Source organism: Oncorhynchus tshawytscha, linkage group LG25 (assembly GCF_018296145.1).
Source record: "Oncorhynchus tshawytscha isolate Ot180627B linkage group LG25, Otsh_v2.0, whole genome shotgun sequence".
In the NCBI taxonomy this organism is placed as follows: domain Eukaryota; kingdom Metazoa; phylum Chordata; class Actinopteri; order Salmoniformes; family Salmonidae; genus Oncorhynchus; species Oncorhynchus tshawytscha.
In genome coordinates, this window is record NC_056453.1 from 2,866,661 (window position 1) to 3,010,839 (window position 144,179).

Below are 144,179 nucleotides of genomic sequence, written 5' to 3' on the forward strand. Positions count from 1 at the left end.
GCATGCAAAATTATTCAGCCCCCTTAAGTTAATACTTTGTAGCGCCACCTTTTGCTGCGATTACAGCTGTAAGTCGCTTGGGGTATGTCTCTATCAGTTTTGCACATCGAGAGACTGAAATTTTTTCCCATTCCTCCTTGCAAAACAGCTCAAGCTCAGTGAGGTTGGATGGAGAGCATTTGTGAACAGCAGTTTTCAGTTCTTTCCACAGATTCTCAATTGGATTCAGGTCTGGACTTTGACTTGGCCATTCTAACACCGGGTTATGTTTATTTTTGAACCATTCCATTGTAGATTTTGCTTTATGTTTTGGATCATTGTCTTGTTGGAAGACAAATCTCCGTCCCAGTCTCAGGTCTTTTGCAGACTCCATCAGGTTTTCTTCCAGAATGGTCCTGTATTTGGCTCCATCCATCTTACCATCAATTTTAACCATCTTCCCTGTCCCTGCTGAAGAAAAGCAGGCCCAAACCATGATGCTGCCACCACCATGTTTGACAGTGGGGATGGTGTGTTCAGGGTGATGAGCTGTGTTGCTTTTACGCCAAACATAACGTTTTGCATTGTTGCCAAAAAGTTCAATTTTGGTTTCATCTGACCAGAGCACCTTCTTCCACATGTTTGGTGTGTCTCCCAGGTGGCTTGTGGCAAACTTTAAACGACACTTTTTATGGATATCTTTAAGAAATGGCTTTCTTCTTGCCACTCTTCCATAAAGGCCAGATTTGTGCAATATACGACTGATTGTTGTCCTATGGACAGAGTCTCCCACCTCAGCTGTAGATCTCTGCAGTTCATCCAGAGTGATCATGGGCCTCTTGGCTGCATCTCTGATCAGTCTTCTCCTTGTATGAGCTGAAAGTTTAGAGGGACGGCCAGGTCTTGGTAGATTTGCAGTGGTCTGATACTCCTTCCATTTCAATATTATCGCTTGCACAGTGCTCCTTGGGATGTTTAAAGCTTGGGAAATCTTTTTGTATCCAAATCCGGCTTTAAACTTCTTCACAACAGTATCTCGGACCTGCCTGGTGTGTTCCTTGTTCTTCATGATGCTCTCTGCGCTTTTAACGGACCTCTGAGACTATCACAGTGCAGGTGCATTTATACGGAGACTTGATTACACACAGGTGGATTGTATTTATCATCATTAGTCATTTAGGTCAACATTGGATCATTCAGAGATCCTCACTGAACTTCTGGAGAGAGTTTGCTGCACTGAAAGGAAAGGGGCTGAATAATTTTGCACGCCCAATTTTTCAGTTTTTGATTTGTTAAAAAGTTTGAAATATCCAATAAATGTCGTTCCACTTCATGATTGTGTCCCACTTGTTGTTGATTCTTCACAAAAAAATACAGTGTTATATCTTTATGTTTGAAGCCTGAAATGTGGCAAAAGGTCGCAAAGTTCAAGGGGGCCGAATACTTTCGCAAGGCACTGCATGTCAATAGGATGCGATTGCTGTCCCTATGAGGGTGGGCGTGTCCCCATAGGTTGAGTTTGACTTAAAGGGAACTGCACCCGCAGACTTGGCCTCATTTTTGGGCTTGCTCCTCAAGAAATGCTGGCTGCCATGACAGAAGCCAAACATGAGTTGGCTTGGGGGTGTGGGTTGATGTGAGTGTTCCTTGAGTGTGTCCTTGCCACCACCAAGACACACCAATCTGTCAGAACCTTGCCCACAGCTGTTAACCCCCACTCAATCACAACAAACAAACCACCTGCAGGTTGAGTTCAATAACTACAGGCAGTAGGTATGGTGAGATGCCGGAAGAAGCTTTGCATAGGTCAGTACATGCACACCAATATTCCATTATTATTCAGAATCCTGAAGTATTCTATTTTTGAGTTGACGCATATGAACATCATATCCCGTTTACAATAACCCGAAAAGGCTTCTATTACAATTATGAGAAACCCGGATAAGATGCCTGGGATAGGCTGATCTTAGACGGGATACAGTGGCATGTAAACATCCCGTTTACGATTGTTTTCGAAATTGCGCATGCTCAAATTTACATATCATGGTTGTTGTGTAATGATGTTTTCATCTGATTGTCAAACTAATTGCTCCAAAAAGTAGGCTACCTGCGCAGTTTGATCCACGATAGCAATTCCATAATTCATTTTGCTCATACTCTATATTTAAGCAATAAGACCCAAGGAGGTGTGGTATATAGCCAATATACCATGGATAAGGGCTGTTCTTAAGCACGGCGCAAAGCGGAGTGCCTGGACACCACCCTTAGCCGTTGTATATTAGCCATATATCACAAACCCCCAGAGGTGACTTATTGCTATTATAAACTGGTTACCAATGTAATTAGAGCAGTACAAATGCATGTTTTGTCATACCCATGGTATAAGGTCTGATATCAGGGCTGTCAGCCAATCAGCATTCAGGGCTCGAACCACCCAGTTTATAATGGACCGTATAGCCTACTGGCTACTTTTACCCCTAATTTAGACAAGTTTCGGCTTATAATTTCATAACTTGTTGCCCTAGTAGACTAAATAAAGGAGTAGACACCAGAATAATGTCTTACATTGAGAGAATTAATGCATTAGTAATCTAGGTAAAATCGTTAAAGTTGTCTGTTTTGTTTAGGGACCGGAGAGAAAACCACTCCAAAACAGAAATATTGGTCCTGTGCAAAATGTCATCAGTTTGACCGGTTTTAAGGAAATGAAAAGCTGAGAAAACAATTAAACATGTTTCTGTTAAGACTTCAGCTCATGTTGGGTGCATATTTTATGTGGTTGAAATACTGTCTGCTTGCATGTCAGTGTCAAAGATGAACTACGCGCACATTCACATTTTCTCAAGAGATTCTATGCTGAAAGAAATCCATCATATTTCTCTGCTCCTGTTCCTGAGATAAAATGAACATTTGTTCTATAATTTTACTGCAAGAAATGCATAATGCAAAAATGATATTTCTCTACCTGTGAGAGGTTATAGGCCTACAGTCAGTGTCCAGATTTCAGTTTCTATTCCATTTAACCCATGACAGATGTCATACCTTCGTGTGTCGTATACAGTGCCTTCAGAAAGTATTCAGACCCTTAGACTTTTCCCATATTGTATTGTGTTAGACAGAATTTAAAATTGATTCCATTTCTGTTTTGTGTCACTAGCCTACACACAATAATACCCCATAATATCAAAGTGGAATTATGTTTTTAAAATGTTTGATTAATGAATAAAAAAATTAAAAGCTGAAATGTTCTTGAGTCAATAAGTATTCCACCCCATTTATGGCAAGCATAAATGAGTAAAAATATGCTTAAGTCACACATTTCATGGACTAATAAGTTATGCATATGTAAATAAGATTTCAGTTTTAATTTTCAATACATTTGTCATTATGGGATATTGTGTCAATTTAATCCATTTTGAAATCAGGCTGTAACACAAAATGTGGTTTAAGTCTAGGGGTATGAATACTTTTAAGGCACTGCAACAGGAGTTCCCTCATTGTGTTGCAGAAAAAACAGGGTTCTCAGTCACATCCCATATTGACTGATACCATTCAATTCAATAATGAAAAGGAAATAGATTATAAGTAAAACTTGTGTCAAGTAAAATTGTAATACCGAGTGCCGTTTAGAGACATCAGTATCAAGCCCATCTGTCAAGTCTGCAAGTCTCCATATGTTGGCTCCATACATGTCTCTGTGAGTACATACACACATAGTCACTGGTCTATTACCAATGGCAATTACTGTAGGATAGGCAGACTGAACCAGTATTTTTGGGGTGTGTCTCCATAACCGTGGCACATCTAGCCACTGGGATTTTGCCCGTTCTTCAAGGCAAAACTGCTCCAGCTCCTTCAAGTTGGATGGGTTCCGCTGACGTACAGCAATCTTTAAGTCATACCACAGATGGTCTGGGCTTTGACTAGGCCATTCCAAGACATTTAAATGTTTCCCCTTAAACCACTCGAGTGTTGCTTTTAGCAGTATGCTTAGTGTCATTGTCCTGCGGGAAGGTGAATCTCCATCCCAGTCTCAAATCTCTGGCAGACTGAAACAGGTTTCCCTCGAGAATTTCCCTGTATTTAGCTCCATCCATCATTCCTTCAATTCTGACCAGTTTCCCAGTCCCTGCCGATGAAAAACATCCCCACAGCATGATGCTGTTCTTGTGTTGGGTTTGTGCCAGACATAGCGTTTTCCTTGATGACCAAAAAGCGCAATTTTAGTCTCATCTGACCAGAGTACCTTGTTCCATATGTTTTGGGAGTCAACAACATGCCTTTTGGCGAACACCAGCCGTGTTTGCTTATTTTTATCTTTGATCTCTTTGTTGCCGCTCTGATTATTGCCCTCCTTGCCTGGTCTGTGAGTTTTGGTGGGCGGCAGGTTTCTCTTGGCAGGTTTGTTGTGGTGCCATATTCTTTCAATGTTTTTAATAATGGATTTAATGGTGCTCCTTGGGATGTTCAAAGTTTTTGATATTTTTTCAATAACAAAACCCTGAGCTGTACTTCTCCACAACGTTGTCCCTGACCTGTTTGGAGAGCTCCTTCATCTTCATGCTGCTGCTTGCTTGGTGGTGCTGCTTGCTTAGTGGTGTTGTAGACTCTAGGGCCTTTCAGAACAGGTGTATATATACTGAGATCATGTGACAGGTCATGTGACACTTAGATTGCACACAGGTGGACTTTATTTAACTAATTATGTGACTTCTGAAGGTAATTGGTTGCACCACATCTTATTTAGGGGCTTCATAGCAAAGTGGGTGAATACATATGCACAAACCACTTTTCTTATTTTTATTTAATTTTTTCAAGCAAGCTATTTTTTTCACTTCACAAATTTGGACTATATTGTCCGAAATAAAAATCCATTTAAATTACAGGATGTAATGCAACAAAATAGGAAAAACGCCAAGGGGGTGTCCTTGCCTAAACCTTCCTAATTCTGGTCTCCCCATCAACAACAATTGGTAAGCAAGCAAGAGAAGAGACTGGAGCTGAGGTCTTTGCCAGCGCCCCATTGATGGGCATAGCCGGTAGATCAGCTCCTGGCCCCTCATTAAAGATACTGGTCTTACACACACACACACTGATTACATTATCGATGTAATTATGATATCTGATGTGAAATAGAAAAGTGAATGCAGCAATCAGGCTGATTCCACCATGCTAATAATCATAACCACCATCGATAATGTAATCGACCATGCCCGGGTAGAATGGTAAACACAGCAATCAGGCTGATTCCACCAGGCTAATCATAACCACCATCGATAATGTAATCGACCATGCCCGGGTAGAATGGTAAACACAGCAATCAGGCTGATTCCACCATGCTAATCATAACCACCATCGATAATGTAATCGACCATGCCCGGGTAGAATGGTAAACACAGCAATCAATCATAACCACCATCGGCTGATTCCACCAGGCTGCCACCAATCATAACCACCATCGATAATGTAATCGACCATGCCCGGGTAGAATGGTAAACACAGCAATCAGGCTGATTCCACCATGCTAATCATAACCACCATCGATAATGTACCATGCCCGGGTAGAATGGTAAACCATGCCCGGGTAGAATGGTAAACACAGCAATCAGGCTGATTCCACCATGCTAATCATAACCACCATCGATAATGTAATCGACCATGCCCGGGTAGAATGGTAAACACAGCAATCAGGCTGATTCCACCATGCTAATCATAACCACCATCGATAATGTAATCGACCATGCCCGGGTAGAATGGTAAACACAGCAATCAGGCTGATTCCACCATGCTAATCATAACCACCATCGATAATGTAATCGACCATGCCCGGGTAGAATGGTAAACACAGCAATCAGGCTGATTCCACCATCGCTAATCATAACCACCATCGATAATGATAATGGTAAACACAGCAATCAGGCTGATTCCACCATGCTAATCATAACCACCATCGATAATGTAATCGACCATGCCCGGTAGAATGGTAAACACAGCAATCAGGCTGATTCCACCATGCTAATCATAACCACCATCGATAATGTAATCGACCATGCCCGGGTAGAATGGTAAACACAGCAATCAGGCTGATTCCACCATGCTAATCATAACCACCATCGATAATGCCCGGGTAGAATGGTAAACACAGACCATGCCCGGGTAGAATGGTAAACACAGCAATCAGGCTGATTCCACCATGCTAATCATAACCACCATCGATAATGTAATCGACCATGCCCGGGTAGAATGGTAAACACAGCAATCAGGCTGATTCCACCATGCTAATCATAACCACCATCGATAATGTACCATGCCCGGGTAGAATGGTAAACACAGCAATGCCCACCATGGGTAGAATGGTAAACACAGCAATCAGGCTGATTCCACCAGGCTAATCATAACCACCATCGATAATGTAATCGACCATGCCCGGGTAGAATGGTAAACACAGCAATCAGGCTGATTCCACCATGCTAATCATAACCACCATCGATAATGTAATCGACCATGCCCGGGTAGAATGGTAAACACAGCAATCAGGCTGATTCCACCATGCTAATCATAACCACCATCGATAATGTAATCGACCATGCCCGGGCTAGAATGGTAAACACAGCAATCAGGCTGATTCCACCATGCTAATCATAACCACCATCGATAATGTAATCGACCATGCCCGGGTAGAATGGTAAACACAGCAATCAGGCTGATTCCACCATGCTAATCATAACCACCATCGATAATGTAATCGACCATGCCCGGGTAGAATGGTAAACACAGCAATCAGGCTGATTCCACCATGCTAATCATAACCACCATCGATAATGTAATCGACCATGCCCGGGTAGAATGGTAAACACAGCAATCAGGCTGATTCCACCATGCTAATCATAACCACCATCGATAATGTAATCGACCATGCCCGGGTAGAATGGTAAACACAGCAATCAGGCTGATTCCACCAGGCTAGGTTATGAAAGGGAATTGGGACAAAACTCAAAACTGTCACCAACCTGATTCAAGTGTCTTCCCTGTTCCATTTACAGGAATGTTCACAGCGAGGGCATGTCTACGTGATCCTGAGGGTCCCCTTGCTGGTCTTCTCTATGTTGCATGTTCGGCTGCAAACTCTCGAACAGCTGCAGCAGGCAATCCTCATAAACATTGTACTTCCTCGTCTTATGAGGTGGTGTTGACTGGGAGGGGCTGTGACAGGGTGATACAATATACAGCCAAGTAGCAAATTGCATTTTGTTATAAAGAAGGGACAAAGCTTTTTGATAATGCTCTTCACAACCAAAATGACTGCTACTTGTTTGTATCTGCTTGGCTGGGGAATTGAGCTATTAGTTCATCAAACCGGCTATTTTTAATACAACTTTTCTTGTAACAGTAAAAAATAGATAATAATAATTAAAGAGCAGCAGTAAAATAACAGTAGTGAGGCTATATACAGGGGGTACCGGTTGCGGGGGCACAGGTTAGTCAAGGTAATTGAGGTAATATGTACATGTAGGTAGAGTTAAAGTGACTCTGCATAGATAATAAACAGAGAGTAGCAGCAGGGTAAGGGGGTGGGGGGGATAATGCAAATAGTCTGGGTAGCCATTTGATTAGCTGTTCAGGAGTCTTATGGCTTGGGGGTAGAAGCTGTTAAACTCTACGGGATCGGTGTCCCCCCGTGAACGGTTGAGCTAACGTATTGTGTATGTGATTAGCATGAATTTGTAAGTAACAAAAACATTTCCCAGGACATAGACATATCTGATATGGGCAGAAATCTTAAATTCTTGGATCGGTCTAAAACTTTGCAAATGCAGTGCTCCCATCTAGTGGCCAAAATGTAAATGGCGCCTAACCTGGAATAGTACATTATGGCATTTCTCTTTCATTTCAAAAATGATGGTACAGAAAAAACATGTTTTTTTTCTTTGTATTATCTTTTACCAGATCTAATGTGTTATCTTCTCCTACATTAATTTCACATTTCAACAAACATTCAAAGTGTTTCCTATCAAATGGTATCAAGAATATGCATTTCCTTGCTTCAGGTCCTGAAGTACAGGCGGTTAGATTTGGGTATGTCATTTTAGGTCGAAAATTGAAAAAAGGGGCTGATCCTTATTAAGAAGCTTTTTGGACCTAGACTTGGCGTTCCGGTACCGCTTGCCGCATGGTAGCAGAGAGAACAGTCTATGACTAGGGTCGCTGGAGTCTTTGACAATTTTTAGGGCCTTCCTCGGACACTGCCTGGTATAGACGTCCTGGATGGCAGGAAGCTTGGCCCCAGTGATGTACTGGGCCGTACGCACTACCCTCTGTAGTGCCTTGCGGTCAGAGGCCAAGCAGTTGCCAGGCAGTGATGCAACCAGTCAAATCAAATGTTATTGGTCACATACACGTGTTTAGCAGATGTTATTGCAGGTGTACCGAAATGCTTATGCTTATAGTTCCGACAGTGCAGCAATATCTAACAAGTAAGATCTAACAATTTCACAACATATTCCCAATACACACAAATCTAAGTAAAGGAATGGAATTAAGAATATATAAATATATGGATGAGCAATGTCAGAGCGGCATAGACTAAGATACAGTAGAAAAGTATAGAATACAGGATATACATATGAGATGAGTAATGCAAGGTATGTAAACATTGTTAAAGTGACATTATTAAACTGACTAGTGTTCCATTTATTAAAGTGGCCATTGATTTCAAGTCTGTATATATAGGCAGAAGCCTCTCTGTGCTAGTGAAGGCTATTTAACAGTCTGATGGCCTTGAGAAAGAAGCTGTTTTTCAGTTTCTCGGTCCCAGCTTTGATGCACCTGTACTGACCTCTTCTGGATGATAGTGGGGTGAACAGGCAGTGGCTCGGGTGGTTGTTGTCCTTGATGATCTTTGTGGCCTTCCTGTGACATCGGGTGCTGTAGGTGTCCTGGAGGGCAGGCAGTTTTCCCCCGGTGATGCGTTGTGCGGACCGCACCACCCTCTGGAGGGCCCTGTGGTTGTGGGTGTTGCAGTTGCCACACCAGGCGGTGATACAGCCCGACAGGATGCTCTCAATTGTGCACCTGTAAAAGTCTGTGAGGTTTTTAGGTGACAAGCCACATTTCCTCAGACTCCTGAGGTTGAAGAGGCGCTATTGCGCCTTCTTCCCCACACTGTCATTGTGGTGGACCATTTCAGTTTGTCCGTGATATGTATGGCGCGGAACTTAAAACGTTCCACCTTCTCGACTGCTGTCCCGTCGATGTGGATAGGGGGGTACTCCCTCTGCTGTTTCCTGAAGTCCACGATCATCTCCTTTTGCTTTTTTAAAGTTAAGTGAGAGGTTCTTTTGCATTGTCTGTGGACCTATTGGGGCGGTAAGCAAATTGAAGTGGGTCTAGGGTGACAGGTAAGGTGGAGGTGATATGATCCTTGACTAGTCTCTCAAAGCACTTCATGATGACAGAAGTGAGTGCTACTGGGCGACAGTCATTTAGTTCGGTTACCTTTGCATTCTTGGGTACAGGAACAATGATAGCCCTCTTGAAGCATGTGGGGACAGCAGACTGGGATAGGGAGAGATTGAATATGTATATAAACACACCAGCCAGCTGGTCTGCGCATGCTCTGAGGACGCGGCTAGGGATGCCATCTAGGCTGGCAGCCTTGCGAGGGTTAACATGTTTAAATGTCTTACTCATGTCAGCCATGGAGACGGAGAGCCCACAGTCCTTGGTAGTGGGCCACGTTGGTGGCACTGTGTTATCCTCAAAGCGGGCAAAGAACGTGTTTAGCTTGTCCGGAAACAAGACATCAGTGTCCGCGACGTGGCTGGTTTTCCTTTTGTAGTGTGTGATTGTCTGTAGACCCTGCCACATACATCTTGTGTCTGAGCCGTTGAATTGCGACTCCACTTTGTCTCTATACTGACGTTTTCCCTGTTAGATCTCCTTGCGGAGGGAATGACTACCCTGTTTGTATTCTGCCATATTCCCAGTCACCTTGCCATGGTAAATGTGGTGGTTCAAGCTCCACAGTTTCTGGTTTTAATAGTTACAGTGGGTTCTTTTTTCAGGCGTTATTGTTTCTGTTTGTGTTTCATGTCTATACGCTACTCCTCTTTGTTATATTGTTCGATGTTCCGCTTATAATTCAATCCACCACCTGCACAAACATTTTTCAAAAATAAAAATAGATATTAATAAAAATAAAATAAATGACAAAAAAAACATTTAAACTCATCACCTGCACTTGCTTTCTGACTCCCAGCGTATACATTTCAGAATACTGACTGTTCCTGTTTATATGTTTCAGAATACTGACGGTTCCTGTTTATATGTTTCAAGTCTGTACGCTACTCGTGTTTCTTGTTTTGTTCCATGTTCGTTTATTTGTTAAATTCACTCCCTGTACTTGCTTCCCGATTATTAGTGTTCACGTTACAGAATAACACCTCACCAAAGGGAAGCAACAGCGGTTTATTGTTTACTGGTTACGTCAGGTCCATGGGCCGCTGCCGAAGCTACCGGCGATGCCTCAGCTAGCTCGTCAGGCTTTCAAGCCTCAGCTAGCTCGTCAGGCTTTCAAGCCTCAGCTGGCTCGTCAGGCTTTCAAGCCTCAGCTGGCTCGTCAGGCTTTCAAGCCTCAGCTGGCTCGTCAGGCTTTCAAGCCTCAGCTGGCTCGTCAGGCTTTCAAGCCTCAGCTGGCTCGTCAGGCTTTCAAGCCTCAGCTGGCTCGTCAGGCTTTCAAGCCTCAGCTGGCTCGTCAGGCTTTCAAGCCTCGGCTGGCTCGTCAGGCTTTCAAGCCTCAGCTGGCTCGTCAGGCTTTCAAGCCTCGGCTGGCTCGTCAGGCTTTCAAGCCTCGGCTGGCTCGTCAGGCTTTCAAGCCTCGGTTGGCTCGTCATGTTCTCAAGCCTCGGTTGGCTCGTCAGGATCCCATGCCTCAGCCGGCACGTCAGGCTCCCGTGCCTCAGCCGGCCCATCAGGCTCCCGTGCCTCAGCCGGCTCGTCAGGTTCCCATACCTCAGCCCGCTCGTCAGTCTCCCATGCCTCAGCCGGATCGACAGGTTCCCGCACCTCAGCTGGATTTGCAGGTTCCCACGCCTAAGCTGATTCTACAGGTTCCCACACCTCAGCAGAGGCGACCGGCCCGCTCCTGGTTCCCGGGACCGTCCCTCTCGTTGGTGTCCTGTGGCTGGAGCCACGCGTCAAGGAGGGGGTACCTGCTATTTTTATACTTTATAACCGGAACCCCCTTCAGAAGCTAGCCAGCTAACTAGCTACTAGCTAGTAGCCAGTTAGTCACTGCTAGCGGTCTTCACCGTTAACTCGGACACCAGCCAGACTCAGATCAGTCAATACCTGCCAGTCTGCACAGCGCGATATCAACCCAGAGCATATTGGACTGCTTTTCTCGACCACATCTCCGGATTCCTACCGCAAGCTCTGAACCGTTACACCGGATCATCGCAGCTAGTTAGCTTTAATCCAAGTGGCTACTCCTGGCTAAGGTCTCTGTCCCAAAGCAACCACCAGTTAGCCTTGAGCTAACCTCAAGCTAGGCCCATCTCCAGGCTAGCCAAAGAGATCTACCAGCCAATTCTTGGGCTACAATACATCTTTTGCCGATTGGCCTGGACCCTTTACTGCCGACCTGGAGCCTCGCCAATCCATCACGACTGGTCTGCCGACGTAATCGTCCAAGGTGGTTTCAACAGGCTCTTCCGTTGCGACGTCGCCGGAGGTCCATCTGCTAGCGCTGGCCCGCTAGCTGTCTGATTCGCCATGTCTCCAGCTCGCCTAGCGTAGTAACAACTACTGAATCAGCTCCCTGACTCATTGATTGCTACTCATTGGACCCTATGATCACTCGGCTATACATGCCTCTCTCTAATGTCAATATGCCTTGTCTATTGCTGTTTTGGTTAGTGATTATTGTCTTATTTCACTGTAGAGCCCCCAGCCCTGCCCAATATGCCTTAGATAGCCCTTTTGTTCCACCCCCGACACATGCGGTGACCTCACCTGGCTTAACTGGTGCCTCTAGAGACAAAACCTCTCTCATCGTCACTCAATGACTAGGTTTATCTCCACTGTACTCACATCCTACCATACCCTTGTCTGCACATTATGCCCTGAATCTATTCTTCCACGCCTATAAATCTGCTCCTTTTAATCTCTGTTCCTAACGCATTAGACGACCAGTTATTATAGCCTTTAGCAGTACCCTTATCCCACTGATGTAGAGGTTAAACCAGCACCTGCAGCCCCCAACACCCCTTCCATATTTCAAGCGCTCTCATTTGTTGACTTCTGTCAACGTAAAACCCTTGGTTTCATGCATGTTAACATTAGAAGCCTCCTCCCTAAGTTTGTTTCATTCACTGCTTTAGCACACTCCTCAACCCTGATGTCCTAGCCGTGTCTGAATCCTGGCTAAGGAAGGCCACCAAAAATCCTGAAATTTCCATCCCCAACTACAACATTCTCACTGCCAAATGGGGCGTGGTTGCAATCTACTGCAGAGATCTGTCATAATATCCAGGTCTGTGCCAAAACAATTTGAGCTTCTACTTTTAAAAATCCATCTCTCCAGAAACAAGTCTCTCACCAGTGCCGCTTGTTATAGACCCCTCTCAGCCCCCAGCTGTGCCCTGGACACCATATGTGAATTGATTGCCCCCCATCTATCTTCAGAGTTCGCTCTGTTAGGTGACCGAAACCGGGTTATGCTTAACACCCCGTCCGTCCTACAATCTAACCTAGATGCCCTCAATGTCACACAAATTATCATGAAAACCACCAGGTACAACCCTAAATCCGTAACCATGGGCACCCTCTTAGATATCATCTTGACCAGCTTGCCCTCTAAATACACCTCTGCAGTCTTCAACCAGGATCTCAGCGATCACTGCCTAATTGCCTGTGTCCGGTAATGGTTCCGCATTCAAAAAACCGCCCCTCATCACTGCCAAACACTTTCTAATCGACCTGGTCCGGGTATCCTGGAAGGATATTGACCTCATTCCGTCAGTAGATGATGCCTGGTTGCTCTTTAAAAGTGCTTTCCTCACCATCTTAAATAAGCATGCACCATTAAAAAAATGTAGAACTAAGAACAGATATAGCCCTTGGTTCACCCCAGACTTGACTGCCCTTGACCAGCACAAAAACATCCTGTGCCATTCTGCGTTAGCATTGAATAGCCCCCGCAATGTGCAACTTTTCAGGGAAGTCAGGAACCAATATACAGTGGGGCAAAATAGTATTTAGTCAGCCACCAATTGTGTAAGTTCTCCCACTTAAAAAGATGAGAAGGCCTGTAATTTTCATCATAGGTACACTTCAACTATGACAGACAAAATGAGAAAAAAATCCAGAAAATCACATTGTAGGATTTTTAATGAATTTATTTGCAAATTATGGTGGAAAATAAGTATTTGGTCACCTACAAACAAGCAAGATTTCTGGCTCTCACAGACCTGTAACTTCTTCTTTAAGAGGCGCCTCTGTCCTCCACTCGTTACCTGTCTTAATGGCACCTGTTTGAACTTGTTATCAGTATAAAAGACACCTGTCCACAACCTCAAACAGTCACACTCCAAACTCCACTATGGCCAAGACCAAAGAGCTGTCAAAGAACACCAGAAACAATATTGTAGACCTGCACCGGGCTGGGAAGACTGAATCTGCAATAGGTAAGCAGCTTGGTTTGAAGAAATCAACTGTGGGAGCAATTATTAGGAAATGGAAGACATACAAGACCACTGATAATCTCCCTCGATCTGGGGCTCCACGCAAGATCTCACCCCGTGGGGTCAAAATGATCACAAGAACGGTGAGCAAAAATCCCAGAGCTGGGACCAAGAGCTGGGACCAAAGTAACAAAGCCTACCATCAGTAATACACTACGTCGCCAGGGACTCAAATCCTGCAGTGCCAGACGTGTCCCCCTGCTAAAACCAGTACATGTCCAGGCCCGACTGAAGTTTGCTAGAGAGCATTTGGATGATCCAGAAGAAGATTGGGAGAATGTCATATGGTCAGATGAAACCAAAATATAACTTTTTGGTAAAAACTCAACTTGTCGTGTTTGAAGGTCAAAGAATGCTGAGTTGCATCCAAAGAACACCATACCTACTGTGAAGCATGGGGGTGGAAACATCATGCTTTGGGGCTGTTTTTCTGCAAAGGGACCAGGACGACTGATCCGTGTAAAGGAAAGAATGAATGGGGCCATGTATCGTGAGATTTTGAGTGCAAATCTCCTTCCATCAGCTAGGGCATTGAAGATGAAACGTGGCTGGGTCTTTCAGCATGACAATGATCCCAAACACACCGCCCGGCCAACGAAGGAGTGGCTTCGTAAGAAGCATTTCAAGGTCCTGGAGTGGCCTAGCCAGTCTCCAGATCTCAACCCCATAGAACATCTTTGGAGGGAGTTGAAAGTCCATGTTGCCCAGCAACAGCCCCAAAACATCACTGCTCTAGAGGAGATCTGCATGGAGGAATGGGCCAAAATACCAGCAACAGTGTGTGAAAACCTTGTGAAGACTTACAGAAAACGTTTGACCTCTGTCATTGCCAACAAAGGGTATATAACAAAGTATTGAGAAACTTTTGTTATTGACCAAATACTTATTTTCCACCATAATTTGCAAATAAATTCATAAAAAATCCTACAATGTGATTTTCTGGATTTTTCCCCCCTCATTTTGTCTGTCATAGTTGAAGTGTACCTCTGATAAAAATTTACAGGCCTCTCTCATCTTTTTAAGTAGGAGAACTTGCACAATTGGTGGCTGTTTTGACTAAATACTTTTTTGCCCCACTGTATATCTCCCTCTCTAACTTTAAGCATCAGCTTTCAGAGCAGTTTACCCATCACTGTACACAGCACCTCAACTACCTCATCCCCATGTTATTACTTATCCTCTTGCTCTTTTGCACCCCAGTATCTCTACTTAGATATCATCATCTGCACATCTATCACTATTAATGCATTAATATTAATGCTAAATTGTAATTATTTCGCCTCTAACCTCCCTACGGTGTGCACACACTGTACATAGATTTTTCAATTTTTTTCTATTGTGTTATTGACTGTATGTTTGTTTATGAGTAACTCTTTTGTTTTTGTCGCACTGCTTTGATTTCTCTTGGCCAGGTCGCAGTTGTTAATGAGAACTTGTTCTCAACTGGCCTACCTGGTTAAATAAAAGTGAAATTAAAAATATATATTTTTTTTAATTGATGGACGTCTATGGGAACGCAGGAGTGAGAGGAGGTCTGGCCTAGGGCACACTCGTTCATCCACAATGGCTTGCTCACCTTCAAAAGAATCCGGAAGTCCCCGAAGGCTGTTTTTCTGAGAGGATCCAAAGACACCCGAGCTCCCTCGAGAATCATCGGCGACGGGTGAGTCAGATACTCCGGAACTTATGCAACTGGACAGAGCTAGATTATTGTCTAGGGAACATTCACATAGGCTCAATTCCAACATTTGTCTGTACTGTGGGGCAGCGGGACATTATATAGCCACCTTCCCGGTTAAGATACCTATTTCTGTAGTTGGTACAAGTACTCTGGTGAGCCAGACTGGGAATGCTCTAAATCCCATCAACTGCACTCCTTTTTTTGTGATACTGCTCTGGGGAGACCAGTCTAAATCTCTCCGGGTGCTCATTGACTCTGGGGCGGATGAGAGTTTTATGGATGCTACCCTAGTTTCTGAATTTGATATCCCCACTCAACTCCTCTCTGTTCCCATGGATGCTAGAGCACTGGACGGGCGCTCCATTGGTAGTTGGTAGCACTGTTCCAGTTAATTTGCGGGTTTCAGGAAATCAGTGAGGCTATACAACTTCTCCTCAGTGAGTCTCCACATGTTCCTGATTTGGGATTTTCTTGGCTCAAGAAACACAACCCAGTTATTGATTGGACCACACGTTCACTCCTGGGTTGGAGTCCGTTCTGCCATTCCCATTGCCTCAAAGCAGCGCAGCCTTCCCCGAGATGGCTTAAGTCAAGTCTCAGATTTCTATGCTGTCCCCACAGAGTACCACAATCTCCTGGAAGTCATCAGCAAGGCACAGGCTACTGCTCTTCCCCCACACCATCCTTATGATTGTGCCATTGATCTCCTCCCAGGCACCACGCCACCTCATAGTAGGATATATTCTCTATCTGGGCCGGAGCCCAAGGCCATGGAGGAGTACATAGAGGAGTCTCTGGCTCCTGGGGCCATCCGTCCATCTGCATCTCCTGCAGGCACAGGGTTTTTCTTTGTGGAGAAGAAGGACACCTTGACGACACCCTGTCCGTGAGTTGACTACCGGCGTCTGAATGACATTACGGTTAAGAATCGTTACCCCCTACTACTCCTCTCCTCGGGGGGCCACCATTTTTTCCAAGCTGGACTTTCGGAATGCCTACCACCTGGTTCAAAAACACAAAGGAGATGATTGGAAGACAGCCTTCAACATAGCCAGCGGACATTTGGACTCACGCTGTCTTCCAGGCTCTAGTAACCGATGTGCTCCGGGACATGCTAAACCGTTTTGTGTTCGTTTACCTTGACGACATCCTGTTTTTTTCCTGGTCTGCCAAGAACATGTTCTTCATGTCAGACATGTCCTTCAGCGCCTCCTGGAGAACCAATTGTTTGTGGAAGCCAAGAAGTGTAAGTTCCAACGCTCTACAATCTCCTTTTCTGGGATATGTCATCGCTGAGCGAAATGTCCAGATGGATCCTGGAAAGGTGAAAGCAGTGGTGGATTGGCCTCAACCCACGTCCAGGGTGCAACTCCAGGGTGCAGTTGCAATATTTCCGCCGTTTAATTTGGGGTTACAGCACTCTGCCCCCCCTCTGCACTCAACTCTCCCAAAGTACCGTTTACACGGTCTTGAGCTGTCGACAAAGCCTTTGTGGACCTGACGCATCGGTTCACCACAGCACCCATCCAGACCCGTCCCGTCAATTTGTGGTAGAGGTTGAGAATTCTGATGTTGGAGTGGGGGCCATCTAGTCGCAGCAATCTGCCCAGGACCAAATGCTTCATCCCTGTGCCTTCCTGTCCCATCGTCTCAATCCTGCTGAGAGGAACTACAATGTAGGCGACAGAGAACTCCTGGCGGTGAAGATGGCATTGGAACACTGGCTGGAAGGAGTAGAACAGCAAATTCTTGGTCTGGACCAACCATAAAAATATTGAATATCTCCGTACAGCCAAGTACCTTAACTCCAGGCAGGCCCAGTGGGCTCTCTTGTTTACAATATTTAACTTCACCATTTCTTACTGACCAGGGTCCAAGAATGTGAAGCCTGACGCCCTCTCCTGCCTATACAGTTCCTCTGCCATACCCTCAGTCTCCAAATCCATTCTCCCTACCTGCCTTGCAGCCTCAGTGGGTTGGGATATTGAGACCCTGGTTCGCAAGGCACAACGTTCCCAGCCTGGACCTGAAGGGGGCCCCGGCTAACCTGCTGTTTGTCCCTAACTCAGTCCGGTCCTGGAATGGGCTCATTCCTCCTGACTGACCTGTCATCCCGGTTCCCTCCGTACCGTAGCATTGCTCCGACAACGTTCCTGGTGGCCCACAATGGTTCCTGACGTCTCTGCCTTTGTCGCCGCTTGCACAGTCTGTGCCCAGAACAAGACTCCACAGCAAGCTCTTTCTGGCCTTCTTCAGCCACTACCGGTCCCTCATCGTCCCTGGTCTCATATCTCTCTGAACTTTGTCACTGGGCTTCCCCCATCTGATTGCAACACTGTCATTCTGACAGTGGTGGATCGGTTCTCAAAGGTCGCTCATTTCATCCCTCTCCCCAAACCTCCAAGGAAACGAAGGAAATGGCCCAGCTCATGGTACAGCACATCTTCAGGATCCATGGACCCCCGGTGAATATGGTTTCTGTCTGGGGTCCTCAGTTCTGGAAGGCGTTCTGCACCCTTATAACGGTGTCGGCCAGCCTATCCTCGGGATTCCATCCTCAGTCGAACGGCCAGTCGGAGTGAGCTAACCAGGACCTGGAGACCACCATACGATGCCTGGTCTCAACCAACCCCACTACCTGGAGCCGACACCTGATCTGGGTGGAGTATGCCCGGAACACCCTTCCCTGTTCAGCCACAGGACTCTCCCCTTTTGAGGGCTCCATGGGGGAATCAACCTCCACTCTTCCCAGAACAAGAACCGGAAGTCAATGTACCCTTGGCCCAGATGTTTATTCACCGCTGTCGACGTACCTGGAGAAGAGCTCAGGTAGCACTTCTCAAGACCAACTCCAGTTATGGTCAACAAGCGGACCGCCGCCGGACTCCAGCTCCCCGCTACCGCCGAGGGCATGGCTGTCCACACGGGATCTGCCACTTCGTGTAGAGTCCCGCAAACTGTCCCCCTGTTTCATTGGTCCTTTTCCCATCTCCAGAGTCCTTAGTTCCACTGATGTCCATCTCTTGTTACCCCGTACCCTCCATATTCACCCTACGTTCCATGTGTCTAGGATTAAGCCTGTGTCTCAGTCCTTTGTCTTCTGTTTTCCTGTACTCCTGATTCTATTATCTTTTTGCTAGTACTCCCGGTTTTAACCCTTGCCTGTTTTCTGGACTCCGTACCCGCCTGCCCTGAACTCGGGCCTGCCTGCCACTCTGTACCTCCTGGAGTCTGAACTAGTTTTTACCTTTTGCCTGTCCACAACCATTCTCTAAATATCAAAGACTCAAACCATCTGCCTCCCATGTCTGCATCTGGGTCTCAGCTCAAGTCGATCTGGGACCCTAAGTGAGATTTGAATTCGGTGCCCCTCCTATAGAAGTTGAGGCTCATGCTTCCCTGGGACACTCAAGTCATCTCATATCACTAACATTTGTCTTACCTCTCATTATTGAAGGTCTGCAATAAAGCCCTGAGGAGGTTCAAGAGGAGGAAGGGTTTCCAAATTGGGTCAAGTTCTATACGGAGATTGGTGGTGATAGATTAATACAAGTTCTCTCACAAAAGAAATGTGTAGCATTCTCTATTTTGATGTAGTAACATTCATTATCTGGGCTTGGGAGCTGAGAGAGAATTTGTTGATATATTTCACTAATGGTAATCAGTTGCCTTTTTAAAGTACTCCTCAGTAGATACAGTATATGGATAAAAAATAGAGGGCTTCCACATTTCATATATTGGAATTATTTTATAAATACATTTGTGTGCTCTTGGACACATCATCAGTGGCGTTTCCTAGGAACAAGTTTTGGGTCTTTCAACATTTTATAATGTCACCCATCAGACCTTTGCTTATTATAAGTGACATCATGCTAGTTCCCATGGATTTACTGATGCCCCGCCATTATAAGGCAACTAACCACTGGCCAACTCCCTGTCACAAAATAACGATATCCACAATCACCAGACAGTCAACCACATAAAAACACTTTGTAGATCCTCACACAGGATGTCACACGCAACACATTGAAAGAGCGTGGCAGACAATAAAAGGGGTAGGTCTGGATGCTAAGGGGCAATCGGACCAAAAAAAGTTTCTTGAGTGGATGTACTGGTTGGGTAAAGAAAAGAAGGAATACTCTTTCAACTCTTCAAAGACATCCGATTAGTACATCAGCTGTAAGATTTTCACTCTTAGCATACACCCCCTAGAGGAAATGGAGCCGTGGGTACCCGACGCCCGTGTACTTTGCCACCTAAATTGAAATAGCGGTCAATACCGGCCCTTTAAATCCACGCGACCCCTACAAGCTCTATTTTGCCGAAAAACAGATTCTTATATCAACCATTACGATGTCTTTGGAACTACTATCTTATAGCACATGAATGTTTCATTCTTTTGACAGGGTTATAAGCATGTTTTGTTGCTATCAGTGTTTTTTGGGGGTCACTCCACTAAATGTATTTGATATCATATGAAACGGGAGACTCTGGATTCCATTGCTTCCAAACATATCACTGTCCGATCAACAGGCGATTGAGATGGATTCCTATCGATCACAAGTACTGTATTGGGTGTCTGCCATCATTGTAAAATAATAACTACATAGAAATTACATGAGGGATTTGAAGATTTGATTTGATGTATTTCACTTTACATTAAGTTACTTTTTCCTGAGTAGAAACATTGTAATAACTGACATTTTGATATATCCTGTGAAATATGTAATTGCATTGAAAGTACATTGTAATTGCAGTTATAGGTGCTGTAACAACAGTTATTCTACATTGAAGTGTATTTTCCCAATGATTGTAATAAAAAGGTTTACCCTACTATATCTCACTTCACCTTAAGACTAGGCGTCCCGCTTAGCTGACAACTGCCGGTGGAACTGGAGGGGTGCAATTCAAATAAATAATCACAAAAAGGATGGATATTAAACATTTAGGAACATACAAATGTCCTATATCAGTTAAAAGCTTACATTCTTGTTAATATAACTGCTAAATTATTGTTAATCTAACTGCACTGGCCGATTTACAATAGGCTTTACAGCGAAAGCATGCCATGAGATTGTTTGAGGACGGCGCCCCACATCAAAATATTTTTCTACCGGCACAGGTTTCATAAATTCACAAATAGCGATTAAATATTCACTTACTTTTTGAAAATCTTCCTCTGATTTGTCATCCAAAGGGTCCCAGCTATAATATGTAGTGTCGTTTCGTTAGATAAAATCCTTTTTTATATCCCAAAAAGTCTGTTTAGTTGGCGCCATCGATTTGAGTAATCCACTCGCTCAACATGCCAATATAGGAATCCAAAAATGTACTCCTAAACTTTGTTTCAACAAGTCAAAATATGTTTATATTTAATCCACAGGTGCCCTAAAATGTAATTAAACTAATATTTAATACGGAAAGAAGTATGTTCAATAGGAAAACGATATTAGCAGGTGCGTGTCCTCATCATCATCGCGCACATACACGAATTTCCAAATCTGTGTCCCTGTAGTAAAACTCATATTTCTTACTCGTTTTGGAAGAAATAAGCCTGAAACCTTGAACAAAGACTACTGACATCCAGTGGAAGCCATAGGAATTGCAGACTGGTAGCTAGATTTAATTATTTCCATATACGTTCCATTGGAAGAGCATGGGTTCGCAAAAAAAAAAAATTGTCTACCAGACGAGCTAAATGCCTTTAATGCTCACTTCGAAGCAAGCAACACTAAAGCATGCACGAGAGCACCAGCTGTTCTGGATGACTGTGTGATAATGCTCTCGGTAGCCGATGTGAACAAAACCTAAACTTCTTGACGCTACCCATCCCTTAAGCGGGATAATTGTCATCAGCAACCGCTGAATAGCATAGCGCCTCAGTCAAATAATATTACAAAAAATATTCATATTCATTAAATCACAAGTGCAATATTGCAAAACACAGCTTAGCTTTTTATTGATCCACCTGTTGTCTCAGATTTTGAAATTATGCTTTACAGTGAAAGCAATCCAAGCGTTTGTGTAAGTTTTTCGATCGCACGACAAAACATTAAGTACACTCAGCATCAGGTAGCTCGGTCACGAAAATCAGAAAAGCAATCAAATTAATTGTTTACCTTTGATGATCTTCAGATGTTTTCACGCACAAGACTCCCAGTTACAAAACAAATGTTCCTTTTGTTCCATAAAGATTATTTTTATATCCAGAATACCTCCGTTTGTTTGGTGCGTTATGTTGAGAAATCCACAGGAAAGAGCGGTCATGACAACGCAGACAAAAATTCCAAATAGTTTCCATAATGTCCACAGAAACATGTCAAACGTTTTTATAATCAATCCTCAGGTTGTTTTTAAAATGCACTGCTCAAAAAAATAAAGGGAACACTAAAATAACACATCCTAGATCTGAATGAATGAAATATTCTTATTAAATACTTTTTTCTTTACATAGTTGAATGGGCTGACAACAAAATCACACAAAAATGGTCAATGGAAATCAAATGTATCAACCCATGGAGGTCTGGATTTGGAGTCACACTCAAAATTAAAGTGGAAAACCACACTACAGGCTGATCCAACTTTGATGTAATGTCCTTAAAACAAGTCAAAATGAGGCTCAGTAGTGTGTGTGGCCTCCACGTGCCTGTCTGACCTCCCTACAACGCCTGGGCATGCTCCTGATGAGGTGGTGGATGGTCTCCTGAGGGATCTCCTCCCAGACCTGGACTAAAGCATCCGCCAACTCCTGGACAGTCTGTGGCGTTAGTGGATGGAGCGAGACATGATGTCCCAGATGTGCTCAATTGGATTCAGGTCTGGGGAACGGGCGGGCCAGTCCATAGCATCAATGCCTTCCTCTTGCAGGAACTGCTGACACACTCCAGCCACATGAGGTCTAGCATTGTCTTGCATTAGGAGGCACCCAGGGCCAACTGCACCAGCATATGGTCTCAGAAGGGGTATGAGGCACTCATCTCGATACCTAATGGCAGTCAGGCTACCTCTGGCGAGCACATGGAGGGCTGTGCGGCCCCCCAAAGAAATGCCACCCCACACCATGGCTGACCCACCACCAAACCGGTCATGCTGGAGGATGTTGCAGGCAGCAGAACGTTCTCCACGGCGTCTCCAGACACGTCTGTCACACGTCTGCTCAGTGTGAACCTGCTTTCATCTGTGAAGAGCACAGGGCGCCAGTGGTGAATTTGCCAATATTGGTGTTCTCTGGCAAATGCCAAACGTCCTGCACGGTGTTGGGCTGTAAGCACAACCCCCACCTGTGGATGTCGGGCCCTCTTACCACCCTCATGGAGTCTGTTTCTGACCATTTGAGCAGACACATGCACATTTGTGGCCTGCTGGAGGTCATTTTCCAGGGCTCTGGCAGTGCTCCTCCTGCTCCTCCTTGCACAAAGGTGGAGGTAGCGGTCCTGCTGCTGGGTTGTTGCCCTCCTACGGCCTCCTCCACGTCTCCTGATGTACTGGCCTGTCTCCTGGTAGCGCCTCCATGCTCTGGACACTACACTGACAGACACAGCAAACCTTCTTGCCACAGCTCGCATTGATGTGCCATCCTGGATGAGCTGCACTACCTGAGCCACTTGTGTGGGTTGTAGACTCTGTCTCATGCTACCACTAGAGTGAAAGCACCGCCAGCATTCAAAAGTGACCAAAACATCAGCCAGGAAGCATAGGAACTGAGAAGTGGTCTGTGGTCACCACCTGCAGAACCACTCCTTTATTGGGGGTGTCTTGCTAATTGCCTATAATTTCCACCTGTTGTCTATTCCATTTCCACAACAGCATGTGAAATGTATTGTCAATCAGTGTTGCTTCCTAAGTGGACAGTTTGATTTCACAGAAGTGTGATTGCCTTGGAGTTACATTGTGTTGTTTATGTGTTCCCGTTATTTTTTTTAGCAGTGTATATAATCGATAATATATCAACCACAAATGTCTTTCACAGTAGGAGAGGGAAAAACAATAGCTGTCCAAATTCTGTTGCGTGAGCAAAACTCATGTGACCACTTGACCCGATGTTATCGTTCTGGCTCATTTTTCAAAATAAAAGCCTGAAACTATGTCTGAAGACTGTTGACACCTTGAGGAAGCAATAGGAAAAGGAATCGGGTTGATATCCCTTTAAATGGAGCAATGGGAGGCTATGGAACATGGAGTTTTCAAAATAGAAGCCACTTCCGGGTTTGATTTTCCTCAGGGTTTCGCCTGCAATATCAGTTCTGTTATACTCACAGACAATATTTTGAGTGTTTTCTATCCTAATCTGTCAATTATATGCATATTCTAGCATCTGGTCCTGAGACATTATTTTTCCGAACATAAAAATAGTGCCCCCTTGCTTCAAGATGTTAAACAGGTCAACATTCGCAAAGCCGCTGGGCCAGTCGGATTACCAGGACGTGTACTCAAAGCATGCGTGGACCAACTGTCAAGTGTCTTCACTGACATTTTCAACCTCTCCCTGACCGAGTCTGTAATATCAACATGTTTCAAGCAGACCACCATAGTCCCTGTGCTCAAGGAAGCGAAGGTAACCTGCCTGAATGATTACCGCCCTGTGGCATTTACGTCGGTAGCCATGAAGGGCTTTGAAAGGCTGGCCCTGGCTCACATCAACAGCTTCCTCCTGGACACCCTAGACCCACTCCAATTCGCATACTGCCCCAACAGATCCACAGATGACGCAATCTCAATCGCACTCCACACCGCCCTTTCTCACCTGGACAAATGGAACACCTATGTGAGAATGCTGTTCATCGACTCCAGCTCAGCGTTCAACACCATAGTGTTCAACACCACGAAGCTCATCACTAAGCTAAGGACTCTGGGACTAAACACCTCCCTCTCCAACTCGATCCTGGACTTCCTGACAGGCCACACCCAGGTGGTAAGAGTAGGCAACAACACGTCTACCACGCTGATCCTTAACACTGGGGCCCCTCAGGAGTGTGTACATATTCCCTTCCTGTATTCTCTGTTCACCCACGACTGTGTGGCCAAACACGACTCCAACACCATCATTAAGTTTGCTGACGACACAACAGTTTTAGGCCTGATCACCGACAACGACGAGACAGGCTATAGGGAGGAGGTCAGAGAACTGGCAGTGTGGTGCCAGGACAACAACCTCTCCCTCAATGTGAGCAAGACAAAGGAGCAGATTGTGGACTACAGGAAAAGGCGGGCTGAACTGGACCCCATCAATATTGACGGGGCTCTAGTGGAGAGGGTCGAGAGTTTCAAGTTCCTTTATGTCCACATCACCAGCAAACTAGAATGGTCCAAACACACCAAGACAGTTGTGAACAGGGAAAGACAACACCTTTTACCCCTTAGGAGACTGAACATTTTTGATATGGTACCCCAGATACTCAAAAGGTTCTACAGCTGCACCATCGAGAGCACTGGTTGCATTACCTCCTGGTATGGCAACTGCTCGGCATCTGAGCGTAAGGTGCTACAGAGGGTAGTGCGAACAGCCCAGTACATCACTGGGGCCAAGCTTCCTACCATCCAGCACCTATATAATAGGGAAAGCCCATGAAATTGTCAGAGATTCCAGTCACCCAAGTTATAGACTGTTTTCTCTACTACTGCACGGAAAGTGGCAAGTCTAGGACCAAAAGGCTCCTCAACATCTTCAACCCCAAAGCCATTAGACTGCTGAACAATTCATAAAAATCGCCACTGGACAATTTACATTGACCCTCCTCTTGTACACTGCTACTACTCACTGTTTGTTTGTTATCTCTGCATAGTCACTTCGCCCCCACCTACATGTACAGATTATCTCAACTAACCTGTACCCCGACACACTGACTCTGTACTGGTGTCCCCTGTATATAGCCTCGTTATTCTTATTGTTACTTTTTATTTTAGCCTACTTGGTAAATATTTTCTTCTTCTTGAACTGCACTGTTGGTTAAGGGCTTGTAAGTAAGCATTTCACTGTAAAGTCTACACTTGTGTTCGGCGCATGTGGCAAATAAAGTTTGATTTGAAGTGTGGTTAGTCTGGTGTTGTTCACTGTCATGATAGATTACATATTTAAGGAGGTGGAACAGTGAGTGGGTGTGGCCTTGTATGCTGATGATGGGGCTGTATGGAAGAGAGGTGGGAATGTGAAATATGTGAGGGTTTAAGATGTTTGTGGCCAAGTCCTGCTTTATGGTGTTTTCTAGGAGGAAGGTCAAAGATGTTAGGCTACAAATATACGGACAGGAAAAGTATTGTGAAAGTATTCACCCACCTTGGCATTTTTCCTATTTTGCTGCCTTACAACCTGGAATTAAAATACATTTTGGGGGGGGTTGTATCATGTGATTTACACAACATGTCTACCACTTTGAAGATGCAAAATATTTTTTATTGTGAAACAAACAAGAAATAAGACAAAAAAAACAGAAAACTTTTGCCTGCATAACTATTCACCCCAGCAAAGTTAATACTTTGTAGAGCCACCTTTTGCACCAATTACAGCTGCAAGTCTCTTGGGGTATGTCTCTATAAGCTTGGCACATCTAGCCACTGGGATTTGTGCCCATTCACCAAGGAAAAACTGCTCCAGTTCCTTCAAGTCGGATGGGTTCCACTGGTGTATCGCAATCTTTAAGTCATACCATGATGAGAGGTGTTGGGTTTGAGCCAGACATAGCGTTTTTCTTGTTGGCCAAAAAGCTCAATTTTCGTCTCATCTCACCAGAGTACCTTCTTCCATATGTTTGGGGGGTCTCCCACATGCCCTTTGGCGAAGACTAAACATGTTTGCTTATTTTTTTCTTTAAGCAATGGCTTTTTTCTGGCCACTCTTCCGTAAAGCCCAGCTCTGTGGATTGTACGGCTTAAAATGGTCCTATGGACAGATACTCCAATATCCGCTGTGGCGCTTTGCAGCTCCTTCAGGGTTATCTTTGGTCTCTTTGTTGCCTCTCTGATTAATGCCCTCCTTGCCTGGTCCATGAGTTTTGGTGGGCGGCCCCCTCTTGGTAGGTTTGTTGTGTTGCCATATTCTTTCAGTTTTTTAATAATGGATTTAATGGTGCTCTGTGGGATGTTCAAAGTTTCAGATATTTTTTTATAACCCAATCCTGATCTGTATTTCTCCACAATTTTGTCCCTGACCTGTTTGGAGAGCTCCTTGGTCTTCATGGTGCCGCTTGCTTGGTGGTGCCCCTTGCTGTTGCAGACTCTGGGGCCTTTCAGAACAGGTGTATATATATATATATATATACTGAGATCATGTGATACTTAGATTACATACAGGTGGGCTTTATTTATCTAATTATGTGTCTTCTGAAGGTAATTGGTTGCACCAGATCTTATTTAGGGTCTTCATAGCAAAGGGGGTGAATACATATGCCCACATCACTTTTCTGTTTCAAATTTTTTATAATTTTTTGAAACAAGTATTTTTTTTCACTTCACCAATTTGGACTATTTTGTGTTTGTCCATGACATGAAATCCAAATCAATTTAAATGACAGGTTATAATGCAAAAAAAAGGAAAAACGCCAAGGGACTGTAGGTAGGGTGTCTGAGTTTAAGTATTTAAGTATGAGGTTTGATAAGAGACTTACGTGGAAGAGACATGTTGAGTATATTGAAATAAAGTGTAATGAGGGCAGTGGCAGGATATGATTGGGGGTTGGATAGACAAACACTGTTGTATATATATCAGGCATTGATCAGGTCATCTTTGGATTATGGGTACTTTGTATATGGATCGGCAGCCAAAATAGATGCGTCCGTTCATTTCAGAAGCCACTTAACATGAGTTGAGCTAACAAAAAGGGGTGGGTTAACAGCATGACCTTGTGTTTAATGTATATATGTGCCTTGATAATTAATTTTATTTTATTCCCCCTGGGGTTTTATATTACTATTGAAATGAAATAAAATATACATGAATAAAAATGTATGACAAATCGAGGGACTACACCACAGTCCGATGCTGGCACTAAAACCTCAATGTATACCGCCATAACCAAACAGGAAAACGATCATCCAGAGGTGGTGCTCCTAGTGGCCAGGGACTTTAATGCAGGGAAACATAAATCAGTTTTACCTCATTTCTATTGGCATGCTAAATGTGCAACCAGAGAAATAATTCTAGACCACCTTCACACCACACACAGAGACACGTACAAAGCTCTCCCTCACAGTCCATTTGGCAAATCTGACCATAATTATATCTTCCTGATTCCTGCTTACAAGCTAAAATTAAAGCGGGAAGCACCAGTGACTCGTCAATAAAAAAGTGTTCAGGTGATGCAGATGCTAAGCTACAGGACTGTTTTGCTATCACAGACTGGAATATGTTCCGGAATTCTTCCGATGGCATTGAGGAGAACACAACATCAGTCACTGGCTTCATCAATAAGTGCATCGATGACGTCGTCTCCACAGTGAATGTACGTACATACCCCAACCAGAAGCCATGAATTACAGGCAACATCCGCACTGAACTAAAGAATAGAGCTGCCGCTTTCAAGGAGCGGGACTCTAACCCGGAAGATTATAAGAAATCCTGCTATGCCCTCCAACGAACCATCAAACAGGCAAAGCGTCAATACAGGACTAAGATCGAATCGTACTACACCGGCTCCATCGCTCATCTTATGTGTCAGGGTTTGCAAACTATTACAGACCACAAAGGGAAGCACAGCTGAGAGTTGCCCAGTGACATGAGCCTACCAGACAAGCTAAATTACTTCTATGCTCGCTTCGAGGCAAGTAACACTGAAACATGCATGAGAGCATCAGCTGTTACAGACAACTGTGTGATCACGCTCTCCGCAGCCGATGTAAGACCTTTAAACAGGTCAACATTCACAAGGCCGCAGGGCCAGACTGATTACCAGGATGTGTACTCTGAGCATGCGCTGACCATCTGGCAAGTGTCTTCACTGACATGTTCAATCTCTCCCTGTCTGAGTCTGTAATATCAACATGTTTCAAGCAGACCACCATAGTCCCTGTGCCCAAGAACACTAAGGTAACCTACCTGAATGACTACCGACCCGTAGCACTCACATCTGTAGCCCTGAAGTGCTTTGAAAGGCTCACATCAACACCATTATCCCAGAAACCCTAGACCCACTCTAATTTGGATACCGCACCAACAGATCCATAGATGATGCAATCTCTATTGCCCTTCACACTGCCCTTTCCCACCTGGACAAAAGGAACAACTACGTGAGAATGCTGTTCATTGACTACAGCTCAGCGTTCAACACCATAGTGCACTCAAAGCTCATCACTGAACTAAGGACCATGGGACTAAACACCTCCCTCTGCAACTGTATCCTAGACTTCCTGTCAGGCTGCCCCCAGGTGGTAAGGGTAGGTAATAACACATCTGCCACCCTGATCCTCAATACGAGCCCCCCTCGTGCTCAGTCCCCTCCTGTACTCCCTGTTCACTCATGACTGCATGACTCCAACACCATCATTAAGTTTGCCGATGACACAACAGTGTTAGGTTTGATCACCGACATTGACAAGACAGCCTATAGGGAGGAAGTCAGAGACCTGACCATGTGGTGTCAGGACAACAACCTCTCCCTCAACGTGATCAAGACAAAGGAGATGATTGTGGATTACAGGAAAAGGAGGACCGAGCACCTCCCCATTCTCATCGATGGGGCTATGGTGGAGCAAGTTGAGAGCTTCAAGTTCCTTGGCATCCACATCACCAACAAAATAACATGGTCCAAGCACACCAAGACAGTCGTGAAGAGGGCAAGACAAAACCTATTCCCCATCAGGAGACTGAAAAGATTTGGTATGGGTCCTCAGCTGCTCAAAAGGTTCTACAGCTGCACCATCGAGAGCATCCTTACGGGTTGAATCACTGCCTGGTATGGTAACTGCTCAGCCTCCTGCTCGGCATTACAGAGGGTAGTGTGTACGGCCCAGTTCATCACCGCTGCCAAGTTTCCTGCCATCCAGGACCTCTATGCCAAGTGGTGTCAGAGGAAGGCCCTAAAAGTATTCAGACTCCAGCCACCCTATTCATGGACTTTTCTTTCTGCTTACCACATGGCGAGTGGTACCGGAGTGCCAAGTCTAGGTTCAAGAGGCTTCTAAACAGCTTCTACCCCCAAGCCATAAGACTCCTGAACATCTAGTCAAATGGCTACCCAGACTATTTGCATTGCCCCCTCCCCTTTACGCTCCTGCTACTCTCTGTTATTAACAATGCATAGTCACTTTAATAACTTTACCTACATGTACATATTACCTTGACACCGGTGCCCCCGCACATTGACTCTGTACGGGTACCCCCAGCATATAGCCTCACTATTGTTATTTTACTGCTGCTCTTTAATTATTTCTTACTTTTATTTATTTATTTTTGTAGTTATTTTTCTTAACTGCATTGTTGGTTAAGGGCTTATAAGTAAGCATTTCGCTGTAATACCTGTTGTATTCGGAACACGTGACAAATACAATTTGATTTTACTCTTATTTTTAAATTGGAAATCACATTACTTTTATATTGGAATGACAAATTGCGAGACTTTGTTTGAAATGGGAGTTTCAGGATTTATTTTAGCGTGACAAATCGAGGGACTTTAATTTTGAAATTAGAAACAGAACGACTTATTTTGGCATGACAAATCGAGGGACTCTTGAAATCGAAATCGCAGTTTTTGTTTTGGCATGAGAAGTTGAAGGACTTATTTTTTATTTTAGCATGGCATGTAGGGGGATTCTTATTTTGAAGTGTTACATCCGGTTTTGTTTTATGTTTTTATTTTTTTTAACCTTTATTTAACTAAGCAGGTCAGTTAAGAGCAAAATCGTATTTTACAATGACGGCTCAACAAAAGGCTAAATGCTGCCTGCGGGGACGGGGCTGGGATTAAAAATAAAAATATAGGACGAAACACACATCACGACAAGAGAGACACCACAACACTACATAGAGACCTAGAAGACAACAACATAGCATTGTAGCAGCACAAACACGATACAAACATTATTGTGCACAGACAACAGCATAAAGGGCAAGAAGGTAGAGAGAACAATACATCACACAAAGCAGCCACAACTGTCAGTTAGTGTCCATGATTGAGTCTTTGAATGAAGAGATTGAGATAAAACTGTCCAGTTTGAGTGTTTGTTGCTGCTCGTTCCAATCGCTAGCTGCAGCGAACTGAAAAGAGGAGCGACCCAGAGATGTGTGTGCTTTGGGGACCTATAACAGAATGTGACTGGCAGAACGAGTGTTGTATGTGGAGGATGAGGGCTGCAGTAGATATCTCAGTTCCTAGTTACATCCAGCTGCATGTAAATCTGTGCTGTATGTAAAACTCATCCGGATGCTTTGCAGGAAGTTGTAACTCTGAGCTCTGGAAGCCATACTGGATGTAACATCAGAGGATCCAGCCCCTACTGGTATAGCCCCTCCCCTTCTCACGAGAACGGTTTCCACTAGTTCCTACAGCTACTAAGTCGAAATGGGATTTTTCGTAAAAAATCATGAAAACAAAAACGTGCTTTTTGGTCTGAATTGAAGGTTTGGCATAAGGTTAGCAGTGTGGTTGAGGTTAGGATTTGAAGAAGAGGAAATGTGCGGGGGTGTTGACTTTGCCACTGTGGTAACTAGTGGCGAGCCGTGAGAACCGGTGGATGGAGGACACAACAGACCCAGTGCGCCTGTGTTTGAGCGACGTGGGTGGGTGGGTGAGGGGAGGGAGAAAGGATTGAGAGCCAGCCGCCTTCAAAAATGGCGTCTTCCGAGGAAAAAGACTAAAAATATAGAAAACGAGGCCTACTTTCCGTCTTCATCGATTTTTGGAATTTAGATGATGGTTTCCAGATGTCGCGATATCGTCGTAATCATTATTTTGTAATGTAAAAAAAGGAGAAGGAATGGTAGAAGCCTATATAGATAGCAACCCAGTTTTATTTTGATGCGTCGACAGGGCTAGCTAGCTATTAACTAGTAGCATCTGCTAGCCCACAACGATTTCAGGATGGGAAGGCATTTTGCATGCTAAATAAATCACGATTACTGTTCTATGATCATTTGATCCTATTTGGAACAGTCGTGAGATATCGATGTTAATCTTTTCAGTCGCGGATCAATGCATTTGCTCTAGCAATAAAGGGAATGGTATACGGCATGAATGTTTCTCTGCAATTTATCGATAATTTATCATGATCGTGTATAGCGTCGTTGCAATTTGGCAGTTGTGGAAATTATATTTAGAGGAAAGTGTAGGAAAGGAGAGACTGATTTTTGGAGGTGGTTGGAGTACATCCCCTGACCCCCCCTTTTTGTCCAGTTTTCTCCTCCCCTCCATTTCTCTTTCAATATACTGTTTTCCAATCCCGATGATTTTCTAATGAAACGGGGAAAATAGTCTAAAATCGATCACGGGGAAGACTGATACCCCAAGTCTGTGAAAATTCCTAATACTTAGAGTTTTCGTCCTTGTAACACATTTCTCATAAATGAAAAATGGATAGAAATTACCCGGGAACAGGGTTCGGTGATTTGGGCGCAGGAGCCGGATGGAGTTATGAGAGATCAGCGAAAGCAAGGTAAGCAATTGATCCAGTCCTGCAAATGTTTGCACACTAGCTAATATATTGCATTCTCTTTGCGTGTATGTAATCGATTGGTTGTTCATTTGGTACATTGACATCGATCTGTAACCTGCCTACAGGCAACATCGCGTTGTTACCGGTATTATAAATGGATTGGAGCAAGCCGTGTGGGGGTGGTGGACTAGCTTGTAGGGCTCTTGAAAATGTATAGAATGCGATTGACAGACTAAAAGCATGGTTTTAGGTAGACCGAGGGGGAGGGAACGAGTTAAAGAGGGGGGTGGGTTGTAGTATATGTCTGGACCATTAGAATAATTATAGTAGTATATCCTTTTAGAATAGTTTGACACATTGACTGTGAAAACAGCCCATATCTTATTCATAGGTAAATGCACACGAGACTATTGCATTTGCAAGAAACTGCCATTACAATGCCCAGTTTGTATCTTTCCAGTTTTTCCTCCTGTGACATAGCTTGATACGTTAGTTTCACATTAACTGAGATGCTTCCGTCTGTGATGTAGCAAAGTTGTTACAATGTAAATTGTTTGCTTGCAGTGATTTAGCGCGAGGTGGCAGTCGTCGAATGTTACCAGCTCTGGTGCTGTGAAGAACGATAATGGTTGATAGTCAACACATTGGCTCCTAAAATAACAGCACAACTCTAGGTTGTTGTGCATAGTTAAGTTAAAATGCATTCCACCCAGTCTTGATAGCAGATCAAATACATTAGGTAGCTAAGTCTTTATTTTGATTAATCTTATCAGTGTTTTCAACATATTGCCATCATACCATATCTACCATGATATGATTTGGTTTGCTAGCTAGTAGGCTACCTAGCTAATGACAAAAGCTAGCATGGTACATGGTCGGATCATGGCTATTTAGTAGGCTTGGGCGGTACACCCTATATACCATATACTGAGTTATTTAGAAATGGACATGGCATGGTTTTTCAATACTGTCAATACCGTTAACTATTTAATTGAAGTTTTAAAATACATGTAAATATTTGAAGTTACTTTTTAAGTAAATACCTGCCGCCAACTTGTGCAATACGTTAGGAGATGAAGCAGATCGAGTTCTTCATGTCACATTATTTTACAGTATTGTAATGAAACGGGCAGGGAGCAGGTCTTGAACTAACCCGAAGTCCAGTGCGCTATCGACCGTGCTGCAAAAGCATGCTCAAGCGGCCGAGTCGATATCCGCGCTTATAAACCCAGGGTCATACACTACTCCCTCCTTTCAAAGAGCACGTCCTCGCGCTAGCTTGCAACTCTACGTCTTACAGGAACGCGCTCACCGGCCAAGCACACGCACTGTCGTGGATGCAAGGTCCGATCCCTTCTGACACCAATGTAATGAAACAGCAGGGAGCAGGCCTCGAACCCTGCCTGCTAGCCCGAAGTCCAGCGCGCTATCGACTGTGCCGCAAAAGCATGCTCAGCTGCAGAGTCGATATCCGCGGTTATAAACCCAGGGTCGTTACACTATGAAGCTTACCGTAGTTCCACAGAGCCAGTCACGTGTTTATTTGGTAATAACGCAACGAGAGAAAGCCGGAGTCCAGCTGTGTATTGACAGTGGTCGAGTATTGAAAGGCAAGAGTTTTTTTTGTTGCTTAAATATAATGATCGGGGACGTGCACTACAGTTTTACTTCACAGAAAATACATTAGTGCAACACATTAGGCAGAAAATGTCATTCTCATCAGATGGCAACAGATGGCAACCAGTAAATTAGCTTACAATGAAAAAATGTATTTTTGCAAAAATTATGCATGGACATCATGTTTCCAATGTTTATAAAAGAAAGAATGTAGCCAGCTACATTTCATACTGATTTGCTTAAAGTTCATCTTTAACAACACTGTCATCTCAGATTTTCAAAATATGCTTTTCAACCATAGCAAAACAAGCATTTGTGTAAGATTATTGATAGCTAGCGTAGCATTTAGCGTAGCATTCAGCATGCAACATTTTCACAAAAACAATAAAAGCATTCAAATAAAATCATTTACCTTTGAAGAACTTCAGATGTTTTCAATGAGGAGACTCTCAGTTAGATAGCAAATGTTCAGTTTTTCCAAAAATATTATTTGTTTAGGACAAATCGCTCCGTTTGGTGCGTCACGTTTGGCTACCAAAAAAAAAGAAAATTGAGTCATCAAAACGCCAAACCTTTTTCCAAATTAACTCCATAATATCGACTGAAACATGGTAAACGTTGTTTAGAATCAATCCTCAAGGTGTTTTTCACATATCTCTTCGATGATATATCGTTCGTGGAAGTGTGCGTTCTCCTCTGAATCTCATGGGAAAATGCCTCCAGTTGAAGATTACGCACCAATTTAGACAGGACACTGGGTGGATCCCTGGTAAATGTAGTCTCTTATGGCCAATCTTCCAATGATATGCCTACAAATACGTCACAATGCTGCAGAGAACTTGGGGAAACGACAGAAAGGGCAAGCTCATTCCTGGCGCACTCACAGCCATATAAGGAGACAATGGAAAACAGAGCCTCAAAAATTCTGCTAATTTCCTGTTTGAAGTTTCATCTTGGTTTCGCCTGTAGCATGAGTTCTGTGGCACTCACAGATAATATCTTTGCAGTTTTGGAAACCTTAGAGTGTTTTCTTTCCAAAGCTGTCAATTATATGCATAGTCGAGCATCTTTTCGTGACAAAATATTGCTCTTAAAACGGGCACGTTTTTTTTGCCTTTGCCGATCAATCTCCGTTTACAAAATGCATCATGATATTTCTAATGCATTTCATAATTATTTATTGCGTGGAAAAATGTAGAGTTCTGTGTTGACGCAACCCCTCAGATATCTAAGCAAGTGGCTGAATTAATAAGGTGACGGGGCATCATATAGTGTTTGCTTCTTGCTGTGTTTGAGAACTCATCCAAAGTGCTTTGACAACTGAACAGCTGCCGCTGCTTGATTTCCTTGCATTTTTCTCATCTGTTCTTGGCCAGCAGGCAGGCCCGTTACCCTAGCAACTCCACACAGACACATGCTGCTTTAGCGCCAGTGTACAGTTTTTCCTTCAGACAAGCTTGTCAACAATGTCTCTCATTCACATTCGCTTGTCAATATCCAAACTCGCCAACAATGACATTCGTTAGCTCCTACCTACATATGTATAACTTTGAGCTGGATTGCCTGTCTTTGCAATTAGTTTATTTTTGTTTGTGCTCATTAGCATATTTAGCTAGCAGCTTCCATTGATATTTGCTATTACTTGTGCAGATTTTGTTAGCATTCTGGTAATAGACACACAATGGGGGTCCCAAGTTTTTTTTTGTTGCACCCTCTTGTGTACTACGCTGGTAATAACATAAATCCCGGGATGAGAGAAGGATGGTATGACTATGAAAATCTGGATACCGCCCAACCCTTCAGCTAGCTATCTGCTTAAGTTTTTGAGATGATCAATCTGTCTCGAGAAGCTGGTTTTTACATATTGTTTATATTTATTCCTTCTGAACACATTTCTGTTTTTTGGCAATGTCAATTCTTGTGATTCTTTTCAAAATACTTTTATTTTCGCTTGCTGGACAGGCAAACGCAGCTGAGTAATAAACTGTAAACCAATCAAAACTTGTGTACTTTCTCTGCTGATCACGTCTGCCTATCACGTTATCGGTATCGAAGGTGCCAACCAAGTGCTATTCACCAAGCATGGGCTGATTATCTCACCTGTGAGAACCATTCTACTGCAGTTTAAACTATCCCTACCTCCACTATTTACACATTGGGACCGCATATGCATTTGCCTGTTGTGTTTTTGTTGAAGAACAACTACAGATAAACACATTTGTTTGAGCATCTCAAAGACTAAATTCAATGTAGAATCAGTTTAACCAGTGACCAACTGATTATTTTACAATTGTAACATTTTGTTAACGAAATGTGTTTAATTGTTTATTAGGCTACTGTGCAGTCTACAATGCGTACTGTAGTAAACATGGGAAAGTGCCTAATTCCTTACATTAGGGAGAGCAGACCATGTCTGTACTAGAGAATGCGGGAGACGAGGGTTTCACGTTGGGGAGGAAGGAGTAGGCTGTCCTTGTAAATAGGAATTTGTTCTTAACAGATTCCATATGTGTTATTTCATAGTTGTGATGCCGTCACTATTATTCTACAATGTAGAAAATAGTCCAGATAAAGAAACATCCAGGAATGAGTAGGTGTGTCCAGACTTTAGACTGGTACTTGATTCATTTGATTAATATTATGGTGTTTCTAATCCATGAAAAACTTAAAACCCTCTGGGTTTCTGTTAGGATGGAACGGAAAATATGGCGCTGTACAACGTGATATCCGGCAGTACAGCACTGGGCTATTTCGCTAAAGAATCCCTGTGTCTTGCTTGTCTCAGAGCAACGCGAAACAGTGGTAAAATAGTTGTAGGCTTTTGCTTCTAACTTCAATATGCTCTATAAATAAATGACCTACACCATTTTTAACAGTATATCAAAAAATATATTTTTTTCAATGATTTGTCTCTCTGCCAACAATTACATTTAGAGGATTGGAGGAGTCTATTAATATCTAAGGGGCATTTTTCATTAGGATCTGTGAGAATATCTGAATATATGAGGGGCTTTTTATATAATTCTAAATTAATAATTGCTTTCTTTAAAATGTAACATATTTTGGAGATTTTGTTTTCATTTAACCTAGAGTGAGTGAGGAAAAAGGCCATTCTTGAACATGGGGTGAGACATTCTCACTAATTTGTAAATAAAGACGGTTTGTTATTTAGAATTCTATATTTCTGGAGAAATCTAACATGCTTATTCAGCAGACATTACTTGCCTATATTCAGTCAATACATAAAATGGAATATTTTAACATTTTTGTTTCTGCAGGCTTGTCTCAGAGCAGCGCGAAACGGTGCTGAAATAGAAATAGACCCCCACAGCAGGAAGGCTATGTATTCTGTGCTCGTGGTATCTCTCTTCGGTTACACATGCTTGGAATAGCATAACGGTCTGGGCGTCCCTTGCTGTGCCTGGTGAACATTTGGTCACGTTCTGCTGTCAGAAGAGGAATGGAAATGTCAGGGTGAACCGAAAACCCGCCACGTATTGTTTGTTGACTCTGCCTGTCGAAGGGGGAGTTCCAGAAAGGCAATGCTACCAAATACTAATTGAGTGTATGTGAACTTCTGACCCACTGGGAATGTGATGAAAGAAATAAAAGCTGAAATAACTCTCTACTATTATTCTGACATTTCACATTCTTAAAGTGAAGTGGTGATCCTAACTGACCTAAAACAGGGCATTTTTACTAGGATTAAATGTCTGGAATTGTGAAAAACTGAGTTTAAATGTATTTGGCTAAGGTGGATGCAAATTTCCGACTTCAACCATGTGTGTGTATATATATCATTTCTTACTGAGCCGTGATGCCCGAAGGTTGCCTTTGCCGATCGCTCATCATCTTTATTCATCAGTGAGGAAAATCAAATGTATTTATATAGCCCTTCGTACATCAGCTGATATCTCAATGTGCTGTACAGAAACCCAGCCTAAAACCCCAAACAGCAAGCAATGCAGGTGTAGAAGCACGATGGCTAGGAAAAACTCCATTGAAAGGCCGAAACCTAGAGAGGAACCAGGCTATGAGGGGTGGCCAGTCCTCTTCTGGCTGTGCCGGGTGGAGATTATAACTGAACATGGCCAAGGTATTCAAATGTTCATAAATGACCAGCATGGTCAAATAATAATAATCACAGTAGTTGTCGAGGGTGCAGCAAGTCAGCACCTCAGGAGTAAATGTCAGTTGGCTTTTCATAGCCGATCATTGAGAGTATCTCTACCACTCCTGCAGTCTCTAGACAGTTAAAAACAGCAGATCTGGGACAGGTAGCACGTCCGGTGAACAGGTCAGGATTCCATAGCCGCAGGCAGAACATTTGAAACTGGAGCAGCAGCACGGCCAGGTGGACTGGGGACTGCAAGGAGTCATCATGCCAGGTAGTCCTGAGGCATGGTCCTAGGGCTCAGGTCCTCCGAGAGAAAGAGAGAATTAGAGAGAGCATACTTAAATTCACACAGGACACCGGATAAGACAGGAGAAGTACTCCAGGTATAACAAACTGACTCTAGCCCCCCGACACACAAACTACTGCAGCATAAATACTGGAGGCTGAGACAGGAGGGGTCAGGAGACACTGGCCACATCCGATGATACCCCCGGACAGGGCCAAACAGGAAGGATATAACCCCACTCACTTTGCCAAAGCACAGCCCCCACACCGCTAGAGGGATATCTTCAACCACCAATTTACCATCCTGAGACAAGGCCGAGTATAGCCCACAAATATCTCCGCCACGGCACAACCCAAGGGGGGGGGGGGGCGCCAACCCAGACAGGAAGATCACATCGGTGACTCAACTCACTCAAGTGACGCACCCCTCCTAGGGATGGCATGAAAGAGCACCAGTAAGCCAGTGACTCAGCCCCTGTAATAGGGTTCGAGGCAGAGAATCCCAGTGGAAAGAGGGGAACCGGCCAGGCAGAGACAGCAAGGGCGGTTCGTTGCTCCAGAGCCTTTCCGTTCACCTTCACACTCCTGGGCCAGACTACACTCAATCATATGACCCACTGAAGAGATGAGTCTTCAGTAAAGACTTAAAGGTTGAGACCGAGTTTGCGTCTCTCACATGGGTAGGCAGACCATTCCATAAAAATTGAGCTCTATAGGAGAAAGCCCTGCCTCCAGCTGTTTGCTTAGAAATTCTAGGGACAATTAGGAGGCCTGCGTCTTGTGACCGTAGCGGACGTGTAGGTATGTACGGCAGGACCAAATCAGGGAGATAAGTAGGAGCAAGCCCATGTAATGCTTTGTAGGTTAGCAATAAAACAAAAATAGGATGATCTTCGATACTGCACGGTACTGTCTTTCCAAGCTAGTCGGAAGACTTCCAGTTTGGTGTGGCACCATTTCCGTTCCAATTTTCTGGAAGCTTGCTTCAGAGCTCGGGTATTTTCTGTATACCAGGGAGCTAGTTTCTCATGAGAAATGTTTTTAGGGTTGCAACTGCATCTAGGGTATTGTGGTTAAAGGTTAAATTGAGTTCCTCAGTTAGGTGGTTAACTGTTTTTTGTCCTTTGACATCCTTGGGTAGGCAGAGGGAGTCTGGAAGGTCATCAAGGAACCTTTGAGTTGTCTGTGAATTTATAGCACGACTTTTGATGCTCCTTGGTTGGGGTCTGAGCAGATTATTTGTTGCAATTGCAAACGTAATAAAATGGTGGTCCGATAGTCCAGGATTATGAGGAAAAACATTAAGATCCACAACATTTATTCCATGGGACAAAACTTGGTCCAGAGTATGACTGTGACAGTGAGTATGTCCAGAGACATGTTGGACAAAATCCACTGAGTCGATGACGGCTCCGAAAGCCTTTTGGAGTGGGTCTGTGGACTTTTCCACATGAATATTAAAGTCACCAAAAATTAGAACATTATCTGCTATGACTACAAGGTCCGATAGGAATTCAGGGAACTCAATGAGGAACGCTGTATATGGCCCAGGAGGCCAGTAAACTGTAGCTATAAAAAGTGATTGAGTAGGCTGTATAGATTTCATGACAAGCAGCTCAAAAGACGAAAACGTTTTTTTTTTTTTTTTTTTTTTTTTTTTGTAAATTGAAATTTGCTATCGTAAATGTTAGCAACACCTCCGCCTTTGCGGGAGTCAATGGATCCAATGGATTATTATGGATCCCTATTAGCTACTCTTCCTGGAGTCCAGCAAAATTAAGGCAGTTTATACAATTTTAAAACATTACAATACATTCACAGATTTCACAACACTGTGTGCCCTCAGGCCCCTAGTCCACCACTGCCACATATCTACATGACGAAATCCATGTGTGTGTGCCAATGTTTGTGTTGCTGTTCCGTGAGGTATTTTTTAATCTATTTTTAAATAAAATTTTACAGCTTGCGTTAGTTACTTGATGTGAAATAGAGTTCCATGTAGTCATGGCTCTATGTAGTACTGCGTGCCTCCCATATTCTTCTGGACTTGGACTGTGAAGAAACCTCTTCTGGCATGTCTTGTGGGGTATGCTTGTGTCCGAATTGAATTGAATGAATTCAACATGTCAAAACCTCTCATAAATAAAACTAGTGATGAAGTCAATCTCTCCTCCCACTTTCAGCCAGGAGAGATTGTCATGCATTTTATTAATATTTTCGCTCTGTATACATCCAAGGGCCATCCGTGCTGCCCTGTTCTGAGCCAATTGCAATTTTCTTAAGTCCTTTTTTGTGGCACCTGATCACACAACTGAACAGTAGTCAAGGTGCGACAAAACTTGGGCCTGTAGGACCTGCCTTGTTGATGGTGTTAAGAAGGCAGAGCATCGCTTTTTTTTATAGACGGACTTCTCCCCAACTTAGCTACTGCTGCATTGATATGTTTTGACCATGACAGTTTACAATCTAGTGTTACTCCAAGCAGTTTAGTCATCTCAACTTCTCAATTTCCTCATGACTTATTACAAGATTTAGTTGAGGTTTAGTGAGTGTTTTGTTCCAAATACAATTCTTTTAGGTTAAGAAATATTGAGGGCTAACTTATTCCTTGCCACCCACTCTGAAACTTACTGCAGCTCTTTGTTGAGTGTTGCAGTCATTTGTTGCTGTAGTAGATGACATGTATAGAGTCATCCGCATACATAGAAACTCTAGATTTACTCAAAGTCAGTGGCATGTCGTTAGTTAAAATTGAAAGAAGCAAGGGGCCTCGACAGCTACCCTGGGGAGTTCCTGATTCTGACTGGATTATATTTGATAGGCTTCCATTAAAGAACTCCCTCTGTGTTCTGTTAGACAAGTAACTCTATCCACATTATAGCATGGGGTGTAAAGGCATAACACATACATTTTTCCAGCAGCAGACTATGATCCATAATGTCAACAGCTACACTGAAATCTAACAAGACAGCTCCTACAATAATTTTATCATCAATTTCTCCCAGCCAATCATGTAATTTGTGTAAGTGCTGTGCTTGGTGAGTGTCCATCCCTATAAGCATGCTGAAATTCTGTTGTCAATTTGTTTACTGTGAAATAGCATTGTACCTGGTCAAACACAATTAGAAGTTTAGAAGTTTTAGAAGTTTACTAAGGGTTGGTAATAGGCTGATAGGTTGGCTATTTGAGCCTGTGAAGGGGGCTTTACTATTCTTGGGTTGTGGAATGACTTTAGCTTCCCTCCAGGCCTGAGGGCACACACTTTCTAGTAGGCTTAAATTTAAGATATGGCAAATAGGAGTGGCAATATTGTCTGCTATTATCCTCAGTAATGTTCCATCTAAGTTGTCAGACCCCGGTGGCTTGTCATTGTTGATAGACAACAATAATTTGTTCACCTCTTTCACACTAACTTTACGGAATTCAAAAGTACAATTCTTGTCTTTCGTAATTTGGTCTGATATACTTGAATGTGTAGTGTCAGCATTTGTTGCTGGTATGTCATCCCTAAGTTTGTTTATCTTGCGAATGAAAAAGTCATTAAAGTAGTTTGCAGTATCAGTGGGCTTTGATGAATGAGCCATCTGATTCAATAAATGAAGGTGCAGAGTTGGCTTTTTCCCCCAAAATTTCATTTAAGGTGCCCCAAAGCTTTTTACTATCATTCTTTATATAATTTATCTTTGTATCACAGTGTAGTTTCTTTTTCATTTTATTTAGTTTAGTCACATGATTTCTTAATTTGCAGTACATTTGCCAGACTTAATTGCCATACCTTTTGCCTCATCCCTCTCAACAGTTTTTAAATTCCTCATTAATCCAAGGGGATTTAACAGCTTTTACAGTCCTTTTCTTAATGGGCATGCTTATTAGTAACTTGAATAAGTAGTTTCATTCATGTCAAGTGCAGCATCTGGTTGCTCCTCATTACCCACCACAGACCAGCAAATATTCTTCACATCCTCAACATATGAATCACTACAAAATGTATTGTATGACCTCTTATACACTATATTAGACCCAGCCAGATTTGGGAGAATGTCATATGGTCAGATGAAACCAAAATATAACTTTTTGGTTAAAACTCAACTCGTCGTGTTTGGAGGACAAAGAATGCTGAATTGCATCCAAAAAACACCATACCTACTGTGAAGCATGGGGGTGGAAACATCATGCTTTTGGGCTGTTTTCCTGCAAAGGGACCAGGACGACTGATCCGTGTAAAGGAAAGAATGAATGGGGCCATGTATCGTGAGATTTTGAGTAAAAATGAGTCATTGCGCACCAGCAGTTATTGACAAATGCATCTTACCAGACGTAGCTACTCTGTCCTGGCGATACACAGAAAAAACAGCCATCTATCCGTGTCGTTCTGCGACGACGACTGTGAAGCATAAAATATTACAGTTTTTAATGTCCCGTTGGAAGGATAGTCTCGACTGTAGATCAGCGAGTTTGTTTTCCAGTGATTGCACGTTGGCGAATAGAACTCCTTCCATTTAAGAATGATGGAGGCCACTGTGTTCTTGGGGACCTTCAATGCTGCAGACATTTCTTTAGTCCCCTTCCCCAGATCTGTGCCTCGACACAATCCTGTCCCGGAGCTCTACGGACAATTCCTTCAACCTCATGCCTTGGTGTTAGCTCTGACATGCACTGCCAACTATGGGACCTTTTTATATAGAAAGTTGTGTGCCTTTTCAAATCATGTCCAATCAATTGAATTTACCACAGGTGGAATCCAAGGTAGCCTAGTGGTTGAAGCATTGGACCAGAAATCAAAAGGTTGCTGGATTGAACAAAGTAAAAATATGTTGTTCTGCCCCTGAAGGCAGTTAACCCACAGTTCCACGGTAGGTCGTCGTTGTAAATAAGAATTTGATTGTAACTTACTGGCCTAGTTAAATAAAGGTGAAATAGTTTTTTTATTTTTAGCAAGTTGTAGAAACATTAAGGATGATCCATGGAAACAGGATGTACCTGAGCTCAATTTCGAGTCTCATAGCAAAGGGTCTGAATACTTATGGAAAAATTGTATTTCTGCCTACATTTCTAAACCTGTTTTTTTTTTTTGTCATGAAGGTGTGTGTAGATTGATGAGGAAAAATCATGTAATTATTTTTTAGAATAAGTCTAACGGAACAATGTGGAAAAAGGGAAGGGGTCTGAATACTTTCTGAATGCACTGTCAGCACTGTCATACGATGCAACCCTGCATAAAGCAAGCTCTGTCAGCTTGTGTTTGATTGCTGTGCTGATCTCTGCAATGTGGATAGTTGGAATACACCACACAATGCTACTAATGAAGAAACATATCCTGTATGTAGGCCTATGATTTACCTCAAAATTGACACGGTATAACATTTTTGAGATGGTATCAAGTCATTTTTTGGGTGGTGTTAATGGGCTTCCATATTGTAGGTCCATGCATAAAGTCATGTGTTGGTAAAATGTCATGGACAGGAACTGTAAAGGAAGTCTACAACAGGCATTAAGATGGCAATCATATTTTAGTATTCATTCGGAGTTGATTTTGAGTAATCAGAGTCTACTATTCTAAATTCTTACAATTTGAAGAATGATGAGCTACAGGAATCATTTTATTAGGATGGAAGTTGACTAATGCATCTGAATAACTTTAAGATCTTAGTTTTCTGAAGAGTGTGCTGTAGTTAGTCATGACCTTCAAGCTAAACGGTGTTCTCAGTGGATTTACATTGTAGGCCTATTTACATAGGGTTTTGCATCTGTTTAAATTTAACGGGGTCTCCCAGGGGTCACCTTTTGAACAAAGGTTTAGGAAAATTAAGGCAATTGGACTTGAACAGTTGAATAAATGACCTCTTCTCCTCCCTAGTCTCGTCTATGGAAGTTCCAGATCATCACACCCCGAATCGGAACTTCTCCATCGACAAACCTACGGCACTCCCCATCCTCTGCAGGGCTATTCGACCAATCACCACCCAGGCAGCTCTGGCCAAGGCGGGGCTTGGGGAGCAGGACGGAGTTTGGGTGAGGGATATGTCACACACCTTTAATTGTGTCGCCACAGTGCAGGTGTTATGACTGGCCATGCTGCTGGCACTAAGGTTGCAGCCACTGAAAAATGCAGTTTCTATGGAAACCCCTTTTGTGTGTGTGCAGGAAAAACCTGTATTTTACCTGGTAACATATCAGATTTATAACATCTGTTTGGACTACATCATTGTATTATGTTGTAATGGACACTTCTTGACCTATTCATCCCAGTTATGCCATTTAATCACATAGATATAGCAATCTCTCTAAATGCCCTGTTGAGTTTGCATAATCTGTGAAAAGGGAAATGGTGGTCACGGTTTACTCATGGTTGTATTTGTTGTCCCATCAGGTCTCTCTGGACTGTTTGAAACAGGCCTGCACCATGCCAGCCCCTCTGGTCCAGATGCTTCGGTCATGAATCTGATCTCCGCTCTGGAGTCCCAGCGAGGTCCCCAGGCTCCTCCCTCCGCCTCCTCCCTCCTCTCCCAGTTCCGCACGCCGTCCTGGCAGACGGGTGAGCATGTGACCAGCCCTGTGTTGATATTCAAAACGGGGTGGCGAAAGTCTTTCACATTTCCAACGCCTCACAGGTTATATCAAATTGTCATTCCTCATTCAATGTCCACATTATTGGTGAGATTATGTTGGTTTCATTTGCATATTGGATTATTTTTGCTTTTTACTTGTTAAGGGAGTGTTTGGGGGTACAATTATTTAGTCATGCTTGTCAGTTTTTTCTGTTGATGGGCTTTGAATAATAGTCGTCTTGTCTCTATCTGGCCCTGACAGCGATACACACCCCTGCCCCTGCTGAGCTCTTCATCTCCGGGCCCCTCCCCGGCTCGGGCTCCTTCACCTCTTCCTCGGCCCTGTCCGCCTATCAGCACCCGGCCTCCTTCTCCAGTCGCTCCTTCCCCACCCTCCAGGACACGCCCACGTTCAACTCCACCTCCAACGGACTCCTCTCCCCCCACGACCCTCTGTTGCATATCAAGGGTCCCTCTCAGTCCAGCCTGGGCTTTGACCGCCTCCTGCCCTCCCAGGGCGCCGCCACAGCCTACCGGGGCGGCCAGGACCCCACAGGCGCCTCGTCGGTCCAGGCCTCATCAGCGCGGCACCTACAGTCCCACCAGTTCAACCTGCTGTCCTCTCAGCTGCAGGACCAGTCCTCCCAGTTGTACAACGCCTCAGTGTTCTCCTCAGCCCAGGCTCAGGCCCAGTCTAACTCGATCCAGGAGAGGGCTGTGCCCCGGCAGGACAGCGTGATCAAGCACTACCAGCGGCCCACGCCGTCCCAGTCCCAGCTCTCCTCCTCAGCGGCCCACTCCCTGCAGCATTACCTCAGCTGCGGCGGGGCTGGGTACCAGCAGATCGCCCACCACAGGCAGGCCGGACTCTCTTGCAGCCCCCTAGGCGACCAGAGCCCCTCGGACCACAAGGCCTCTTCCCGGACGGAACAGGTGTACCGGCCCATCATCCAGCCCCCCTACTCGATCTCCACCTCTTCTTCAGCAGCGGGAAAGGGCGCCAAGAGCAACTCCAGCAACGGCTACTCCTCGACCAGCTCGGCGTCCTCCTCCCGTACCCCTCACACGCCCCCTTCTGCGTCCTCCAGCTCTTCAACGACCTCCTCTTCCTCCTCTGCCTCAGGAGCCCACCCCTCCAACTCACTCCCCCCCTCCAGCTCCAGCTCGGCCCCGTCTAGACAGCAGCCTCCCCCTCAGAGTGCTCCAGCTCCCCATCAGCAACCCCCTCCTACCTCTTCCACATCTGTCCAGCAGCCCTTACCCAAACACAGCCTCTCAGGCTACGGCTCACCCGTGCCCCCAGTGAAACCCCCCGCCACCGCTCTCACAGGCCAAACCCCGCCACAACAGCAGAACCAGTCATACTCTCCCAGCCAGCCCCCTCCCTCCCACCTACCCCAGTCCTATGGTGGTTTCAGCTCCCCTCAGGCCCAGGACCTGAGCTCAGCCGGAGGAAGAAAAGGCTACGGAAGCCTGGGAGGGCGAAGCCAGTCGTACTCGGCTGATGTGGTCTACGGGGCTGACTCTGCCTATGGGTCCGTCCCCTCCTCTCTGGGCGGAGCGGGATGTCCATCGCTGGGTTACGGCCCAGGCCACTCCCCAGCTCTTTTACAGTCGAGCGGGTCGTCGGTGGGCGGAACCTCAGGAGGCGGTGGTAGCAGCACCGCAGGAAGCGGGAACTCCGGTTCTGGAGGAGCTGGGAGTAGTATGGCCAATGAGAGAGTAGGTGGCGCCAGAGTAGGGCCTTACCATATCCCTGAGTCTATCCCCTCTCCGTCGGCTAACTCTGGGATCATCCGTCCAGGGTTGCACTCCCCCACCCCTGCCTGCCCCACCCAGTCCCCGGGAGGAACGGCCTCCAACAAATACATCTCCTCTGTCCTCTCTCCCACCTTCATCTCCTCCCCTCAGGGCTACCCCGACACCAGAGGTCCCCAGTCCCAGTCCTACCACCCCACCGCCATCAAGACCAAGTCCGACTCCAGCCGCATGCTAGGTGTGGGCTCCCAGAGGTCTCAAGAGGATGTGGACGATGATGACGACTTTTTGATCCAGCACCTTCTCCAAGCCCAGGCCAGTCCCACACCCCAGGCGTCCCATCACCACTCCCAGCAGCAACAACCTCAACAGACGGCCCAACAACAGGCACCTCTGCAGCCTGTCCCCTCTACCACGGACGGCGGCAAGGGGCTGTCGTCCTACGAGCTCGGCAAGAGCTCTGAGGAGAGGTACCACCTCCAGAGCGTCATCCGCACCCACAGCGCCACCTCCAGTGCCGGTGCCGGATCTGGGGGCGCGGTCACGGGCCTAGACAGCCAGCTGGAGATGTCTCTCAAGAAACATCAACAACAACAGAGGAATGATAGTGAAGGCGGTGGCAGGAGTGGCGGAAGAGGAGGTGCCGAGCAAAGCCACCCCCATCTACACCACCACGACTCCCTGGGGTCGGTGGTGCACTACGGCCGGAGCGACCCGTACTCCCAGCACTCCCTGGGCCCCCAACACTCCTCCCACGCGCAGCAGCAACACGACGCCTCCCACACCCACCTACAGTCCCACGCTCACATGGAGCTGCAGAAGAATCCACAAGAGCGCTCCGAGCTGGTGTACCCTCGCAAGAACCCCGAGGTGCAACAGCACTCTCAATCCTCGGCCTCCCTCATGGATTCCCCCACGGACCAGTCCCACCAGCCGCCCCACCTGCTCCAGTCTGTGCTGTCCCACACCACTCGCAACAAGATGGAGCCCCATCAGCAGCAGCATTCAGTGGGCCAGCAACAAGCAATGATGGATGGAGCCGGAGGGAGAATGGGCGCGGGCAAACACCAGTCCCAGACCCAGCAGGCCTCCCAGCTTCAGCTACAACTCCAGTCCCAGGCTTTGGAGGTCGCAGCGGCAGCGGCTCACTACAACCACGGACCTCCTCGGCAAGACCCGAGCCAGTCCAAGCAGCGACAGCAGAGCTCGGTGGTGTCCTCCCTGGACATGCTTGACCGCTCGCTCTCCCAGACCTCCAGTGCGGACGGAGGGGGAGTGGAGGAGAGGAGAGGAGGAGGAGGTGGTGGTGGTGCAGGAGGAAGAGGTGGAGGGAGCGGAGAGCGCCACAGGCAGCAGCAGCAAGAGCAGCAGAGGCTCTCGTCCCACCACCCTCAACACTCCGCCTCGGAGCTCCACTCTTTCCTCTCTGAGCCCGACATGGGCTTATCCGCCCCCTTGCACGTACACCACCTCCCCCAACACCATCAACACCCCAACTCTCACCACCAGCAAAGCCACTCGGGGCACCACCCCCACTCCCATGGCCACGCTCACCCCCAGGCTCATACTCACCCCCAGCCCCTTCCCTCCACCCACTCCCAGCAACAGGAGTCCCAGTCACACCCGTCCCAGCTCACCCCAGGCCAGCAGGTCCAAATAGACCAGCATCAGCGCACCGAGCAGCACCCATTCGACACGGTCAGCCCTGGGGAGAAAAGCTGTGGCCAGAGCCAGAACCGCTTTGTCACACTCACCTCTATCTGCTTCCCGGACTCGCTCCTGCAGGATGAGGACCGCTCCTTCTTCCCCGGCATGGAGGACATGTTCTGCTCAGACGACTTCTCCAAGTCGAGCTGTGCCGGAGGCGCTGGCCCAGTGCAGGAGGAGATGAACCAGGAGGGACCAGGAGGGGGCCATGAGGAGCCCATGAAGGATAATTCAGGAGGGGGAAGCGGAGGAGCCGGGTATGAAATGCTGGGCGACCAGGGCTATGGGCAATACTGCCACAGGCTTCCCGAGTCCGGCAACCGCACCCTGGACCTGGATGAGCTGCCGTCCACTGTTAACACGGCGCAGCTGGGCCTGATCCAGTCCTCTAGTCCAGGCGGGTGCACCGGTGGAACTGGCACCGGCCCTGGAGGCCTCACCTCGCCCATCTTCTGCTCGTCGCGCCCCAAGAAGCTCCTCAAGTCCAGCTCGTTCCACCTGCTCAAGGAGCGCCGAGACCCCAACACACTGCCCAAAAAGAGCTACGCGCAGGAGTACGAGTTTGAGGATGATGAGGACAAGGACAACCAGCCAGCGGACATCCGTCTGAACAGCCGCCGGCTCCCTGACCACCTCCCCGACCTGGTCTCCAGCTGCCGTAAGACAGGAGGGGGGGCCGGAGGAGGAGGCACGCTCAGCCCCCTCATGGGCGACCTCGACTTCTACCACTCCCTCTGTCCCCCTCCCCAGCTCCTGCCGCAGGACGGGCCCAAGAAGAGGGGCCGTAAGCCCACCAAGCCAAAGAGAGCAGGGCCTCCAAGGCCCAGGGGTAGGCCTCGCATTCGCCCGCAGCCCGAGCAGCACGCACCCCGTGGAATGATGGGAGGTGAGATGGGAGGAGGAACTGAACCAGGAAGTGGGTATGGAGGAGGAATTGAGGTTAAACGGAGCAGGGGCCGTGGTGGTGGCGGAGGCCGAGGGAGAGGGAGGAGAGACGACATGTTTATGGAGATAACTGGGAAGGAGCAGATGCAGCAACACCACCTTAATCGGCAACAGCATCAACTTCACCACCAGGCTCCACCCCCACAGCATCAGGAGCCCATACCGCATCTCAAGGTGAGCGTGGATAATGGAACTGAACTTTGTTAATTTCCAGGGGGAAATGTAGATGTCATTTTTTTAATTTGACCTTTATTTAACTAGGCAAGTCAGTTAAGAACAAATTCTTATTTTCAATGACAGCCTAGGAACAGTGGGCTAACTGCTTTGTTCAGTTGCAGAACGACAGATTTTTTACCTTGTCAGCCCGGGGATTCAAACTTACAACCTTTCGGTTACTAGTCCAACGCTCTAACTGCTAGGCTACCTTCTGTCCCATGTCATTGCAGGCTTATACTTAAAGGGACATTACACTTTTAAATCAAAGTTTGTCAAATGGTTTCAGATCTTTAAAGTAGTCTGTCAAGATTAAACCACATCTTGTAAATATGGATCAACATAACCGATGACATGGGATGCGATTGCATCAGGACATCAGACTCCTTTTGAGTTCCAAATACATCTGACAACTTTTAATTTGAGTGTAATGTTCCTTTAGGTGGTGGGAATAGCCACGTTTTCTGTATTGTACTTTACTCTATTGGCATTTTAATTCAACATTTCCGCCGTTTTTCCTGTCTTAGATCAAACTGCCCATTGGCTCCATGTCCTCTTCCGAAGCCCTGCTGAGGACCGACTCTCTGTCCGGCACGGACCCCGCTCTATCAGACGGCTCAGTGGGCTCTGCTCCCTCCCTTGGCCTAAGTCCTGGACCCCTGTGCGAAGGGGTAGACTCCCACAGGACCCAGGACAAGAGCAAGCAGAAGAGCCAGATACAGAGTGACGGAGTGGATGGCGAGGGCATGGATGGAAGGGTAAGGGACGATTACTCTCTGTTTGGCCACTCAATCAGTCAGCAATTATGGTTAATCCTGCGTGTTGTATGTGACAAAATGTTAGCCATAGCTCGTCAAAAGAAGAGGGAAACTAGTATTTCCCTCTCTCATGAACTGTCTATTTTCTCTCACTCTCTATTCCCCCCGTAACCTCTCCCTCTCTGTCTCTCTCAGGGGAATGAGAAATCAGGCTGCATGGCCTCCTTCATGGACTTCCTCAAGTCGGGAAAGAGACCTCCGGGCTTGGAAATGCAATCAGGAAACAGTGACGTCTCCCCTCTCAAATCTGACGGGCTCTGTCCCCTGTCCCCGCCACCCCCTCCAACTCTGCCTCAGTTCGGTGAGGGCAAGAGCAACAGCGGCCTAGGGGGCTGCCCCAGTCCCTGCAAGCGCACCCTGGACGACGAGCTGAAGAGGAACTTGGAGACGCTGCCCTCGTTCTCCTCAGACGAGGAGGATTCGGTGGGCAAGAACCAGGACCTGCAGAAAAGCATCTCCTCGGCCATCTCGGCGCTCTACGACACGCCGCAGCTGGCCTCGCTTCAGCAGCCCCCACCTTCTCCCCCACCCCAGTCCCAAGACCAACCCAGCCAGGCCCCGCTCACACCGACCACCCTGCAGCCCCCAGCCCTTAGCCCCCAGCCTCCCTCACTCAACCCTCACTCCCAGCCCCAGGCGGCCGAGCCGGCAGTACTACAGCGAGAGGACCAGGAGATGGAGGAGAATGAGGAAGAGAGGAAGGTCCATGGAGGGGGTGATAAGGAGAGTGAAGTGAATGATACGGAAGAGGAGGAGCCAGAGTTGGAGATACTTGGTGCGCCCAGATTGGAAGGTAAGGGAAATACCGGGCCGATACAGATCATATGATCTTGTTGTCGATGATTGCCAATACAGGTATTAAAAAAGGGGAATAAACGTTTTAATTAAAGTTATTGCAGCAGAAAATACATTATTATACAGTGCATTTGGAAAATATTCAGACCCCTTGATTTTTCCACATTTTGTTATTTTATTCTAAAATGGATTAAATTGTTTTTTTCATCATCAATCTACACACTACCCCATGATGAAAAACAAAAAACCTGTTTTTAGAAAATTGTGCAAAGTTATGAAAAATAAACTGAAATATCATATTTACATAATTGTTCGGACTAGTGATGCACTGATCTGACATTTTTGGCCGATATCCAATATTTTCCTTGCCTAAAAAAACTATACAGACATTTACAAATTTAGTGGCCTTTTAACCATTCTAGTACAGTTAAATAGTTAACACCTACACATGGATGCAGCGTTCTAAGGCACTGCTTCTCAGTGCAAGAGGCGTCACTACAGTCCCTGGTTCAAATCCAGGCTGTATCACATCTGGCCGTGATTGGGAGTCCCATAGGGCGGCGCATAATTAGCCCAGCGTCGTCCGGGCCGTCATTGTAAATAAGAATTTTTTTCTTAACTGACTTGCCTAGTCAAATACACACTGACCAAAAAGTTAATATGTTGGCATTTACGTATGTCCCCATTACCAGTAAAACATCATCAAAACCTATTTCTTTCACTTACTTGCTGTGCTGTTTCATTGTTCATTTGTTCAGTCGTTTCATTCTCAACCAGAATTTTTTTGGAACGCCGTTTGGGTCTTCGCTTGTCAAAAAAGCTACACGTCAAATTACACTATTTGACATGCCAAATAAGCTTGTTGACCAATCAGGGCCTGAATATGACTGCACGTTACACAAGAATTTAAAGCGTTAATAATTTTTTACGTAGTTATTACACATTGATTACAGTTTCACTCGTATTTCATATGTTACAATGATACCTATGCTATGATGCTGGTAAAGTTGTCTCACGCACCTACAGTGCTGGTCATTAAAAAAAAGAGCCAGCTAGCTCATGGATGCAAACAATCTGTTTCAGTAGCTATAGTTAGCTAGGTATCATCTCTAAAATAACCCTAATTTATAAGACCGTTCTTATTTGATTAATGGTGGTCTGGCCCAGGCTATGTGAAGTTAGCCACAGTAAGGATTAGTCACAATAATGGACTTTGCGGTTAGCCTTCAAAATAAAAGCATGACATAATTCTACAATTTGTTCATTTGCATCACTGTCAATGATGTACTTTTATTTTCACAGCAAAACCGCAAATTCCACTATTGTGCCTTATTGTGGCTAGCTTCACAACCCGGTCCGGGTGAGCCTCACTAGCCAGCTGAAGCTAACTGGCTGCTTTTTCTACTGGCGTGCTTGGTAGTGTGTACAGGTGCTCGACCAGTCGGCGAAAGTCAACATCACCCACGACAGAGAACTGAATTCCATTATCTTGGCTTAATTGGATTTCGCCTTTGAGTTACCTCGCCGAAATGTTCTTACTCTTTCAAATGACTGCTTGACTTGCTGACTGCTCGATCCACACAGCAGATCTTGTGGGCTAGGTTAGGAATGCTGTGTTGCACGTGAAGTGCAACATTGTATGTGGCGTTATTACGTTATATAGGTATGCATGGTACCTTTGACATCGGTTTTTAACATCGGCGTTAAACAAGACATTGGGCCGATACTGATGTTGGCATTTTTAGCTAATATTGGCCCATTTCTGGTATGTTCACCGGTATATTGTGCATCCCTAATTCAAACCCTTTACTCAGTACTTTGTTGAAGCACCTTTGGCACTGATTACATTCTTGAGTCTTCTTGGGTATGACGCTACAAGCTTGGCACACACGTATTTGGACAGTTACGCCCATTCTTCTCTGCAGATCCTCTCAAGCTCTGTCAGGTTGGATGGGGAGCGTTGCTGCACAGCTTTTTTTTTCAGGTCTCTCCAGGGATGTTCGATCGGGTTCAAGTCTGGGCTCTGGCTGGGCCACTCAAGGACATTCAGCGACTTGTCCTGAAGCCACTCCTGTGTTGTCTTGGCCGTGTGCTTAGGGTCATTGTCCTGTTGGAAGGTGAACCTTCGGCCCAGTCTGCGGTCCTGAGTACTCTGGAGCAGGTTTTCATCAAGGATCTCTGTGCTCTAGTCATCTTAGCCATGATCCTGACTGGTCTCCCAGGTACTTGTCGCTGAAAAACATCCCCACAGCATGATGCTGCCACCACAATGCTTCACCGTAGGAATTGTGCCAGGTTTCCTTCAGACTTGACGCTTGGCATTCAGGGCAAGGAGTTCAATATTGGTTTCATCAGACCAGAGTCTCTTGTTCCTTGTGGTCTGAGAGTCTTTAGGTGCCTTTTGGCAAATGCCAAGCAGGCTGTCATGTGCCTTTTACTGAGGAGTGGCTTCTGTCTGGCCACTGTACCATAAAGGCCTGATTTGGTGCATCAGAGATGGGAAAACCATCTCCACAGAGAAACTCTAGAACTCTCTGTGACCATCGGGTTCTTGGTCACCTCCCTGACCAAGGCCCTTTTCCCCTGATTGCTCAGTTTGGCTGGGCGGGCAGCTCTAGGAAGAGTCTTGGTGGTTCCAACTTCCGTTTAAGATTGATGGAGGCCACTGTGTTCTTGGGGACCTTCAATGATGCAGAAATGTTTTGGTACCCTTCCCCAGATCTGTGCCGAGCTCGACACAATCCTGTCTCTGAGCTCTAGGGACAATTCCTTCGACCTCATGGCTTGGTATTTGCTCTGACATACGCTGTCAACTGTGGCACCTTTTTATATGGACAGGTGGGTGCCTTTCCAGATCATGTCCAATCAATTGAATTTACCACAGGTGGACTCCAATCAAGTTGTAGAAACAAACAAGGCTGATCAATGGAAACAGCATGCGCCTGAGCTCAATTTCAAGTAGTAAAGGGTCTGAATTCTTATGTAAATAAGGTATTTCTGTTTTTTAAATGTATTTATAAATTAGCCAAAAATTAAAACCTGTTTTTGCTTTGTCATGATGTGGTATTGTGGGCAGATTGTATTTTAAAAAATCCATTTTAGAATTGGACTGTAATGTAACAAAATGTGGAAAAAGTCAAGGTGTCTAAATACTTTCCGAAGGCACTGTATATACAAAAGTATGTGGACACCCCTTCAAATTTGTGGATTCTGCTATTTCAGCCACACCTATTGCTGACAGGTGTATAAAATTGGGCACACAGCCACGCAATCTCCATCGAAAAACATTGGCAGTAGAATGGCCTTACTGAATAGCTCAGTGACTTTCAACATGGCACCGTCATAGGATGCCACCTTCCCAACAATTCAGTTAGTGAAATTTCTACCCTGCTAGAGCTGCCCCGGTCAGCTGTAAGTGCTGTTATTGTGAAGTGGTAGGCCACAGACGCTTACAGAACGGGACCGCAGAGTGCTGAAGCCCATAGAGTGTAAAAATCGTCTTTTCTTTTGCAACACTCACTACCGATTTCCAAGCTGCCTCTGAAAGCAGTGTCAGCTCAATAACTTTTTGTCTGTAGCTTCCTGAAATGGGTTTCCATGGCTGAGCAGCTCCACACAAGCCTAAGGTCACCCTGCGTAGTGCCAAGCGTCGGCTGGAAGGGTATAAAGCTTGGACTCTGGAGCAGTGGAAATATTTTCTTTGCGAATCACACTTCATCTGGCAGTCCGATCGACAAAGCTAGGTTAGGCAGATGCCAGGAGAACGATACCTGTCCCTCTGCATAATGCCAAATGTAAAGTTTGGTGGAGGAGGAATAATGGTTTGGTGCTGTTTTTCAGTGAAAGGACATCTTAATGCTACGGCATACAATGACATTCTGTTCTTCCAACTTTGTGGCAACAGGTTGTGGAAGGCCCTTTCCTGTTTTAGCATGGCAATGCCCCCATGCACAAAGCGAGGTCCATACAGAGATTGTTTGTCAAGATCAGTGTGGAAGAACTTGACTGGCCTGCACAGAGCCCTGACCTCAACCCCATCAAACACCTTTGGGATGAATTGGAACGCCCACTGTGAGCCAGGCTTAATCACCCAACATCAGTGCCCGATCTCACTAATGCTCTTGTGGCTGCATGGAAGAAAGTCCCCACAGCAATGTCCCAACATCCCAGAAGAGTGGAGGCTGTTATAGTAGCAAAGAGGCGACCGGCAACATAGTAATGCCCATGATTTTGGAATCAGATGTTCGAGATGTACTTTTCGTTACTTTTGTTCAGGTAGTGGATGTTGCAAACGATCACTTAGTAGTCATTTTTGGGACATTCCCCACATATTCACTATTTTGTCTGAGATGTAATAGTATACATAACTGTCCTATAATATCGACTGTCGTCTGGTACTGATAGCCTATATGTTTTATTGGTAGAGAATGTCTGTAGGCTGTGCATCTCTTTGTGGAACCACAAAATATTTCTTATTTATTACAGTACTTTTCTTCATAGTCTTATTTCAGCTCATGCCCCAATTTTCTTGGAATTAATTTCACGGCATACCTCATGAAAGTAATTATTTTAGCCTCTGGCTTAGCAGTTGCTGTAGAATTCAGTCATTGATTCCATTTCCTGTGCACACAGTAAAGAACTGATTAAAAGATTGATTAAAATTGTTATATTTCTGATAGCTTGAACTAAATCAGACCCACTGATGTTTACGGCTGTTTTTGGTTATTTAAAGGAATGATAGATACCCACTGAGCTATTCCACACCAAGACAGCCCAAAAATATGTTTTGTGTCTGATTGTTCTGGAAATTGTCACATAGAAGCTTCATCGGGAGGAAGGATCTTTGACATGCGTTTTACATTTGTGTCACATACATGGTTTATTTTAGGCCCATTTTTGACCTATACGTGCCTTCTGTAAGACCCTATGATCTGTGAACCGAACCATACATCATACAGACATCGTTGTGTAATTATACTCCTTATAGCAAGGATCATCGACTAGATTCAGCTGTTGGACGATTTTCCTTTTCTTGAGCGGATGGTCAGGGGGCATGATTACCTATCATTTAAGAGTGTTGGACAAGTAATCAAAAGGTTGCTGGACCTAATCCCTGAGCTGACTCAGTGAAAAATCTGTCTGTTAAGCAAGGCACTTAACCCTAATAGCTCATGTAAGTCGCTCTGGATAAGAGTGTCTGTTAAATGTAAATGTATTTGTAGACCGCAAATTGACTGCAAGAAGTCCAAACGGCTTTAATATTTGACTAAAACGTAATACTTTGGAGCAGATTTCCAAAATGTTAATCACTTGGTGCTGATTTGCTGTTTTTACAGTCTTATGTCCAACAATTTTTAAAAAACAACTAATGAATACTTTTTTGCTAAACTTGCGGGGACCAAATAAAATCCCCAGTGGGCCAAATTCAGGCTGCCATTTGGGGAATCCTGCCTTTATAGTGAGCTCTCAAATGGAATATGTCTTAATTCTGAAATACAAATTTTCACATTCATTTTTTTCAACATATTTAATATCTCAGACGTACCGTTTTTAAACCATTGTTTGGAACAATATACTCTTCAAACACTCCATTTCTAAAGTGAGCTCTGGTACTTATGACCCATTTCATACATAGAAATGGACATTTATAGATCATTAACCAGTCACAACCCTTAGGATTGCACATTCGGCAAATCGCCAACAGAAGATGTTTCCTTTTAATCAATTTTCCCGTTCACATACCATTTATCATAACTTCAAAATTAGAGCCCATTCTGGAAATGATGTATCCATAAAGTTTATTGTTCCATAAAATGAACAGAATCAAATCGGGTACTTTTGAGATATTAATATTTTTAATGTTGAATAAATGAACGTGATAAATTATATTTCCGAATCTAGATGTACTCCATATGTTAGAAAACACTATAACGACACAAAGATGTACGGTCACGGTTCATAGTGTCTTACAGGAAGCATGTAATGTGTCTTCGGAAAGTATTCAGACCCCTTGACTTTTTCCACATTTTGTTACGGTACATCCTTATTCTAAAATGGATTAAATAAAACACATTTGTTGTCAATCTACACACAATAACCCATAATGACAAAATGAAAACGGTTAATATTTTTTTGCATACAGTGGGGCAAAAAAGTATTTAGTCAGCCACCAATTGTGCAAGTTCTCCCACTTAAAAAGATGAGAGGCCTGTAATTTTCATCATAGGTACACTTCAACTATGACAGACAAAATGAGAAAGAAAAATCCAGAAAATCACATTGTAGGATTTTTAAAATGAATTTATTTGCAAATTATGGTGGAAAATAAGTATTTGGTCACCTACAAACAAGCAAGATTTCTGACTCTCACAGACCTGTAACTTCTTCTTTAAGAGGCTCCTCTGTCCTCCACTCGTTACCTGTATTAATGGCACCTGTTTGAACTTATCAGTATAAAAGACACCTGTCCACAACCTCAAACAGTCACACTCCAAACTCCACTATGGCCAAGACCAAAGAGCTGTCAAAGGACACCAGAAACAAAATTGTAGACCTGCACCAGGCTGGGAAGACTGAATCTGCAATAGGTAAGCAGCTTGGTTTGAAGAAATCAACTGTGGGAGCAATTATTAGGAAATGGAAGACAAAAAAGACCACTGATAATCTCCCTCGATCTGGGGCTCCACGCAAGATGGAGGACCTAGTGAATGACCTAGTGAATGACCTGCAGAGAGCTGGGACCAAAGTAACAAAGCCTACCATCAGTAACACACTATGCCGCCAGGGACTCAAATCCTGCAGTGCCAGACGTGTCCCCCTGCTTAAGCCAGTACATGTCCAGGCCCGTCCGAAGTTTGCTAGAGAGCATTTGGATGATCCAGAAGAAGATTGGGAGAATGTCATATGGTCAGATGAAACCAAAATATAACTTTTTGGTTAAAACTCAACTCCTCGTGTTTGGAGGACAAAGAATGCCGAGTTGCATCCAAAGAACACCATACCTACTGTGAAGCATGGGGGTGGAAACATCATGCTTTTGGGCTGTTTTTTCTGCAAAGGGACCAGGACGACTGATCTGTGTAAAGGAAAGAATTAATGGGGCCATGTATCGTGAGATTTTGAGTGAAAACCTCCTTCCATCAGCAAGGGCATTGAAGATGAAACGTGGCTGGGTCTTTCAGCATGACAATGATCCCAAACACACTGCCCGGGCAATGAAGGAGTGGCTTCGTAAGAAGCATTTCAAGGTCCTGGAGTGGCCTAGCCAGTCTCCAGATCTCAACCCCATAGAAAATCTTTGGAGGGAGTTGAAAGTCCGTGTTACCCAGCAACAGCCCCAAAACATCAGTGCTCTAGAGGAGATCTGCATGGAGGAATGGGCCAAAATACCAGCAACAGTGTGTGAAAACCTTGTGAAGACTTACAGAAAACGTTTGACCTCTGTCATTGCCAACAAAGGGTATATAACAAAGTATTGAGAAACTTTTGTTATTGACCAAATACTTATTTTCCACCATAATTTGCAAATAAATTCATAAAAAATCCTACAATGCGATTTTCTGGATTTTTATTTCTAATTTTGTCTGTCATAGTTGAAGTGTGCCTATGATGACAAATACAGGCCTCATCTTTTTAAGTGGGTGAACTTGTACAATTGGTGGCTGACTAAATCATTTTTTGCCCCACTGCATGTATTAAAAAAATACCTAATTTCCATAAGTTCTCAGACCATTTGCTATGAGAATCGAAATTGAGCTCCGGTGCATCTTGTTTCCATTGTTCATCCTTCAGATGATTTGGAAAGAGGCACACCTGTGTTTAGGTCCCACAGTTGACAGTGCATGTCAGAGCAAAAACCAAGCCCTGAGGTCAATGGAATAGTCCGTAGAGCTCCGAGACAGGATTGTGCCGAGGCACAGATCTGGGGATGGTACCAAAACATTTCTGCAGCATTAAAGGTCCCGAAGAACACAGAGCTGGTGGTCCCAAAGAAGGGCCTTGGTCAGGGAGTTGACCAAGAACCTATGGTCACTCTGACAGAGTTCCTCTGTGGAGATGGGAGAACCTTCCAGAAGGACAACCATCTCTGCAGCACTCCACCAATCAGGCCATTATGGTAGAGTGGCCAGACGTAAGCCACTCCTCAGTAAAAAGCACATGACAGCTCACTTGGAGTCTTCCAAATGGTACCTAAAGACTCTCAGACTATGAGAAACAAGATTCTCTGGTCTGATGAAACCAAGATTGACGTCTTTGGCCTGAATGCCAAGTGTCATGTCTGGAGGAAACATGGCACCATTCCTTTGGTGAAGCATTGTGGTGGCAGCATCATGCTGTGGAGATGTTTTTCAGTGGCAGGGATTGGGAGAATAGGCAGGATCATGGCTAAGATGACTAGAGCAAAGTACAGAGCTCCTTGATGAAAAGCTGCTCCAGAGTACTCGGGACCGCAGACTGGGCCGACGGTTCACCTTCCAACAGGACAATGACCCTAAGCACACGGCCAAGACAACACAGGAGTGGCTTCAGGACAAGTCACTGAATGTCCTTGAGTGGCCCAGCCTGAGCCTGGACTTGAACCGAATCGAACATCCCTGGAGAGACCAGAAAATAGCTGTGCAGCAACGCTCCTTATCCAATCTGACAGAGCTTGCGAGGATCTGCAGAGAAGAATGGGAGAAACTCCCCAACTACAGGTGCGCCAAGCGTGTAGTGTTTTCGCTTTGTCATTATGAGGTATTGTAGGCCGTCATTTTAAATAAGAATTTGCACTTAACTGACTTGTCTAGTTAAATAAAGGTTAAATAAATTTAAAAACTAACTGTCCAAAAACATGTGTGCCAAGGTTGTAGAGTCATACCCCAGAAGACTCGAGGCTGTAATCACTTCCAAAGATGCTTCAACAAAGTACTGAGTAAATGCTCTGAATGCTCATGCAAATGTTATTTCAGATTTTTTTTTAAATATAAATTTGCAAAACTTTATAGAAAATGTTTTTTACTTTGTCATTGTGGGGTGTTGTGTGTAGATTGTTGAGGGGGGGGTGGGGTGTAATCCATTTTTGAATAAGGCTGTAAAATATCAAAATGTGGGAAAAATCAAGGGATCTGAACTTTCCGACTACACTGTAGAGGTCTAAAAAGGGCCTAAAATGGCCACTTTCATCATGATTTTCTTAGTTGTTTTTGTGTGTTTGTTACAAATTTGAAAAGCATGTTTAACATCCCTCATATTCTATGATCTGAAAAATATTTTGTGGAATATGGTGTGGAGTCGCATTTTGATTCTTGAAGAAAAATCACCACTCATCTCCTTTTATTCCAGCCTCAGCACCAGTCGTTCCCTCACCTCTCTCCGCCTCCCCCGCTCAGTCCTTCTCTCCCTCTCCCCCACCTTCCCCCTTACTTCTCCTCTCTCTCCCTTCATCACCCCTGCCCCCACAAGAGGCGGCACAACAGAAGCAGTCCCAACCTCCGAGCCCCCTCCCTCCTTCCATTCCTTCTCTTCCTCCTGCTCCCGCCACCCTCCCTCCCTCCTCCCAGACTCCCCCGGCCTCGGATTCCCCCGAGCCAGCACTGGAGCCCCCCGCGTCCCCGGAAGACGCCCCCGCCCCTCAGGTCACCTCGCTGCACGTGGCCCAGAAGCAGGAGGACGCCGCCATTGCTGGAGAGAGCGAGGATGACAAGAGCGAGAGTGGAGGGGAAGGCATTTTCCGAGAGAGGGACGAGTTTGTGGTGCGCGTAGAAGACATCGGAACTATGAAGGTATTTGTGTGTGTTGCGTTTTTGTGTAACATAATAAAGGCATCACTAACCACCAGATCAACAGTTAGATTGTTTCTCAATCTCCAGCTGTTCTTCCATAAGTTGATTGTGTGTGTGTTCAGTATGCATTAAATCCCTCACCCCTCTTTCCACAGCTGGCCCTGAAGACCGGTCGAGAACCTCCCCCCATCTGGAGGGTGCAGAAAGCCCTGCTGCAGAAGTTCAGCCCTGAGATTAAGAACGGACAGAGGCAGTTCTGTGCCACCAGCAACGTGAGTCAGTCGGTCTGTCCACCCGGCACAGTGGTATTCATACTATTCCTACCCCATTTTTTTTCCCCCTCAAAGAATTTCTTGTTGCCGGACCTCACAACCTTAATCTGTAAATTTATATTTTTACATCAACAGAACCATCAATTCATTGCATTTTCATCTCAATAAATACATTCACTCAATACGATTGTATTTTTCAAATGATCTTTCTCAGAAACTTTTGTATATTTTCCCTTAATTTTGTGTTCCACTGACCCAACACATGAAGATCACTGCTCAATGTCAACACAGAATGCATGTTTCTGTCTATCAGCAGGGCGGGCACGCATCGTAAAATGTCTTAAACATTTCGTAAATGGAAATGAGCGTTGCATAGGACAAGTTCGGATAGTCTCTCCCAGTACCTTTTCCACAATTACGTGCCTAAGGTTCCACATGAAGATCAATGCTTTGCCCGACTGTGTGATTGTTGGTTTCAGGTCTTCTTAATTGCAGTCGCTGAGCATCTTACGAGTGCTATATCATATTAACGTGATTCCTGAGATCTAAAACTGTTCCTAGATCAGCATGCTGACTATTTTTTGTTTTGGATGATAAGAAATGGACAGTGGGAACCTGGTCCTTGGTCAACATTCCTACTCTGAGACACTCTGAATATAGAACCAAATAAACTGCAGCACGACTGCAATAAAGATGACCTGGAAGAGACCCACTGATTTGTGTGGACACCAGGATGACTATCTGTTAAATAAGTAGCTCTTAGGCATCCCAATAAACAAAATGGCTGCTCTTTCTTTTTCTTAGTATCTGGGCTACTTTGGTGACGCCAAGAGGCGATACCAGCGCCTGTACGTCAAGTTTCTGGAGAACATCAACAAGAAGGACTATGTGAGAGTGTGCTCTCGACGACCCTGGCACAGACCATCCGGACTGAGGTACCCATCTATACACCTATTTCCCGACTGCGTCATGAAAAGTTGCATGCGTAGGTCTTCATCAGAAACGTAGCAGTGGATACGATCACATGCAAGTTAACACATAATCAGATGGTTATCATCAGAGGATTGATTACCTTAACAGTCAGTTAAGGTAAAATCACAAATAGAGCTGGATAAAGCCAGAACAATAATATACATGCCTATAGCCGTCGGTCTTGCGTGAAAATGGCTTTATTTTAGACATGTACAGTTGAAGTTGGAGGTTAACATACACCTTAGCCAAATACATTTAAACTCAGTTTTTCAGAATTCCTGACATTTAATCCTAGTAAAAATTCCCTGTCTTAGGTCGGTTAGGATCACCACTTTGTTTTAAGAATGTGAAATGTCAGAATAATAGTAGAGAGAGTGATTTTATTTCAGCTTTTTTCTTTCATCACATTCCCAGTGGGTCAGAAGTTTACAAACGCAATTAGCCTATTCCTCCTGACAGAGCTGGTGTAAGTGAGTCAGGTTTGTAGGCCTCCTTGCTCGCACACACTTTCAGTTCTGGCAAGAAATTTAGGATAGGATTGAGGTCAGGGCTTTGTGATGGCCACTCCAATACCTTGACTTTGTTGTCCTTAAGCTATTTTGCCACGACATAGGAAATATGCTTGGGGTCATTGTCCATTTGGAAGACCCATTTGCGACCAAGCTTTAACTTCCTGACTGATGTCTTGAGATGTTGCTTCAATATCTCCACATAATTTTCTTTCCTCATGAGGCCATCCATTTTTGTGAAGTGCGCCAGTCCCTCCTGCAGCAAAGCACCCCCACAACATGATGCTGCCACCCCTGTGCTTCACGGTTGGGATGGTGTTATTCGGCGTGTAAGCCTTCCCCTTTTTCCTCCAAACATAACAATGGTCATTATGGCCAGACATTTCTATTTTTGTTTCATCAGACCAGAGGACATTTCTCCAAAAAGTGAGACAAAGTACGATCTTTGTTCCCATGTGCAGTTGCAAACAGTAGTCTGGCTTTTTTATGGTGGCTTCTTCCTTGCTGAGCGGCCTTTCAGGTTATGTCGATATAGGACTCGTTTACTGTGGATATAGATACTTTTGTACCTGTTTCCTCCAGCATCTTCACAAGGTCCTTTGCTGTTGTTCTGGAATTGATTTGCACTTTTCGCACCACAGTACGTTCATCTCTAGGAGACAGAAAGCGTCTTCTTCCTTAGCGGTATTACGTCTGCGTGGTCCCATGGTGTTTATTCTTGCGTACTATTGTTTGTACAGATGAACGTGGTACCTTCAGGTGTTTTGGAAATTGCTCCCAATGATGAACCAGACTTGTCGAGGTCAACAATTTTATTTCTGAGGTTTTGGCTGATTTCTTTTGATTTTCCCATGATGTCAAGCAAAGAGGCACTGAGTTTGAAGGTAGGCCTTGAAATACATCCACAGGTACACCTCCAATTGACTCAAGTTATGTCAAATAGCCTATCAGAAGCTTCTAAAGCCATGACATCATTTTCTGGAATTTTCCAAGCTGGTTAAAGGTACAGTCAACTTGGTGTATGTAAACTTCTGACCCACTGGAATTGTGATACAATGAATTATAAGTGAAATAATCTGCCTGTAAACAATTGTTGGAAAAATGACTTGTGTCATGCACAGTGTAGATGTCCTAACCGACTTGCCAAAACTTTAGTTTGTTAACAAGAAATGTGTGGAGTGGTTGAAAAATGAGTTTTAATGACTCCAACCTAAGTGTATGAAAACTTCCGACTTCAACTGTACATTGTATATGCCTTCACTTCTCAAAGGGTTTCTTCCACCTTGTCATTGAACAGTTCATAGGACAGTGTTGTCTGAAATTGTATTACTTGCACCTTTTAAATATACATTTCAGAGCGTGCTGTCCTGTTCAATGTCCAAGGACAAGACATAAGAGGAACATACTAGCCTAAAGAGCTAACATGGTGTTTGTACTTCCATCTAGCCATCCAGTGTTCCCAAAAATCTGAAGTAGCCAGCATTCTGAAAAAAGTTGCCAGCTAGGGGGGTGAGAGGGCATGACCCCCACAAAATTAGGGTTAGTAGTCATCTATTTGGTTGGAAGTGGGTGGTTATAGAACTGGGCATCTGAAATATGGTTGCTTTCTCTTTATTTAATTCTCTACTCTTCTTCAACAGGCAACAGGTCCTCCCCAAAATGGCGTCCCCGCCTCTCACCACCCAGACCCCGCCCCGAGCTGAGAAGGAGGAGAGGGAGCAGCGAGTGGCACCGCGAGTGGCACCGGCGCGAGAGCCGGTGCAGCGTGAGCCCAGGGAGAGAACAAGGGCAAAGAACGAACAGCGAGAGAAGGAGAAGGCGGCTGCGGTAGTGAAAGAGGAGTTGGAGAAAGAAAAGCAGAGGGAGAAAGAGAAGAGGGTGCAGCCGTCTCAGAAGCCCGAGAAACGGGCTGCCACAGTGGCAACGACAGAACGAGGGAAGGAGAAGAAAGGGGGAGTGGAGAAAGGGAAGACGGTAGAGCGCCCTCCCAAGTCGAAGCCAGCCAAGGTCAAGGCGGAACCTCTTCCGAAAAAGAGGAAGTGGCTGAAGGGGGTCCCCTCGTCGTCTGATTCCGACTCATCTGACGAGGCAGCCAGCGAGGATGAGAGTAAGAAGCGTTTTTTGCCTTAGGGCCAGTTTCTTAGACACAGATTAAGCCTAGTCCAGGACTAAAACGCATTCTCAATGGAGATTCTCAGAGTTAAAAGCTATTTCCATTGTGAATGTAGCCTGTAATACTTTATTATTTTGTGAAGCAGTCTTGTACTGATTGTTACACTATATAGTGCACTCCTTTTGACCAGAGCCCAATGGGCCCCCGTAAAAAACTACTGCACTATAAAGGGATTACGGTGCCAATTGGAACGTAGTCCCTTCAAAGTATTCATACTCTTTGACTTATTCCACATTTTGTAGTTAAAGCCTGAATTCAAAATGGATTACATTTATATTTTTCTCACCCATCTATCTCCTCACAATACCTCATTATGAAAAAGTGAAAACATATTTTTAGAAATGTTTGCAAATTTCATTGAAAATGAAATGCAGAAATATCTGATTTACATAAGTATTCACAAAATTTTGTCAATAGTTTGAATTAGCACCCTTTTGAAGCTTAGTCTCTTTCTGGGTAAGTCTCTCTTAGAGCTTTCCACACCTTGATTGTGCAACATTTGACCATTATGTTTTTCAAAATTCTTCATGCTCTGTCAAATTGTTTGTTGATCCCTGCTAGACAACCATTTTTTTAGGTCTTCCCATAGATTTTCAAGTAGATTTAAGTCAAAACTGTAACTCGGCCACTCAGGAACATTCACTGTCTTCTTGGTAAGCAACTCCAGTTTAGATTTGGCCTTGTGTTTTAGGTTATTGTCCTGTGGAAAGGAGAATTAATCTCCTAGTGTCTGGTGGAAAGCAGACGGAACCAGGTTTTCCTCTAGGATTTTGCCTACATTCTGTTTATTTTTATCCTGAAAAACTCTCCAGTCCTTAACGATTACAAGCATACCCATAACATGATGCAGCCACCACTATGCTTGGAATTATGGAGAGAGGTACTCAGTAATGCGTTGTATTGGATTTGCCCCAAACAACAATTGAGGACAAAAAGTTAATTTCTTTGCCACATTTTTTGCAATATTATTTTAATGCCTTGTTGCAACATTTTTTTTAAATGTAGTGCCTTGTTACAAACAGGATTCATGTTTTTGAATATTTTTTTGCAATATTATTTTAATGCCTTGTTGCAACATTTAAAAAAAATGTAGTGCCTTGTTACAAACAGGATTCATGTTTTTGAATATTTTTGTTCTGTACAACCTTCATTCTTTTCACTCTGTCAATTAGGTTAGTATTGTGGAGTAACAACGATGTTGTTGATCCATCCTCAGTTTTCTCTTATCAAAGCCATTCAATACTGTAGCTGTTTTAAAGTCACCATTGGCTTCATGCTGAAATCCCGGAGCGGTTTCCTTCCTCTCCAGCAACTGAGTTAGGAAGGACACCTGTATTTTTGTCACTGTTGTGTATTGATACACCATCCAAAGTGTAATTAGTAACAGATATTAATTGTCTGCTGATACAAATTTTACCCATCTACCAAAAGGTGCCCTTCTTTGCGAGGCATTGGAAAACCTCACTGGTCTTTGTGGTTGTATCTGTTTGAAATTCACTGCTCGACTGAGAAACCTTAAAATTATCTGTGTGTGCGGGGTACAGATATGAGTTAAGTCATTCAACATTTATGTTAAACACTATTATTGCATTGGCTTCATGGTGAAATCCCTGAGCGGTTTCCTTCGTCTCCGGCAACTGAGTTAGAAAGGACGCCTGTATATTTGTAGTGACTGGGTGAGGCTTGCCATAACACAACTGAGTTAGAAAGGACGCCTGTATATTTGTAGTGACTGGGTGAGGCTTGCCATAACACAACTGAGTTAGAAAGGACGCCTGTATATTTGTAGTGACTGGGTGAGGCTTGCCATAACACAACTGAGTTAGAAAGGATGCCTGTATATTTGTAGTGACTGGGTGAGGCTTAACCATAACACAACTGAGTTAGAAAGGACGCCTGTATATTTGTAGTGACTGGGTGAGGCTTAACCATAACACAACTGAGTTAGAAAGGATGCCTGTATATTTGTAGTGACTGGGTGAGGCTTGCCATAACACAACTGAGTTAGAAAGGACGCCTGTATATTTGTAGTGACTGGGTGAGGCTTAACCATAACACAACTGAGTTAGAAAGGACGCCTGTATATTTGTAGTGACTGGGTGAGGCATAACACAACTGAGTTAGAAAGGACGCCTGTATATTTGTAGTGACTGGGTTGGCATAACAAAAGGGATTGAATACTTATTTACTCTAGACATTTAGGCTTTACATTTTTTTCAAAACACATCATTTCACTTCATGGGGGATTGTGTGTAGGCCAGTGACAAAAATCTCAATTTAATCAATTTTAAATTCAGGCTGTAACACAACAAAATATGGAACAAGTCAAGGGGTGTGAATATATTTGTTTGGGTGCGCCAGGCAGTGAATAGAAGGAAGGTGAAAAGAGAAGCTTTCAGGAATGTATTTGGCAAATAGGTAGAGCTGTGTGTGTAGGGTTGTCGCGATAATACGGTACAACATTTTCCATGGCAGAAAGGAAAACAGAATGCAGACTAAGCTCTTTGGCCATTTAGGAGTGTTATGTTACATTATGTGCTATAGTGTGGAGTTTAAACAAATGTGACACTGGGTTACAACTAGAGGTCGACTGATTAATCGGAATGGCAGATTTAATTAGGGCCAATTTCAATCTAGGACAGTTAACTCGTCCAGCGCTATAAACACCTGCCTCTCGTTGCACTCCACGAGGAGACTGCCTGTTACGTTACGCGAATGCAGTAAGCCAAGGTAAGTTGCTATCTAGCATTAAACTTTTCTTATAAAAATCAATCAATCATAATCACTAGTTAACTACACATGGTTGATGATATTACTAGTTTATCTAGCGTGTCCTGCGTTGCATATAATCTGACTGAGCATACAAGTATCTGACTGAGCGGTGGGAGGCAGCAGCAGGCTCGTAAGCATTCATTCAAACAGCACTTTTGTGCGTTTTGCCAGCAGATCTTCATTGTGCGTCAAGCATTGCGCTGTTTATGACTTCAAGCCTATCAACTCCCGAGATGAGGCTGGTGTAACCGAAGTGAAATGGCTGGCTAGTTAGCGCGCGCCAGTAGCGTTTCAAACGTCACTCGCTCTGAGACTTGGAGTGGTTGTTCCCCTTGCTCTGCATGGGAAACGATGCTTCGAGGGTGGCTGTTGTCGTTGTGTTCCTGGTTCGAGCCCAGGGAGGAGCGAGGAGAGGGACGGAAGCTATACTGTTACACTGGCAATACTAAAGTGCCTATAAGAACATCCAATAGTCATAGATATTTGAAATACAAATCGTATAGAGAGAAATAGTCCTATAATAACTACAACCTAAAACTTCTTACCTGGGAATATTGAAGACTCATGTTAAAAGGAACCACCAGCTTTCATATGTTCTCATGTTCTGAGCAAGGAACTTAAACGTTAGCTTTCTTACATATTGTACTTTTACTTCTCCAACTTTGTTTTTGCATTATTTAAACCAAATTGAACATGTTTCATTATTTATTTGAGGCTAAATTGATTTTATTGATGTATTATATTAAGTTAAAATAAGTGTTCATTCAGTATTGTTGTAATTGTCATTATTACAAATACATTTTAAAAAATTGGCCGATTTAATCTGTATCGGCGTTGAAAAACCATAATCGGTCGGCCTCTAGTTACAACATAAGAAACCATTGCCTGTTTTTTTCTGCTACAGGTATTGTGACAACCGTGTGTGTGTTGTGTGTGTGTTTGTGTGTGTAACCTCTATGCAGTGACAGTGCAAGGCAGGGTGAACAACCGGGCCATGCGGGAGATGTTCAGGAGCTATGTGGAGATGCTGGTCAGCACGGCCCTGGATCCTGACATGATCCAAGCCCTGGAGGATACAGAAGGTGAGCGCTCAACACACACACACACATGCACACACACACGGCCCTTGACCTCGACATGATCCAAACCCTGGAGGACACAGACAGTGGGAGCAGAACCCGCACACCACACAATACACAAACAGCCCTGAGGGGTGAACCACGAAGCTGGATAGAGAAGTTACTGTGCTTACTTTTGGTCAATTCCTTGTTTAACTTGGGATAACTGTTGACATGAAGGTGGCTCACCTTTTACTACATTTCTATGACAACGAATGCTTTAGCTTTAACCTGCTAACTCTTCATCCTGAATCAAGTGTTTAAGGTTTGAGTTGAGGACCATTCAAATTAGATTCCATCACTCTCGCAAAAAATGGGCCATCGTCTCCGGACCATATTTGAGGAAGAGGACTGATTTTTAAAATATTTGTATTAGTCAGGTGTTCTTTTGTTATTAAAAATAGTCATATTAAAATACACGCATTTGAAACTTCATGCGCTGTAAAACTTTCGTATGACCTATCAATATTATAATTATTTTAATTAAGAGTGGGGGAAAAGGACATTGATAAGCACACCAAAGACAACATTAACAATATAATTCATGAAATAATGATGGCACTTCTAATAGCCTATTTCCCACCATATCCTGCTGAATTTGCAGGATAACCTGTCTTTCATTTTAATTTCGTAAAATGAGTGACTGGCGGATGAACGGCACGACAATGGTCCTCAGGATCTCGTCACGGTATCTTTCCTCGTTCAAATTGGCATCGATAAAATGCAATTTGTTCGTTGTCCATAGCTTATGCCTGCCCATACCATAACCCCACCGCCTCCATGGGGCACTCTGTTCACAACGTTGACATCAGCAAACCGCTCGCCCACACAACACCATACAAGCTGTCTGCCATCTTCCCGGTACAGTTGAAACCGGGACCCATCCGTGAAGAGCACACTTCTCCAGCGTGCCTGTGGCCATCAAAGGGGAGCATTTGCCCACTAATGTCAGTTATGACGCCGAACTGCAGTGATGTCAAGACCCCGATGAGGACGATGAGCAAGCAGATGAGCTTCCCTGAGACGGTTTCTGACAGTGTGCAGAAATTATTCGGTTGTGCGATCCCACAGTTTCATCTGCTGTCCGGGTGGAAGTCCTGGGCTGACGTGGTTACACGTGGTTACACGTGGTCTGTGGTTGTGAGGCTAGTTGGACGTACTGCAAATTCTCTAAAACGAGAGGCTGCTTATGGTAGTGAAATGAACATTCCTGCAGTCAGCATGCCAATTGCACACTCCCTCAACTTGAGACATCTGTTGCATTGTGTTGTGTGACAAAACTGTACATTTTAGTGGCCTTTCATTGTTCCCAGCACAAGGTGCACCTGTGCAATGATCATGCTGTTTAATCAGCTTCTTGATATGCCACACTTGTCAGGTAGATGGATTATTTTGGCAAAGGAGAAATGCTCACTAACAGGGATGTAAACAAATTTGTGCTCATTTTTTTTTGTGTGTTGGAAAATATCTGCAGTCTTTTTTTATTTCAGCTCATAAAACACAAGTTGTGTTTTTATATTTTTGGTCAGTGTATTTAAGAGAAGCTGAACAGTGCTTTTTGTTGCTGATATTTATTATTTAGGATAATATTCAGCCTATTATTCAAAATACTTTCATATTTTTGTTATTTAGCTACTCATTTCAAATGGTTGAAACTAAAGAACTAATACAGTTGAGATTGTAATCAGGGGTTTGGAAAATATATTTTTTGTTTACAATGAAAGGTAAAGTTACCCAGAAGGATTTTGACATAACGCTGGGAACTTTGTCCATGTCAATTTAATGTGAATGATACTTTTCTGAATAAAGTTGAGTTGGGGAAAATGTTTATTATGCCTTCCTTTGCAGCCTTTTGCTGGATCCACCTTGTAACCAAATGACTTAGGCTAATATATTATGGACATTTCTTTGAAATTATGTAAAAAAGGCAGAGAGTAACTTAGCACCTTCCAAAAAAATAATTTATCAGTATTGCAAAAAATGTATTTTATCGTGATATGGATTTTTGTCAATATCGTCATAGTTTATTCTGTCGTCTCTTTCCCTGTCTCCTGTTGCAGCTGCTTCCCACACACAAAAAGCTTTGCAGCGTACTCAAGCTGCGCAGTTCCTCCTCCCCACTGTTAGATTCAAAATAAGCATGCTGCTCTGTTAGGTCAAATGCAGTTAACCGATTGTTCCAAACAAGAACAATGCTGCTTTCCACTTTGCTTCTTAAATGCCATTCTACTTCTATGATTCCAACAGTAGACTAGTGTTTCGATCTATATCGCAAATCAGACCGCTATATTTGGTAAAAGAAATAGCAATTAGATTTTTTGTAGCCCTAGCCTAGGTCATGTTCATTTGGCTCCAAATGGAAGAAATTGGACTGAAATGGGTAGGGACAATTTGGAACTGATCTCGGTGTGTCCTAATGAACACGGACAGCCCTGTTCAGGAGCGCTCAAAGTTACAGTGTTCAGTTATGATGATCAATCATGTCTGATCTATTCATAACATTTCACCTCATTCACCTCACATCCCAGTGGCATCCAGAGAGTTAAAGTTAGGATTTGTCCCGAACAGGTGCAGAAAGTCTAACTTACCCGCCACCCTTTGGACAAACCCTAACTTTCCTATGCCCCTTGGGGCAGAGAAAGGTTCAACACTGAAGCAATGGACATTAATCTTGCAATACGTCAAAGTTTTTTGTCAAGCACAAGTTGCCTCATGCGTATCCCAAGTTGAGGGTTTGGCCCTAAGTCATTCTTGTTATGAGTTAGATGTAATTGATATAAAGGGACACTGTAGCCCGATTCACACTAAAGGGCTGAACGGGGCTAGCCTGGTTACTCATTCACCGTAGCTGCTGGAACCATTCTAGAAAGGACAGGGCGAGAAGAAAGTATCTGAGTCAGCACAGTGTGATTTGGGTCGGCCATACAGTGTGAATAAGGTTAGGGATAGTTTCTGACCTTTTCCCTTGATTGTTTCGTGCTCATTTCTGAAAAGTAACTAGTGTTGTCATATCAGCTGTAATATGTCTGTAAAGAGTTGAAGGGAAGGCAGCGCCAAACGTGCAACGTTAATTTGAATGGAAACAGTGCTGTTTTGAACGACCAGTTGAATGTTGTGATTGTGTTCGGTTTTGAGATTTCAAATGCTCAAACCCATATAGGGTTGCAAAGGGTCGGACATTTTCCATGGGAAGTTAAGCCCTGGAATTTTGCTTAAATTATAACAGTGAACCTTTTTTTGTGGGATACACATAAGGCAATTCTAGGTCTTGTGGCACATTTTGGTTGAACTATCCCCAATTCAATGGAATTGAAACCCTCTGCATGCACAGTGCATTCTTCCATCACATGTACAGCTGATTCTCAAGATCTTGCACACCAATGAGATGCTGTTGAGCCCACACTATTACACTGTCTGAGCCAAGGACCACATGCTTTCTGGTAAGTTTTGATTACAATACTGGGTGGGGTGAATATATTTTATACGACATGCATGATTGGTTTTGTGAACTAGTAAATAGTAGCCTTCAGCAAAGTGTTTAAGTCATTTATAACTTGTTAACAATTTCTGCTAGTTAGTTGTTGCCACCATGTGGGTTTTAGCTTGCTTGAGCCTGCTAACTGAGTGTTAATTCACCTGTTTCCATACATGTTTCATTAAAAAAAAATTATACAAAGGAGTTGTTTCATCCAACTGCTTAACTTTTTATCTGTACATATATTTTTGTTACTTGTTTTTTTTCCCAAATCTTTACAGGAAAATGCCACGGGCACTATCTGATGTGTAGAGACATTTCACTGCAGCTAATGTAGAAGGAAAAGTGTGTACATTTGCAAATACTGTGCCAAATCATATGTGAAGAATGCAACAAAGATGCAGAATCATCTGGCCAAGTGCATAAAGTTCCCTCAGCGCTCACAACAACCAACCTCTGACAAAAGTCCCTCTACTTCTATTCGAGGTGAAAATGATGAATCGGACACCTTATCGATAGCAACAGCTCATGGTCCTCCTGGAATCAGATGGTTTTTTTTACTCAATGGAGGAAGGTTGTCAGAGAAGTGCTGATGAATGTCTTGCTCGAGCTGTGTATGCAACTGGTTCACCTCTGCTCACAGGCAATGTGTATTGTAAGAGATTTGTGAATGTTCTTTGCCCAGCATACACTCCTCCAACCAGACATGCTTTAACAACTCATATGCTGGACACAGAGTTCAACAGAGTTCAACAGAGTTCAACAGAGTTCAACAGAGTTCAACAGAGTTCAACAGAGTTCAAGCAAATGATAGAGAAAGCAGACTGTATTGCAATCATCAATTATGGATGGTCGAATGTTCGTGGGCAAGGAATAATTAACTACATCATCTCCACCCCTCAACCAGAATCCTACAAGAGCACAGACACAAGGGACAACACACACCGGTCTCTACATTGCAGATGATTTGAAGGCAGTCGTCAATGAGCTTGGACCACAGAAGGTATTTGCACTGGTGACTGACAATTCTGCGAACATGAAGACTGCTTGGTCTAAAGTGGAGGAGTCCTACCCTCATAGCACACCCATTGGCTGTGCTGCTCATGCATTGAATCTGCTCCTCAAGGACATCATGTCACTGAAAACAATGGATACACTACAAGAGAGCCAAGGAAATGGTTAGGTATGTGAAGGGTCATCAAGTTATACAAGTAATCTACCAAGCAAAGTGAGAAGAATAAGAGCACCACATTGAAGCTGCCCAGCAACACCCGTTGGGGTGGTGTTGTCGTCATGACAGTCTCCTGGAGGGGAAGGAGTCTCTCCAAGCTTTATCACAGTCTGCCGATATGGACAGCCCCTTCAAGCGGATCCTCCTGGATGATGTATTTTGGGAGAGAGTGGTAAGCAGCCTGAAACCCCTGAAACATATAGCAGTAGCCATTGCACGGATTGAGGGAGACAATGCCATCCTGTCTGATGTTCAGACTCTGCTTGCAGATGTAAGAGAAGAAATCCGTACTGCCCTGCCCACTTCACTGGTGCTCTAAGCAGAGGAAACTGCAGTTCTGAAATACATCAAAAAGCGTGAAGACTTCTGCCTGAAGCCCATAAACAATGCATACACGTTGGACCACAAATATGCTGGCAAGAGCATCCTGTCTGGTGCAGATATCAACCAGGCCTATGGTGTCATCACTACATGGCTCGCCACCTTGGCCTGGATGAGGGCAAGGTTCTTGGCAGTCTGGCGAAGTACACTTCCAAGCAAGGGCTTTGGGATGGAGATGCAATTTGGCAGTCGTGACAATATATCTCATCAGCCACCTGGTGGAAGGGATTTTGTGGATCTGAGACTCTTTCCCCTGTTGCCTCCATCATTCAAATCCCACCAACATCAGCTGCCTCAGAGCGCAACTGGTCCTTGTTTGGGAACACACACCAAAGCACGCAACAGGCTGACCAAAAGAAGGGTTGAAAAATTGGTGGCCATAGGGCAAATTTGAGGCTTTTTGAGGCTGACAACGAGCCATTCTCAACAAGGTTAGAAAGTGACTGAAGATGAGGCCTCCGAGTCCAATGTTCAAGAGGTGGACATTGAAGAGGTCCATGGAGAAAACAAGGAAGCCTGAGAGGAAGACAACCAAAGCTTTAGTTTCTAGACTATCGTTTTACAGATATATGTTGAAAATGTTTTTGGGAGATGCGATGGATCATTGGGTATCATTCAATATTCCCTTTGTTGTTGTTCAGTGAAGTCATCCCATGTGAAGAGTCAACTAATTTAATTAAAGTTCAATTCGTAGCTAAAAATGTTTTTTTTTTTTCTATTGGAAGGATTTAATTATTTTCAATTGTCTACTTATGATAAGGTTAAAGGTTTCTGTTTCTGTCTCCATATGATATGGTAAATATAGCCAATGCAAAAACCATCTAAATTTTAAATGGTATTAATATTAATTTGCATATATTCCCACAGAAAGTTTCCATCTCTGAATATTCCACCAAAATGTGCAACCCTACACCCATATTGATCAGGCCACACACACCAAACAGGAGCAAACATACCTTGAGGAATGTTGAACAGTGCACAGCATTGTGGGAAAGCGTTAGGTTCAGTACAAACCGTTCCGCAATGTAGCAAAACATTTCATCAGCTGAATATGCCCCTGGTTAGCCTCCCCAGGTTTGGAATGATTGACAGTCATTTGAAACATATCCATTTAATCAGGCTTTCCTCTCCATCTCCGTTGGTTATCCAGATGAGCTGTACCTCCCTGGAATGAGGAAGATTGATGGCATCATCGTGGAACAGAAGAGGAGACTGATGAGGAGAGTAAACATGAGTACTCAGCACCAGGTAACCTGCTCTGAATATACTGTAAATGTATATATTCTGAACAAAAATACAAAAGCAACATGCCACAATTTCAAAGATTTTACTGAGTTACAGTTCATATAAGAAAATCAGTCAATAAAAAAAAAAACAATTGGCCCTAATCTATAGTTTTTACTGTGGCTTGTGAAAGTATTCACCCCCTTGGCATTTTTTCCTATTTTGTTGCCTTACAACCCCCCCCAAAATCTATTTTAATTCCAGGTTGTATCATTTGATTTACACAGCATGCCTACCACTTTCTTAATGACCCCTAACCTTTGAACGGTAGTGGGCAAGAATACATGCACACACTTTGAAGAATCTAAAATATATTTGGATTTGTTTAACACTTTTTAAAAAAAGTTATTATATGATGCCATGTGCGTTATTTCATAGTTTTAATGTCTTCACTATTATTCTACAATGTAGAAAATAGTAAAAATATAAAACCCTTGAATGAGTAGGTGTTCTAAAACAAAAAAACAAAAAAAGATGTTTACAGTTGAAGTCGGAAGTTGACATACACCTTAGCCAAATAGATTTAAACTCAGTTTTTCACAATTCCTGACATTTAATCCCAGTAAAAAAAATAATGTTTTATGTCAGTTAAGCACCACTTTATTTTAAGAATGTGAAATGTCAGAATATTTTATTTCTTTCATCACATTCCCAGTGGGTCAGAAGTTTACATACACTCAATTAGTATTTTAGCATTGCCTTTAAATTGTTTAACTTGTGTCAAATGTTTTGGGTTGCCTTCCACAAGCTTCTCACAATAAGTTGGGTGAATCTTGGCCCGTTCCTCCTCACAGAGCTGGTGTAACTGAGTCAGGTTTGTAGGCCTCCTTGCTCGCACATGCTTTTTCACTTCTGCCAACAAATTTTCTATGGGATTGAGGTTGAGGCTTTGTGATGGCCACTCCAATACCTTGACTTTGTTGTCCTTAGGCCATTTTGCCACAACTTTGGAAGTATGCTTGGGGTCATTGTCCATTTAGAAGACCCATTTGCGACTAAGCTTTAACTTCCTGACTGATGTCTTGAGATGTTGCTTCAATATATCCACATAATTGTCCTTTCCTCATGATGCCATCTATTTGTGAAGTGCACCAGTCCCTCCTGCAGCAAAGCACCCCCACAACATGATGCTGCCACCCGCGTTCTTCACGGTTGGGATGGTGTTCTTCGGCTTGCAAGCTTCCTCCTTTTTCATCCAAACATAATGATGGTCATTATGGCCAAACAGTTCTATTTTTGTTTCATCAGACCAGAGGACATTTTTCTTAAAAGTTCCAAACTGTAGTCTGGCTTTTTTATGGCGGTTTTGGAGCAGTGGCTTCTTCCTTGCTGAGCGGCCTTTCAGGTTATGTCGATATAGGACTCATTTACTGTGGATATAGATACTTTTGTACCTGTTTCCTCCAGCATCTTCACAAGGTCCTTTGCTGTTGTTCTGGGATTGATTTGCACTTTTCGCACCAAAGTACGTTCATCTCTAGGAGACAGAACGCGTCTCCTTCCTGAGCGGTGTGACGGCTGCGTGGTCCCATGGTGTTTATACTTGCGTACTATTGTTTGTACAGATGAGCGTGGTACCTTCAGGCGTTTGGAAATTGCTCCCAAGGATGAACCAGACTTGTAGAGGTCTACAATATTTTTTCTGAAGTCTTGTTTGATTTCTTTTGATTTTCCCATGATGTCAAGCAAAGAGGCACTGAGTTTGAAGGTAGGCCTTGAAATGCATCCACAGGTACACCTCCAATCGACTCAAATTATGTCAATGATGCCTATCAGAAGCTTCTAAAGCCATGACATTTTCTGGAATTTTCCAAGCTGTTTAAAGGCACAGTCAACTTAGCGTATGTAAACTTCTGACCCACTGGAATTGTAATACAGTGAAAAACTACTTCTGTCATGCACAAAGTAGAGGTCCTAACTGTCTTGCCAAAACAATAATTTGTTAACAAGATGTGTGGAGTGGTTTAAAAATGAGTTTTATTGACTCCATCCCAAGTGTATGTAAACTTCCGACTTCAACTGTGTGTGTGTGTGTGTGTGTGTATTCAAAGTAGCCACCCTTTGCCTTGATGACAGCTTTGCACACTCTTGGCATTCTCTCAACCAGATTAATGAGGTAGTCACCTGGAATGCATTTAAATTAACAGGTGCGCCTTAAGTTAATTTGTGGAATTTATTTCCTTCATTACTTTACATGATTGACGGCTTTAATGATGGACCAACACATTACATGATTGACGGCTTTAATGATGGACCAACACATTACATGATTGACGGCTTTAATGATGGACCAACACATTACATGATTGACGGCTTTAATGATGGACCAACACATTACATGATTGACGGCTTTAATGATGGACCAGCACATTACATGATTGACAATGATGGACCAACACATTACATGATTGACGGCTTTAATGATGGACCAGCACATTACATGATTGACGGCTTTAATGATGGACCAACACATTACATGATTGACGGCTTTAATGATGGACCAACACATTACATGATTGACGGCTTTAATGATGGACCAACACATTACATGATTGACGGCTTTAATGATGGACCAACACATTACATGATTGACGGCTTTAATGATGGACCAACACATTACATGATTGACGGCTTTAATGATGGACCAACACATTACATGATTGACGGCTTTAATGATGGACCAACACATTACATGATTGACGGCTTTAATGATGGACCAACACATTACATGATTGACGGCTTTAATGATGGACCAACACATTACATGATTGACGGCTTTAATGATGGACCAACACATTACATGATTGACGGCTTTAATGATGGACCAACACATTACATGATTGACGGCTTTAATGATGGACCAACACATTACATGATTGACGGCTTTAATGATGGACCAACACATTACATGATTGACGGCTTTAATGATGGACCAACACATTACATGATTGACGGCTTTAATGATGGACCAACACATTACATGATTGACGGCTTTAATGATGGACCAGCACATTACATGATTGACGGCTTTAATGATGGACCAACACATTACATGATTGACGGCTTTAATGATGGACCAGCACATTACATGATTGGAATGATGGACCAACACATTACATGATTGACGGCTTTAATGATGGACCAACACATTACATGATTGACGGCTTTAATGATGGACCAACACATTACATGATTGACGGCTTTAATGATGGACCAGCAGATTATAGATCAGTCAAAACGGAAAATTTCAAGAACTTTGAAAGTTTCTTCAAGTGCCGTTGCAAAAACCATCAAGTGCTATGATGAAACTGTCTCTCACGAGGGGACTGCCACAGGAAAGAAAGACCCAGAGTTACATCTGCTGCAGAGGATAAGTTCATTGGAATTACCAGCCTCAGAAATTGCAGCTCAAATAAATGCTTCAGAGTTCAAGTAACAGACACATTTCAACATCAAGTGTTCAGAGGAGACTGTGTGAATCAGGCCTTCATGGTCGAATTCCTGCAAAGAAACCACTACTAAAGGACACCAATAAGAAGAAGAGACTTGCTTGGGCCAAGAAACACGAGCAATGGACATTATACCCATGGACATCTGTCCTTTGGTCTGATGAGTCCAAATTAGATTTTTGGTTCCAACCACCATGTCTTTGAGACGCAGAGTAGGTGAACGGATGATCTCCGCTTCAATTGTTCCCACGTGAAGCATGGGGAGGTGTGGTGGTGCTTTGCTGGTGATTTTTTTTTAGAGTTCAAGGCGCACTTAACCAGCATGGCTACCACAGCGGTACGCCATCCCATCTGGTTTGCTCTTAGTCCCACTATCATTTGTTTTTTCAACAGGACAATGACCCAAAATATACCTCCAGGCTGTGTAAGGGCTATATGACCAATGAGAGTGTCATCTGATGCAGAACTCCATCAATCATCAAACCTCAACCCAATTTGAGATGGTTTGGGATAATTTGGACCGCAGAGTGAAGGAAAAGCAGCCAACAAGTGCTCAGCATTTGTGGGAGCTCCTTTAAGACGGAAGGAAAATCATTCCTCAAGAAGGTGGTTGAGAGAATGCCAAGAGTGTGCAAAGCTGTCAAGGCAAAGAGTGGCTAATTTGAAGAATCTCAAATCTCAAATATTTTTTGATTTGTTTAACACCCTTTTTGGTTACTACATGATTCCATGTGTTTTGATGTCTTCACTATTATTCTAGTGTAGACAATAGTTAAAATAACTACTCATTCAAGAGTTTTTCTTTATGTCCAGACCTTTGACTGGTTGTGTGTGGTTTCCTTCCATTTTCTCTCGTAGGAGACCCTGCACATGTATCCTCATATGGCGGCAGACCCCCTGGATTCAGGAGCTGTGTGGATGCGGCTCAGTGGGGAGGGCTACAACCGCAAGACCCTTAACAGAGTCAAGAAGAGCCTACCCAAACCACAGGTGTGTGTTTGTCGGCAGTTCTGATGTGGGTGGTTTTGCATACCAAATATGCCAGATGTTGTTGTTGTCGGGGGAGGCCAGAGGGAGTTGCTCATTGTGGAGGTGGGTTGCTCTTTTGATTCCTATATGGAGCAGACCTTTGCTGCCAAGTTGCTGAATTATCACCCGCCTTGATTACCAGTAGAGATGTGACAAATGGAAAACATTTATTTAATGTTTAAACTGCTTTATCGGTTTTCCATTAAAACGATAGAAATTCATGAAAGTATTGCCACACAGGACTTTGCTGCTGTCGCTTGCCTTTCTCAGCCATTTTTCCAACTCTTACCGACGATGACGTAGTGGTGGAGTCGTCTCCAAAATAATTGATTTCTCGACTCCTTGCACGTCGCCTTCCGACGTCAACTCCCAGTATTTGTTTAACAGAGGAGGCAAATTTAGATGCTGTACTTTCGAGAACATAAACACTCGCATCCTTCATAGCGAGCTAGCGAGGAACGGAGAGAGGGGAGGGTCACGATAGAGTCAGGTCGGCCACCAGGCAGACATTCAGAACCGTGCACTAGGCCTGTCTATTGGCAATCAATAGCTGTATCTCACAGTTTCTATCTCACAATGTCTCTCAACTTCTGTAAAGCGGGGCCTATCATCAATGAATAGGCTAGGATATTGAGATACAACATTTCACACACAGTATGTGTGCAGGTTCGCTTCACGCTTTTCACAGCCTGGTTGCCATGGGACCTAAACAGCGGAGAAGTTGAGCCTCGCGCGTCAACCCTTTTAGTAATCGCGGAAATTGACTCACTGTTTACTTTCTGCATCTACGTACATAAAAAAAATAAAAAATTGGGTTAGGGATTCTTCTTAACGTTAAGGATCCCAATTTTGTTGAAACGTTCAAATCAAACTTTATTTGTCACATGCGCCGTGAAATGCTTACTTACAAGCCCTTCACCAACAATGCAGTTCAAGAACGAGTTTAGAAAATATTTACCAAATAAACTAAAGTAACACAATAACAAGAACGAGGCTATATATAGGTGGTACCACTACTGAGTCAATGTGCAGGGGTACAGGTTAGTCGAGGTAATTTGTACACCAGTTACCAGTGCAAAGTTGTGGTACTGATATTTGGGAGCCTCGGCCGTGTACATAGGCTTGACAGTGCATGGCCTTCAGATTGCAGGCCTGCATAAGACCGGCAAAGCAGCTAGCTAGATACTGCTCCGTGTCAGCTGTCATGGGCAGCTGAGCTGTATTGGAAATGTGCTTTCTGTATCCCTGAGTGTCCATATACATTGACTCCAGAAAGTATTCTCAACCCTAGACTTCTTTCAGATTTTGTTGTTCCAGCCTCAATTTAAAATGGATTCATTTGATATTTTGTGTCATGCCCAACACACAATATCCCCATAATGTCAAAATGGAGTTATGTTTTTAGAATCTTTTACAAATTAATTAAAAATAAAAAGCTGAAATGTCTTCAGTCAATAAGTATTCAATTGCTTTGTTATGGCAAGCATAAATAAGTTCAGGAGTAGAAATGTGCGTAAATCACATAAGTTAGATGGACTCATTCTGTGTGCAATAATACTGTATTACATTATTTTTGAATGACTACCTCATCTCTACCCCACACACATACAATTATCTATACGGTCCCTTAGTGGAGTAGTGAATTTCAAACAAAGGCCAGCGAGGTTTTCCAATGCCTTGCTAAGATGGGCACTTATTGGTAGAAATAAAAAAAGCCGATATTGAATATCCTTTTGAGCATGGTGAAGATATGAATTACACGTTGGATGGTGTATCAATACAACCAGTCACTACAAAGATACAGGCGTCCTTCCTAACTCAGTTGCCGGAGCTGAAGGAAATTGCTCAGGGATTTTACCATGATGCCAATGCTGAATTTTAAAACAGTTAGAGTTGGATGGCTGTAATAGGAGAACTAAGGATGGATCAACAACATTGTAGTTACTGCACAATACTAACCTAAATGACAGAGTGAGAAGAAGGAAGCCTGTACAGAATACAAATATTCCAAAACATGGATCCTGTTTGCAATGAGGCAGAAAATGTGGATACAAAGCCTTATGTTTGGGGCAAATCCAACACTAAAACATCACTGAGTACCTCTCATCATATCTTTCAAGCATGGTGGTGGGTGCATCATGATATGGGGTATGCTTGTCATCGGCAAGGACTATGGAGATTTTTTTTAAGATAAAAAGAAACGGAATAGAGCTAAGCACAGGCAAAATCCTGGAGGAAAACCGGGTTATCTGCTTTCCAACAGACACTGGGAGACAAATTCACCTTTCAGCAGGACAATAACGTAAAACACAAGGCCAAATATACACTGGAGTTGCTTACCAAGACGTCATTGAATGTTCCTGAGTGGCCGAGTTTTGACTTCAATGGCTTGAAAATCTATGGCAAGACTTGAACATGGCTGTCTAGCAATAATCAACACCCAGCTTGACTGAGCTTGAAAAATGTTAAAAAGAATCATTTGCAAATATTGTACAATCCAGGTGTGCTCTTAGAGAGACTTAGCCAGAAATACTCACAGCTGTAATCGCTGCCAACAGTGATTCTAACATGTTTGGAGGCAGGGGTGTTTGAGATGTGCATTTAATTTTCAATACATTTGCACAAAATAATAAAAACATTTTTTACTTTGTCATTATGGGGTATTGTGTGTAGATGAGTGAGAGGAAAAACAATATATGTAATCAATTTTGAATTCAGTCCGTAATGCAACAAAATGTGGAATAAGTTGAGGGGCGTGGATAATTTCTGAAGGCACTGTTTGTCCGTTGAATTGTTTCAATTCTTCGACTGTAATGTAATTTGTGGATTCAAATCAAGTATTTTGTGTCTGTGTTTTTGAGGGGGTGGGTGTGTCTGTGGGTATTTGCAGTGAGTGGGTGTTTTGTGTTAAAGGCATTACCAACAATCAGTTCAACAGCTGCTAGGTTGCGCTGCCCATCTCTCCCATAAGTTGATAGTTTGTTTGTAGGTGTTTGCAGCTGTGCGTGTCATGTGCATTCTCATGTCTCACTGTTGAACCTTAATTATATAGGTGGATTTTATTCTCTCCAAATATTGTTTTTAATCTGTCTTCCCCCAGGACCTTAAACTGTCAACAGAATCATGTCGGATCTACAGCCTCTATCACTCCCTGCATCATTATAAATATCATACTTTCTTACACTGCAAGAAAGAGGTAAGGACATGTATTTTATATTATTGTAATAGATACACCTATTTGATATATATTTCTCTTGTTGATATTGTATCAAGAACAGTTATTTGTGTCTCCCCTACTGTGGTTTATTTAAATATTGTTTGTTTCAATTTACCCAGCAGAAATATTACCCAGATGTATTTTATTATTTTATCCTTGCTTAAACACACCAGATATATTGTGGTTTAAATCCCCTGCTGACATAATTTACTCTATTTGCTAATCAACAATGGTTGATTGGAATTCTAAATATTGTCTTTATATTAACTCTGTCAAACAAACAAAAATAATTGCATGATCTTTCAGTAGTTAATCACGATTTAATTGCAATTTTTGAAATTGCTCAAATTTGGCTCTAAAAAGCAGGGCATTCATTGAGTTACAGGCATACTATACTTTGATTGCAAGGGCCAGAAACACACAATTATCTGTATCAGAAACAAAATGCTCTCAATGTTTAAGTAGGCTTACTCCCTCGTATCAATGTTCTCGAAGTTTAAGACTTCCACATAGTCACACACGCACTGTTAAAGCTTCAGGCATTCTAAATGAGTGTTCTCCCAATTTCTGAAACGAGGAGCATATCATGGCCAACTATGTTGTCAGTTCTACAGAAGACAACAGATCAGCCAGGCCTAGGTTATCCGTGTTCTTCAACATGAACTAGTCACAAGCTGTAATGTGTTAACACATAAACCTTGACAGCCCTAGTTTATATTAATATTGTGTTTACCCAGCATAGATAATGTTTATTCCATGGGTAGACACACCATAGCCTTGACACATGTACTTCTATTTGACCAAATAGACATGTTACCATAGTCTAAATATACTGTATTTTGTGTTTCCCTGGCAGACCAACACTATAGAGCAGGCAGCTGAGGACCCTGGGCAGGAGGAGGTGGTGCAGCAGTGTATGGCCAACCAGGGCTGGCTGGACACCCTCTTCAACTCCTTCATCGAGCTGCTCACACTCAGTGCCAAGGCCTGAGCGACAGACAGAGGGGATGGAAGACAGAAAGAAAAGAGAAAGCGAAAGAACAAAAGGCACAGAAACTAGGCCCCAGGAACGGTGAGGTGGGCAAACAAGGGGAACGAGATAAGAGGTCCCATCCCACCTGGAGTCGTGTGGGTCCGACGGACAACTTGAAACTCGAGGAACAAGAGGGTTGGTAGGTGTGACCTTGGAGAGTGACCTCCTTAGTTCATTGACAAAAATATAGCAATTAATTGACTTGACCTTGAGAATGGATGATGACCCCACAGGAGCTGGTGTTGTACCTGATTGGTCAAGAAGACACTGACCAATCACGAGGCAAAGACCAAGGTGAGAAAATACACCGAAGGCAGAAGGAGGAGCTATTGCACCTAGTCACGTGGATTGCCTCACAGACATTGTAAAAATGTGCGTCAGACAGAAACGTTTCGGAGAATCTATTACTGTCTGTTTTTACATAAATGATTTGTTTTAAAACATTGCATTAGAGGAGTGCAGTGAGCGGTGTGAATATATGGCTTGTCTGTGGAAAGGATGCAACATAACGGTGTTAATTCTCGTTCTATGCGACAGTAGGCAGCGGCACCGGTGAGCTATGTGATAATATATAAACCCATTTAAATTATTTATATGAGGAGGATTTTAACAAACTCTCACAAGTGCTGGGATGCCGCCTTAGCATTAACATGTTTCACGTTAAACGTTCCGTTGTACGTACACCCACATATCCGAGCTTGTTTTTTACTTTGACACAAAAGATGGGTGGATGAGATGGAAACGTGGCATCAACTTTGTCTGTAGAGAATGGGTATATTTAAAACCCACATTGTAGTGCTTTAGTTCATCAGAATCATGCAGCTGCAAAGAGAAAGAAACATTTTCAAGTTCCCTTACAGGAATGGTTATAAATTAGTCATATTTAAAGAGAATATGGTCACTTCATTTTTATGTCTGATGTTTTGCATATTACAATGATATATTTTGGGGGGCATTTTTCCTTGGAAAGACAGTCTGTAAATATTGTACAGTTCTTGACAAATCTTTGTTTATACATCAGATACTCAGCGAAATGTTTTGCCACGAGCAGCATCGCAGATATTGAGATGAGTGAGATGCAAGACTTCTCTCTGTCATATACAGTATCTGAGCATGTGAACGAACGGGTTCGCTTCACACTGTTGCAGCCTGGTAGCCACGGGACCAAAACAGTGGAGAAGTTGAGCCTCGCGCTTCAACCCTTTTAGTTGGTGCGGAAATTGACCCACTATGCTGTTTACTTTCTGCATCCACGTCATATCGCTGAGTCTACCTTAAATAACTCTCCTGTATTTGAAACACAAATAAAAACGGCAAAGAACAATTTGTTGTTGAAGTCCATTAATGTATATGAAATAGATTAGATTACAGAAGGGAAGTTACCCAGAGCTGTTGGTGACGTAGAAGCTGGAAAAAGAAATTGAAGACACAGCATTTTCGCTCATGGGGCATTTAAACCAGGTATAACATACGGCGACTTTCCTCGTACAACCTGTTAAGCGAAACACGACATGTGCTATCTTCTTGCATATGTCCTGATTGTGCATGTCCAACAAAGAAGCCCATCTGTCATGGAGTGGGTAAATTACAATGTCAGTCTTTTCTGGTTGCAAGTTGTTTTTTTAAATACTTTTTTTGGATGCTATCGTCCAAGTCAATGTTATTAAAAACCTCTTAATAAGGATCGGCCCCTTTTTTTTCAATTTTCACCTAAAATTACATACCCAAATCTAACTGCCTGTAGCTCAGGCCCCGAAGCAAGGATATGCATATTCTTGGTAACATTTTAAAGGAAACACTTTGAAGATAGTGGAAATGTGAAAGGAATTTAGGAGAATAACACATTTTAGATCTGGTAAAAGATAATACAAAGAAGAAATCGACTTTTTTGTACCATCTTTGAAATGCAAGAGACGGGTCATAATGTATTATTCCAGCCCAGGTGCAATTTAGATTTTGGCCACTAGATGGCAGCAGTGTATGTGCAAAGTGTCAGACTGATCCAATGAACCATTGCATTTTAGTTCAAAATTTTGTATCAAGACTGCCCAAATGTGCCTAATTTGTTTATTAATAACTTTTCATGTTCAAAACTGTGCATTCTCCTCAAACAATAGCATGGTATTATTTCCCTGTAATAGCTACTGTAAATTGGACAGTGCAGTTAGATTAACAAGAATTTAAGCTTTCTGCCAATATCAGATATGTCTATGTCCTGGGAAATGTTCTTATTACTTACAACCTCATGCTAATCTTATTAGCCTATATTAGCTCAACCGTCCCGCAGGGTACCCACCAATCCTGAAACGGTTTTGAGTTTGCTACAAGTGTAGCTAACATTGTAGTGTGATGCTATCTACCGAAATTGCTTATGTAAAGCTATTTTGCAAGCTATTTTTAAGTTAGCTAGCTCGATTGTTTTCAGGCTGAGCACGACATTTTTAACACTGCTTTTTTCTGATAAGTATGTTGCAAACCAAATGGATGGGTCTAGCTCATTAATTTGTTGATCTGATGTAGTTGGTACCTCAGATTATCAACCCAGCAAAATAAGTATGTAGTATCCGCAGATGGCCACGGTGAGGAGCAGGAGTTATAAACCCAAACCATTTTTTGCTGGGAAAAAAACGCTAACCCTTATACCTATTTTAACCCTGAACAGTCAGTAAACTTAGAATTGGGTAGCCTATAACACTTTTAGAAATTATTTTTTTTCTTTACATTATGTCAGTAAATACCATTATAGGACTAAATACTCAACCTAAGTATTTGCTGGTTTTTGAATTTTATGGTATTTTTTTATTGCAAGGCAGAACACTTCTAATAAACGAGCCACATTTTTAAAAATGATTATTTCAAATGTGGTTTGAACTGTGTGACTTCGTAACCTCTGTGTGAAAGTCCAGCAATTGGCATGGGCAGGTTTGAGACTGATCTCTTGAATTAATAAGAAAAATATACTCTACTTTATTTCACAGCTGTCTCCAATGTCTTTACGGTCTTCTTTTGAATATTTACAGGTCCACTCCTGGCAGCAGGTATTGCAGTAAGGAAACAGGGATCAGAAGAAGAGAGCTTCTTTTGAGAGCCACCATATATATTAAAAACAACTAATTTCCTGTGTCTGTGTTTTTTATACAGTGCATTCTGAAAGTATCCAGACCTATTGACTTTTTCCAGACTCCCCCCACCCCTCCCCGGGAATATGACATTTACATAAGTATTCAGACCCTTTACTCAGTACTTTCTTGAAGCACCTTTGGCAGAGATGACAGCCTCAAGTGTTGGATATGACGCTATAAGCTTGGCACACCTGTATTTGGGGAGTTTCTCCCATTCTCTGCAGATCCTCTCAAGCGCTGTCAGGTTAGATGAGGAGCGTTGCTATACAGCTATTTTCAGGTCTTTCCAGAGATGTTTGATTGGGTTCAAGTCCGGACTCTGGCTGGGCAACTCAAGGATATTGAGAGACTTGTCCCAAAGCCACTTCTTGGCTGTGTGCTTATCGTCATTGTCCTGTTGGAAGGTGAACCTTCGCCCCAGTGTGAGGTCCTGAGCGCTCTGGACCTTTCATCAAGGCTCTCACTGTACTTTACTCTGTTCATCTTTCCCTCTCCTTACTAGTCTCCCAGTCCCTGCCGCTGAAAAACATCCCCACAGCATAACGCTGCCACCACCATGCTTCACTGTAGGGATGGTGCCAGGTTTCCTCCAGACTTGAAGCTTGGCATTCAGGCCAAAGACTTCAATCTTGGTTTCATCAGAAACAGAGAATCTTGTTTCTTATGGTCTGAGTCCTTTAGGTGCCTTTTGTCAAACTTCAAGCGGGCTGTCATGTGCCTTTTACTGAGGAGTGGCTTCTGTCTGGCCACTACCATAAAGGCCTAATTGGTGGAGTGCTGCAGAGATGGTTGTCCTTCTGGAAGGTTCTCCCATCTCCACAGACAAACTCTGGAGCTCTGTCAGAATGACCATCGGGTTCTTGGTCACCTCCCTGACCAAGGTCCTCCCCCAGTTGCTCAATTTGGTTGGGCAGCCAGCTCTAGGAAGAGTCTTGGTGGTTCCTAACTTCCATTTAAGAATGATGGAAGCCATTGTGTGCTTGGACCTTCAATGTGGCAGAAATGTACTTTTCTACAGACAATTTCCTTCGATCTCATGGCTATGTTTTTGCTCTGTGGGACCTTATATAGACGAGTAGGTGCCTCTCCAAATCATGTCAAATCAATTGAATTTACCACAGGTGGACTCCAATCAAGTTGTAGAAACATCTCAAGGATGATCAATGGAAGCAGGATGCACCTGAGCTCAATTTCAAGTCTCATACTAAAGGGTCTGAATAGTTATGTAAATTAAGGTATTTCTGTTTATTTGTAATACATTTACAAAAATGTCTAAACCTATTTTCACTGTCCATTATGGAGTATTGTGTGTAGATTTACGTTTTTTATTTTAATACATTTTAGAGGAAGCTATAACGTAAAATGTGGCGGAAGGGATCTGAATACTTTCTGAATGCACTGTATGTTAAAGCTAGAATTCATAGTTGCCTACATCCATTTTTGGACTTATGAAGTAATGATTAATAACAATTCTTGAAGAATATTACATGTACCCCATATTACATGTACCCCATAAGAACCCAAAATACAAGTTTATTTTATGCCAACGTTTATAAACAATGTAAATATATTTTGCGTGCATTTCCTTGGGTAATCGTATTCAGTCGGTCACGACTCGGGCAGTGGTCTCGTGCAACTCCAATGTATGCATCTGATTGGCTACTATTCCCAGGCGGGAATCTTCTAATGTGCCCTTGAAACTGTCAATAATGTGAGTTGCATGCATTTTAGTGCCTAGTGGATTTGCTCTCTCGACTCGTGACAGATACAAGTTCGAATCTTGCATGAAGCAACATTGCTTTTTCCATTTTTTAAAAGCCTTCTACATTTGATTTTAAGACAATGGCATGCCATTTCAATGTTATTGATATATCTAGTGAACGGTGTAAATTGGATTAGCACTCTATTGTCAGTAGGAAGTGTCTCTCTAAGGTTTCAGACGTCAGAGAATTTAATTTGTAGTCGTGCTGCCACCTTGTGGTACAATTGAGATGTGCAGTACCTGGTTAGGGAAATGTTTTTCTATACCAGAGGACACTGAATTAATGTTAATGATTATTGATAATCGTTATTGAAATAGTAATCAAGTATCATTTCTAAACCATTTAAAACTGGCAATTATAATAATTTAAACATATAATTATGATAAACACATTGTAGCTGGGTAATATCTAAAATGTAACAGACACACACAGACGATGGAAATGACCCCTTAATTATTAACGATTCGGCTCTGAAAACAGCTTTTGGTTTTTAGAAGGAATACTGTGTTCAGGATTGTAGCACCGATACTCATATGCTAGTGAATGTAATCACAAAGGTTTTTGGTGCATTTCAATAGAGCCCCAACTAGAGCGAGTGAGAGGCAGACGTTTAAAACAATATACAAATAAGTCATGTAAAAGTAATCCATACACACAGTCCTGTTAATAGAGTAGGATTCCAGGGTGGGAATGGGCTCTTATAACAGCCTTTATTTTGGGTTCGGAAGAGCTACCAAGCTAAATATTAGAACCCAAATCAAATGACCAAAGTTATGATTGTAACCTGCCATTTCAATGTTCACAACCCAGCTACAGACAACCAAGAACGCTGAAGGTCATTGGCCACAGATAAAATGACATCAAAACACGTTAAATCTACTGTAGCTTTGATTGGACTGATCGTGCCAACGTCATACTTACACAATCTTAGCTAGACACGCAGTCATCATGAATCATGTCGAAAAATCTACTTGCAAATCCTTTTCATTCCTTGTAATATGAAGAGAAATTCGAGATCAAACGTATCGGTGCTCATCAGCCATTGGACGTAAACATCACAAGTCGGAAATCGCTAATTCAACAATTAGTAGTTGGTAAGGGATCAATGGCAAACTGCAAGCGTCGCAAAGACGTCACTATTTTGTTTCCCCTGCCTGCTATTCGGTGGAGAGGGTGTGCTCAAAACTCTGTCTGAAAGGATCTGTTTTCCAAGTTAGAAGGATAAACGTTCACATGCAACACAATGGGCCAGAAATGGTTAAATATTTTGGCAATGCTGTCAATCCAGCATGACTTCTGCCACGTTCAAAACAACTGGAAACTGAACTGGGAAATCTCAGGCTTCAAGACAACTGGGAACTCGGGAAAGAACATGCTCGGACTGGGAAAATACATTTTGAATGGTCATCCAACTCTGAATTCCAAGTGTGGAACTCGGGCCTCTTTCTAGAGCTCCGACCTGACGATCACTGACGTCATGATTCGTTCTTGTTTGGTCAAAATGGTTATGTTTCTTTTTAGGGCTATCTCAGTATCTTATCATCTTAGCCAATGTTGGAATGATTTCATTATTTTATTTATTTTGTATTATAATTAGCTCATATTATTTTCTTCATGAGGGGATACTATATATGTTGTTGGGTCTGTAACCATGTTTGCCAGTGACACTTCCCATAAAAAAAGTTCAGTTCTAGACTCATGTAATTCCAGTTGATATTGCAAGTATTGTTTTTTGTTTGCATAATGCGCTGACTGTCTGTATATTGTCTGAGTGTGGATCTTGTATTGTATTTTCCCTTCCCTTTTCAATCACATAGGCCTAATAAAATAACATGTTGTGTAGTGGTTCTGCTGGCATGCATCACAAAATGGTAGAATAGACTTTTCCCCACCAAGATTTACATGCTAAAATTGCCACTGCTTACAACCATAACATACCAATTTACAGCATAACAATAAATAATGAAACTAATGGGCCATGCATGTAAAACAAAAACACAATACATTTGGTTAATTATTAAAAAAGACTCTTTAGATGGTAACATTATTTTCCAAAGTAACAACCCCTTAATATACAGTTGAAGTTTACACACTTAGGTTGGAGTCATTAAAGCTTGTTTTTCAATCACTCCACAAATTTCTTGTTAACGAACTATAGTTTTGGCAAATTGGTTAGGACATCTACTTTGTCCATGACACACATCATTTTTCCAACAATTGTTTACACACAGATTAATTCACTGTATCACAATTCTAGTGGGTCAGAAGTTTAAATACACTAAGTTGACTGGGCCTTTAAACACCTCGGAAAATTTCAGAAAATGTTGTCATGGCTTTAGAAGCTTCTGATAGGCTAATTGACATAATTTGAGTCAATTGGAGGTGTACCTGTGGATGTCTTTCAAGGCCTACCTTCAAACTCAGTGCCTCTTTGCTTGACATCATGGGAAAATCAAAAATAATCAGCCAAGACCTCAGAAAAAAAAAGTACAAAAGTATCTATATCCACAGTAAAACGAGTTCAATATCGACATACCCTGAAAGGCTGCTCAACAAGGAAGAAACCTCTACTCCAAAACCGCCATAAAAAGCCAGACTACGGTTTACAACTGCACATGGGGACAAAGATTGTATTTTTTGGAGAAATATCCTGTTCTGATGAAACAAAAATAGAACCAGGAGGGCCTGGTGCACTTCATAAAATAGATGGCATCATGATATATTGAAGCAACATCTCAAGACATTAGTCAGGAAGTTAAAGCTTGGTCGCAAATGAGTCTTCAAAATGGACAATGAACCCAAGCATACTTCCAAAGTTGTGGCAAAATGGCTTAAGGACAACAAAGTCAAGGTATTGGAGTGGCCATCACAAAGCCCTGACCTCAAACCGATAGAAAATGTGTGGGCAGAACTGAAAAAGCATGTGCGAGCAAGGAGGCCTACAAACCTGACTCAGTTACACCAGCTCTGTGAGGAGGAATGGGACAAAATTCACCCAACTTATTGTGGGAAGCTTGTGGAAGGCTACCTGAAATGTTTGACCCAAGTTAAACAATTTAAAGGCAATGCTACCAAATACCAATTGAGTGTATGTAAACTTCTGACCCACTGGGAATGTGATGAAAGAAATAAAAGCTGAAATAAATCATTCTCTCTACTTTTATTCTGACATTTCACATTCTTAAAATGAAGTGGTGATCCTAACTGACCTAATACAAATTTTTTTTTACTAGGATTAAATGTCAGGAATTGTGAAAAACTGAGTTTAAATGTATTTGGCTAAGTTAACTTCTGACTTCAACTCCATAAACACACTGAACGTCTGTTTTTTTCCCCTCTTTGTTTCTTTTCATCTGATGGCTCTCAAAAGAGCTGAGCAGTTCGTTTTCAGAAGGGTGCCGCCTGTTTGCCAGCAATCAGAAGTGTTGACCTGTGAATAATGAAAGTAAATAAGTTATTGCCACACTCCCATAGAAGCCTAGTTCATACCACGAAATGTAAAACACTAAAAAGGAAAATGGTAGTAGATAAATAGTTAGTTGGTTTAATAAAAAAACTGCTCTTAGAACTTTAATCTTTGTAAGGCTAGGCAGCGAGCTTTGCTGTTATCAAATGCTAGCCTTTTAAAATGGCAGAAATTCCGTATTACAATGGGAACTCTGAGGCTGCCCCATTGTTTCCCCCCCAAAATTCTACACGGACATGTGTCTTTTTTGCCAAATATCTCTGTGTTTATAGACGCTATATAAATCAAATCAAATTGTATTTGTCACATGCACTGAATACAACAGGTGTAGACCTTGCCGTGAAATGCTTACTTACAGCCCTTACTTACAGCCCTTAAGTTTGTGTGAGCATTTGTTTATTTGCTTTCTGGAGCCGTGCTGTCTGACTCACCCATCCTCAGCCTTTCTCCATGCAGTCTCTCCATGGTCCTGATTGGCTAGCCAGCCTGACCCACACTATCCAAGGGAGTAAATATTGCCTTAGCTGATCAGTGTTATCCCAGTTTGTGGGTGGACATATGCACATGGGATGCGTGAACACAGAGTCAATTGTTGTTTAACTTGGCTTTGTATATCACTATGTAGCTATTACTTTGTTATATGCTGAAGTTTCTATTACATTTAGTGTAATGCTTGCTATTTGTGTTTCCCATTTGTATAGCCTCATTGTATGCTATTAGGAAAGATATTTACATTTGAACTCTGCTTTTGTTATTATTGTACTGTTATGTAATTCCTGGTTATTAGAAACAGTCCTTACCTATTGTGCTTTTGCAGTTCTGTTCCATTTTTGTTCTCTGTTGTAGCTCATTTGATATGCATACGTTCGTCCTGCTCTGTTCATATGTATTATCTCTGTTTTTGTACCTGTTACAGAACCATACCTATTGTACATCCCCATGTCCCTCTTCTCCTGTGTTTCTGTGGGTTACTGTAACTCTTGGACTGCTTTATTCCCCTCTAACAGAGTCGCTCTCTTTCAACTTGTATATTTTGGTCAGAAATTTGTTTCTTTCCTACTTCCTCATTTCGCAGACTTAAGTACACTTGACACCGAGGTGTGGATGTTTAGTTTCGACACAAGTGATTTTTCGTCCTAAGAACAGATTGTCGTGGTAAAATAAAAAGGGACCAATGTTTTGGTGCCATTTCGGGAAAGTGGAATTCTAAGGTTCACTGCAGTCAGAGGCTCAGCTTTGCTTAGGTTCTATTCATTTGTAATGGCCTCGCACTGGTATTCCAGTTCAGCCAACGTTCTCTGGCCATTTTCCCAACGTGGTCTCGGAGCATTTTGTATTATTTTGTACTTAAATCCGAGACTTCATTTAGTACAATATGCTCAGAATTTGTCAAATGTACAATGTGTTAAGAAATTGCAAAACGTATATGTTACGAATTCCAATTGGTTGTTGCTAACATTAGCTAAGTGGCTAATGTTAGCTAGCGCTAGGAGTTTGGGGTTAAGGTTAGGGGTTCCGTTAAGGGGAAGGGTTAGCTAACATGCTAAGTAGTTGCTAAGTAGTTAATTAGCTAAAATTATGAGATTCGAACGGTCAACCTTTTGGGTTGATAGACGTTTGCGTTAGGCGCCCCCCCCCTTACCACCCACCCTACTTTTGTTTTTGCCTTAAATGTAACCATGCCAAACATTACATATACTAATTTGAGTGTCCCGGATTTAAGTTTACTATGTTACGTCTAGTCTGAGACCAGTCAGTTTTTTTTGCTCGTTATATTGTCTTCTGTATGGAGCCATAGCTAGCTAGCATAATCATTAGAAAATGAATGATTCACCTGCTAAGACCTAGCAAATGACACAAATCCCATGATTTATCGATCATCTTGTCAGGGCAGGCGTTATGGGCGGACCCTCTGGGGCCTAACCGGCCCTACCATTCCTGTTTACCTGTCCAAATAAAAATATTGTGTGCCAACGACTCCTCAATCTCTGATTTTAAAGCATCTGAGCAAGGGAAACAGCGCACCGCTGTCTCCCTATGTGTAGACCATGTATCTGATGATTTTCTGGCCTGACAGCATCAGATTCATGGGCTACATATAGTAAGACCGAGGGGTTGTGTTTCGCTCACTAATTTCAGCAGAGAGAAAGAGGCGAAGCGAGGGGGCTTACACTCGCCAAAATCTGTCCTGAATAAGCCTTATGCATTTCTATGGGCATAATATGCAGGCCTTTGGGACAACGACTTGCATTGTTAGGGCAGAGACATGAGCATCGTGTCATTATATACAGATCTCTGGTTTTAGCCACTTGCCAATTAGGATGCTGGCTTCCCCTAAAGTAAATTGATGTTTTGCCGAAATTATATAATTCCTCCTGTCTAAATAAAACCATTCAAAATATTTTACCAAAGAGCTTGACTTGGCCACAGAGGATCATTAGCTTTTTTTTTTTTTTTTTTTTTTTTTTTTTTTTAAAGGCCTATGCCTATTTGGGAAGCCAGCTATTTGGACAGCGTGCGTGGCAATAGGCCTAGCTGATTGAGTTGCAGCTGTCAGTGAAATGCATCTAATATGTGTGAAGATAATGTGTCTTGAGTATAATTTAAAATGTTGAGACAAGAAGAAGGGGATGGGGTGTGTGGCGAAGATATGGCCTTCTCTCCAGAATGCATGCACTCAGCTCTCCAGAATGTGCTCCACTGTCTCCCTGCCAATTCTGACACATTCATTGTTTCATTGCGTGAATTGTTTGCCCTTTTGTTTATTTTGATCAATTCCCCATTACATACAGTACCAGTCAAAAGTTTGGACACACTTTCTCATTCCAGGGTTTTTCTTTATTTTGACTATTTTCTGCATTGTAGAATAATAGTGAAGACATCAGAACTATGAAATAACACATAGTAACCAAAAAAGTGTTAGGCAAATCAAAATATATTTTAGATGGTTCGAAGTAGCTTTGCAAACTCTTGGCATTCTCTCAACCAGCTTCATGAAGTAGTCACCTGAATGCATTTTGATTAACACATGTGCCTTGTTAAGTTAATTTGTGCAATGTCTTTCCTTAATGTGTTTGAACCAATCAGTTGTGTTGTGACAAGGTAGGGGGGTATACAGAAGATAGCCCTATTTGTTAAAAGACCAAGTCCATATTATGGCAAGAACAGCTCAAGTAAGCAAAGAGAAATGACAGTCCATCATTACTTTAAGACAAAGTCAGTCAATGTGGAAAATTTCAAGAACTTTGAAAGTTTCTTGAAGTGCAGTCGCTAAAAATCAAGCCCTATGATGAAACTATCTCTCATGAGGACCGCCACAGGAAAGGAAGACCCAGAGTTACATCTGCTGCGGAGGATACGTTCATTAGAGTTACCAGCCTCAGAAACTGCAGCAAAAATAAATGCTTCAGAGTTCAAGTAACATACATATCTCAACATCAACTGTTCAGAGTAGACTGCGTGAATCAGGCCTTCATGGTCGAATTGCTGCAAAGAAACCACTGCTAAAGGACACCAATAAGAAGAAGAGACTTGCTTGGGCCAAGAAACACGAGCAATGGACATTAGACCCGTGGACATCTGTCCTTTGGTCTGATGAGTCCAAATTTGAGATTTTTGGTTCCAACCGCTGTGTCTTTGTGAGAAGCAGAGTAGGTAAACGGATGTGTGGTTCCCACCGTGAAGCATGGAGGTGGTGTGATGGTGTATGGCTACCACATCATTCACAGCGATACGCCATCTCATCTGGTTTGCTCTTAGTCCTATAATTTTGTTTTTCATCAGGACAAATCAAATCATATTTTGTCACATACACCTGGTTAGCAGGTGTTAATGCGAGTGTAGCGAAATGCTTGTGCTTCTGGTTCCGACAGTGCAGTAATATCTAATAAGTAATGTAACAATTCCCAAACAACTACCTAATACACACATCTAAAAGGGGTGAATGAGAATATGTACATATAAATGGATGAGCGATGTCTGAGCGGCATAGGTGCAAGGTGCAATAGGTGGTATAAAATACAGTATACGCATATGATATGGGTAAGGTAAGATATGTAAACATATTAAATTGCCATTATTTAAAGTGACTAGTGATCCATTTGTTAAAGTGGCCAGTGATTGGGTCTCTGTAGGCAGCAGCCTCTCTGAGTTAGTGATTGCTGTTTAACAGTCTGATTTCCTTAGGATGGAAGCTGTTCTTCAGGCTCTCTGTCCCAGCTTTGATGCACCTATACTGACCTCACCTTCTGGATGGAAGCGGGGTGAACAGGCAGTGGCTCAGGTGGTTGTTGTCCTTGATCTTTTTTGCCTTCCTGTGACATCGGGTGCTATAGTTGTCCTGGAGGGCAGGTAGTTTGCCACCGGTGATGCGTTGTGCAGACCGCACCACCCTCTGGAGAGCCTTGAAGTTTAGGGTGGAGCAGTTGCAGTAACAGGCTGTGGTACAGCCCGACAGGATGCTCTCAATTGTGGATCTGTGATTGATTGTGAGGATTGATTGTGAGGAATTCTAGGTTGGGTGAGCAGGAGGACTTGAGTTCCTGTATGTTGTTATGATTACACCATGAGTTGTTAATCATGAAGCATACACCCCCGCCATTCCTCTTCCCAGAGAAGTGTTTATCCCTGTCGGCGCGATGCATGGAGAAGCCCGGTGGCTGATTCGATTCCGACAAAATATCCAGAGAGAGCCATGTTACAATCTCTGATGTCTCTCTGGAACCCCTAGGTCCTGGAGAACATGTAATGGAGGACATCAGGTGGATCCATGTCTAGGTGTTGGGCAGAACCTCTAGGTCCTGGAGAACAGGTTATGGAGGACATCAGGTGGATCAATGTCTGGGTGTTGGGTAGAACCCCTAGGTCCTGGAGAACAGGTAATGGAGGATATCAGATGGATCCATGTCTAGGTGTTGGGAAGAACATCTAGGTCCTGGAGAACAGGTAATGGAGGACATCCGGTGGATCCATGTCTGGGTGTTGGGCAGAACCCCTAGGTCCTGGAGAACATCAGGTGGATCCACGTCTGGGTGTTGGGCAGAACCCCTAGGTCCTGGAGAACAGGAGCAGAGTTAAAAAGAACAGGTACTGGAGGACACCAGGTGGATCCATGTCTGGGTGTTGGGCAGAACCCCCTAGGTCCTGGAGAACAGGAGCAGAGTTAAAGAAGAACAGGTACTGGAGGACATCAGGTGGATCCTGGTCTGGGTGTTAGGTAGAACCCTTAGGTCCTGGAGAACAGGCAATGGAGGACATCAGGTGGATCCACATCTGGGTGTTAGGCAGAACCCCTAGGTCCTGGAGAACAGGTAATGGAGGTGGATCCACATCTGGGTGTTAGGCAGAACCCCGAGGTCCTGGAGAACAGGTAATGGAGGACATCAGGTGGATCCATGTCTAGGTGTTGGGCAGAACCTCTAGGTCCTGGAGAACAGGTTATGGAGGACATCAGGTGGATCCACATCTGGGTGTTAGGTAGAACCCCTAGGTCCTGGACAACAGGCACAGAGTTAAAGAGAACATGTAATGGAGGACATCAGGTGGATACACATCTGGGTGTTAGGCAGAACCCCTAGGTCCTGGAGAACAGGTTACGGAGGACATCAGGTGGATCCATGTCTGGGTGTTTGGCAGAACCCCTCGGGCCTGGAGAACAGGAGCAGAGTTAAAGGGAACAGGTAATGGAGGACTCCAGGTGGATCCCCGTCTGGGTGTTGGGCAGAACCCCTAGGTCCTGGAGAACAGGAGCAGAATTAAAGAGAACAGGTAATGGAGGACTCCAGGTGGATCCACATCTGGGTGTTAGTTATAACCCCTAGGTCCTGGAGAACAGGCGCAGAGTTAAATAGAACAGGTAATGGAGGACATCAGGTGGATCCACATCTGGGTGTTAGGCAGAACCCCTAGGTCCTGGAGAACATCAGGTGGATCCACATCTGGGTGTTAGGTAGAACCCCTAGGTCCTGGAGAACAGGTAATGGAGGACATCAAGTGGATCCACATCTAGGTGTTGGGTAGATCCCCATGGTCCTGGAGAACAGGTAATGGAGGACATCAGGTTGATCCTGGTCTGGGTGTTAGGTAGAACCCCTACGTCCTGGAGAACAGGTAATGGAGGACATCAGGTTGATCCACATCTGGGTGTTAGGCAGAACCCCTAGGTCCTGGAGAACAGGTAATGGAGGACATCAGGTGGATCCATGTCTGGTTGTTGGGCAGAACCCCCTAGGTACTAGAGAACAGGTAATGGAGGACATCAGGTGGATCTGGGTGTTGGGCAGAACCCCTAGATCCTGAAGAACAGGGGCAGAGTTAACCTCTTGAACCTCTGGGGGCAGTATTTAATTTTTGGATGAAAAACGTTCCCGTTTTAAACAAGATATTTTGTCACGAAAAGATGGTCGACTATGCATATAATTGACAGCTTTGGAAAGAAAAAACCAAGATGAAATTTCATACAGGAAGTGAGTCAGATTTTGAATGCGCTGTGTTCCAATGTCTCCTTATATGGCTGTGATTGCGCAAGGAATGAGCCTACACTTTCTGTTGTTTCCCCAAGGTGTCTGCAGCACTGTGACGTATTTGTAGGCTTATCATTGGAAAATTGACCATAAGAGACTACATTTACCAGGTGTCAGCTCGGCGTCCTCCGTCAAAACTATTGCGCAATCTCCAGGTGCATGCATTTTTCCATTTTGTTCAGAGGAGAAACCAAACTGCCACGAGTGATTTATCATCGAATAGATATGTGAAAAACACCTTGAGGGTTGATTCTAAACAACGTTTGCCATGTTTCTGTCGATATTATGGAGTTAATTTGGAAAAAAGTTCGCCGCTGTAATGACTGAATTTTCGGGGGGTTTTCTTAGCCAAACGTGATGAACAAAACGGAGCGATTTCTCCTACACAAATAATATTTTTGGAAAAACGGAACATTTGCTATCTAACTGAGAGTCTCCTCATTGAAAACATCCGAAAGTTCTTCAAAGGTAAATGCTTTTATTTGAATACTTTTCTTGTTTTTGTGAAAATGTTGCCTGCTGAATGCTAGGCTTAATGCTATGCTAGCTATCAATACTCTTGTGTGGCTATGGTTGAAAAGCATTTTTTGAAAATCTGAGATGACAGTGTTGTTAACAAAAGGCTAAGCTTGTGAGCCAATATATTTATTTCATTTCATTTGCGATTTTCATGAATAGTTAACGTTGCGTTATGGTAATGAGCTTGAGGCTATAATTACGCTCCCGGACACCGGATTGCTCGTCGCAACAGGTTAAAGGGAACAGGTAATGGAGGACATCAGGTGGATCCATGTCTAGGTATTGGGCAGAACCCCTAGGTCCTGGAGAACAGGTAATGGAGGACATCAGGTGGATCCACATCTGGGTGTTGGGTAGAACCCCATGGTCCTGGAGAACTGGTAATGGAGGACATCAGGTGGATCCTGGTCTGGGTGTTAGGTAGAACCCCTACGACCTGGAGAACAGGTAATGGAGGACATCAGGTGGATCCACATCTGGGTGTTGGGCAGAACCCCCTAGGTCCTGGAGAACAGGTAATGGAGGACATCAGGTGGATCCATGTCTGGGTGTTGGGCAGAAACCCCTAGGTCCTGGAGAACAGGTAATGGAGGACATCAGGTGGATCTGAGAGTTGGGCAGAACCCCTAGATCCTGAAGAACAGGAGCAGATTTAAAGGGAACAGGTAATGGAGGACATCAGGTGGATCCATGTCTAGGTATTGGGCAGAACCCCTAGGTCCTGGAGAACAGGTAATGGAGGACATCAGGTGGATCCACATCTGGGTGTTAGGCAGAACCCCTAGGTCCTGGAGAACAGGTAATAGAGGACATCAGGTGGATCCATGTCTGGGTGTTAGGTAGAACCTATAGGTCCTGGAGAACAGGAGCAGAGTTAAAAAGAACAGGTACTGGAGGACTCCAGGTGGATCCACATCTGGGCGTTAGGTAGAACCTCCAGGTCCTGGAGAACAGGAGCAGAGTTAAAGAGAACAGGTAATGGATGACATCAGGTGGATCCATGTCTGGGTGCTGGGCAGAACCCCTAGGTCCTGGAGAACAGGAGCAAAGTTAAAGGGAACAGGTAATGGAGGACATCAGGTGGATCCATGTCTAGGTGATGGGCAGAACCTCTAGGTCCTGGAGAACAGGTAATGGAGGACATCACGTGGATCCATGTCTGGGTGTTAGGTAGAACCTATAGGTCCTGGAGAACAGGAGCAGAGTTAAAAAGAACAGGTACTGGAGGACTCCAGGTGGATCCACATCTGGGCGTTAGGTAGAACCTCCAGGTCCTGGAGAACAGGAGCAGAGTTAAAAAGAACAGGTACTGGAGTACATCAGGTGGATCCTGGTCTGGGTGTTAGGTAGAACCCCTAGGTCCTGGAGAACAGGTAATGGAGGACATCAGGTGGATCCACATCTGGGTGTTAGGTGAGGACCCCTAGGTCATGGAGAACAGGCACAGAGTTAAAGAGAACAGGTAATGGAGGACATCAGGTGGATCCATGTCTGGGTGTTGGGCAGAACCCCTAGGTCCTGGAGAACAGGTAATGGAGGACATCAGGTGGATCCATGTCTGGGTGCTGGGCAGAACCCCTAGGTCCTGGAGAACAGGTATTGGAGGACATCAGGTGGATCCATGTCTAGGTGATGGGCAGAACCTCTAGGTCCTGGAGAACAGGTAATGGAGGACTCTGGGTTAATCCACATCTGGGTGTTGGGCAGAACCCCTAGGTCCTGGAGAACATGAGCAGAATTAAAGAGAACAGGTACTGGAGGACATCAGGTGGATCCTGGTCTGGGTGTTAGGTAGAACCCCTAGGTCCTGGAGAACAGGTAATGGAGGACATCAGATGGATCCACATCTGGGTGTTAGGTAGGACCCCTAGGTCATGGAGAACAGGTAATGGAGGACATCAAGTGGATCCACATCTAGGTGTTGGGTAGAACCCCATGGTCCTGGAGAACAGGTAATGGAGGACATCAGGTGGATCCATGTCTGGGTGTTGGGTAGACCCCCTAGGTCCTGGAGAACAGGTAATGGAGGACATCAGGTGGATCCAGTTCTGGGTGTTGGACAGAACCCCTAGGTCCTGGAGAACAGGTAATGGAGGACATCAGGTGGATCCATGTCTGGGTGTTGGGCAGAACTCCTAGGTCCTGGAGAACAGGAGCAGAGTTAAAGAGAACAGGTAATGGAGGACATCAGGTGGATCCATGTCTAAGTGTTGGGCAGAACCTCTAGGTCCTGGAGAACAGGTTACGGAGGACATCAGGTGGATCCATGTCTGGTTGTTGGGCAGAACCCCTCGGTCCTGGAGAACAGGAGCAGAGTTAAAGGGAACAGGTAATGGAGGACTCCAGGTGGATCCACTTCTGGGTGTTGGGCAGAACCCCTAGGTCCTGGAGAACAGGAGCAGAATTAAAGAGAACAGGTAATGAAGGACTCCAGGTGGATCCACATCTGGGTGTTAGGTAGAACCTATAGGTCCTGGAGAACAGGAGCAGAGTTAAAAAGAACAGGTAATGAAGGACATCAGGTGGATCCATGTCTGGGTCTTGGGTAGAACCCCTTGGTCCTGGAGAACAGGGGCAGAGTTAAAGAGAACAGGTAATGAAGGACATCAGGTGGATCTATGTCTGGGTGTTTGGAAGAACCCCTAGGTCCTGGAGAACAGGTAATGGAGGACATCAGGTGGACCCACATCTAGGTGTTGGGTAGAACCCCATGGTCCTGGAGAACAGGTAATGGAGGACATCAGGTGGATCCATGTCTAGGTGTTGGACAGAACCCCTAGGTCCTGGAGAACAGGACACAGTTAAAGAGAACAGGTAATGGAGGACATCAGGTGGATCTGGGTGTTGGGTAGACCCCCTAGGTCCTGGAGAACAGGAACAGAGTTAAAGGGAACAGGTAATGGAGGACATCAGGTGGATCTGGGTGTTGGGTAGACCCCCTAGGTCCTGGAGAACAGGAACAGAGTTAAAGGGAACAGGTAATGGAGGACATCAGGTGGATCTGGGTGTTGGGTAGAACCCCTAGGTCCTGGAGAACAGGAACATAGTTAAAGGGAACAGGTAATGGAGGACATCAGGTGGATCTGGGTGTTGGGTAGAACCCCTAGGTCCTGGAGAACAGGAACAGAGTTAAAGGGAACAGGTAATGGAGGACATCAGGTGGATCTGGGTGTTGGGTAGAACCCCTAGGTCCTGGAGAACAGGTAATGGAGGACATTAGGTGGATCTGGGTGTTGGGTAGAACCCCTAGGTCCTGGAGAACAGAAACAGAGTTAAAGGGAACAGTTAATGGAGGACATCAGGTGGATCTGGGTGTTGGGTAGAACCCCTAGGTCCTGGAGAACAGGAACAGAGTTAAAGGGAACAGGTAATGGAGGACATCAGGTGGATCTGGGTGTTGGGTAGAACCCCTAGGTCCTGGAGAACAGGAACATAGTTAAAGGGAACAGGTAATGGAGGACATCAGGTGGATCTGGGTGTTGGGTAGAACCCCTAGGTCCTGGAGAACAGGAACAGAGTTAAAGGGAACAGGTAATGGAGGACATCAGGTGGATCTGGGTGTTGGGTAGAACCCCTAGGTCCTGGAGAACAGGTAATGGAGGACATCAGGTGGATCTGGGTGTTGGGTAGAACCCCTAGGTCCTGGAGAACAGGAACAGAGTTAAAGGGAACAGGTAATGGAGGACATCAGGTGGATCTGGGTGTTGGGTAGACCCCCTAGGTCCTGGAGAACAGGAACAGAGTTAAAGGGAACAGGTAATGGAGGACATCAGGTGGATCTGGGTGTTGGGTAGAACCCCTAGGTCCTGGAGAACAGGTAATGGAGGACATCAGGTGGATCTGGGTGTTGGGTAGACCCCTAGGTCCTGGAGAACAGGAACATAGTTAAAGGGAACAGGTAATGGAGGACATCAGGTGGATCTGGGTGTTGGGTGTTGGGTAGACCCCTAGGTCCTGGAGAACAGGAACAGAGTTAAAGGGAACAGGTAATGGAGGACATCAGGTGGATCTGGGTGTTGGGTAGAACCCCTAGGTCCTGGAGAACAGGTAATGGAGGACATCAGGTGGATCTGGGTGTTGGGTAGAACCCCTAGGTCCTGGAGAACAGGAACAGAGTTAAAGGGAACAGGTAATGGAGGACATCAGGTGGATCTGGGTGTTGGGTAGACCCCCTAGGTCCTGGAGAACAGGAACAGAGTTAAAGGGAACAGGTGGATCTGGGGTGTTGGGTAGACCCCTAGGTCCTGGAGAACAGGAACAGAGTTAAAGGGGTAACAGGTGGATCTGGGTGTTGGGTAGACCCCTAGGTCCTGGAGAACAGGAACAGAGTTAAAGGGAACAGGTGGATCTGGGTGTTGGGTAGACCCCCTAGGTCCTGGAGAACAGGAACAGAGTTAAAGGGAACAGGTGGATCTGGGTGTTGGGTAGACCCCCTAGGTCCTGGAGAACAGGAACAGAGTTAAAGGGAACAGGGTAATGGAGGACATCAGGTGGATCTGGGTGTTGGGTAGACCCCTAGGTCCTGGAGAACAGGAACAGAGTTAAAGGGAACAGGTGGATCTGGGTGTTGGGTAGACCCCCTAGGTCCTGGAGAACAGGAACAGAGTTAAAGGGAACAGGGTAGGAGGACATCAGGTGGATCTGGGTGTTGGGTAGACCCCCTAGGTCCTGGAGAACAGGAACAGAGTTAAAGGGAACAGGAACAGGTGGATCTGGGTGTTGGGTAGACCCCCTAGGTCCTGGAGAACAGGAACAGAGTTAAAGGGAACAGGTAATGGAGGACATCAGGTGGATCTGGGTGTTGGGTAGAACCCCTAGGTCCTGGAGAACAGGTAATGGAGGACATCAGGTGGATCTGGGTGTTGGGTAGAACCCTAGGTCCTGGAGAACAGGAACAGAGTTAAAGGGAACAGGTAATGGAGGACATCAGGTGGATCTGGGTGTTGGGTAGACCCCTAGGTCCTGGAGAACAGGAACAGAGTTAAAGGGAACAGGTGGATCTGGGTGTTGGGTAGACCCCCTAGGTCCTGGAGAACAGGAACAGAGTTAAAGGGAACAGGTGGATCTGGGTGTTGGGTAGACCCCCTAGGTCCTGGAGAACAGGAACAGAGTTAAAGGGAACAGGTGGATCTGGGTGTTGGGTAGACCCCCTAGGTCCTGGAGAACAGGAACAGAGTTAAAGGGAACAGGTGGATCTGGGTGTTGGGTAGACCCCTAGGTCCTGGAGAACAGGAACAGAGTTAAAGGGAACAGGGTGGATCTGGGTGTTGGGTAGACCCCTAGGTCCTGGAGAACAGGAACAGAGTTAAAGGGAACAGGGTAGAAGGACATCAGGTGGATCTGGGTGTTGGGTAGACCCCCTAGGTCCTGGAGAACAGGAACAGAGTTAAAGGGAACAGGTGGATCTGGGTGTTGGGTAGACCCCTAGGTCCTGGAGAACAGGAACAGAGTTAAAGGGAACAGGTGGATCTGGGTGTTGGGTAGACCCCTAGGTCCTGGAGAACAGGAACAGAGTTAAAGGGAACAGGGTAGGAGGACATCAGGTGGATCTGGGTGCTGGGTAGACCCCTGGAGGTCCTGGAGAATAGGAACAGAGTTAAAGGGAACAGGGTAGGAGGACATCAGGTGGATCTGGGTGTTGGGTAGACCCCCTAGGTCCTGGAGAACAGGAACAGAGTTAAAGGGAACAGGGTAGGAGGACATCAGGTGGATCTGGGTGTTGGGTAGACCCCCTAGGTCCTGGAGAACAGGAACAGAGTTAAAGGGAACAGGGTAGGAGGACATCAGGTGGATCTGGGTGTTGGGTAGACCCCCTAGGTCCTGGAGAACAGGAACAGAGTTAAAGGGAACAGGGTAGGAGGACATCAGGTGGATCTGGGTGTTGGGTAGACCCCTAGGTCCTGGAGAACAGGAACAGAGTTAAAGGGAACAGGGTAGGAGGACATCAGGTGGATCTGGGTGTTGGGTAGAACCCCTAGGTCCTGGAGAACAGGAACAGAGTTAAAGGGAACAGGGTAGGAGGACATCAGGTGGATCTGGGTGTTGGGTAGACCCCCTAGGTCCTGGAGAACAGGAACAGAGTTAAAGGGAACAGGGTAGGAGGACATCAGGTGGATCTGGGTGTTGGGTAGACCCCCTAGGTCCTGGAGAACAGGAACAGAGTTAAAGGGAACAGGGTAGGAGGACATCAGGTGGATCTGGGTGTTGGGTAGACCCCCTAGGTCCTGGAGAACAGGAACAGAGTTAAAGGGAACAGGGTAGGAGGACATCAGGTGGATCTGGGTGTTGGGTAGACCCCTAGGTCCTGGAGAACAGGAACAGAGTTAAAGGGAACAGGTGGATCTGGGTGTTGGGTAGACCCCTAGGTCCTGGAGAACAGGAACAGAGTTAAAGGGAACAGGGTAGGAGGACATCAGGTGGATCTGGGTGTTGGGTAGACCCCCTAGGTCCTGGAGAACAGGAACAGAGTTAAAGGGAACAGGTGGATCTGGGTGGATCTGGGTGCTGGGTAGACCCCCTAGGTCCTGGAGAACAGGAACAGAGTTAAAGGGAACAGGTGGATCTGGGTGTTGGGTAGACCCCCTAGGTCCTGGAGAACAGGAACAGAGTTAAAGGGAACAGGGTAGGAGGACATCAGGTGGATCTGGGTGTTGGGTAGACCCCCTAGGTCCTGGAGAACAGGAACAGAGTTAAAGGGAACAGGGTAGGAGGACATCAGGTGGATCTGGGTGTTGGGTAGACCCCCTAGGTCCTGGAGAACAGGAACAGAGTTAAAGGGAACAGGGTAGGAGGACATCAGGTGGATCTGGGTGTTGGGTAGACCCCCTAGGTCCTGGAGAACAGGAACAGAGTTAAAGGGAACAGGGTAGGAGGACATCAGGTGGATCTGGGTGTTGGGTAGACCCCTAGGTCCTGGAGAACAGGAACAGAGTTAAAGGGAACAGGGTAGGAGGACATCAGGTGGATCTGGGTGTTGGGTAGAACCCCTAGGTCCTGGAGAACAGGAACAGAGTTAAAGGGAACAGGGTAGGAGGACATCAGGTGGATCTGGGTGTTGGGTAGACCCCCTAGGTCCTGGAGAACAGGAACAGAGTTAAAGGGAACAGGGTAGGAGGAAATCAGGTGGATCTGGGTGTTGGGTAGACCCCCTAGGTCCTGGAGAACAGGAACAGAGTTAAAGGGAACAGGGTAGGAGTGTCATTCAGTCAATAACAATTCTCAAATAATGGAGCATGTGTGTTCAAATAGACTTTTATTTATCAATATAACAAACACCAGTCTAATTCATGAAGTAACTCCCTTCCCAGTCTTGGCACAAGCTACTTATTCCTTTGTCCTCCTTACTTCGTGCTCATAGTAACTCCTCTTAATGGCTCATCACCTCTGGCATTTAGCCACCGTTATCATATTGCCTTCATATTAGGACATGCAACCTTTCGTCACAGAAATAGTTTCATGCATGTAGGACCATAGCAACAGACCTTAGCACTCTACAGGAATAACCAATACATGTCATCCTGCTAACTCCTATGAAAGAGACTCCCCTGTTCTGGAAAAAAAACAAGAGGTGTAACCAGGTATAATGGTGTCTAATGACCCAGAGCACAAAACTAGTGCACTAGTTTTGCAGGCTCCTTCTGAAATAAATAATTGAAAAATTCACAACATATCTCTCCTCTGGGGCTAAACAGCCCCAGACCCCAAAATCCAACTCAGTACAAGTCCCCTCACAGAGCTAGAAAGAAGAATAAGATCCCTCCTCAAGCCAATGATCCTTCTCCAAACAGTTGAAAAACATATGCATGCACATCCCAGTCTAGCCCGAGAGTCTAAGTGAAGGAAAATAAAAACATCATAATTACTAAAACAATCCACAAAATATATTACACATTTGTTCTGAATATGCCACCTAAACATATGCCCCCCTCACAGACACCTTTATAACAACTATTTAGTCAATAACGAATAAACATGTGAGAAGATTAAGGACACAGTCCATGGACTCGTATCAGGACAACCCTATGTCACTTATATATCTAGAAGAACATATAATCAGAAGGTCTAACTTCATTCATTGTATCATCCAAATTCACTCATCACACTCTTAACCCCAACACAATGGGAAAACACCCCTTTGATATAATGCACATTCAAAGATTCAATAGGATGTTATAATGTCCATCTCCTTCTCTTCAGTCTTTAGAACACTACTATCAATGGTTAAAACCTGCAATCAGGATCCTCATTATCCTGACATAGTCTGGTATTGGTTAAAACCTGCGATCAGGATCCTCATTATCCTGACATAGTCTGGTATTGGTTAAAACCTGCGATCAGGATCCTCATTATCCTGACATAGTCTGGTATTGGTTAAAACCTGCAATCAGGATCCTCATTATCCTGACACAATCTGGTATTGGTTAAAACCTGCGATCAGGAGCCTCATTATCCTGACATAGTCTGGTTTTGGTTAAAACCTGCGATCAGGATCCTCATTATCCGATATAGTCTGGTATTGGTTAAAACCTGCAATCAGGATCCTCATTATCCTGACATAGTCTGGTATTGGTTAAAACCTGCAATCAGGATCCTCATTATCCTGACATAGTCCGGAACTGGATATATGTCAGGAAGTTCAACATCTATTACATTCTCTAACAATTGAGGTCGTTCTTGATAGGTACGACAACCCCATCCTGCCCCTGGAGCTACACCCCATAGGCATTCAGGATTTCCAAATGGACAGTCCAACGGTCCACCTTTTTAGTATTGCATGGTTTTCCACTTTAGTCAGTGTATTGTCCAGGAGCTCCAAAAACAGGGTACACCTCCACAAATGGGTTTGTAATGACAGTTTGTACAGACATCTGTTTTACTGTGGTTTGGATGAGGAGAGATTTCAGTAAAGGTAAAACATAACAGAATACAACACCCATCACCACTAGTGCTATGCCTATCATGATTACCATTTTTGTAAACATTGCACCCCATTTTCCCAGGATTGAGTCCAACCAGTCCCAGGCATGGGAATCATGTCCAGCATTGTCCTTTACTTAATGTCGTAGTCCTTTCAGCTTGGTCATTGCTTTAGTAAATGAACCATCTGGTGCAGTGTTATTGGGGATGAAGGTTCAGCATTCATCTCCAAACATAACACAAACCCCACCTTTCCCGGCCAAGAGCCAATTTAAAGCTTGCCTGTTCGGCCATGTCATTTTGCTAGTGGCCTGTACTTGTTCTCCCAAAGCGGTCAATGCAGAATCTGTATAGTTAATGAATCTTTGTTGGTTATAGTAAATGTAATTTATCCATTCTAGGTTTTTGTTTGGTGTTATCCAAAGAAATATTGATTCAAATCCTGACTTAACTCATCTCTTGCTTTGTATTCCCTGGGGTTTCCTCTAGGTTGTTCTATTGCATCTAAATAGACCTTGGGGTCAGACTTATATTCTCTCCTTTCTCTATGTTTTGTACTTTGTGGCTTAGCATCACTGGGATTCCATTTAATGATAGTTATCTGTTGAATCAACCTAATACTTATTTTCCACCATAATTTGCAAATAAATTCATGAAAAATCCTACAATGTGATTTTCTGGATTTTTTTTCTTCTTATTTTGTCTGTCATAGTTGAAGTGTACCTATGATGAAAATTACAGGCCTCTCTCATCTTTTTAAGTGGGAGAACTTGCACAATTGGTGGCTGACTAAATACTTTTTTGCCCCACTGTAAGTGGATCTATTACCATGTTTCCTAGGTTTGCTGCTGTTGCTGTGAAGGCTTTTTTACCAGGGCAGAGAAGTCGATGGTAGGGAAATTTCCTCCCCATACACCTGTCGATGTTCCCCCAGCGCCTCCGTCGGGGTATCTGCCAGAGGAGGTGTGTCATCAGGAGCAACAGGCATGTCACTCCTCCCTATCCCTGAACTCTCCGGATCTTCAGGCAGGTGTATCGGTTGACTATTGGGAGTTGCACCATGATCCTTTTCTCCTTCTGTTTCCTCCAGGCTCAATGGTCATTCAATCACCCTTGGAGCTTTGGTGCAGTGGTTTAGATGGTACCACATGGTGCTTCCTTCCACCTGGATGGCTGTTTGTGTTGCTAAGACCACCTTGTAGGGACCCTCTCGCCTTGGCTCATTCCAGTTCCTTCGGATCACACAGACGTAGACCCGATCTCCTGAAATCACTTGACAGGGAACCTCTGGTCCTGGTTCAGGTTCTCGCCCTTTTTCCTGGAGATAGATAACTTTATGTATGGCAGTTAGTTGTCTCATTTATGCTTTTAATTCCATTTCTAATTGTTCTAATGGTGGTCCTTTATAGGGCACTGGCATAGGTCGACCTGTTAGCATTTCATGCGGTGTTAGATGCGTAATTCTGTTAGTTTGCATGCGATACCTCATTAGAGCAAGTGGTAGTGCATCCACCCAATTAAAGCCTTAAGGGTTCCATTTATCCTTTCTACCATTTCTTGTGACTGGGGGTGATAAACACATCCCAGCCTTTGCTTAATCCTTAGCTGCGGTATTATCTGTTTTACTGTCTATTGAATAAATGCTAATCCATTGTCTGAACTAATTTCTGTTGGTATTCCAAACCTGGGTATTACTTCTCTGGTTAAGAATTTTATGACTGTTCCTGATCTGCTGACGGTACTGCTTCTACCCATATGCTGAATCTGTCTATGATAGCCAGCATGTATCTCTTGCCATTTACCATCCTTATCATATCCACACAGTCCATTACTAGGTGTCGGAATGGTCCTTCTGGGACTGGTATATGGCCTATGGGTGTGGTTATCCCTTTTCGTACATTGTTTTGCGCACATATCTCACATTTTGCCAATGCTTCATCCACCATTGCCTGTAGGTATGGTGACCAGTAGCCTTGCTTTGTTTCCACACTGCTCCAAATAAGTGGCATACTCCATGTCCAGAAAAGGCGTAGACTCAAGATCTGGTCTTAGTTCGGTAAATGTTAGAGATACTGCGACACAATCATGTGCTGTTCCTTTCAATTCCAATGGAATTCTTTCAGCTGGATTTACTGTATTACATCGTTTAAAAGAAACATCTGGATAATTTAGTAGGGTCCTGTTTTGTAAAGTTCTTGCATTGGTTAGAACAGGGAAAATGTATATTATCAACTCTACTGTTTTATGGTGTGAGTGAGGAGTGTTACTGGATATCCCATAGTTATGATTGATGCTTTATCATACGCGTACTGCAATGCTGCCACTCCCTGATAACAAGGAGGATATCCCTGGGCAACATGGTCCAGTTTAGTACTGTAGTAAGCAATGGGTTGCTTCCGCCTTCCACTACATGTATTCTGCATAAGTACTGCTGCTACATAAGTACTGCTGCTGTTTGCTAAATAAAACAAAAATGGCTTTGTGTAATCTGGGGCCGCTAAGGCTGGTGCTGTCTGCATTTGTTTTTTAATGTTTCAAATGCACCCAGAGCATCATTGTTCCAGTCTAGTTTAGCCCTGAGATCAAGTTGTCCTGCTTCTTTCATTATCTCTCATAAAGGGGCTGTTTTAACTACATATTCTTATATCCAGTCTGAGCTAAATCCAGTCATCCCTAAAAATGTCATCATCATCATTTGAGCTACTGTTTGTGGCAATGGTGCTTTACTGATTCCTTCCAGCTGTCCTGGTGCTATTGCCTTGGTTCCATGAGCTATGGTTCTTCCTAGGTACTCGACGAGAGGCTGGCAGTATTGACGTTTTGTCTTTGAGACATTATGTCCTCCCTCTGGCAATCTCTGCAGCACATTCATTGGGTCTGTGTAACACTGTTCTAGAAAGGGAGAACAGATTATTAAGTCATCCACGTATTGAATCAACGTTGCACCAAATCTTCCAAATGTGCTCTCAGCACTTGATTGAATAAATAAATCCCTGTAGAATCTGAGTATAAGTAAATTGTTGTTTTCTGTATGTAAACGCAAACAAATGTCTGCACTCTTCCGCCATGGACACACTAAAAATGTTCCACATCGATCAATCACCTTAAAGTACTTAGCACTGCACTGGGATGCAGAAGTTCCTAACCCTCACACATTGCTGACCAATGTCCCCCCAGATGTCATTAATTGCCCTTAAGTCATGTACCAGTCTCCATTTGTTTACCATCTGCTTTAAGCACCTGTAATAAAGGTGTATTACAGCTACTTTGTGTCTCTATTAAAACCCCTGCTTTGATTAGTCCCTCAATTGTCATGCTTACGCCTTCCTCAGCTTCAGGCTTCATATAATATTGAGCTTTCTGAGGGGGTTTAGCATCCGGGTTTACTTTGATGCATACAGGATTTGCTGATTTAACCAATCCTACGTCTGTGTCATGTTGCGACCATACCCCTTCAGGTACATTTTTCCCATTTCCTGTCTCTGTTCACTTATTGATTCAATATTATCTCCTAATTGTATTTGTTGATTAGCTGTAACCTCTACTACCATTGGATCCCCATTCATTACTGTTGTGGTCATTGTTTTGATAAATGCTTTATCTTTAGAGTGGAAAATCAATGGATTGTCTGTTTTATTCCATTTACAATTCTTGGCTTTCTTCACCATGGGTCCCAATTCCTTTGAGCCCTTTGTTTACCAACATTATACCATTCCCCTACAATTCCTTTGAGCCCTTTGTTTACCAACATTATACCATTCCCCTACAATTCCTTTGAGCCCTTTGTTTACCAACATTATACCATTCCCCTACAATTCCTTTGAGCCCTTTGTTTACCAACATTATACCATTCCCCTACAATTCCTTTGAGCCCTTTGTTTACCAACATTATACCATTCCCCTACAATTCCTTTGAGCCCTTTGTTTACCAACATTATACCATTCCCCTACAATTCCTTTGAGCCCTTTGTTTACCAACATTATACCATTGCCCTACAATTCCTTTGAGCCCTTTGTTTACCAACATTATACCATTCCCCTACAATTCCTTTGAGCCCTTTGTTTACCAACATTATACCATTCCCCTACAATTCCTTTGAGCCCTTTGTTTACCAACATTGACCATTCCCCTACAATTCCTTTGAGCCCTTTGTTTACCAACATTATACCATTGCCCTACAAAGCCATTACATCTACTGCTGCTCCCTGTTTCCCTATAATTATGAGACATAATTGATACTGATTTTCCATTTGAGTTCATTATCAAAAGCTGTTCTAATTAATGGTCTTGGAAAGGGATCATACTGCGTTGTGCAGTCATACTCAGAAGTTGCTCTACTAGCTTCAGGTATTTGGGCCTGAATAAACCTTCCACATTTCTCTATGGTTTTATTTACCTCTGACTTAATGTCCCTTAACCAATACACATTTGCTGTCTCTCCTGTCGTTACCATTTGTAGATTTACTCCTGTTCTATCAATAATTACCCCTTCAGGTGAGCACTTAATTTGTATTCCCATTTTGCATAGAGCATCCCTACCCAGTAAATGTATTGGAGTTTGTTCTGACACTAGTATAGGGAGTGTTGCTGAGCTACCTTCAGCCGTCAGATGTACAGGAGCTGTTATTGGAATTAGCTGCGTTTGTCCCGAGAATCCTATAGTTTTAGCATATTTGCCAGACATGGGGAGATGAGAGGCATAATTTGGATTTATACATGTGTAAGTGGCTCCAGTATCTACCATTATAGGTGTGCCTCTGTTCTCTATTTGAACCTGCAGCATAGGTTCTTGATCAGCTCTCGTGGTTATAATTGGAAACTGACCCTCCCCTGTAGGATTCACTGGGCACCCCTAGTAACCCTGATTTGGCCCCACCCATGGAATCACAGGGCCCTGTGGTTGTCTCTGTTTATTTTGCCAGCCTCCTTCTTGGTTCCATTTATTTTGATACCCATTTCTTTGTGGTATTTTGGTTCCTGTTTCCTTGTATCTTTCATGAATTTGTAGGGCATTTTATTTTGAAGTGTCCTAGCTGGTAACATCCCCAACAGGTCCCGTGTGGCCCCTCTGGCCTGCTAAATCCTTTTCTCTGATTGTTCTGTGGATGTCTATTGTTGCCCATTGTCATTATTAAATTGTTGGGGTTGTTGTGCATACACATTTACTACTGGTGGTGTGGGTTGCACTTGGGCCTGCTGGACGGGAGGCAATTGCGGCCCTCCCGGGGAGACTGCAGCTATAGTCCCTACTTCCGGCACAGGTGTTGTCACTGGAGCCTGGATTTTCTTTTTTCCTTTGTAGGTCAATTCTTCCAGCTGAAGGTGAGCTATTTTTCTCTGAATGTTTTTTTCTTGTTCTGTGAGTTTCTGTTCATCCTTTCTGTATGTTTCCACTGCATGGATCACATGGTCACAGAATTGTGTGTGTGGTTTTGAAGTCAGTCCCACTACATCCTCCAGCCTGCTTCTCACTGGCTGGGGCATGGCTTCTATCACTGAGTTTTGGGAACAGTTGTCATCACTCTGTATCCTATTCTGTTTCCATCGTTTCAGCTGTCCATGTAGATACGCAGCTGGATTCTCTGTCACCCCCAGTAGCTCTCCTTTTAGTGACTTTGTGTCTGTCCGTGCAGGGTACTCATCTCTTAGGGCTCTCCAGACTCCTGGACGGTATGTATCAAAGTCCACTCCATCCCTCATTGGATCCCCTATTGCCGTTCTCAGGCCACTGGCATCCAGTACATCCTCCATTTTTGCCGCTCCTGCTACTCTCGCCAGCAGTGCCTTCAGATCCCCCACAGCCAGTAGTTTCCCCATGGTTTGCTCTTCAAATGTTCTGATCCATTTTCCAGCTCCGTCATGGAGTTCAGGTAGACGGGTAACCAACCTTTCCAGGTCCTGTGATCCCCATGGAACGTGTTGCCCTAGGGTCCCTTTAATCAAAATCGGGTATTGTGTACCACATTTTTCAGGTTCTTTCATCTTCCTCTTACTACTTCTCTTCTCTCTTTCATCATCATAGCCCATGTTCCTAAAACTGGCTATATCTTCTTAACTTTCCCCCTCTTGTATCCTACATGCCTGTTCTCTCTGTTTCTTTACATTTACTCTCTCCCTCTGTTCACGTAACTTCTTGGATATAGGGGGCGCTATTTTAATTTTTGGATGAAAAAGGTTCCAGTTTTAAACAAGATATTTTGTCACGAAAAGATGCTCGACTATGCATATAATTGACAGCTTTGGAAAGAAAACACTGACGTTTCCAAAACTGCAAAGATATTGTCTGTGAGTGCCACAGAACTGATGTTACAGGCGAAACCCAGATAAAAATCCAATCAGGAAGTGCCACATTTTTTAAAACCGCCTCATGCCAATGACTCCTTATATGGCTGTGAATGGGCCACGAATGAGCTTAGGCTTTCTGTCGCTTCCCCAAAGGTGTCGACAGCATTGTGACGTATTTGTAGGCATATCATTGGAAGATTGACCATAAGAGTCTACATCTACCAGGTGGTCGCTTGGTGTCCTCCTTTGCAATTATTGCGTAATCTTTTTTTCTTAGCGAAACGTGATGAACAAAACGGAGCTATTTCGCCAACACAAATAATCTTTTTGGAAAAAATGAACATTTGCTATCTAACTGAGGGTCTCGTCATTGAAATCATCCGAAGTTCTTCAAAGGTAAATGATTTTATTTGAATGCTTTTCTTGTTTTTGTGAAAATGTTGCCGGCTGAATGCTAGGCTTAATGCTATGCTAGGCTATCAATACTCTTACACAAATGCTTGTGTAGCTTTGGTTGAAAAGCATATTTTGAAAATCTGAGATGACAGTGTTGTTAACAAAAGGCTAAGCTTGTGTTTCAATATATTTATTTCATTTCATTTGCGATTTTCATGAATAGGAAACGTTGCGTTATGGTAATGAGCTTGAGGCTATGATTACACTCCCGGATATGGGATTGCTCATCACTAGAGGTTAAGCGTTTTTCTATTTTTCTTAATTCTCCATCTACTCTCCTGTTTCTTGCTTCTATTTCAGTTACTATGTCTTCATCCAGTGAATCTTCGTCTATGTCTTTTTTAACATTTATTTTAGCTTAGGCCTTACTTAATCCTTCATAACAATTCAACTTTTCTGGGTTCCTTCCTGTACCTTGCTCAATCTCCACTGTCCTTTCTTCTATCTAAAGGAAGTGTAGAGGAAACAAACCCCTCGTCCTCTAATCCCACTTCCCCATTTATTTCCACTATTCCAGACACCAGCGGGAATTGTCCATTGGTGTATGGTGGAGGTTCTGTAAACCATTACACCTTCTTCCTGTCTGACTTTTCATTGACTTTCTCTAACATTATTCTAGCTGTCTTTATACTTAACAATCCCTTTCCTTCTACTTTGAACATTTTCATCACCTCAACATTTTCATCCCCTTTCTCTAGCTCTTTTATTTTTCCTTTTCTTTCCTGTGTCCTTTGCTTTATGTTTTTTATTAGAGTTTCCATTTCCTCACACACTGAGACATCAAATATTACCTCTTTTGGCCATTTAGTACCCATTTTCCTGGTGCGTTTTATCCATTTCTGTTAGACATCCCCTATGCAAAAAAGAACTAACGCTCCGAATGTCTACTGCCGTTTTACTCATTATTGCGGCCTGCATCGTTTGGCTTCCTACCGTCAGTCTGTTGTATTCATTTTTCTGTAAGTACAAGTACTAATATTTTCTTTATTAGTCTATAGACTGTTTGTATTTTTTTTTTAAATAATTGCTGCTCTTTCATGTCATTTTCCTTTCCTTATCTATTCTAACTGTAATGGTTTTCTTCCGTTGAAGGAGAGGAGGACCAAAATGCAGCGTGGTTAGAGTTCAACATGTTTAATCAAGACCATAAACACTACAAAATACCAAAACAACAAATGTGAAAAACCGAAACAGTCCTATCTGGTGCATAGACACAAAGACAGAAGACAACCACCCACAAAACCCAACACAAAACAGGCTACCTAAATATGGTTCCCAATCAGAGACAATGACTAACACCTGCCTCTGATTGAGAACCATTTCAGGCCAAACATAGAAATAGACAAACTAGACATACAACATAGAATGCCCACTCAACTCACGTCCTGACCAACACTAAAACAAAGAAAACACAAAAGAACTATGGTCAGAACGTGACACTAACGCTACGGATATTCTTGTTTCCGGGTTTATTTTGTATTTATTCCTTTAGCTTTCTGTGATATTCATATTTGTTCTTTACTTCCAATTTTTGTTTTATTGTGCTATTCCCTTATTAAACCACTATCTTGTTCTTATATTACGCCCTACAGATCCAGGACTAAAACTGTAATGATCTGTTCAAGCCCTATTCTCTCCTATTTATATCCATGTTATTTTCCTCTCTCTGATTATTGTACTCAGACTATTAGTTATTGCCCATGTCACGATCGTCTTATGGAGTAGAAGGTGAGGACCAAAACTCAGCGTGTTTATTATACATTCTTCTTTATTGAAGAAAGAACATGAAGTAAACTGAACCAAAACAAAAAACTAATAATGACCGTGAAGCTATAATAAGAAAACTGTGCTGACACAAGCAACTAACATAGACATAGATAATCACCCACAAAGTACCCACAGAATATGGCTGCCTAAATATGGTTACCAATCAGAGACAACGATAGACAGCTGCCTCTAATTGAGAACCAATCTAGGCAAGAATACTAAAAGGAAAGGAAACAGCCCCATAAACATACAAAACCCCTAGACAAGACAAAAAACACATACATCACCCATGTCACACCCTGACCTAACCAAAATAATAAGGAAAACAAAGAATACTAAGGTCAGGGTGTGACAGCCCGTTTCTAGGTTTTTATAATTGTTCTCTCTTTTTGGGTATATTCTAAGTACAAATGTTCCAATTTTTATAGACTGTATATTCTTCCACTTTGCAGTTCGCAATATGGTCTCACCCGCTAATATCGTCTCTTACTAAGTTACTATAATGTTCATGTATTTTACTATTTATCCTATCTATAATGTTCAGGGATTTTACAATTTAGTTCAAACGTTTAGTATCATATTCCTTCAATGGGTATTTATGTTCATGTATTTATCACATTCACCTCCCCTAGTGCAGGTTGCGTCCGGTGTGCGCTCTGAACGCTCTGAGATCAAAACGTTTTGAATACACGAACGGACAATCTGACAGCACAGTTGAAGTCACCTACGTTCTAGATAACATGACAGCCTAACCAGCTCTGCTAGGGCGAGTAATATTCAGTGAGCTGTTCTCTCATTTGTGTCTGGAAGTAGCTAGCAAGTTAGCTTGGTGCTTGACTTCTGTTAGCACGGAATGCTCGGGTCAAGCCTTGAAGAGATGGATGGGGCTTAGGCTTAAGAGGGTGTGAATTATGTTGAATGGGTCTAGACAATGAAGGGTTCTCCAGTAGTAGTACCAAAATATTCAAAGACCATTTTCTCAAAAGTGATTTTACAAGTTTATCAATGTAAAAAAACACAATAAGACTGATTTTAAATTAACAGCGGACAATCATTTTTACCTGGTCAAAAACCTCCACATCCTTCTCAGTCTGTGCCTGAAGGTGGTCCTGAAGGTGGTCCTCTATGGCTTTCTGATCTGGTTCGACAACTTCCACCACATCAGGTGGGGTTTCAGTGATCTGAAAGTTACGTTATACAAAAATAGCAATAGACAGACAACACTAAGTCAATCACAAATTTGAAAGACTACAGTATATGCTATAATTGTATATACAATTGCATTGTTTACCTCCGTCAACAGCTGCGACTACCGTCTGTACTCGGCCTGGATGCTGCTGTTGTGTGCAAAGAGAATTACCGTCAGGTTGTTCTCCCACCCTTCCTGGTACCAATCAAGGGACTTGCCCATGGAAGTCTTGAGGGTCTGGTTGGTCCATACACCAAACCTGGAGGAGGGGGTAGGAAAGCGATATCTATTGACAATGTAACATATTTAAATATGTCTTATGTACCAAGGAAAAACTAAAATTGTGTGAAAAATAATACAACAAACCATTTGTGACGGAATATAATCTATAACCTCACTCAAGATGACACAATTACATTTTATCGATGGCAATTTGAATGCACAGGGATACCGTGATGAGATCCTGAGGCCCATTGTCGTCCCAATCATCCACAGCCATCCCCTCCTGTTTCAGCATGATAATGTAACTAGTAGTGTATAGTGTAACTCTGTGTTGTTGTCTGTGTCACACTGCTTTGCTTTATCTTGGCCAGGTCGCAGTTGTAAATGAGAACTTGTTCTCAACTAGCCTACCTGGTTAAATAAAGGTTCTTCCATGGACTGCATATGTCACCCATTGAGCATGTTTGGGATGCTCTGAATCGACATGTATGACAGCGTGTTCCAGTTCCCGCCAATATCCAGTAAACTTCGCACAGACATTAAGAGTGGGACAACCTTCGACAGGCCACAATCAATAGCCTGATCAACTCTATGCGATAGATATGTGTTGCTCTGCATGAAGCAAATAGGGGTCACACCAGATATTGACTGGTTTTGTGATCCACGCCCCTACCTATTTTTAAACTTTATCTCTGACCAACATATGCATATCTGTATTCCCAGTTAGATTTTAATTCAAATTCATTTTAATTCATTTTACCTAAGGAAATCAGTGAAGTTGTTGTGTTTCTAGATTTTTGTTTAGTATAACTGAGCAGCAGCAGTTTAGTTTATTAGGATCCCCATTAGCTACTCCACATGCAGTAGCTAATCTTCCTGGGGTCCACATGAAATGTACAAATATATGACAAAGTACAGAACAGTGATAGACAAGAACAACTTAAGATATGATATTTAAATAAAACATTTAATGAGTTATATGAAAGACAACGAGACAGCAAAATACTATTTCCACACTAAATTTATACATATTCTTATAAACAGTTATATTCGACCTTTAGAAAGAGAAGCGCTGTGATACAATATGTTTTTTAAAGGTAAACTTGCTTTTTGCCTGAGTAACCTCTGGTGGCAGAGCATTGCAGTATGACATGGCTCTATACATAACTGAGTAACCTCTGGTGGCAGAGCATTGCAGAAAATACTTATTTTCCACCATAATTTGCAAATACAGTGCCTTGCGAAAGTATTCGGCCCCCTTGAACTTTAAGACCTTTTGCCACATTTCAGGCTTCAAACATAAAGATATAAAACTGTACTTTTTTGTGAAGAATCAACAACAAGTGGGACACAATCATGAAGTGGAACGACATTTATTGGATATTTCAAACTTTTTTAACAAATCAAAAACTGAAAAATTGGGCGTGCAAAATTATTCAGCCCCTTTACTTTCAGTGCAGCAAACTCTCTCCAGAAGTTGACTCATTGACTCCCATTGACTCATTGACTCCCATTGACTGTATTGACTCATTGACTCCCATCCCATTGACTCCCATTGACTCTGTACCAGTACCCCCTGTACCCCCTGTATACCAGTACCCCCTTGCTATTGTTATTTTACTGCTGTTCTTTAATTTATTGTTACTTTTATCTATTTATATTTTTTGTAGATATTTTTCTTAACTGCATTGTTGGTTAAGGGCTTATAAGTATTTCACTGTGAGGTGAAATATATTGATTTGGCAGTAGAATGGCCTTACTGAAGAGCTCAGTGACTTTCAACGTGGCACCTTTCCAACAAGTCAGTTCGTCATATTTCTGCCCTGCTTCAACTGCCCAGCTGTAAGTGCTGTTATTGTGAAGAGAAAAAGTCTCGGAGCAACAACGGCTCAGCTGCGAAGCGGTAGACCACCAGAAGTCTGTCAAGCAACAAATTAAATGGGGCCAAACATTGTAATTCACACAGGTACTGATGATTTGATGGCAATGCAAGGACATGTAGCTCCTGCAATGGACCAAGTGGCAGTGAAATTTCCTAACACCAAAATCACTATGTCCAGCATGTGGCGATGTGCCCTTCCACATTTATTCAGAGCAACAATGCTGAGCTGTCCAGAGGCTGTGCTCTGTTATACAATGTATACCTAGCGAAACACTGTGATGTTCACCCCAGCTGATGTACGACCTAGCATACTTAAACTTAAGCATACTTAAACAAACAGGGTGCACCCCCCCACTAAAACCCACGCTAACAGGACAACACCCCAATCAGACGAGACCCACAGTCCAGCAAGACAGCTATGCAGAAGTGGCACGAATAATAGAACACCCTGCTGCTGGCGAGCTAAACCAGGTAAGGCATCTGATGAACATGATGTGCTCAAAAATCCAGTAATTCCTTCTTTGTTATTACAATTCAATTCAATGGGGCTTTATTGGCATGGGAAACATGTGTTAACATTGCCAAAGCAAGTGAGGTTGATAATATACAAAAGTGAAATAAACAATAAAAACAATATTACAACCTATTATCATTATGAGTTATGGGTTAAAGTTAGCTCATATTAATATAGGTAGCCTCAGATACAAAGTTCATGAGATGAGTAATTTGCTAATCTTTGATAATGTTAACATATTCGTCATTTTTGAGACTTGATCAGACAGCACCTTTTGATACAGCAATAAGAATACTAGGAAATAACCTCTATAGAAAAGACAGGAATGTCTACGGGGTTGCTGTACATATTCAGAGCCATATTCCTGTAAAGCTCAGAGAGGATCTCATGAAAAATGAAGTAGAAGTGCTGTGGTTGCAGGTTTGTGTCTCATCTGAAGCCTCTTCTTTTAGGGTGCTGCAATAGACCAAGTGCAAACTGTCAGTGTCTGGAGAATGTGTCTGATGGTCTCTAATGCTAACAGAGAAATATATTTTCTTGGTGACCTGAACATTGACTGGTTATCATCTATTTGTCCTCTCAAGAGGAAGCTTCTTACCTTGACTAATGCCTGTATTATGACCCAGGTTATCACTCAACCCACTAGAGTGTATACTGGTAGTGTTGGATCTGTGACATCCACTTGTATTGATTATATCTTCACCAATGCTGCTCCAAAGCAATATCAGTTCCCATTGGCTGTAGGGACCATAACATTGTGGCAATAACAAGGAAAGCTGAAGTATCAAAGGCAGGGCCTAAAGTTTTTTATAAGACATCATACAAAATGTTTTCTCGGGACTCATACGTATGAGGAGAATCTAGATGCAGCACTTGGAATATTTGTAAAAATATTGTAAAAATTCCAGTTGACAAACATGCACCTATTAAGAAACTAATTGTGAGAACTGTTAGAGCCCCTGATTCAACGATTAATTGAAAAGTTGCATGGTTCAAAGAATTTATGCAAAAAAGGTGGCAGGCTGCTCAATTGAAAAATGTTGTGACTTTGGAGCATCTTAAAACCTGTTTGGGATAGGGGGCAGCATTTTCACTTTTGGATGAAATGCGTGCCCAGAGTAAACTGCCTCCAACTCTGTCCCAGATGCTAATATATGCATATTATTTGTAGTATTGTATAGAAAACGCTCTGAAGTTTCTAAAACAGTTTGAATGATGTCTGTGAGCATGACAGAACTCATATGGCAGGTGAGAACCTGAGAAAAATCCAATCAGGAAGTGGGAAATCTGAGGTTTGTAGTTTTTCAAAGCTTGGGCTACCGAATACACAGTGTCTATGGGGTCAAGTTGCATTTCCTAAGGCTTCCACTAGATGTCAACCGTCTTTAGAAACTTGTTTCAGGCTCCTGCTATAAAGAAGGGGGGAATTGGAGCTGAATGAGTCATGGGTCTGGCAGAGTGTCTTAGGCTCGTGACGCGCAGTCCCGATAGAGTTAGCTCTCGTTCCATTGCTTTTCTACAGACAATGGAATTCTCCGGTTGGAACATTATTGTAGTTTTATGTTAAAAACATCCTAAAGATTGATTCCATACATGGTTTGACATGTTTCTACGACCTGTAATGGAACTTTTCGAGTTTTTGTCTAGACGTAGTGCTCACGCCTCATGAAGATGGATTACTGGGCTGAACACGCTAACAACAAGTGGCTATTTGGACATACATGATGAACTTTATGGAACAAATCAGTCATTTATTGTCGAACTGGGATTCCTGGGAGTGCATTCTGATGAAGATCATCAAAGGTAAGTGAATATTTACAATGTTATTTCTAACTTCTGTTGACTCCAACATGGCGGATATTTCTTTGGCTGGATTGGGCTTTGAGCGCCGTACTCAGATTATGCTTTTTCCGTAAAGTTTTTTTGAAATCTGACACAGCGGTTGCATTAAGGAGAAGTCTATATTTAATTCTGTGAATAACACACAATGTTTATTATGAGTATCATGATTATTTCTGGGATTTGATTTCAAAACATTACTGCACGTAGCGCGCAAATGTAAACTGAGATTTTTGGATATAAATATGTACATTATCAAACAAAACATACATGTAACATGATGTCCTATGAGTGTCATCATCAAAGTTTAGTGATTAATTTTATCTACATTTCTGCTTTTTGTGACTCCTATCTTTGCCTGGAAAAATAGCTGTGTTTTTGTGACTTGGCTCTGACCTATCATAATCATATGATGTGCTTTTGCTGTAAAGCCTTTTTGAAATTGGACACGATGGGTAGATTAACAAGAAGCTTATCTTTCATTTGCTGTATTGGACTTGTTAATGTGTGAAAGTGACATATTTCAAAAAAATATTTTAGAATTTCGCACGCTGCCTTTTCAGTGGAATGTTGTCGAGGGGTTCCGCTAGCGGAACGCCTGCGCTAGAAAGGTTAAATGATATTATTGGCAGAGTACCTAATTAATCTCCATTCATTGAAGTGTCATTTATAACAAAACCTTTTCTATAGCCAATCACTTTTTAAAATTATTATTAATTATTATTATCCCCAATTTCGTGATATCAAATTGCGATCAAATTATGATCTTGTCTCATCGCTGCAACTCCCCAACAGGCTTGAGAGAGGCGAAGGTCAAGTCATGCTTCCTCGGAAAACATGACCTGCCAAACTGCGCTTCTTAACACCCGCTCGCTTAACCCAGAAGCCAGCCGCACCAATGTGTCGGAGGGAACACCGTTCAACTGAGGGCAGAAGTCAGCCTGCAGGTGCCCAGTCCACCACAAGGAGTCGCTGGGTTCAAACCCCAGGCTGTAGTGACACCGCAACACTGCAATGCAGTGCCTTAGACTGCTGTGCCACTCGGGAGGCCTATAGCCAATCATTTCAATTACATTTTTATCGGTGAAGTGATCAAACTGAGAAGTGAAATGACAACATTGAACAGTGAACCATCATATGTGTTTTGAAGATCTAATAATGAAAGAGAAGATTTGACATTTTGAATTTGGTCAAGTTTGTGTGGAAGAGGTAGACAAACAGTATTTATCAATAATGATAAGCCACCCGGCATAGACAACCTAAATGGGAAACTATTGAGAATGGTAGCAGACTGTATTGCCACCCCTATTTGAAATGTCTTTAACCAAAGCCTAAAGGAATGTGAGTGTCCACAGGCATGGAAGGAAGCTAAAGTAATTCTACTACCTAAAAATTGTAAAGCACCCTTTGCTGGCTCTAACAGCCACCCAATCAGTTTGCTGCCTGTTCTTAGTAAACAGATGGAGAGAATGGTTTGAATAAATACAATGCTATTTTTCTGAGAAATACTTAACTACTGGCTTTCAGCATACATACAGGGAACTGCATTCAACAATAAACTGGTCTGAAATACATCTAAAAAGCATAGTATTTGGTTCAAAGCATTCTCTTAGACCTAAACCTCATCTGGAGTTGTGCATAAAGGGTGTGACCCCTGAACAAGTTGAAAAAGCTGAACTCCTAGGAGTAACATCATGGTCAAGTCATATTGAAGAAGTTGTTGTGAAGATGGGGAGGGGCATGTCTGATTTATAAAAAGATGTTCTGTGTTATTTACACATCAACTGTACTAATTGTTCAAGCTCTGATCTTGTCCCATCTTGATTAATGTCAGGCAATATGGTCAGGTGCAGCAAAGATGAACCTAGCAAAGTTTCAGCTGGCTGGAAGCAGAACGCCTTGCCCTTAACTGCACACACAGAACTAACAACAACATGCATGATATTCTTTCATGGTTGAGGAGAAATTGACTACTTCTCTTCTAGTCTTTTTAAGAAACAAACAGACCTACATACCCCACCAGACACGCCACTATGGGTTTCTACACGTTACCCAGGCAAAAACGTGTTGCTCAGTTATGTATAGAGCCATGTCATCCTGGAATGCTCTGCCCCCAGAGGTTACCCAGGTAAAAAGCAAGTTTAGCCTTAAAAAACATCTTGTATCACAGCGCCTCTCTGCTTTCTAAAGATCTAATTGAATAGTACTATATATAATATGTATATATGAATGGTGTGTAAATAGTATTTTTGTTGTGTCTTGGTCCCTTCCTATGCAGTATATATCTTATAGTCTTAAGAAATATCTTATGTTATTTTCCATTACCAGTTCTGTACTTTCATGTATTTGTATGTTTTATGTGGACCTCAGGAAGAGTAGCTGATGTATCTGCGGTAGCTAATGGGGATCCTAATAAACTAAACTAAACATTTGGCAGCAATTACAGCTCAGAGTCTTTCTGGGTAAGTCTCTAAAAGCTTTTCACACCTGGATTGTCCAATATTAGCATTTTTTTTTATTCTTCAAGCTCTGTGAAGTTGGTTGTTGATCATTGCTAAACATAGATTTTCAAGCCGATTTAAGTCAAAACGGTAACTAGGCCACTCAGGAACATTCACTGTCATCTTGGTAAGCAACTCCATTTGGCCTTGTGTTTTAGGTTCTTGCATGGCAAGATTAGTCATTTATATGCAACTCTATATGCATGTTTTGGAATTTAGGTGTGTATTGTGGAGCAACTACAATGTTGTTGATCCATCGTCAGTTTTCTCCTATCAAAGCCATTAAACTCTATAACTGTTTTAAAGTCACCATTGGCCTCATGGTGAAATCATGAGCGGTTTTTACTCCTGAACTTATTTTGGGTTGCTGTAACAAAGGGGTTGAATACTTATTGTCTCAAGACAATTCAGTTTTTCACTTTTAATTCATTTGTAAACATTTCTAGAAACATAATTCCACTTTGACATTATGGGGCATTGTATGTAGGCCAGTGACACAACATCTCAATGTAATCCATTTTAAATTCAGGTTGTAACACAAAATGCACTGTACATGAAAGACATATTGTTGTCGTTTTAATACTCTAGTGTAATTCTACACATATTTCCATAACTTGTGTGCTTGTGATACGAGAAGCCTGACAGTTCCAAAAAATATCTTCAGTGAATCCAAAAAAAATAGGCATTTGGTTTCTCTCCCTCTAAAAATCCTAAAAAACAAAATTGCTTTGTTTACAAATTAGTAAGAATGTCTCACCCCATGTTCAAGAATGGCATTTTTCCTTTTTCAGATTGGTAAGAATGTCTCACCCCATGTTCAAGAATGGCATTTTTCCTTTTTCAGATTAGTAAGAATGTCTCACCCCATGTTCAAGAATGGAATTTTTCCTTTTTCAGATTAGTAAGAATGTCTCACCCCATGTTCAAGAATGGCATTTTTCCTTTTTCAGATTAGTAAGAATGTCTCACCCCATGTTCAAGAATGGCATTTTTCCTTTTTCAGATTAGTAAGAATGTCTCACCCCATGTTCAAGAATGGCATTTTTCCTTTTTCAGATTAGTAAGAATGTCTCACCCCATGTTCAAGAATGGCATTTTTCCTTTTTCAGATTAGTAAGAATGTCTCACCCCATGTTTTTTCAAGAATGGTTCATTTTTCCTTTTTCAGATTAGTAAGAATGTCTCACCCCATGTTCAAGAATGGCATTTTTCCTTTTTCAGATTAGTAAGAATGTCTCACCCCATGTTCAAGAATGGTCTCACCCCATGTTCAAGAATGCAGATTTTTCCTTTTTCAGATTAGTTTTTCCTTTTTCAGATTAGTAAGAATGTCTCACCCCATGTTCAAGAATGGCATTTTTCCTTTTTTAGTAAGAATGTCAGATTTTTTCCTTTTTCAGATTAGTAAGAATGTCTCACCCCATGTTCAAGAATGGCATTTTTCCTTTTTCAGATTAGTAAGAATGTCTCACCCCATGTTCAAGAATGGCATTTTTCCTTTTTCAGATTAGTAAGAATGTCTCACCCCATGTTCAAGAATGGTTCATTTTTTTCCTTTTTCAGATTAGTAAGAATGTCTCACCCCATGTTCAAGAATGGCATTTTTCCTTTTTCAGATTAGTAAGAATGTCTCACCCCATGTTCAAGAATGGCATTTTTCCTTTTTCAGATTAGTAAGAATGTCTCACCCCATGTTCAAGAATGGCATTTTTCCTTTTTCAGATTAGTAAGAATGTCTCACCCCATGTTCAAGAATGGCATTTTTCCTTTTCAGATTAGTAAGAATGTCTCACCCCATGTTCAAGAATGGCATTTTTCCTTTTTCAGATTAGTATGTCTCACCCCATGTTCAGAATGTCTCACCCCATGTTCAAGAATGGCATTTTTCCTTTTTCAGATTAGTAAGAATGTCTCACCCCATGTTCAAGAATGGCATTTTCCTTTTTCAGATTAGTAAGAATGTCTCACCCCATGTTCAAGAATGGCATTTTTCCTTTTTCAGATTAGTAAGAATGTCTCACCCCATGTTCAAGAATGGCATTTTTCCTTTTTCAGATTAGTAAGAATGTCTCACCCCATGTTCAAGAATGGCATTTTTCCTTTTTCAGATTAGTAAGAATGTCTCACCCCATGTTCAAGAATGGCATTTTTCCTTTTTCAGATTAGTAAGAATGTCTCACCCCATGTTCAAGAATGGCATTTTTCCTTTTTCAGATTAGTAAGAATGTCTCACCCCATGTTCAAGAATGGCATTTTTCCTTTTTCAGATTAGTAAGAATGTCTCACCCCATGTTCAAGAATGGCATTTTTCCTTTTTCAGATTAGTAAGAATCACCCCATGTTCAAGAATGGCATTTTTCCTTTTTCAGATTAGTAAGAATGTCTCACCCCATGTTCAAGAATGGCATTTTTCCTTTTTCAGATTAGTAAGAATGTCTCACCCCATGTTCAAGAATGGCATTTTTCCTTTTTCAGATTAGTAAGAATGTCTCACCCCATGTTCAAGAATGGCATTTTTCCTTTTTCAGATTAGTAAGAATGTCTCACCCCATGTTCAAGAATGGCATTTTTCCTTTTTCAGATTAGTAAGAATGTCTCACCCCATGTTCAAGAATGGCATTTTTCCTTTTTCAGATTAGTAAGAATGTCTCACCCCATGTTCAAGAATGGCATTTTTCCTTTTTCAGATTAGTAAGAATGTCTCACCCCATGTTCAAGAATGGCATTTTTCCTTTTTCAGATTAGTAAGAATGTCTCACCCCATGTTCAAGAATGGCATTTTTGGCCTTTTTCAGATTAGTAAGAATGTCTCACCCCATGTTCAAGAATGGCATTTTTCCTTTTTCAGATTAGTAAGAATGTCTCATGTTCAAGAATGGCATTTTTCCTTTTTCAGATTAGTAAGAATGTCTCACCCCATGTTCAAGAATGGCATTTTTTTTCCTTTTTGGCATTTTTCAGATTAGTAAGAATGTCTCACCCCATGTTCAAGAATGGCATTTTTTTTTCTTTTGTCAGATTAGTAAGAATGTCTCACCCCATGTTCAAGAATGGCATTTTTCCTTTTTCAGATTAGTAAGAATGTCTCACCCCATGTTCAAGAATGGCATTTTTCCTTTTTCAGATTAGTAAGAATGTCTTTTTGGCATTTTTCAGATTAGTAAGAATGTCTCACCCCATGTTCAAGAATGGCATTTTTCCTTTTTCAGATTAGTAAGAATGTCTCACCCCATGTTCAAGAATGGCATTTTTCCTTTTTCAGATTAGTAAGAATGTCTCACCCCATGTTCAAGAATGGCATTTTTCCTTTTTCAGATTAGTAAGAATGTCTCACCCCATGTTCAAGAATGGCATTTTTTTTTTCCTTTTTCAGATTAGTAAGAATGTCTCACCCCATGTTCAAGAATGGCATTTTTCCTTTTTCAGATTAGTAAGAATGTCTCACCCCATGTTCAAGAATGGCATTTTTCCTTTTTCAGATTAGTAAGAATGTCTCACCCCATGTTCAAGAATGGCATTTTTCCTTTTTTTTTCAGATTAGTAAGAATGTCTCACCCCATGTTCAAGAATGGCATTTTTCCTTTTTCAGATTAGTAAGAATGTCTCACCCCATGTTCAAGAATGGCATTTTTCCTTTTTCAGATTAGTAAGAATGTCTCACCCCATGTTCAAGAATGGCATTTTTCTCCTTTTTCAGATTAGTAAGAATGTCTCACCCCATGTTCAAGAATGGCATTTTTCCTTTTTCAGATTAGTAAGAATGTCTCACCCCATGTTCAAGAATGGCATTTTTCCTTTTTCAGATTAGTAAGAATGTCTCACCCCATGTTCAAGAATGGCATTTTTTTTTCTTTTCAGATTAGTAAGAATGTCTCACCCCATGTTCAAGAATGGCATTTTTCCTTTTTCAGATTGTAGTAAGAATGTCTCACCCCATGTTCAAGAATGGCATTTTTCCTTTTTCAGATTAGTAAGAATGTCTCACCCCATGTTCAAGAATGGCATTTTTCCTTTTTCAGATTAGTAAGAATGTCTCACCCCATGTTCAAGAATGGCATTTTTCCTTTTTCAGATTAGTAAGAATGTCTCACCCCATGTTCAAGAATGGCATTTTTCCTTTTTCAGATTAGTAAGAATGTCTCACCCCATGTTCAAGAATGGCATTTTTTTTTCCTTTTTCAGATTAGTAAGAATGTCTCACCCCATGTTCAAGAATGGCATTTTTCCTTTTTCAGATTAGTTTTTCAGATTTTTTCCTTTTTCAGATTAGTAGAATAAGAATGTCTCACCCCATGTTCAAGAATGGCATTTTTCCTTTTTCAGATTAGTAAGAATGTCTCACCCCATGTTCAAGAATGGCATTTTTCCTTTTTCAGATTAGTAAGAATGTCTCACCCCATGTTCAAGAATGGCATTTTTCCTTTTTCAGATTAGTAAGAATGTCTCACCCCATGTTCAAGAATGGCATTTTTCCTTTTTCAGATTAGTAAGAATGTCTCACCCCATGTTCAAGAATGGCATTTTTCCTTTTTCAGATTAGTAAGAATGTCTCACCCCATGTTCAAGAATGGCATTTTCAAGAATGGCATTTTTCCTTTTTCAGATTAGTAAGAATGTCTCACCCCATGTTCAAGAATGGCATTTTTCCTTTTTCAGATTAGTAAGAATGTCTCACCCCATGTTCAAGAATGGCATTTTTCCTTTTTCAGATTAGTAAGAATGTCTCACCCTCATGTTCAAGAATGGCATTTTTCCTTTTTCAGATTAGTAAGAATGTCTCACCCCATGTTCAAGAATGGCATTTTTCCTTTTTCAGATTAGTAAGAATGTCTCACCCCATGTTCAAGAATGGCATTTTTCCTTTTTCAGATTAGTAAGAATGTCTCACCCCATGTTCAAGAATGGCATTTTTCCTTTTTCAGATTAGTAAGAATGTCTCACCCCATGTTCAAGAATGGCATTTTTCCTTTTTCAGATTAGTAAGAATGTCTCACCCCATGTTCAAGAATGGCATTTTTCCTTTTTCAGATTAGTAAGAATGTCTCACCCCATGTTCAAGAATGGCATTTTTCCTTTTTTTTTCAGATTAGTAAGAATGTCTCACCCCATGTTCAAGAATGGCATTTTTTTTTCCTTTTTGGCAGATTAGTAAGAATGTCTCACCCCATGTTCAAGAATGGCATTTTTCCTTTTTCAGATTAGTAAGAATGTCTCACCCCATGTTCAAGAATGGCATTTTTCCTTTTTCTCAGATTTTTTCCTTTTTCAGTAAGAATGTCTCACCCCATGTTCAAGAATGGCATTTTTCCTTTTTCAGATTAGTAAGAATGTCTCACCCCATGTTCAAGAATGGCATTTTTCCTTTTTCAGATTAGTAAGAATGTCTCACCCCATGTTCAAGAATGGCATTTTTTTTTCCTTTTTTCAGATTTTTCCTTTTTCAGTAAGAATGTCTCACCCCATGTTCAAGAATGGCATTTTTCCTTTTTCAGATTAGTAAGAATGTCTCACCCCATGTTCAAGAATGGCATTTTTCCTTTTTCAGATTAGTAAGAATGTCTCACCCCATGTTCAAGAATGGCATTTTTCCTTTTTCAGATTAGTAAGAATGTCTCACCCCATGTTCAAGAATGGCATTTTTCCTTTTTTAGTAAGAATGTCAGATTAGTAAGAATGTCTCACCCCATGTTCAAGAATGGCATTTTTCCTTTTTCAGATTAGTAAGAATGTCTCACCCCATGTTCAAGAATGGCATTTTTCCTTTTTCAGATTAGTAAGAATGTCTCACCCCATGTTCAAGAATGGCATTTTTCCTTTTTCAGATTCTCACCCCATGTTCAAGAATGTCTCACTCCCATGTTCAAGAATGGCATTTTTCCTTTTTCAGATTAGTAAGAATGTCTCACCCCATGTTCAAGAATGGCATTTTTCCTTTTTCAGATTAGTAAGAATGTCTCACCCCATGTTCAAGAATGGCATTTTTTCCTTTTTCAGATTAGTAAGAATGTCTCACCCCATGTTCAAGAATGGCATTTTTCCTTTTTCAGATTAGTAAGAATGTCTCAATGTCTCACCCCTCATGTTCAAGAATGGCATTTTTCCTTTTTCAGATTAGTAAGAATGTCTCACCCCATGTTCAAGAATGGCATTTTTCCTTTTTCAGATTGGTAAGAATGTCTCACCCCATGTTCAAGAATGGCATTTTTCCTTTTTCAGATTAGTAAGAATGTCTCACCCCATGTTCAAGAATGGCATTTTTCCTTTTTCAGATTAGTAAGAATGTCTCACCCCATGTTCAAGAATGGCATTTTTCCTTTTTCAGATTAGTAAGAATGTCTCACCCCATGTTCAAGAATGGTATTTTTCCTTTTTCAGATTAGTAAGAATGTCTCACCCCATGTTCAAGAATGGCATTTTTCCTTTTGTCTCAGATTTTTTCCTTTTTCAGATTAGTAAGAATGTCTCACCCCATGTTCAAGAATGGCATTTTTCCTTTTTCAGATTGTAAGAATGTCTCACCCCATGTTCAAGAATGGCATTTTTCCTTTTTCAGATTGGTAAGAATGTCTCACCCCATGTTCTTTTTTTTTTCAGATTAGTAAGAATGTCTCACCCCATGTTCAAGAATGGCATTTTTCCTTTTTCAGATTAGTAAGAATGTCTCACCCCATGTTCAAGAATGGCATTTTTCCTTTTTCAGATTAGTAAGAATGTCTCACCCCATGTTCAAGAATGGCATTTTTCCTTTTTCAGATTAGTAAGAATGTCTCACCCCATGTTCAAGAATGGCATTTTTCCTTTTTCAGATTGGTAAGAATGTCTCACCCCATGTTCAAGAATGGCATTTTTCCTTTTTCAGATTAGTAAGAATGTCTCACCCCATGTTCAAGAATGGCATTTTTCCTTTTTCAGATTAGTAAGAATGTCTCACCCCATGTTCAAGAATGGCATTTTTCCTTTTTCAGATTAGTAAGAATGTCTCACCCCATGTTCAAGAATGGCATTTTTCCTTTTTCAGATTAGTAAGAATGTCTCACCCCATGTTCAAGAATGGCATTTTTCCTTTTGTCAGATTTTTTCCTTTTTCAGTAAGAATGTCTCACCCCATGTTCAAGAATGGCATTTTTCCTTTTTCAGATTAGTAAGAATGTCTCACCCCATGTTCAAGAATGGCATTTTTCCTTTTTCAGATTAAGAATGTCTCACCCCATGTTCAAGAATGTTTTTCTTTTTCAGATTAGTAAGAATGTCTCACCCCATGTTCAAGAATGGCATTTTTCCTTTTTCAGATTAGTAAGAATGTCTCACCCCATGTTCAAGAATGGCATTTTTCCTTTTTCAGATTAGTAAGAATGTCTCACCCCATGTTCAAGAATGGCATTTTTCCTTTTTCAGATTAGTAAGAATGTCTCACCCCATGTTCAAGAATGGCATTTTCCTTTTTCAGATTAGTAAGAATGTCTCACCCCATGTTCAAGAATGGCATTTTTCCTTTTTCAGATTAGTAAGAATGTCTCACCCCATGTTCAAGAATGGCATTTTTCCTTTTTCAGATTAGTAAGAATGTCTCACCCCATGTTCAAGAATGGCATTTTTCCTTTTTCAGATTAGTAAGAATGTCTCACCCCATGTTCAAGAATGGCATTTTTCCTTTTTCAGATTGGTAAGAATGTCTCACCCCATGTTCAAGAATGGCATTTTTCCTTTTTCAGATTAGTAAGAATGTCTCACCCCATGTTCAAGAATGGCATTTTTCCTTTTCCAGATTAGTAAGAATGTCTCACCCCATGTTCAAGAATGGCATTTTTCCTTTTTCAGATTGCAATCGCTCACTTTCCATTATCTCCAAAATCTTCTTATTTTTTTAAACAAGCCATAGAAAGTTGGTTGCAATTTCTGTTTAATTCACCAGAAAAGACAGAACAAATAATAAAGTGGTTAAACTCAAATATACTAATTGATTAAAACAAACTGGAAGCTTTTTAACAAGTGGAAAAAGTATTATTATTAACCATGCGCATTATAATGACATAAAAGCCCCTTAGATATTCTGTGTTTTATTTACAGTAGTGATGGACAGCTGGAGGCATTTTTTTTTTTCAAAAGCATAGCAGGATGTGAATTCTGCAAACAACATTTCTAGGATGGGCTATTAGCAGGAAAATATATATTGGTCATGGCTCCCGTGTGGCGCAGTGGTCTAAGGCACTGCATTTCAGTGCAAGGCCAAGACCTATATAAAATAGAATAGAAGTAGGATTGTTTTTATTAGCCTGCTTACAATTGCAACTGGTAAGAAATGTAGCATCCTACACTGTAAAAATGTTCCTGTAAATTTACAGCATTATACTGGCACCACAGTTGCCAATTTAACACTGTAATTTTTCTTTACAGCAGTGGTGCTGTAATATGTTTTACAGTAAGGAAAATCACACTGTAAACTAAACTGCTGTAAAGCAAAATTACAGTATTAAACTGGCAACTGGTGCCAGTATAATGCTGGAAATTTACAGGGAAATACAGTGGGGCAAAAAAGTATTTAGTCAGCCACCAATTGTGCAAGTTCTCCCTCTTAAAAAGATGAGAGGCCTGTAATTTTCATCACAGGTACACTTCAACTATGACAGAGAAAATGACCCCAAAAAATCCAGAAAATCACATTGTAGGATTTTTAATGAATTTATTTGCAAATTATGGTGGAAAATAAGTATTTGGTCAATAACAAAGTTTCTCAATACTTTGTTATATTCCCTTTGTTGGCAATGACAGAGGTCAAATGTCTTCACAAGGTTTTCACACTGTTGCTGGTATTTTGGCCCATTCCTCCATGCAGATCTCCTCTAGAGCAGTGATGTTTTGGGGCTGTTGCTGGGCAAAACGGACTTTCAACTCCCTCCAAAGATTTTCTATGGGGTTGAGATCTGGAGACTGGCTAGGCCACTCCAGGACCTGGAAATGCTTCTTACGAAGCCACTCCTTTGTTGCCCGGGCGGTGTGTTTGGGATCATTGTCATGCTGAAAGACCCAGCCACGTTTCATCTTCAATGCCCTTGCAGATGGAAGGAGGTTTTCACAAAAAATCTCACGATACATGGCCCTATTCATTATTTCCTTTACACGAATCAGTCGTCCTGGTCCCTTTGCAGAAAAACAGCCCCAAAGCATGATGTTTCCACCCCCATGCTTCACAGTAGGTATGGTGGTCTTTGGATGCAACTCAGCATTCTTTGTCCTCCAAACACGACGAGTTGAGTTTTTACCAAAAAATAATATTTTGGTTTTATCTGACCATATGACATTCTCCCAATCTTCTTCTGGATCATCCAAATGCTCTCTAGCAAACTTCAGACGGGCCTGGACATGTACTGGCTTAAGCAGGGGGACACGTCTGGCACTGCAGGATTTGAGTCCCTGGCGGTGTAGTGTGTTACTGATGGTAGGCTTTGTTACTTTGGTCCCAGCTCTCTGCAGGTCATTCACTAGGTCCCCCCGTGTGGTTCTGGGATTTTTGCTCACCGTTCTTGTGATAATTTTGACCCCACGGGGTGAGATCTTGCGTGGATCCCCAGATCGAGGGAGATTATCAGTGGTCTTGTTTGTCTTCCATTTCCTAATAATTGCTCCCACAGTTGATTTCTTCAAACCAAGTTGCTTACCTATTGCAGATTCAGTCTTCCCAGCCTGGTGCAGGTCTACAATTTTGTTTCTGGTGTCCTTTGACAGCTCTTTGGTCTTGGCCATAGTGGAGTTTGGAGTGTGACTGTTTGAGGTTGTGGACAGGTGTCTTTTATACTGATAACAAGTTCAAACAGGTGCCATTAATACAGGTAACAAGTGAAGGACAGAGGAGCCTCTTAAAGAAGAAGTTACAGGTCTGTGAGAGCCAGAAATCTGTCTTGTTTGTAGGTGACCAAATACTTATTTTCCACCATAATTTGCAAATAAATTCATTAAAAATCCTACAATGTGATTTTCTGGATTTTTTTCTCTCATTTTGTCTGTCATAGTTGAAGTGTACCTATGATAAAAATTACAGGCCTCTCTCATCTTTTTAAGTGGGAGAACTTGCACAATTGGTGGCTGACTAAATACTTTTTTGCCCCACTGTACCTACAGTAATTATTTTACAGTACTAAGTAGCATTGCAAGCTGTCTTTATAAGACAGCTCCCTGAAATTTGCCCCACTAAATGTATCACAATATTGTAAGAAAAACAATACATATATATTAAAATTCATAACATAAACTTTACATGAATTGCACTTTAACCACAAAGAACAACATTACAACTTCAGATGGTAGGGAAGAGACATAGACAGATAAGAACATTGACAAATACGGACCGATAATGTACTTCACCATACACAAACCAAGACATCAGAGAATAGGTCATTCTTGAAAATACAGGATTATATAAGAAAAAAATACAAATCTAACAGATCAATGAAAAATAGGAAAACAACAGTTGAACAGGAAGAAATGTTTACATTTAACAAGAACTGCTTTCCTGCCTGTCTTTGAGAGAGAACTGAGAGAGATGGAGCGAGAAAGAGGCTGTGAGAGAAGGATGGATAGAGAGGAGCAAGCAGGGCTAGACTGGAGCCAGAGCCAACACAGGCCGCAAGCCAACACAGGCTCTCGGATGGCGCAAGCAGATGATTTGCTGACCCGACCCGCATGGCAGGATTTCTGAGAGAATGAGAGATGCAAACAAGTCTTGAATAAGTTTCAGTGGTGTGCAGATTATTACCCCAATCTTTGAATCTTTGATCCTCCTTAGCTCTGACATGTCAACTAGGACAAACATGGAAATAGAAAGAGAGATTGTTATTACTATCACTACTACTACTATTACTATCACAACTACTACTATTACTATCACTACTACTACTATTACTATCACTACTACTATTACTATCACTACTACTACTATTACTATCACTACTACTACTATTACTCGCTGGATAAAAGGCAGATGAGGTGTTTGTGCATCAGGTGTTTGTGTACATACAGGTTGGAGTTTTCCCACTCAAACTCCTTCAGTTCTGGGTGAAAGCGTGTAACGTGGGTTAATTGGCAATCAATTCATCTGAGCAACCTTTCCGGTCTTGCGGCTTACTCGTGCTTTCGCTGTGCATTTGGAGGAATGGAGGCATGTGCAGGAACCTGCACAACCCAACAGACTATATTAAATCAGTTGAGTCAATGAAAACATAACAATAAGAAATATCATTGCAATGTAACAAACAAATGCTAAATGTAAGTGTTGGATCAATGAATGTTCAATGCTTACATCTGTATCAGCTCCAAGGTTGCAGAGGTCGACTCCTGGTATGCTATGTTAAAACACAGAAAGTGCTGAAGAGCACAGAGAGGGCAGCAGCAAAGTTGGACTCACTGTCCAAAACACAGACCAATCTCCCCTCGATCGACACCATCCATTTTGAAGAACCCGATAGAGTATTTCCTGAAATACACAAAAGTAAGGCTGTTAGTGTATACTTACTAGATATCTCTAGATAGGTACCACAATACTTCATATTTCTGTTCCACCTTAAATCAAATAAATGTATTACCAAGCATGATCAGCCTGGGTGTGTCTGGCAAAGGAGTTTGAGCCTCGACATCAACCTGAATTGCAGTGACCTATAATCATAAAACATGCATATTAAAAATATTCAAATATGTGTAATAGTACAGTATAAACACCATTAATCATATAAAATGTACAAGTATAAAAGGACTATTCCTTACATCTGCCAAGAGGAACAGAGATTCGTTCTTCTCTTTGCAGTGGGTCATCAACAAAAGAATGGCAGCAGTGGCTGTTAGATCGTCATTGCTTCAAAATCAAATCAAATCAAATGTTATTTGTCACATACACATGGTTAGCAGATGTTAATGCGAGTGTAGCGAAATGCTTGTGCTTCTAGTTCCGACAATGCAGTAATAACGAGCAAGTAATCTAACTAACAATTCAAAAAAAAACTACTGTCATACACAGTGTAAGGGGATAAAGAATATGTACATAAGGATATATGAATGAGTGATGGTACAGAGCAGCATAGGCAAGATACAGTAGATGATATCGAGTACAGTATATACATATGAGATAAGTATGTAAACCAAGTGGCATAGTTAAAGTGGCTAGTGATACATGTATTACATAAGGATGCAGTCGATGATATAGAGTACAGTATCAACGTATGCATATGAGATGAACAATGTAGGGTAAGTAACATTATATAAGGTAGCATTGTTTAAAGTGGCTAGTGATATATTTACATCATTTCCCATCAATTCCCATGATTAAAGTGGCTGGAGTAGAGTCAGTGTCATTGACAGTGTGTTGGCAGTAGCCACTCAATGTTAGTGGTGGCTGTTTAACAGTCTGATGGCCTTGAGATAGAAGCTGTTTTTCAGTCTCTCGGTCCCAGCTTTGATGCACCTGTACTGACCTCGCCTTCTGGATGGCAGCGGGGTGAACAGGCAGTGACTCAGGTGGTTGATGTCCTTGATGATCTTTATGGCCTTCCTGTAGCATCGGGTGGTGTAGGTGTCCTGGAGGGCAGGTAGTTTGCCCCCGGTGATGCGTTGTGCAGACCTCACTACCCTCTGGAGAGCCTTACGGTTGAGGGCGGTGCAGTTGCCATACCAGGCGGTGATACAGCCCGCCAGGATGCTCTCGATTGTGCATCTGTAGAAGTTTGTGAGTGCTTTTGGTGACAAGCCGAATTTCTTCAGCCTCTTGAGGTTGAAGAGGCGCTGCTGCGCCTTCCTCACGATGCTGTCTGTGTGAGTGGACCAATTCAGTTTGTCTGTGATGTGTATGCCGAGGAACTTAAAACTTGCTACCCTCTCCACAACTGTTCCATCGACTTCAGGAAACAGCAGAGGGAACACCCCCATCCACATCGATGGAACAGTAGTGGAGAGGGTAGCAAGTTTTAAGTTCCTCGGCATACACATCACAGACAAACTGTTGGTCCACTCACACAGACAGCATCGTGAGGAAGGCGCAGCAGCGCCTCTTCAACCTCAGGAGGCTGAAGAAATTCGGCTTGTCACCAAAAGCACTCACAAACTTCTACAGATGCACAATCGAGAGCATCCTGGCGGGCTGTATCACCGCCTGGTATGGCAACTGCACCGCCCTCAACCGTAAGGCTGAGGGTAGTGAGGTCTGCACAACGCATCACCGGGGGCAAACTTGCCCTCCAGACACCTACACCACCCGATGCTACAGGAAGGCCATAAAGATCATCAAGGACATCAACCACCGAGCCACTGCCTGTTCACCCCGCTGTCATCCAGAAGGCGAGGTCAGTACAGGTGCATCAAAGCTGGGACCGAGAGACTGAAAAACAGTTCTATCTCAAGGCCATCAGACTGTTAAACAGCCACCACTAACATTGAGTGGCTACTGCCAACACACTGTCAATGACACTGACTCTACTCCAGCCACTTTAATCATGGGAATTGATGGGAAATTATGTAAATATATCACTAGCCACTTTAAACAATGCTACCTTATATAATGTTACTTACCCTACATTGTTCATCTCATATGCATACGTTGATACTGTACTCTATATCATCGACTGCATCCTTATGTAATACATGTATCACTAGCCACTTTAACTATGCCACTTGGTTTACATACTTATCTCATATGTATATACTGTACTCGATATCATCTACTGTATCTTGCCTATGCTGCTCTGTACCATCACTCATTCATATATCCTTATGTACATATTCTTTATCCCCTTACACTGTGTATAAGACAGTAGTTTTTTTTTGGAATTGTTAGTTAGATTACTTGCTCGTTATTACTGCATTGTCGGAACTAGAAGCACAAGCATTTCCTGCATTAACATCTGTAACCATGTGTATGTGACAAATAAAATTTGATTTGATTTGATTTGATTTGATTTGATTTGATGTGGATGGGGGTGTTCCCTCTGCTGTTTCCTGAAGTCCACAATCATCTCCTTAGTTTTGTTGACGTTGAGTGTGAGGTTATTTTCCTGACACCACACTCCGAGGGCCCTCACCTCCTCCCTGTAGGCCGTCTCGTCGTTGTTGGTAATCAAGCCTACCACTGTTGTGTCGTCCGCAAACTTGATGATTGAGTTGGAGGCGTGCATGGCCACGCAGTCGTGGGTGAACAGGGAGTACAGGAGAGGGCTCAGAACGCACCCTTGTGGGGCCCCAGTGTTGAGGATCAGCGGGGAGGAGATGTTGTTGCCTACCCTCACCACCTGGGGGCGGCCCGTCAGGAAGTCCAGTACCCAGTTGCACAGGGCGGGGTCGAGACCCAGGGTCTCGAGCTTGGTGACGAGCTTGGAGGGTACTATGGTGTTGAATGCCGAGCTGTAGTCGATGAACAGCATTCTCACATAGGTATTCCTCTTGTCCAGATGGGTTAGGGCAGTGTGCAGTGTGGTTGAGATTGCATCGTCTGTGGACCTATTTGGGCGGTAAGCAAATTGGAGTGGGTCAAGGGTGTCAGGTAGGGTGGAGGTGATATGGTCCTTGACTAGTCTCTCAAAGCACTTCATGATGACGGATGTGAGTGCTACGGGGCGGTAGTCGTTTAGCTCAGTTACCTTAGCTTTCTTGGGAACAGGAACAATGGTGGCCCTCTTGAAGCATGTGGGAACAGCAGACTGGTATAGGGATTGATTGAATATGTCCGTAAACACACCGGCCAGCTGGTCTGCGCATGCTCTGAGGGCGCGGCTGGGGATGCCATCTGGGCCTGCAGCCTTGCGAGGGTTAACACGTTTAAATGTCTTACTCACTTCGGCTGCAGTGAAGGAGAGACCGCATGTTTCCGTTGCAGGCCGTGTCAGTGGCACTGTATTGTCCTCAAAGCGGGCAAAAAAGTTATTTAGTCTGCCTGGGAGCAAGACATCCTGCTTCTCCTGACATCCATCATGCTTCTACCGTAATCATTGATTTAATTCAGCAGGCGCTGGATCTCTTTCCTCAACTTGGTCTTTTGGCTTTTATAAAAGTTGACAATTCTCTTACCCTTGTTCAGGAGAGCTTGAATAAGGCGACTGTCAATCACGATGCCAGTGAGGGTATTGTAGTGGTCGCAGAGCCATAACTTGATGAAAAGGAAAGGCCACTGTTCCTGGAGGTCACTGATGCTTTATTTTTCTTTAAAAAAATACAAAGGGAAAAAAACTTAGGCTATGCGCTGCACTCCATACAAGAGGACAAACAAATACTTTACAGAAATATTTGTATATTTTTGTACTGATCTATTTTTGTTATTTCTGTCCCTTTTATTGCATATGCCTCGCTCCCTCAGAGCATAAAGGGTTTATTTTGAGGGCAAACAAATGTTTAAAAAAAGGGTTCTGAAAGGGTTCTTTGGCTGTGCCAAAGGAGAACCCTTTTGGGTTCCATGTAGAGTGACACAGACTGATACCCAACAAAAATGAAATGAACCTGTGATTCTGTGACCAGAATCGGTGAGATCTTTCCAAATGTGTATCCGTCATCATTTTCTCCCATTACAACAAGGCCTTTAGTGTATGTTGTTGCTTTGTATACAACTTTAGACACCTCTGCAGTGCTTTTCTTCGTGCACCCTTTGATTGGACGGCTTCCTGAATGGCAGTGTTATAATTGCTCCTCAAATTCATTCATGACACCAACAACTTCAATGCTATGTGGAAAAAATTGTTTAAGATTGGAGTAACTGGTGCCTCTCAGACACGTTTTCTGGCACACTCCTTGAAGTAGGAGTGCTTCCTCTCAAACCTCAGGGTCCACAAACAAAAAAGTTGCCTAAATTGCAGGATGAGTTCCGGGTGGTGTAACAAATAGTGATGCTTTGATGCAAGGGCACTCTACCCCACAAGAAAAACTGTAGTTCGCCACATTTCTGTTTTTTTTTTTTTGCATGAGTAATGAATGCTTTAATATTTAGGAAATAGAAATTGCAGGATTTACACCTGTCCATTCCCAATAAAGCTACTTCCAGCCAACCTGCAATATGAAAATGACTCTACTCCCAGCCACCAAATTGCATGCACACACCAAAAGAGCTATCAAGCTATACGTTACCATGCCAACCACACTTTTCTCAAGAAAGAACATGTACTAGACTACAAGACAAGAAAACATCCGTCTGTGCCTGATGTGTCAGAAATCATTCATTTAACGTTGCCTAATTAATGGTTGGTTAAGGATCGCTAAAGATTAGCAAAAGCACAAGGAAAATTCAACTCACAGCAAAATGCCTCCACCATCGCCCTGAATAATGCTAGTAAGTTAACCACACAATCTGAAGAAAATGAAAGATAACTTTAATATCATGCAGGGCAAAATATCAGTCTGTGCCTGTTGTTGCTGAATTCATTAATGTAATGGACTTATAAGGAATACAAAAGCAGAGGGAATATTCCACGGCACTTTTGCTAAATCACACACGCACCCCCAGACTGAATAGAGTTAACCAGAGATATTTAGAGAAAGGTGTCCAATGGAGTTCGCAATCTCTGAACTGTAGTTAACGTTAGCAAGCACCAGTCCCCTTTCATATGAGACGTCTCTCATTCCATCTACAAAATCACCCCAAATGTATACATCCCAAGGCAAAATGTCAGTCCGTGCCTGCTGACAAACTAAAGGTGCATTCGACATAGCTAAACTCTCGCTCCCTCCCCTGACGAACAGTCTTTTTGTCCGTTGAAGCCTATGACCTCTTTGCTACGAATACGACCACTAATACCGTCATGATGGCCACCCATGTCATGCACCCACCAGTTAAGTAAGTAAGTAAGTAAGTTCCAAAGAAACACACATGGATTTCTGCACGTTGTTAAAACTTCTTATGGCTGAGATCCCGTTACCGGGAGCGATATAACAACAACCAGTGATAGTACAGGGCGCCATATTCAAAAGAACAGAAATCTCATAATTAAAATTCCTCAAACATACATGTATCTTATATCGTTTTCAAGGTAGTCTTGTTGTTAAACCCACCACAGTGTCCGATTTCAAATCGGATTTATGGGGAAAGCACCACAAACAATTATGTTAGGTCACGAACAACTCACTAAAATACACAGCCAATTTTACCAGCCAAAGAGAGAGAGAGAAAAAGCACATATAGAGATAAAATGAATCACTAACCTTTGATAATCTTCATCAGATGACACTCATAGGACTTCATGTTACACAATACATGCATGTTTTGTTTGATAAAGTTCATATTTATATCATAAAATCTGAATTTACATTGGAGCATTCCATTCACCAGTTAACATATAGCTTCAATAAAGTTCCAACCAGAGTACCCCTTGTCTTCATGAGCAATGGAATGCAAGTGACTACCATGAGGAATAAGCATGATCAGAAAATGGCAGACTGCCAGACACCTGACAGATTCTGCTATCATTCACTCCCACAACATCATAGAAGTCGCATTATAATTTCTATTGATGGTTGACATCTAGTGGAACCCCTAGGCAGTGCAACATCATTCATATCTCAAGGGGATTTCATTGGGGACTCTGGTGGGACTCTGAGCTCAGATTTCTGACTTCCTGTTTCGATTTCAACTCAGGATTTTGCCTGCCAACATGAGTTCTGTTATACACACAGACATCATTCAAATGGTTTTAGAAACTTTAGAGTGTTCTCTATCCAATACTAATAATACAATGCATATATTAGAAACTGAGACTGAGGAGCAGGCCGTTTACTTTAGGCACCTTATTCATCCAAGCTACTCAATACTGCCCCCAGCCATAAAAAGTTCATACTAAAATGATTTGCTCTATAGCTACAATATCACTGATAATAGCTTGAGTAGAACAGAAAGCTTATTTTCTCTTGAGTCTTCCATCAAAGACCGTTTGGTGCAGAGCATCGCATTATTGGAAATCAAGTCTGTTCTCAGGGCAGGCCTGGATGTAGATAGGTTCGAGGCGCGTCAGGGACATTGTTAGCATTTTAGCTTTCCCTAACCTTTACCTAATTATCCTAATCTGCTGCGTTAATTCTTGTAACCTGCTACGAAAAGTAACTTAAGCTAGTCAAACCAGCATACCTGCCCTGAGAACAGTCTTCAATCAAATTTATTCATAAAGCCCTTTTTTTAACACCAGTTGATGTCAAAATACTGTACAGGAACCCAGCCTAAAACCCCAGAAGCACGGTGGCTAGGAAAAGCTCCCTTGAAAGGCCAGAACCTAGGAAAAAACCTAGAGGAACCAGGCTCTGAGGGGTGGCCGGTCCTTTTCTGGCTGTGCCGGGTGGAGATTATAACAGAACATGTCCAAGATGTTCAAACATTCATAGATGACCAGCAGGGTCAGATAATAATAATCACAGTGGTTGTAGAGGGTGCAACAGGTCAGCACCTCAGTAAATGTCAGTTGGCTTTTCATAGCCGGTCATTCAGAGTTGAGAGAGCAGGTGCGGTAGAGAGAGAGTCCAAAACAGTAGGTCCTGGACAAGGTAGCACGTCCAGTGAATAAGGGTTCCATATCCTCAGGCAGAACAGTTGAAACTGGAGCAGCAGCATGCCCAGGTGGACTGGGGACAGCAAGGAGTCATCAGGCGAGGTAGGCCTGAGTTATGGTCCTAGGGCTCCTGTCCTCCGAGTGAGGGAGAGGGTGAAGGAGAGAGGGACAAAAAGAGAGCGAATTAGAGGGAGCATACTTAAATTTACACAGGATGAGCCAGGAGAAATACCCCAGATATAACATACTGACGCTAGCCCCCGACACATAAAGTACTGCAGCATAAATACTGGAGGCTGAGACAGGAGGGGTCGGGAGACACTGTGGCCCTGTCCGACTATACCCCCGGACAGGGCCAAAGAGGCAGGATATAACCCCACCCACTTTGCTAAAGCACAGCCCCCACACCACTGGAGGGATATCTTCAACCACCAACCTACTACCCTGAGACTGAGGCTGAGTATAGCCCACGAAGATCTCCCCCAAGGCACAAACCCGGGGGTGCCAACCCGGGCAGGAAGATCACGTCAGTGACTCAACCCACTCAAGAATGTGGTGATCAGCGCTAAGGTCTAGGAGCACGAGAACAGATGTAGAGCCTTGGTCTGACGCCATTAAAGGTAATTTACCACCTTCACGAGTGCAGTCTCAGTGCTATGATTGGGTCTAAAACCAGACTGAAGCGTTTCGTATACATAGTTTGTCTTCAGGAAGTTGAGTTGAGTTGCTGCACAACAGCTTTTTACATTTTTTTGAGAGGAATGGGAGATTCGATTTAGGCCAATTTTATGCTTTTTAGTTAGCTTTGCAACAGTATCAAAAATACATTTGGGATTGCTCTTATTCTCCTCAATTAAGTTGGAAAAATAGAATGATCGAGCAGCAGTGAGGGCTCTTCGATACTGCATGGTACTGTCTTTCCAAGTTAATCGTAAGACTTCCAGTTTGGTGTAGCGCCATTTCCGTTCCAATTTTCTGGAAGCTTGCTTCAGGGCTCGGGTATTTTATATATATACCAGGGAGCTAGTTTCTTATGACAAATGTTTTTTTGTTTTTAGAGGTGCGACTGCATCTAGAGTATTACGCAAGGTTAAACTTAGTTCCTCAGTTAGGTGGTTAACCGATTCTTGTACTCTGACGTCCTTGGGTAGATGGAGGGAGTCTGGAAGGGTATCTAGGAATCTTTGGGTTGTCCGAGAATTTATAGCACGGCTTTTGATGATCCTTGGTTGGTGTCTGAGCAGATTATTTGTTGCGATTGCA

General features: G+C 43.0%; 1 protein-coding gene across 2 annotated transcripts; it reads left to right on the plus strand.

Annotated features, from left to right (window-relative positions):
* The first annotated feature begins 31,108 nt into the window (after positions 1-31,108).
* Positions 31,109-84,786, plus strand: LOC112232883 (proline-rich protein 12-like). Of its 2 annotated transcripts, XM_024387364.2 has the most exons (15): positions 31,111-31,980; positions 43,857-44,011; positions 44,370-44,534; positions 44,810-49,131; positions 49,698-49,928; positions 50,124-50,781; positions 60,108-60,547; positions 60,703-60,819; positions 61,624-61,754; positions 63,941-64,407; positions 68,208-68,327; positions 74,601-74,698; positions 79,042-79,173; positions 82,313-82,408; positions 83,286-84,786. In XM_024387364.2, the coding sequence occupies exons 1-15, from the start codon at positions 31,898-31,900 to the stop codon at positions 83,418-83,420; spliced, it is 7,350 nt and encodes a 2,449-aa protein (XP_024243132.1). In that variant the 5' UTR covers positions 31,111-31,897; the 3' UTR covers positions 83,421-84,786. The 2 variants fall into 2 exon arrangements, with proteins under 2 accessions (XP_024255920.1, XP_024243132.1); XM_024400152.2 differs by lacking the exons at positions 63,941-64,407; positions 68,208-68,327; positions 74,601-74,698; ... (1 more) ...; positions 82,313-82,408; positions 83,286-84,786 and adding an exon at positions 63,747-63,842 and having other exon boundaries at positions 31,109-31,980.
* The last annotated feature ends 59,393 nt before the right edge of the window (positions 84,787-144,179 follow it).

Bases quoted from the DNA above. Each gene is read 5' to 3' on its own strand.
- LOC112232883 (XM_024387364.2), top strand. From the start codon at position 31,898: ATGGATAGAAATTACCCGGGAACAGGGTTCGGTGATTTGGGCGCAGGA. The intron at 44,535-44,809 runs GTGAGCATGTGA...TGGCCCTGACAG, and splicing joins CACGCCGTCCTGGCAGACGG to CGATACACACCCCTGCCCCT. The intron at 68,328-74,600 runs GTGAGCGCTCAA...TTGGTTATCCAG, and splicing joins AGCCCTGGAGGATACAGAAG to ATGAGCTGTACCTCCCTGGA.